Here is a 110012-nt window from a genome sequence, read left to right as displayed (position 1 = left end):
CTCCCTCCCAATCCCATCTTGTTTCATTTATTCTTCTCCTACTCCCCAAACCATCCACGTTGTATCTCCACTTCCTCATATCAGGGAGATCATATGATAGTTGCCTTTCTCTGATTGACTTATTTCGCTAAGCATGATACCCTGTAGTTCCATCCACATCATTGCAAATGGCGAGATTTCATTTCTTTTGATGGCTGTATAGTATTCCATTGTATATATATATATATATATATATATATATATATATATATATATATATATACCACATCTTCTTTATCCATTCATCTGTTGACGGTTATCTAGGTTCTTTCCATAGTTTGGCTATTGTAGACATTGCTACTATAAACATTCGGGTGAACGTGCCCCTTCGGATCACTACGTTTGTATCTTTAAGGTAAATACCCAGTAGTGCAATTGCTGGGTCATAGGGTAGCTCTATTTTCAGCTTTTTGAGGAACCTCCATGCTGTTTTCCAGAATGGTTGCTTGCATTACCACCAACAGTGTAGGAGGGTTCCCCTTTCTCCGCATCCTCACCAGCATCTGTCATTTCCTGACTTGTTAATTTTAGGATGGCATTGTTTTTAATGACAAAATAGCACACCATTTTTTAGTGTGCCAACTTTTATTTATTACTCAGCATTTAATTTTCCAGTTTCCAGTGTTTCATTACTCTAATACCACTGCCAAAACTTTGGCACGTATGTGCCTTTAGGATATCTTTAGGATAAAACCCTAAATGTAAAATTATTAGGCCAGTCACTACTTTCACTGTGGACTCCCTGTTTTCCCATCAGCTAGAACTGATTAGCCTCTCCTGACACCACTGATACTTCTCTTGTAATAAATCACAAAATCTTTACCCTTGTTGAGGTAAAATATACATACTGAAAAGTCCCCAAATCCTAAGTGCACAGCAGCTCCAAGACATCATCAAGCGAACACACTCACATAGCCAGCACCGGGTCAAGAGAGAACTTTCCCTGCCTTGAAACTGCCTTTTGCAACCTTCACTTTTAAAAACCAAGACACTTTTTTTTTAAATTTTTAATTTTTTATAAACATATATTTTTATCCCCAGGGGTACAGGTCTGTGAATCGCCAGGTTTACACACTTCACAGCACTCACCAAAGCACATACCCTCCCCAAGGTCCATAATCGCACCCCCTTCTCCCAACCCCCCTCCCCCTAGCAACCCTGTTTGTTTTGTGAGATTAAGAGTCACTTATAAAAACCAAGACACTTTTAAAGAACAGAAAAAGTGCCTCAAGTGTGAGAAAGCAGAAGTGAAAGCTAAGAAAGTTCCCATGAGACAAAGTCCTGCCCTTGTCCCTTTCCTCCCCAAACCAATCCAGTGACAGAACCAGGAGCCACTGCAGGGACTGAGACCCAGTTTAGAGCGGGCTCCAGGGCTCTGAGGCTGCCTGTCCCTGGGTTTCCTGGGAGGGGCGACAAGGAACATCTTGCTTGCTTATGCGAGACACTTGAGAGGATGGCTGTGGAAGGTCAATCTTAAAGAACCCGGGCTAGCATGAACAGAAGAAAAGGGCTTTTCCTCTTTCACTTGCAACACAGCTAATGAGTGGCTGGGAAGCCACCCTGGGGAGGCTCGGAAAGGGTGGAATACTTACTGATTTTCTCATGCCCCCAAAGAAGTTTCACTTGCCATAACTAAAAAGGTAAACACTATTTTGGAGATTAAAAATATCGACATGGTGGGGGGCGCCTGGGTGGCTCAGTTGGTTGGGTGTCCGACTCTTGATCTCAGCTCAGGGTCGTGAGTTCAAGCCCTGTGCTGGGCTCCACGCTCAGCGTGGAGGCTACTTAAAAAACAAAACAAAACAAAACAAAAAACAACAACTAAATAGAGAAAGGAATTCATCAGAGTTGGCCCTCAGATCCAGGGAGAAAACAGAAAAACAAGCTGCAGGCTGAGGCTGAAAACATGAAAGGTGGCTGTGAATTTAGGCTCAGGGCTTGCCGGTGACCACAAACATCCAACTGTTCATTCTGCACATGCGGAAAGAGCACCTGACAGTTCAAAGCTGGCAGACTCAAGTCCAAGTCATATTTCACTTGCCGGCTTCTAGCCCGAGCACTGACTCTACAAATTTCCCCATGAGCAAGATGCCCACGACACATTTTTTGGACCCTGAGAAACAGGAATTAGAGAAATGACTTCTCTATCATGCAGTTAGCTTGGTGGTTCAGTGAATAAATATTCATTCATTCAACAAAAAACATATTCCCTTTGTGGAAGAAAGAAACCGGAGAACATCGTCGTTTGTTTCTCCAGTTGCGACACTGCCATTCGAAGAACCCATGCCACACTTGAACATCCCCCATGACTCTTCAACCAGCGGCATGGGGAGAAGTCTCTCTTTTCCACCAGCAAGAAGCCACCCCTCTGTCCAGCCCAGGGCTGTGTGTAAATATCTCCCACATCCCCCCCACCATCGCCACCCTAATATTGTGACCACCAGGGGCAGGCAACACTTACTCTGCTCCTAAAAGGCGGGCTTGAGATATGTTTCTCCACCAAAGGAACTGACGGAGGCCACAAGTGCCTACGATTAGGTTGAATGCAGAGTTCTGAAAGCAGCTTCCTGGCCTTGTGTTCTCTAGCAAGTGACGTCAGGTCTCAAAACCTTGGTTTCCCCACTTGTGACATGGGGGTAATGATAATCCCGACCTCAAAGGGTTGTTGGGAAGAATATATGAGTTTATATGTATTTTTAAGTGCTAGAAGAGCTCCTGGAACACAGTAACCAACCGTATACTGAAAACAACGTACTGCATTTTTTCAAAACCAGCATAGAACCCATTACACTCAGAATGCAGCCAATTCTGTCTGATTCCCCCAATTTCTATTCTCAGAAAGAGTAACCATTTCTGACAGAAACACATTGTGCATACACCCAGGGATCTCGGCCTCCCAGTGCTAAAAAAGACAACCCTTCACACACATCTCACCTTGAGAGAGCTCAGTCCCAGATACACACAGCCTTGGCTCTGTCACTGAAGCTCCCATCAGTCTCACATGCTGAGGGCCAGCCCCCCAGGTCCCCCAATGCCCTCCTGCAAGAGAGCTCTACCATCCTCAGAGCAGCCGGATAAGGCTTGCAGAGTAGAAGCATGAGCTCTACTATCTGTCCTCTCAGCACCTCCTGAGGTCCCCATCCCTTCGGACAACCCCCCTCTTCTGCTCTCCCTTAGATGGTTGTGATCTGTAGGTGTCATTTGTTCTTATGTTTCAGTGACTTAAATAAAAAAACAGGTACCAGTTATTTAGCACTCATCATGGGCCCAGCACCTCATGTGGGCTTCAGCAGAACCCTGAAGTAGGAACAATTACCATTCTTCTTTACAGATGAAAAAACTAAGGCATCGGAAGTTCTGAACGTTTGCCCAAGATCACTCTAGAGCCTGGTGATGGGCTCATGATTGGAGCTCAGGTCTAACCCCACAGACCAAATGCCTAGCCGCTCTGCTCTTTAACTGAAGCACAGCAGACACACAACAGGACACACAACGGTACAACATAGGGATTCGACAATGGTGTGCATCACGCTGCGCCGCCAGAAGTGTAAGCACCCAAAACCAGTTTTTACACCTATGCAGCCCAAGGTACAAAACAAAAGTCACCATCTGCTGTGAAATCAAACAAATGGGATCCTGTCTGAAGTCAGGGTGAGGGCCTGCTTCTAACACGAATATCACGAGGGGCCAAGAAATGCAACTCAAGGAGGTGGTTCCGCGACTGCTACCTCCTCATTTGTGTCATGTCTCGGGGAGGTGGAAGGCTGCACTGATGGCTGATGCCAGTGGCTTAATTCCTTTATGTGAGTGGAATTTCATCTGTCTCCTGGCTCCAAGGCACGGGCAAGCGTGGTAGAGACTGCAGGTTGTTTTTCCAACTGTTCTCCCGTTCTTCCTTACCAGCAGAACCCTTACGGTACTACAGGTGGCACTGTGCCCAGACATTTCCCAGACTTCCCGGCAGCCAAGTGTGGCTAGTAAGTCATTGGATGGAGCTTCCGGGAAAGACTGTTCAAAAGAGCTTACTCAATGGGAAGCTGCTTCTTTCCCCACTCCCTTCCTCTTCCTCCTCCCTGCCTGGATCATGGTTACAACTAACAAAGAGGTGCAACAGGCCACACGTGAAGGCTGTGCAAATGGACAGGAGCCCAGGCCCCTGACAGCACAAAGCCACCCTACAAACCCTGGACTGCCTAGCTCTCACAGGCGGCTGACTGCTATCTGCTAGTAAAGTCAAAGGCCATCTGCCCAGATTTCCTGATCTTCTCAAAGCTTGCAGGATAACTTAATAAATTCCTGTGAAATTCCTCTTTAGCGCTGATTAGCTCACTGATCTAAAACAACTAAAAGCAGCATGGTCTTAAAAATGAACAGAAACCTGAAATGGGTTTCTAACCTGTTCAGAAGGGGGAAAAGCTCCCGAAATGATTAGTCCTGAACACTGACAAATAACAGGCTTCCTTTTGAAGAACACTTTTCTTTTAGAGGGGAAACAACATCAAAGCCCTTTACTTGCACAGCAGCCCTTGCAAAGTGGCTGAATGCAGTCCTCAAATGGAGTTAAAAAGACCCCTCCTGGCTAGAAATTGGCAGAGAATCACACAACCCACATGGTATATAAATCAACAGGAGGAGAGTGTGAGGTTAGAAAGTCACCCTTCTGGGGGCACCTGGGTGGCTCAGTCGGTTAAGCATCTGCCTCCAGCTCAGGTCCTGACCCCAGGATCCTAGGATAGAGCCTGCGTTGGGCTCCCTGCTTAGTGTGGGGTCTGCCTCTCCCCCACCACTTGTGCTCTCATGCATGCATGCTCTCAAATAAAATCTTAAAAAAAAAAATCACTGTTCTAGAAAATGGAGACAACAGAAGACTTGGGAATATATTTTAGAACATCAGATCAAGGAAGCTCAAAACTCGAGACCCCACCCTATTGGTTCTCTGAATTGCAGAAAGGTTCAGAGCACTAACATTTTATGATAAAAACTTCTCTTGCTAGATTTCCATTGTATTTCTCACTCTTACATTATCTTGGTCCTTACTGAGTAGAGACCAAGTCTGTCTTGTTCAGAATACTGTTCAGGACCTGCGATATTCAACATTCACTTCACCTACTGTCTTGGCTTCCTCTGCTCTAACCTCATCCCCTCCCCAACCACATCTGCTACTATAGCAAGAGTGGACCTTAAAAATACCCAACGTATTCTTATCTCCATTCTCTTCCCTCCCATCATCCTCTGGTAGTGAGGATACCGATGGAAACTAACCTCACTACAAGGGCCTTGGTGCTTGTGCTCCACTTTTCTCTATCAGCAATTCCTAAGCTCCAGGATACCAAGTACCTTGTTTTCTCTCAGTGCCTGGAACTTAGGGAAAAAAAAAAAAAATCCCACGTTGAATGATCAAAGGTGCCATACCATGGTATGTTAAATGTTTACTGCATTTAACATACACACATCTGTTTGAGTTATTAAATAAAAGGATTCTAAGCAGTACTTAGCACGAAGCACCTTGACTTTCCCAAGGAAACTCAAAATGCCGACGTACAGGAGCTCTTGCTTAGACAATACTTAATGTTTAGGTATGTTATATTTGTTAGTATAGGGGACTCATAGGAGTGTAAGAAACTCTCCACCATAAGGAAAGGTTTTTTGGGGGAAGTATTTTTTTTAAAAGAATGAATAAAACACTTTCTATCAAACATATCTTGACAGAGACTTCAAAGTAGCTTTGTGAATGGATTCTACCATTGTCCCCTAATGCAAAGTTTTAAAATTTCATTCATTCATATTTTGCTTTTTTAAATATTTTGTCAGAAAGAGAGAGCGAGCGAGCACAAACAGAGGGAGTGACAGGCAGTCGAAGCAGGCTTCCCACTGAGCAAGAAGCCTGCTGTGGGACTCCATCCCAGCATCCTGGGATCATGACCTGAGCCTAAGGCAGATGCTTAACAGACTGAGCCACCCGGGTGTCCCAATGCAAGGTTTTTTTGCACTGCGGCTCTCGACTCATTAGCAGGTCATAAAATTAGAGTCTTGATGAACATTAACAAATTGAAAATATTAGTGTTATAACACATTAGAAGCATTCATTTTGTAAAACGTGCTTCAGAACTGTAAACTTTGTGTATACGGTGATGAGAGTTTCTTACTGGTTGCCATAAAACAAAGTCAGGTAGGTCCTCTGTGAAGTGACCTTTCTGTCTGCTAGGATACTATCACCAAAGCCTCTACCAGGGGGTGGCTACCGTTCGGTCTAAACGTGCATTTGCAATCTTTACCTTGCCATTACAAAAATCCATTATTTTATATCTTTGGTGATCGTCCTTGCCCATTTTGGTAGGGAGGGGATGGGAAACAAATTTTGCCATGCTGCAAATACAACACCCCTTCAAACGCCTGGATGCTTAAAGAAATGCACTGGTGTTAAAAATCACAGTCCTAAAACAGAGTTCAAAGCACACTAAATTTAACTTTTCTTGATGACTCAGGACTTAGTCATCAAGGGTAAATTTTGTTCAGTAGATGTGATCCTCACCTGTCCCTGAAGAGGGAGGGTACTTCTCTTAATAGGGAGGCCTCTTATCCAAGAGGCCCCTTATAAGGGAAGCCAGTTTTCTCACAAGCATGCAGATTCTGATTCAGCAGATCTGGGCTGAGGCCTGAGGTTCTGCATTTCTCGCAAGCTCTTGGGTGATGCTGCTGCTGCTGCTAGAGATCACACTTTTGAGTCTGAGAGAGCCCCAAATGCTGCAGGGATAGCTGGTGAGGTCTTTGGCCAGGACGGCCAGGCCTCATGTCTACCACTGGAACCCACTGGCTCCAAATGCAACTGGGTGGTTCCCACACTTGTTCCCAAGTAGGAAACACTCTAAAATGTCAGATAAGAATGAGTCTAAAAAATACATACAAAAGCAGCACAAACAGATCCTGGGTCTCCACCATGTTAGCTTGTCACTAAACGGATCGACAACTCAGTCTGGCGTTCTCCCAGCCAATGCCGAACGCAGGTGTCCCACTCCACCAGCAGCCCAAGGACAGTGGCCCCAGGTCTCCTTTTCCCAGAGGAGACACTGGCACCCCAGCCAGAGAGTCCCAGCCAGCCAGAGGGCGCAGCACAGGGTACAGGAGCCTGTCCACACGAATGCAATCCCCTCCTAGCGACCAGGGATGGTGCTCCCCCTCCCCCACCTCTCCTTCCACTGCTGGTGGCACAGACACAGGATGTGCTGGTGGCACAGACACAGGATAGGATGGAGACAAAGAGGTTTTTTAAAATTCTTGACTCAGACCCTTAGCAAATACAGGCAGCAATGTTCTCTTCTTACCACTGATACCTCCAGACTCCCTCCCCCCCGTACCTCTGTGACCTGTCACGTTTACACAGACTGGCTCCACAAAACACTTTTTAAATGTGCATTTCTTTAATTTTTAAAAATATACACAGGAGAAGCCATGTGTTTTACATAGGAATACACACATTAACAAAGCATTTGTTATAGTTTTCCAAAAACTCTATTATATCAGTCTGAAATTTATAAATTAGGTATATCAGAACTTTTTAAGTCAAAATGAAGTCCCTGAAACTACTTGATATGGTGGACTTTGTCCAAAATCAAATGAACAGAGAATATGAATATGGTTTGTGTTAAATAAGGTTTATTGTTAGCTTTATTGCCTATAGTCTATAAGATGCAACTTTATTGTGCCTTTGCAAACAGGATACATTTCTTAAAAAACTGATCAAAATTTTCCATACATATAGCTCTATATGATAGATTACAGTGCAACACTATTCTTGTTACATAATTATAGAAATACTATAGAACCCAAGAGCACAGCGTAAGCAAAAGAAATACAATCCTGAGCCATCTGAACAAGATGATTTGATGAATCCTTTTAGTGTAAGTTTAGAAAACACGGACGAGGGGAAAAAAAATACATGCACGCTGCAGTCGTGAGCAAAATACACTAAATGCCTGTTCCTTGCTGGACACAGGAGGGGGGGGAACGGTGAGTCTCGGACACATGCACGCTCACTCACACGCCCGTTTTCTTCTGCTTCCCTCCCATCCCCGCTACATTCACTCCCACCCCTTCCCAAAAGAAAAGATCAGGCACTAAATCCTAGTGAACCCCACATCTGCCTTGCTGGAGAACGTGAAGTGACTGCTGAAGTAAGAGTGTAAGTCCTCGCCCACAACATGAAACAAAGCATGTGCTGTAAGCCCATTCCAGCTGCTGCTGCCTCTTTGGAAGTAAATGAAGCATATGCTCACTACAGCTTAGCACTGTAGAGGGAAACATCTCGAAAACAAATCTTTGTTTTCTCTTCCTATCTCTTGAAGTAAAATCAACAGCGGAAAATTCACCCTAAAACTAATCGCCTCATCTGCTATTAAAATACATTTGTCATTCTATTTTTGGTATCTATTCAATTATAGCTCAGTAAAAACAGTTCATGCAGTTTGTACCTGCTTATGGTAAACACTATTGTACCACCATAAAGCCCACCCCAGCCGGACAGGCGTATGGAGCCCCAAGCCTTCCAAGTATGCGTTCCTTGCCAACATTCCCTCAAGACCACAGCATTCTAGTGTTACCAAGGATAATGTACGTAGAGTTAAGTAATGAAAGGTATTTGGTTTGCGTCTTCACCTTACATATCCTAGTGATGAAATTAACCAAACCATGCCTTCCCTGAAAATAACCTGAGTCTGCTGACTAAGCAAACTGACCAGCTTGACCGTCAGTCCGCTAATCAGAAGTTGAGCTGGAAAACCAGAGGGCTAATGTCTACCAGCAGCTTGTCTTGTGCGAATAACCAAGAGTCCTTGGTTTCTGCAGTATCTGTTGTCCCAAAGGCTGAACCACTGAGGTGGAAATAACTCACAGCATAAAGAATACTGAACAAAACTACAGGCCTGTGGGACTACCTGGAGAGAAAAAGGATCCTCATTCCCCACATAATTTGGTGTGGGGTTTAGTGTCTCTGTATACATCAGCTGCTACAGAAAAATCAAAAGATTAACTTCATACCTTTCTTATTTTCAATTAAATGCTCATACACTCATAAAATACTCATACACCCTATGAATATGAGGTGGCTCTTCTCTTCAACATTTTTTAAAATCAAGAGGCACCAATACCCGTTCATTTATGTATTAGAAGTCTCACATAATCACCACCAAAACAACAGAAATGGTATTTGTGATGATCACACGAAGGAGAAAAAAGACTGAAAGACAAACTTAGCCACTGTCCTTCAGGTTGTACTTGAAAGCACAGGCGCTCTGGCTAAATCAGAATGCAAGGTTCTAATAAGGTTTTATTGGTTTAGCATAGTCCCATGGCCTTCGTCCACGACTGATAAATGGAATGGTTCCTAAGGAAGCTGAGGAAACCACTCTGAAACTCTGTTTGCAATGTGTATTATTATAATGAGTCTGACTCTAAAAAAACCTTGGCTCTATCACGACCTTTTGCACACAGAGGCAGGGCATGACAAGGAGCACCCTCCCGCACCGCGGACACACACAGCCTCAGCGACAAGGTCCTGACACCACTCCTGAAGGTGTTTCTAGAGCAGAAAGGACAACATGTTGTATTTCAGCATCTTTGGTTAAGGTCTGGCCTTTTCAAACCCACCTTTCCTTCACATTTTCCCACCAATGTTTTGAGTCCATGCATTCAGTTAAAGGTCACAAGACATAATTTTCATATTAAGTTGTCAAATCAAGAGTTTCAAATTTCTGGCCCTATCCTGCCGAGTAGACTACAAGGACCTTACATAAGAAACTCTAAAATCAAACGCTTCAGTTAAAAGCATGCTCTTTTTAAAGTTTCAGGAGCTGCACAGAAAACTGTCAACTGGATTCCCAACACTGGGAGATGGACAAAGCAGAGTTCTGGCTTTTGTTTTGGCCTTCAAAGTGGCCTGAGCCGACCATGTGAAGTGTCTGGCCCCCAAAATATTTACCACCAGCCTCTTGTGCGACATCTATGTTGTACAAATCTTACGTGAAGCCTAAATGTTTCGTAAGTGTTAGAGGTGGAAAGGTGAGAATAAGTTGTGAGTAAAGCTAAATCTGGCCCAGTGAGAAAAAAAGTAGTTTAAAAAAAGGTACTCTGGATTGTAACTCAAAGGGAAATATAGGTCATAAACCAGGTTTACATCCTCAGCCAGAGTTGCCTGGAATTCTCTACCTTCTCTTACGGAGTCCAAGGAGCTTCTCTCTGCCTTCACTGCTTTAATGGAGAGAGCAGGTTTAGGGAGGGTTCCAAGAGGAAAGCCGAAACACAGAGCTAGAGTCCTGGTGGGGCCAAGACAGAGGTCAGACAGAGCAACACTCTGAGCAGGCCAGCCGCCATTCCCGGCCAACCAACCCCACGCAACGTAGCACTCGGAGGGAGTCTGACCACACAGAGCAGTCAAGCAGGGCTTTCCTGCAGCACCCCTTTCCTTTGAGACAAATCCCTGCTCTCCCAGATATACATTTCAGGACAAACCATGCAGGCCGGTGTATGACTGCACACGCTGACACTTTCGAGGGAACTCAGCACAAAACCTGTTTTCTCCCTCCCTGCAAAAGAAATCAATCTGCAGTTTAAAATGCAAAGTGTTACGGTCCTCTTTCCTTCTGCATTTTCTTCTTTCTTTGTTTTCTCATCAAGTTTTCCTACATTGATGTTTAGTTCCAAGTCAGATGAAATAAAGTTGCAAAATATTTGGTGATGTCCGTATAACATTCTTCTTATAATGAAGTGACTTAACAGGTGTAAGTCAGATGTCCTTTCCATGTAGTTCGTTCATCATACAGAGAAAGACTCTTACACATGGCTATTTCTGGACAGTGCATTAAATGAAGATACCTCACAAGAGAAAAGATCATCATCTGTATCCATTAGAGTAATATACAGATTCACAGCCAATGAGATGATACACTTTGTAGAAGAGAGGCATTGAACAGTATACTATTCAAATACAAAAACAGCAATAAACATATTCTGCACTACAGAAAATATGCTAACTTCTAACTTTAAGGATTTAAAGTAATGAGTCTGGTAACTGCATTTTAGGACTGGAACATGCTTCTTTCCTTCCAGATACACAATGTTTGATGCTGGTGCACATATATACACACACAAACAACACTGTGTCTGCGATGATATACAAATGAAACAGACAGCCAAGTCCTGAAGGCAGATTTCAGAGAATAGGGCTACCAAGACCAAGAGAGCAAATATTAACTTAAGAACACCTCTAACTTCAGAATTTCATTTTATTGAACACACTTTTAAAACAAGCACCTCTTGGCAATAAAAGAAAAGAAACAATAGTACCCCTTCCACTCTGTTCTAGTGGAAGACTTCTCACACCAACCTGCTAAATTCACGATGGAATTTGAAACAGGCAGCCCGCTGGGGCTACAAGCAGAGCTCAAATGCAGGTCTGCTGACTTCTCGGTGAGAGCTGGAGCAGAGGAAAACATCAAAAAGCAAATTGGGAATCTATCACAGCTTTCTTCCTTAAGCAAAAAAAATGCAAATTAGTTTTATAACCACAATTCAATTTTTCAAACTTTTTCTGAAGAATTTTCATTTAATTATGTATACATAACAGGAAGTAAAACTTTTTCACAAACATTCTCAAACCTTACAATTATCAAGAAATGACAAAAGTAAAAGCAGGAGAAATATTAAACACATGGCAGGGAGGTTGATTTCTGTTTCTGCTCTTAAAAAGTAAAAAAATCACCATATAATTAAGTACAAAAACCTGCATTGAATGACAACTGCTGGTGTATTTACTTGATCAAAAATGAAGACCAAGAATATAATAAAGCCCTATGATAATATTCATCTGGAGCACTCCCCTCAGTGTGTGTACACTAAAATGTTGGCAAAGTTTCTGGAGCATTAGCTTATATAAACACGGGAGTCCTCAGTTAGCTGCATTAAATGGAACGTTCTCTTCTGAAATGCGCCACAATTCAGTTTCACTTACAAATTGCAAATTAAAGTTATTTCTTCAGAAAAATATCTGTTTGGCATCTCCTGGACTCTGTTCCATCGGACAATATGGACATTTTAATCTAAAGACAAGAAAGAAAATACTGAATCAAGGAACAGGATCAGTACCGAGCATTCAATTTTCATCTATAGAATATCTCTTAACAATTACTTACACACACACACACATACACACACACGCACAAATCTGTATCTTGTTCTGAGGGTTAACTATGTTTTCCCCTAATATAACAGCCAAACTCTGAAGGGTCACAAATAAACACCAATCAAGCCAGACACTAAACTGAAGGCTCCTCTTTAGTAGATATTAGTGAAAACTGTTTTGTAAACAAGACAAAGACAATGGTTTTGAGAACTGCTTTTGTGGTTTTAAAAGTCAATCCAATTCTTCCCCTCCAGAGTTCAGTTTCTTCCTGTCTTTACAGGAATTTCAAATGTACTGGTGACACAAGGCAGTCAAGTGCAGCAAATGTGACCCAAGCTGTGGCGTCAACAAGGCATGGAGCCTGTGGAGGGCATGCACAGAGTGGCATACTCCAGGCCCATCCAGCTGCACCAGAAGGGCTGCTGCACGGTCTGGGAAGGGCACAGGGAGCTTCGTTACATGCCAGGACCTTCTTTCAAAAAAAAGACCTTACCATACCAGGTCTGAAATGAACTCCAATGAAAAAACGTTCAAACTACCTAAGCTAGAAATAGGCTTTTGAGACTTTTTATTTTTTTTTTTAATAAGGTGTGCCCATTATGGGTATAAAACTTATAAATGCATATACTCTTCTAATTAGGAATTCCAATTCTACAGTTTACATATCACATGTAGATAAAATATTTCACTTTATAACAACAGAAGTTAAAGTTTCATTGGTAAGGAATTATCACATTTCCATACAGTAGTCTACACTGCAGTTAAAAAACAATGGGGGCTCTCACTGTAGCATGTAAAAGACCTCCAAGATATACCATCAAGTAGAAAAAGCAAAGTTTAGAACCATATATGGTGTTACATTTCATGTAAAGGCAGGGGGAGCAACGACAATGTACTGCCTACCCCAAAAGTTAAGATTAAAAAACATGCTTGTAAATCTAATCATCAAATTTATGAACAAATAAAAAGGCTGACCAAAAAAAAAAAAATCAGATACAACCTCCCACTAAGTTGCAGAAGAAAAATGTTTTTAACCAACATTTAAAAAGTCAGACACTTACTTGCTACCATTAAACATTTTATTCAGAGCATCTCTTGATATAATATGACCACAGACCAATTTCATGGGTGGATTGTTATCTGTTGTTTGCTGACGAAGAATGGGACAGGCAAATATAGAGTGATACCAGCACTTTTTACCAAGGTCCACTTCAATCTTAAAAACAGTAAAAAACCTCAAGTTATATTTCAGAAAACATGTTAATATGTACTGGGCAGCAAAAACATCAGTCTACTCATCTAAATTTAACTTTTTAAGCACTCTTACCTCAAAGAAGGGTAGTTTTAGGGATCCAAGTTTTACTTTATAATCTTAATTAACTTTCAAAATTATTTATAACACTACTTTTCAAACCAAATGCTCATGTTTGAGGAGTCAAAGGGAAGGCAATGCTCTAGAAGTTAAACACTCTTGAAAACATGGCAGGATATACCCTAAGAGCAAAACCCACCAGAAACCCTGTTTTGTAGCACACTTAGCTAGGTGATAAAAATTCAGTGTAATAGTAATTCCTTTAAAGGCAGACTAGACAAGGTTTACTTTTGTGTAAACTTCAGATCTGAGTTTCTCATGTTTTGTGTTTAATGGTCCAGAGAAACCAGTTGAAACAAGAACTCGAAGCTCAAGTTCAGGAAGACCTTTCACAATCTGTCCTTCAGAGCCCATGGCAAGTGTATCAATTATTTCCCTTCACAGTGAACAAAACAAACAAAAGCTCTATAAATGTCAGTTCTTTGTTTCCTTTCCTTCTAAAATGGTTGTATCAATATAAAGTCTATTACCCAGACTCTTTCAAGAAAGCTGACAAAGTGTAACAGAATAATCCTGAGAAAAAAATGGCCAGATCATCACCCCCTCATTGCCTTACTACCCTGACACATAGGCTTCATAGGCGAATTCAAATTTCAGTACGCTCCATGCCAGTGCCAAATGTTAGAGATGCCCATAATGTAGCTGGGAAACCGCCAGACTTGCAGGCACCTGCTTCAGCAAAGCAAGTGAAGGCTCAAGTCCTTCTCACTTGTTCAAACGAGCAGCCATGAAGCAGGGGTACTGCCAGTATCCTGCCCACACCCAGCACTGGGAATGCACCTGTGTCTTCAATCAAAACAGATCTTCAACGAGAAGCTGGGGCAACCAAATGACAGTTACCAGCTGGAAGGTAACTGCACATAAACCTGTGCACAGGTGTGGCAGAAAAGAAGCAAAAAACCCAATGCATATATAGCCTATTAGGATCTCTGACACAAGCACGACAGGCATTGAGAATTCTAGGCAGAGTTTCAGTGCCTACTGTCAGAGGTCTGGTGGAAACTCACATGCAGTGACCTTTGTCACTCCGTGCCATGACTACTACGGCAGCAAAACTGGAGTACCTACTAATGTGTCCCATGTTATCCTAAGCATATCAATGTTATCTCTAGTCTTTAATAGTCCCATAAAGAGAAGGATGGTCCCCATTTTAAAGATGGACCAACTACTGTTAAGAGAAGTAGTAGAGCTGGCAAGTGATCCGAGCTGATGTTTAAAATCATGATCTGTTCCATGAGCAGCAGTGGACACACAGCACAGGAAGGCCACTGATGACTGCAGGTGTCCCACTCAGTGCTTCCAAAATGTACTGGCTTCCCATTTCTATTGTTTAATCATGTCTACACATAAACGAATCCTGGCTGAACGACTACAATGCTGCTCTCTGGTTAAAAGGCAAAACAAGCATTTTAAACTCTTACTTAACATTTAAGTCCTTCTAATGGCAGGAGAAAATAAACAACCGATAGAAGTGTAACTCACGGGCAATTCATCTTTCTGGTTCCAAACTCCAGTGCACTGCCTCTGTTCAATCACAGCTTTGATATTAATTAAAGCCGGCAGCGCCACACAACCTGCTGAGAAACTGGGAGAGCAGAAGAGGACGTGTCAGTGCCAGGCCAGGTGGCAGACAGCCTGGTCCCAGGAAATGTCAGTTCCTCCAGACTCCATGTGCCGAGGGCCCTGGCCATTAGACAGGGCATAGGGCCCTCTGCTTTGCTGAATTAGCACCCCCAAAAAAGCTTTACATTTTACAAAACCACCAGATTCAACAGGCTCTGCTTATCAGTCATGAATGACTTTCTTTTTCTTTTTTTTTTTAAGATTTTATTTATTTATTTGACAGACAGAGATCACAAGTAGGCAGAGAGGCAGGCAGAGGCGGGGGAAGACGGAAAGCAGGCTCCCTGCTGAGCAGAGAGCCTGACGCAGGGCTCGATCCCAGGACCCTGGGATCATGACCTGAGCCGAAGGGCAGAGGCATTAACCCACTGAGCCACCCAGGCGCCCCATGAATGACTTTCTGACACTGTTTTTGCACACAGACTAGGATAGCCCTGTCCACGGCAGAAGTGCTCATTTCTCAGATCTGGAAGCACTGGCAGCCAACTCTCAGCGGAGCCCCTCTTCAGGACCATTGTCACTTGAAGCAAGCCACCCGACCACGGTCGCATGTGATGGCTGCACCGCGTGAGGACACACAAGCCCAGCTCTGTTGCCCCAACTGGGGATAATTCCACAGGCCCACCATAGCTCCAGAGCTCTCCAGGGAGGGGCATCACAGTTAAACTTACCCTCTGCCCAATCCTGCTGCTTTTATTTCCCCACCGGGGCCAATCCTAAACCCCTGCACATCAGTCTCCACCACGGCACAATCTGTTCCCCCCAGGACCTGGCCTGCGGCTGGTCACACAGTGTAATTAACTGCCTCAGTGTCCCCTGTGCTCAGGTGGAACAGCTGGTGGGACGCAGATTGCACCTTACCCATCTCTGGAGCCCACATGATACTTGGTACATAGCAGGGATTTGAAAACACTTGAGGAATTAAATAAATAGGAGAGAGCTAAAGAAGTTATTTTCTTAAAACAGGCTCATAAACTTCTTGGCTTCAGGACCCACTTACATGCTTTGATATTAAGAATCTTCAAAAGACACTTGTTTTTGTGGGTTATAACTAACGTTATTATATTAGGAATTATAATCAAGAAATTTTCAAAATATCAATTCATTTAAAATAATATATTACATGTTTTAAGTAACATTCTTACCCCCCCCCCAAAACTTCTATATTTTCCAAACCAAAAATAAATTTGTTAGAAGACTGGCACTGCTTTACATTTTTAACAAATCTCTTTAATGCCTAGCTTGATAGAAGACAGATGGATTCCTATCTCTTCTGCAATCTGCTGCAGTGTGCTCTTTCGATTGAAGTAAACGGGAAAGGAAAATCTAGCTTTAAACAGATATATGGTAATTTAATTGCCTTTCAGATAATTGTGATATTTCCCCTTTAATGCCACACCAAAACTCAACAAGGAAGAGTTTCTTAAGTTTAGTTGCAAAGTGGAATCTGAATCCTTATCATCGAATCTTTCTGTACCTTGCCACATAAAACTCCAATTGGCTGTCTCATACTGTGAATGAATCTTCTACTCATGCAAGACTTTGTAAGATCTCAGTGAATTAAGACTTTCTAAGTGTTAACACATTTCATTATACAATATCCAAAAACTCAAATTCATAATATCACCAATTCCATCAGCAAAGCTGTCAAACCCACAGTGGCAGGTACAAGTTTCCCAAAATTTCTTTTGTAGCTTAAACTCATGAATTTAATATTTTTTTTTTTTAAGATTTTATTTATTTATTTGACAGCTAGAGATCACAAGTAGGCAGAGAGAGAGAGAGGAGGAAGCAGGCTCCCCGCCGAGCAGAGAGCCCGATGCGGGACTCGATCCCAGGACCCTGGGATCACGACCTGAGCGGAAGGCAGAGGCTTTAACCCACTGAGCCACCCAGGCGCCCAAACTCATGAATTTAAAAGATACAGAAAAACAGTTGCTTTCCTTGACATGATTCTCTTCCTACATGTGGAAAAATATCTGCCAAAAACCCAAGTGTAATTAACCCTAGTTTATCTTTTAGTGATTCTTTCAAGTAAGAACTCTTACATTAAAAAAAAAAAAAAAAGCAAAACTAGTTTATTGGCTCATAAAACTCAAAAAAACATACCGGTGTTTTCTTTCTTTTAAAGATTTTTTTTTTTCCAAGATTTTATTTATTCACTTGATAGATAGAGATCACAAGTAGGCAGAGAGGCAGGCGGCGGGGGCCGGGGGGCGCGGGCAGGGAAGCAGGCTCCCACTGAGCAGAAAGCCCTATGTGGGGCTCGATCCCAAGACCAAGGGATCATGACCTGAGCTGAAGGCAGAGTCTTTAACCCACTGAGTCACCCAGGTGCCGCATATACAGGTGTTTTCTAAGACAAGCATGATACTTTGGCTTGAAGGGCTTTATGGTAACTTCCCACTTTGTAACACGGACTATAATAAATAAATAAAATCTTAAAAAAAAAAAATGTGTACTTAAAGGTCAGAATGTAATAAAACCAATCATTTTTTAAAGAACAGTGTTAAGTAAAGCTAGTGTGTCTTCAACTGCAAGTGTGTGGCAGAGTACAATGTGTGAGAGATACAGTGAGTCCTTCCGGACTTTGGGACCACTGCACTGATCTGGCTAAGGCGCAAGCAGTTCAAACCACTATTATTTCTGCATCATCTTTGCAAATGTCAACACAGTGGAAAAGGATGTCAGGGACAACCAGAGGTTCAGGGATCACACTGCTCTGAAACTGTTTCCCTGCCAACTGTGATGATCTCTTGAAATACCAACTGTATTCTTCCTCAGAAAGACAAATGTTTTCTTCAGGTTTAACATCAAGAACTAGACAAGAAATTAACGAAAACCAACACCAAGCAATGCATATTCCAAGAGCATGACCAATCTGCATACCTGACGCTGAGCGGGGACTCCACCGAGAGCCCCAGGAGGGCGCAGGCATCCCGTGTGAAGATGTCGCAGATGTCAGCCCACTGGTTTGCATCAAGTAGGTGAACATACGGTGAGTTCTCAATCCCTTGTCTCAGGTACACAAGGCTTCCCATCAAAACCTGAATGTCTACGCAAGAACAGCAGCAATTTGTAAGTGCAAATGATCACACCTGAAATGGGGGCTGGCTTGGGGGTAGGAGGCTGAGAAAGGCAAAATTCCCCCAACTGACAGAGCCTAAATCACTAATGATGTCTTTTTAAAATTCTCATCCTTAAGCTGGGTTTCTCCCTTCAATGAGAGAAAGGGGACGAAAACATAGCACTAAATATGAACCTCAAGTTACTTTATTGTTTTTTCTTTTTTTTTTTTTAAGATTTTATTTATTTACTTGACAGAGAGTGAGAGAGTACAAGCAGGCAGAGCAGCAGAGAGAGAGGGACAAGCAGGCTCCCCATTGAGCAGGGAGCCTGTTGCGGAGCTCAATCCCAGGACCCTGGGATCATAACCTAAGCTGAAGGCAGTCGCTTAACCAACTGAGCCACCCAGGCGCCCCTCAAGTTACTTTATTCTTATACAGAGCACATTATAACTACCATTGTGTAGAGCAGTAAAATTGATAAAACTCATAAAGTAGGCCACACTGATCTCTGGCCATAGAACTGGTCAGAAGACCAGTATTCTCACACCGGCGCTCAGTGTCACTGGTGCCACCCTGGTGCACCCTCAGACACTTTGTGGGGCAGTAACAGCAACATGGGGGGTGACTCTGCTCTTTCTCATATCTCTTACAGATGGAATCCCAAAAATGCAATGTCTCTTTTATCCAAGAGGCATCAATGTTTTACTTTTTTTTTGTTCTAGGTCCCCCATCAGACCTTTTTCCAAAGTGATTATCATCTACAATTGTTTCAGTTCATTAGCAAATACCTATCACATCTCCTTAAAATAAACTTAAATCCCAGTAGTGGCTATAGGTCTATTCCAAATATCAAAAACATTCAGGGTCCCTGGGTGGCTCAGTCTGACTCAATTTCAGCTCAGGTCTCGATCTCAGGGTTTTGAGCTCTACAAAGCTCTCAGGGTTGGGCTCTACATCCAAACAAACAAAAAAACAAATATCAAAAACATCTGACTGCAGACTCACCTTTCTGATGATTTAGAGCAAATGGCTGAAAATTTTTAGCGTATTGTAATGCTTCTCGCTGATTTGTAGTTCCACCCATTAATAAGCTAATAAAATACAGTCTGTGTAGTTTAAATTCCAAGGAGCTGTTTTGGGCTATAAGCATCTCTCGATTTGAAACTGCCCATCTAAAGAAAAAGCAGAAAAGATTTTAATGCAATTAAGAGCATAGGCACGTGTTAAAAACTCTTTGAAACCTAGCAATACAATAAAAGGGTTTGGTCTGCCATCTTGTGGAAATCAGTGGTAATTATCAACCCCCCCCCCCCAGAAACTTGTAAAGAAAATAAACAGAACTACACCCAAAGAGGCACTTCAGCCAGCAAAATCAAGAAAAAAAATACTAAGTCAGATGACAATTACATATTTAGTAAGGTTTTACACGAAGACAAAACTGACTCTGATGAGTCACATGGCATTTTTGGCACTATACAAGGGCACACTTTGAAGCAGGTGTTAGCCATGAGATTCACTACTACTCAATTGCCCATATCCACTACTCTTTTCCTGTTAAACTTGGCATAGTGATAAATGGATCACAAGACTCTGAATGAGAATCATCTATTTTTAGATTTTTGTTGGGTGCAACATTTTGTGCTACACTTTGAGATTAAAAACAGCAAACACTGGTATTTGCCTCAAGGTGCTTTCAGTCCAGATTTTTGCTTTCAGGCACATAAAACTACATATATATGTGCCAAAATGATTTGTACCAACAGTGCTAATGAGGGAAAGAACAATGTTCCATTCTGAATGATCTAAAGTACAGGAACACGGGCCTCTATAGTTGGGATAACCAATCTTGAGCTGGGACTACCACTCCAGGTGGGCGCTAGAGCAGAAATGTACCCCAGGCCAGCTGTTAAAATCAACTTTGCAACCAAGTGGTAAGGAAACATAACTTTATTTCTGTAAACATACTAAGATGTAGAAGCTCTTATTATCATATTCTCCTTTAATCTGACCTTTAGTTGGACAAACAGTCCCCACCTAACCCATTTCATCAAGGATCGTTGGAACCTGTCTTGGTATGAATATAAACTTGGAATAGCTTTCTACAAATGACGAAAGTACAATGTCTCAGGCTATTCATAATGGATCAGCCGGCTGGGATTGGACCTCACAGAGCTGTACTTTTACAAGATTCTACCCTAAGGGCTGCACATGCAACATGAATATTCTGATCAACTTGTGGATGTATCCACATCTTAGAGTCCAATCATGAAGCTTTTCCAACCTAAAAAAGTGACTGTTAAAAAGATTCATCACCTGGACTTTGGAAATATTTATTTAAATGTAAGTAAGGCTTGAATCGTTACCCAGCACTAACACAAACACAGTCAAGCTGGAACACCAACTCTGGGGTAAATCTTGCCAACAACAACAAGGTACTTTGGGCAGCAATCTTTCATGAATGCCCAACATCAACCATCAGTACTGTGCTAGTTTGTCAGGCAACTTCTTGACTTCCAGTTCCAAGGAGTACGTTTATTTATTTATTTTTAATTTAATTCCAGTACAGTTAACATACAGTGTTATACTAGTTTCATGTGTACAGTGTAATGATTCAGCAATCCCCCATCACCTGGTGCTCATCTTGACAAGAGCCCTCCTCAATCCCCATCACTTAGTTCACCCAACCCCCACCCACTCCCCTATGGTAACCATCACTTCTCTCTCTATAGTTAAGAGTCTGTTTTTTGGTTTGTCTCTTTCTCCTCTGCCGGTATTCATAAATTCTCGAGTGAAAACACATGATATTTGTTTTTCTCTGACTTACTTAAAGCATTATACGCTCTAGCTCCATCCATGTCGTCACACAAGGCAAGATTTCATTCATTCTTTTTATGGCTGAATAATATTCCATTATGAATATATACCACATCTTCTTTATCCATTCATCTATCAACAGACACTTGGACCAAGGAGTACATTTAAATCAGGTTACTTACCAAAAGTTCATCCCACTCCCTCTCATTCATAAAAGCAGGAGTATGTTTTCCTACTAACAAGTAAGGAGAGGCAGCAAGCTTTTTCTTTTTTGTTTTGATATGAAATACATGTGTAAGATAGAGCAAAAGAAGGGAGCTAATAGAGTAACTACAAATTTTAATAAACAGAGAAAGGCAGCAAAGAAAGGGCAAAGTCCTTAAGTGGGCAATTCACAGAGGAAGAATCTATTTCACCTTTCCTAGACAGATTTTCAGGATATGATATTACAGGGGGGGGAAAGTTACAATATGCAGAAAAAATTAACTTCAAGTTGCCAGAATTTTTAACAGTAATGACTCCAGAGAAGCTGGATTGCACACATTATTTACCAACTGCTATGGCACAGACTACAACAACTGAACAGGGCACCAACTATTAGAGCAGCACCAGGAGGCTAGAAACAACGGGAGGGCACACTGCTGAGTAATAGCTAACAGCCATGCAGAGGACAGTGATTTAACATACAGTCTATGCTGTCCTATGTTTTCTAAATTTTCTACAATGAACATATATTACTTTTATAATTAAGAAGGTAATGATTTTTAAGCAAATGCAAAAGTAAACAAAAGTTCTTCCTTTTTTCATTGGAGCTTACTGAGTAATTGCAAATTACATTTCCTAAAAGTAATTCAAGCCAAGAATTATGAATTTAAGCTCTGCAAACTCTAGCTATATGTAACCCCTTTAACTTGCAGAGTTTACTTAGACAATGCAGTTCCTAATTCATCACTTATTTTTACTCACCTTCAAATTTAGCTATAAACAAGGCTACAAAATAATCGGAAAAAACTAACACGGCTAGTTCCTGACCTCCACCCTCACCATGAGAATTTTAGGAAAGTAAACAGATTATTTCATCACAAAAAGGAGTTGGAGGAGTATGGGGAGAATGCAAAATCCAAATTCAAGAATATAAGTTATCATGTGTTTCTTAAATCATATTTCTTGACTTTCTATCCTTAAACAATGAATTATCTTCACTGAACTTCTGAATATTACACTAAGCCTAAATCTCACAAAGCAAGGGATTAGATTAACGATTTCTAAGCTTCTCCCTTTCTGGCAAAGTGTCATCTTCTAAACTAAGGATCTCTGCCCCCAAACATGTAAGCACATGTAAATAAGGACTAAGAGAAAAACCTGGTGTTATGGCACCTCTCCCTCATACTCTAAGACTGTACCCCCAGGTACCCATAACTGTATTTTCCTGACCCCAATTCGTTGGCCACAGCCAACTGGCCAGGTAAACATGGATTTTAAAGTCACACTCTTGGGGCGCCTGGGTGGCTCAATGGGTTAAGCCTCTGCCTTCGGCTCAGGTCATGATCTCAAGAGTCCTGGGATCGAGCCCTGCATTGGGCTCTCTGCTCAGCGGGGAGCCTGCTTCCTCCTCTCTCTGCCTACCTCTCCGCCTACTTGTGATCTCTGTCAAATAAATAAATAAATAAATAAATACATACATAATTGTTGCCTATAAGCAAGTTCATCTATCCCTTATATCCTTTCTGATCACTTCACAATCCTGTATCTTTTGTTCTTTCAGTTCTTGATGGTTGCTTTCCTGACAATCATAACACCTGCCTTAACTGGTCTTTGAAATCTGGGTACAAATTTCGCAGCAGCATTTTTATTCATACCAGCAGCCTCCCCAGGGAGCTAAACATTAGTCAATTCGTGATGACTTCTGAAATGATGAAACCATCTTTGGCAGTAAAGTTCTTCACTCTCCTTGTAATCACTGTTTTCTTTCAAGGAGGCAACTAACTTCAACACAATCTGAATGTTAGCCAAACTGATGGAGGCTTTTTTTTTTCTTAAACAATCTTCAATCCAAACTAGTAGTAAATGTTCTGTTTACATCACAGGCAGCTTTCTGTTCCTTGCGCAATTTAAATTAAAAGATGTCAAAGTGCCTCTACCTTGGTTTTTATATTCATTGGGCTTTTTCAATATGGCGTATATCATAACTTCATGTAGGCCTACGTCTCATCCTAGTTTCACCTGACCACTGTCATTTCCCAAATCTTTCTAATCACATTCAATTTCACTTCTAGCAATTCATCTTTGCTGACCAAGCTCCTCTTTCTTTTTTTTCTTTTCTTTTTTTTTTTTTTTAAAGATTTTATTTATTTATTTGACAGAGAGAGATCACAAGTAGGCAGAGAGGCAGGCAGAGAGAGAGGAGGAAGCAGGCACCCTGCTGAGCAGAGAGCCCGATGTGGGACTCGATCCCAGGACTCTGAGATCATGACCTGAGCCGAAGGCAGCGGCTTAACCCACTGAGCCACCCAGGCGCCCCACCAAGCTCCTCTTTCAACTATCCATTTCTGTAATATATTGTGGGTTCACCTCTAGGAGATGAGCAGGGTAAAAGGTGCTCAGTGACCAATCATGGACAGACCCGGAAAAAAGTGATGTGGTTGGCTGAGAGCATGATGCACATCTGTTATTTAGGCAGTGATCTGCGGACCCCAAAGCTGGGAGGACACTTGTAGTTTAATATACTGTGGTAACTGAAACCTGAACCTTTTTGTTGGGGGGAACTAGTATTATTTACCTCAAATGTGGTAAATGAAATCCAGGCATACTGAAATTGTACAGAGACGAAAATCCATAAGCTCAAGAGAGAAGACAGAGGGGGAGAAAGAACATTTGACAGGGAGAAGGTTACTCTCTAGACACCAGGAAGGCCCAGAGCAGCATCACAGAGACAGATGCGATGCCTGAGGAACTCAGCAAGTCCATGTGTCCATGGCACCACTCTTAAAGAATAAGAAAGAAAACCAGATTAGTTTTCTTTTTCTCACCAAGATCCCTGTCCCTCCACTTTTCTTTCTGAGAGGAAGAGAGCTCGGATGGAAAACCAAGAGGTTTATGCCAGGAGGGGAAGTTATGCAACAGAAGGGTGGGTGTCGAGGGAGAAAGCAATGGTTGGCCAACAGGATGATCTAGAGGCGTTTGTCATGTGGTGTGAAGAATTAGAGGAGGAAAATAGCCATGCTGAGAATAGAACGGAGATAGAGGCACTGGCCAAGAAAAACACACACAACACATACAGATAACCTGATCTAGCAACTTTCATAACCACTGAGTGACGTGTCCAGGTGAATTAAAGCTAGTCTAGATAGAAGACCTGTTTGCTTTATGACATTAGAAGCCATGATTCTACCTCCCAATGTAGGGGCTGGTTAATTTTACAAAAGCAAAATCAGACCAAAAGTGAGCAGTTGAGAACAGAGTTGAAAACCTCAAGGCCCAGGCTCAATTACCACATTTTTAAAACATTCCTAAATAATCTCTCCCATCCACAGAACTCTAGATGTCCTTTCTCTGAACTTCTCACATGACTCATCTCACAATCTACTTGATAGGACAGCTTCTGGTCTTCTATATGGCAGGAACTCAGGCTTGCTCATCTTGGCACACCCCCTTCCTTTGAAGGGGGAATACTGACAAAGAGTACAGGTTAGTAGAATCAACTATGCATGGACTTCAGTCTCAGCTCTGCAGTGTGAATTTGGGCAATCTGTTACTCAATTCTCTAAAATCTGTTTCCTTACTGTAAAATGGGGGACCTCAAAAGGGTTGTGGGCATCAAATGAGGGTGCTATTTTAAAGCACTGAGCACGGGGACAAGCACAAACAGATATTCAATAAGCTGCTTAATTTGTATTTACTGAAGGGATGAACTCTAATGGTTCTTCAAAGTCATTATTTTTAATAAGAAATTTATACATAAAATACAAGAATTATTTGGGCACTTCCATGTAATATTCAGTGCTCTTCTGATTTTTATAGGAATACTGTGTGAGAATACGATGATATGCATTTAATTCTCTTCAAAAAATTGTCAGGTTTTATTTATTTATTTGACAGGGAGGGACAGAGAGAGCACAAGCGGGGGGGGGGGGGGGGAAGCAGGCAGAGGGAGAAGCAGGCTCCAAGGAGCCTGACAAGGGACTCGATCCTAGGACCCTGGGATCATGACCTGACCTGAAGGCAGATGCCTAACCAATGGAGCCATCCAGGTGTCCCAAAATTTGTCAAGTTTTTGTAGCTAGAAGTTCACACTGAATATTTGGGTATTTAATTCGCTGAGCAGGAATAAAGGGTAGAAGACAGTCACAGGCTTAATTAAACTGGTACTAACCAAATCCAAATAGTACAAGCACAGGAAACTACGAAAGCGTGAAATATAACTGGCCCCCAAAACTTAACCCGCTGTCTATAAAGCAACAGAAGACACATGACCAAGACACATAAAAAACTAGTGGAAATATTAAGGAATAGAGTGCTGTATTCTGGATAATGGCATTTCCAGAAGAAAACTTATAATTTTTAATTTTTAAAAGAAAACAACTAGCATGATACCACAACCAACAAGTTAACTAAAACATTCAAATGAATTATAACATCACTGTCTTTTTATTTTTAATTCTGCTCCCAAATCTCCGATGTGTCCAATGAGAGCACCATCAATTTTAGAACTATTTCTTGTTTAAAGAAATACTGTAGGAAGGTCACTAACGTCACAATTATCTCTGTTCACTGCATTCTCTAATAAAGAGATCTTTTGTGCCTCTTCCGTAAAAAGACCTCAAAACAATACTACTGACTTCGGTGACTAAGTTAGAAGCAACCCACATCCACACAATTATCCCACAAAGCATTAAGCATTAATTATCTTAACTGCCAGGCCTCTGAAAAGACTTGGCATATTGTTAGCTCCATATTTAGAATTCCCATGTTATTCCAAAAATAATTAAAACAAGATCCCACCTCCACAGTTAGCTGTTGTCCCGCAGGAACCTAGCTGACAGCCTCATCTGTTTACCCCTCTCCTCTCATAATTTTGCCAATCTGGGTCAGTGTCTATTTCTGGTAATAATGAAATAAAAATACCTCTTGTCAATGCCCACAGATACTCCACTACAACCTTTCACTGTATTTTAAAGGGTTCACAAATATATTCTTTTTCTGGTCTCCTTTAGGGGCATATTTGGGGAGGAGGGGGAATTCTGGGAAATGAATGATGTTTCTTTACTCCACAGATGTGGACTTAGCTGAATGTTACTGGTGACCAAGTCAAGTGCTTAAAAAATTCAGAGAACAGCAAAAATGACAAAAATCAAAGTTCAGCCAAAAGAGTTAGAATCCTGTAACTTTGCTTTAGAGACCAAAAAAGAATGGCTAACATTTCATTTCTGAGATATTTTCAAATGGCAGTTTCTCAGGTACGGACTGAGTCCATCACTGAAACTACAAACATTTTACTCACCTCAGAACTGGTGTGAATCTCTGTTCTTCTTACATACTATTTTAAAAACAACACAGACTGTAGTATTACACCTTTGGGTCTACTTAAGAAAAAAACACACACGCATTTCTAACCTGAGCCTCTCAGTAGTGCAGCATCCAGTAAGAGTCTCTAACAGCTGCATGAGGCAAGGGGCCGCCATACTGGACAGCACAGGTCTACACATTAGTGTTGTTGTTGTTTTTTATTTAATAAAAAGTACTTAAATATGGGGCACCTATGGGCTCAGTCAGTTAAGTATCTGACTCTTGATATCGGCTCAGGTCATGAACTCAGGGTTGTGGGATCAAGCCCCGAGTCAGGCTCTGCACTGGGTGCAGAGTTGGCTTGGGATTCTCTCTCCCACTCCCCCAACTCACATTCTAAAATAAAATAAATAAATCTTTTTGCAAAAAAGTACTTAAATATGACATGCATTATTTACCGCTAATTTCCTACCATGAACCCAAAAGGTTTTACGACCTAAATCAACCTAAAAAAGAGATCAGCATTTTACAAACCAACTCCAGACTTTTTCCTTTTGGTTCCCATTCCTGGCCTACTTCAGCTCCTTATTCTTTTAAACACTTAACCTCAGGGACAGTTGGTTTCATTTTGCTCTTCTTTTTAAGATTCCCAATTCTTCTACAGTTACGGTTCACCCACTCATTTTCAATATGCTCAAGTCCTTGGTGAGGATAAACCCTACTCCTCCTGAAGAATACCTATTGTGTTAGAACTGTACAAAAACTTTTGCTAGCAATAAACACAAAACAGATAACAGAAAATGATGTTATCACCCTATGTATTTCTTCCCTTTTGGCCTTTATAGTCCACTGAGCTTTCTTTTGTATCCTTTCCACTGGGTACTTCTCTCTATTTTTAATCAGCTTCTTTTTAATACAGGAGCTCCTTCTCCACCACATTAGTGAATGGGCACGGCGAGTTAAAAATGTATGCCTCAACTTACCTCTTCTGTCTTTTCAGAATTAACAACCACCCTGAACAAAACAAAACAAAATGAACAAAAACAAAAACTTAGACTCTGGGAAATAATCCAACTTGTTCAAAACTTTGATTACTTTTCTCCAATGGTGTATCTATTGGAGCCTTCTTTCTTCTGTGGTTCTATGTGGCTATTAAAAAAATGCCTGAGTCAGCAAGACTGCCCACCTACTGGAAGCCAAAACTAAAAACAAGAAAACAGACAGCTTAATCACTGTCACCCTCATTTCCAGTGACAGTCAAGGCTCTCTGATCAGGTACCATAGCTTGCTCCCTTCATCTTCATTTTCTAAAACATTTCTACATATATAAACTGTGTTTTCTTCGTTGATACTACAATTTCTTTAAGTCTGGCAAGCATTCTCTTCTCCCAAGATCCAACATTCACACCACAAAGAGACCACAGTACAATGGAAAGCTCATGCCACATCCCTCTGTGGTTTTTATTTCTAGCCCCCCACCCCACCCCAGTCACCCAGTCAGTAGGCTTGGAGATGGGAGTCCTCTCATTTTTCAATAGCCTGCCTGATACCGTTCATGGCCTGTCTAATCTAAAATCCTTCTGTGGTCTAAACTAACAAGATTATCTCTATCTCCTCTGAAAAATTATTTTAACGTCACTCTCTCTCTCTCATAACCATTCAGTCATCTTCTATTCCCTCAGAGCATTCTACCAAGGCTTTCCAAACAGGAGTCCTAGGAGGCCCCTGGGCCTGCTTCTCAGTGTTGAAAAACCACATTTCCAAGTCTGCAAGCCAGATCCTAGGCTATGGCAAATCCACCAAGATAATACTACTCTTTGAAACACCTTTAGGAAGGCAACCAACTGGCTTCTCCTGAAGATAGAGAGCACTTTCAAAATGTCAGTAATGGCACATGTCTACAAGGACATAATAATTTACCTTTATTCTCTCATTGAACTAGTTACTTTTGGCTTTACAGTTCTATCTACCCATGAAGGACGGGGGTCATGTCTGTTCCAAGTTCTTCTTCAAACTATTCCACCATTTATTGAAGTATGGAATAAGCTTTCTAAGTATGTACCATACTAGGTGCCAAGAAGAACTGAAAAAATAGATAATGCAATCTGGATGAGAAGAAAAATCTGTACACAAACTCAGAAATATAAGGGGCAGGAACAAAAGAGTAGGCTGTGTCCTAACTAGATCTGTGTATATAATTAGCTGTTCTGCCACTTCTCTCTGCCTTAACACCATTCTTTTCTGCCTTCTTTCCACTGTCTACTACTTGTAAATGATAGTTAATGCTCTCCAAAGTTCTTCCATGGCCTCTCTCCATACTAATTTCTATGGTTGGCCCCTGCCTGCCTTGTGGAACTGCTGCAGCCCCTCCTGGGGGGGTTCCAGGATCTGCCTCCCAGCATGTGCCAGCAGAAGGTGCCAAACAAGTGAAAGATACTCTCTGCCTTGTATCTGACCCAGAATTCTCCAAAATGATGTCCCATATTTTTCAACTTTGGTTACAAACTGAATGAAGTGAATTCTCTATACCTTGCACATTAAGGATACTGAGGAAATACCTGCTTTGTATGTATCTACCAGTAATGGGCAAGAACTGGAAAAGTCTGAGTTGCTGTAAGAGACATTTCTATTAAGCTATCATTTCAAAACGTTGGTTCTGTAGAACTCCAATTTTGTGGGTTTTAGTGTTTGGGGGGATGGGAACAAGAATAAAAATTCTTTGGTCAAATACACATGGGAATCAAGAGTTTGGCCAAGTTAAATCTTTAGGATTGCTGATGAACCCTGGAATGTGCTAAAGTCTCTTGGAGAAGAACATTCAGGGGACATCATGTGAAGCATTTTTCATGTGACCTTTTGATTCCATATCCTTTTCTTCCACAAAGCACTTCCAGGCCTCGATCCCTCCTCTGTAAAATGAGTACTTATTTCATAGGGTTATAATGAGGATTTAATAAGTTAATACATGTAAAATGATGAGAACAATGCTAAGCACATAATAAGCACTCAAGAAGAGTTGACTATAACTGCCACTAACATTCCCCATGCTGACACTATTTAATATGCCAATATTCCCACTTTTTGTCAAAAAGTGAAAAAGTGTTATAAATTTTCTTCATTCCAAAAGGAAAAAGCCTCGAGTACTTTGAGAGCTGAGGTGGTCTAAATGCTCAGCACAATCTCTGGCACATAATAAGTACTCAATAAAAGTTTGATAAGCCTAAGAAATTGTGGATAAATGACTATTACCTTGAACAGCTCAAATATATGTCCAAATCACTACAAACTACTGGGAAACCCATACATTTCTCTGTTTAGGATCCCTCACTCTTCTCTATAGATGTTTAATCGTATAGGTGAATATGAAAATAGATAGAAGAGTGGTTGGTTGCCATATTCTGTTTAAGAGTTATCAGTGGTACTTGGCAGAATTTAATCCCCCAAGTACATCAAAATCTAACATCTGCTAACAAAATAAAATAAAAAAACTGTAAAGGTAATGTGCATCATACACAATGATACTACTATTTGAGGTTTTGTTTAAAATTAACATATAATGTATTATTAGCCCCAGGGGTACAGGTCTGTGAATCACCAGGTTTACACATTTCACAGCACTCACCATGGCACATACCCTCCCCAATGTCCATAAGCCAGCCACCCTATCCCTCCCCCCTCCCCCCAGCAACCCTCAGTTTGTTTCCTGAGATTAAGAGTCTCTTGCAGTTTGTCTCCGATTTGTCTCCCTCTCCAGTCCCATCTTGTTTCATTTTTTCCCCTCCCTTCCCCCCATGACCCCCCACCTCGCCTCTCAAATTCCTCTTATCAAAGAGATCATATGGTAACTGTCTTTCTCTGACTGACTTATTTCATTTAGCATAGTATCCTCTAGTTCCATCCACATATTTGACATCTTTTAAAGCTACAGTACCTACCTGTCTCACCTTTATAATTTATACAGGATTTTATCATTTATAAACTTATACAGGAATCTATCTCTCCATGTTCATCTGAGTTAGTTTCAGAACTTTGAAAACTTTTTAAGAAGTGATAAATGATCAGAAAGAAACTAAGCTACGAAGAATTAAATCGGTTAATGGAAGAAAAAATTGGTGCATTTTATAAAAATCAACAAGGATCTTCCCAATTATTTTTTTTTCCAGAAAACAATGATCTCAAATACTTCTAATTTTAAAATACCAGAATTCTATCACTAGAACCTCACACCAGTGTCACTATTCCTATCACCCAGTTTCTTTCCTTTATTTTATGAGTTTCTCTTTCTTTCTTCTTTAAAACCTGATAATCCTCACATTAAAAAATCCTAGGACAGGGGTCAGCAAATTATGGCCAAGATCCAAATATGGCTTGCTGCCCATTTTATACACCAGATGGCCAACATGGGTTTTTTGGGTTTTGTTGTTGTTTTGTTTTGTTTTTTTACATTTTTAAAGGGCTACAAAATAAATCAAAGAAGAATATACGGCAGAGATCCTATGTGGCTCACAAAACCCAAAATATTTACTCTGGCCTTTTACAAAAAACTCTGCCGATCCTGCTCTAGGGTACCACAGTTTACTCAGTAATTCAAGATAATTCATAATAATAGTAAGTTCATAATGCATCATTACATTTTACAGTGACAACTAGCACAAAACTCCTTCATAACAATATTTGCGGTCTTCATGCGTATCATTTAGTTCCAATAACCAATTAAGTTGTTTTTTTAAAATGCTAGCATAGAACCCCACAAAGTACAGAAGTTCAAATATCAAACTCAGACCACCCGAATGATAGTACTTTCCGTTATAATGCTAGTCTAAAGTAGTAGAATAAGCTTGGATATAGGAAACCTCTTTCCTCTCTTGCAAACTCAGATCAACTGATAAAGAAAGCTCAAACCATTTTCTCCTATTTGTACATCCTCCATTCTTACTTAGTTAAAAGGAAGAAAATATTTCTCCCTTGCTTTTCTCTGAAGTCTCTGAAAGTGAGTGGTATAGATGTATGTACATATGTACGTACGCATATATATGTATATCTCAAAATCTCAAATGTATTTTCTAATTAGGTTTTCTTATAAAGAGCTCTCCCCAAATACTCAAAAGAAAACAAACACAGAACTTACTCCAAAGCAGGTCTCAGAACTCTGACTTTTAATGCTTCTAATATTCGATTTAACTCCACAAATGGTTCTTTCTGACTTGGGTCTACAGAAAGACCAGATTCCTGAAAAAAACAGAATGATCTTTTGTTAGCAGTAATAAGGTAAAGAGATATGGTAAAAACATATTCTAAATTATAAAATATGGGTTGAGCCATTAAAAATAATTTTTTAACATGTATTTCTATGGTATAGACTAATGACTGAGCCCTAACATCATTCTTTCCAATAGCAATAGAATCCCTATGTATTCCATACAAAGTTAAGTACGTAACCGTATGGAATAAAGCTGTGTATGACTTTGTGAGAGTAAATTCTGGGCAGTGAAACATAAACATGTACTCTTAAACAAATTCCTTTCTGGAATACCAAAAGGTGCAGCTAGATTTCTGGCGGCTGTCCTGGATCATAAGGACAGTGGACACCTAAGGAACAGCAGAGCTACAAGGAAGCTAGGGCCCTGAAAGCCTCCTGCAGCACAGCTACTATATATGCTATGAATGGCTCACCACCACCACCTATTTCTTTGCAAGAGAAACAAACTTTTTTTTTTTTTTTTTTAAAGTCACTGGTATTTTGGGTCTTTGTTACTTATAAATAAACTTAATCCTAATTGACATAACTCCTTTCAGGAAATTTACAAGGAAACATACAAAATTCCCGTAAGGTACAGAGAAAGACCTGAGTTACTGTTTTTCTGAATTGTTTAAAATAGAAGGTGTGCCTGGCTGGTTCAGTTGGTAGAGCATTCAACTCTTGATCTTGGGGTTGTGAGTTTGAGACCCACACTGGCTATACAGAGATTACATAAAAATAAAATATTTTAAAAAATAAAAAATAAAATAAAATAGAAATGGCTTAAAGGTTTGGTTTACAGACTGGCTTTAAACTATTTTATCTTTATAGTCCTTCATTCTTCTAAATGGAAAACACAATAGTTCATGGTGGCTTAGAACAGAGTCTGAGGATGTCAATTTGGGACTGAATCCTAGTTCCTTCGCTAAGGAACCTGTATGGTCTTGGGCAAAACCACTTCTCCAGACCTCAGCTTCCTTATCTACAGAATGGAAGAAATTTCTAGCAACTTCTACCTCACAGGATTGTGGTGAGGAATAAAGGCAGGGATTGGCTTGTGGACTCAATACACGGTAGCTGCCCCCCATTACGACTAGGTGATCCTGGTAAACTATTCTGAGATCCCTAAGCTCATGTCTACTAGCAATAAAAGACAAAAGCTGCTCACCTTCAGTAAATTTTAGCTTAAAACTCATTTGATACACAAAATGCTACAATTTGGGCCAGATTCTTTTCTTCTCTGCTATCCTACCCTCCCTATTTAAAAGAGGAAATGGAGAGAGTAGTATCACTTTTGACCCCTTGGTTGATGAGCTGGGATCAATGTGATAGGGCAGGAATAAGGAAAAAACAATTCAAATAAGAAGTTTTAGGACTGTCATTTTCACCAATTAAAAAAAAAAAAAGACCTCCTAGTAAAATGAGGTCAGGATACTTAAAATATTAAAAATCTATCCACAGCCAGAAGAAGATTCAAAGACTCCAAGGAGCCCCGTCGTTTCTGTTCATCTCCTCACATGCCGGCACACAGTTACCTGGCAGAGCTCTTCAGCTACATCCAGCATTCCTTGTCGAAAGAAGTGTTCCACCATCACCTCGTTGAGAAGCCTCTGACTGTCTGCCTGCCAGCAGCCATCTATTCCCACACTGCTAATGTCAGAATCAAAATTCTGAAAGAAAAAAAAAGAAAATGATTCATGAGTTGACTAGGATATATCACTTCATATGATTTTCACCCAACCTAACAGAAAAAGTGCCCTTTGTTTCACTCAAATATCCACAGTAAGGACCCAATTCAAATCATCTGCAGCCTATGAAAGAAGTTGTTTTTCCACTGCTCTTTTCTAAAACTTACCACTCTCATTGATTGATCATTGTTAGAAGAGTAAAGGAGTACATTTTCAGAGGGTATTTTGGGAAAATACATACACTGAATGATTTCTGTGAATAAATTGGTTTCTACACAATACAGTAATATTTTCAGGTATACAGTGCTACCTATAAAAACTTGTTCAATGCAGCATTGTCTAACTGGAAAAGAGAAAACCCCTACATCCAACATAGGATTAAATAATCAAGGCACACCCCAACAACTGTCATGCCAAGGTAGAGGTTGGGGGTGGGAGAATGGCCAGGTAATTAGGAGAGCAGGCTCTGAGGCTAATCTACCTGGGTTTGAATCCTGGTTCTCTAACTAGCTCTGTGATCTTGGCCAAATCAGTCAAGGTCTTTGAGACTTATCTTCCTTATCTTAAGTGGAGAAAATAACAATACCTTCCTATTATGGGCTGCATCTTAAAATTCCCATGTTGAAGTCCTAATTCCCAGTACCTCATTAAAGTAACATGAGGTCATTATGGTGGGCCCTAATCCAACAGGACTGGTATCCTTATAAAAAGAGAAAATTAGGACACAGTAAATACAGAAGAAAGACCCATGTGTTATGGACTGAATATCTATATGTAATCCCCCCCCACACACACACACTCTTCAAATTCCTACACTGAAGCCCTAACCACCAATGTGGCCATATTTGGAGATGGTCTGTGAGGAGGAGATAAAGGTTAAATGAAGCCATAAAGGTGCAGCCCTAATCCAGTAGTGCCCATGCTCTTATAAGACAAGAGAAAAACACCAGAGTGTTCTCTGTCTCTCTATCCTGTAAGGACACAGTGAGAAGGCAGTCATTTATAAGCCAGGAAGGAGGTTGTCTGCCCTCAATAGGAAATGAATTGGCCAGCACCTTGATCTTGGACTTCCCAACCTCCAGAACTGTGCAAAAAATAAGTTTCTATTATTTAAACAACCTATGGTATTTTGTTTTGGCAGCTCAAACAGACTAAGACCCCATGTGAAGATAACAGAAGATGGTTATCTACCAGACAAGAAGACAGACCTCAGAAGAAACCAACCCTGCCAACACCTTGATCTTGAACTTCTAATCTCCACAGCTGTGGAGAAATAAAGGTCTGTTTAAGCCACCCAGTCTGTGGCATTTTGTTATAGCAGCCCTAGCAAATTAATATACTCCTTTATTGGTTAAATGAAATGGTAGTTGCTACTATTCTAATATTACTATTCATAAGGAAAAAGTGAGGTTCATTACTATGTATCTACTAATATGGAAAAATGGCCATGACATCTTCAGTGAAAAAAAGTTAAGTTTTACAAAATTATGACCCCATTTTTGTTTTTTTAGAAAGGGAATACTTGCAATGGTTAGGAGAAAATCCAAAAGAATATACATTAACGTATTAACAGAGATTATCACTGGAGATTACCACTTTCCACACAAGGAGTAAATATTTCTTTTATGATAAACTAGATTTTTTTAAAAACACCTATGTAAAGAGTTCCAATTTGGGTAGAGTATGTAAGCACATTCCACCTTATCTGTCCCACTGAATGCAGTTATAAAATCAGGACAGAATGAAGGCAGCAGCAGCTATTTGAGGTCACTTAAAAAGTGATTATAGATCTTCCTCTACTTATGATGGGGTTAAATCCTGGTAAATATAATGTAAACTGAAAATAACATAAACTGAAAATGCATTTAATATAGCTACCCTACTAAACACCCTAGCTTAGCCTAGTCTATCTTAAACATGCTCAGAATGCTTACATTAGCCTACAGTTGGGTAAAATCATCTAACACAAAACCCTTTTTACAACAAAGTATTGACTATCTCATGTAATCTATTCAATATTGTAATGAAAGTGAAAACCAGAATGGGGATACGAATATAAAATGGTTCTAAGTGTACTGGTTGTCTACCCTTGGAATCACATGGCTGACTGGGAGGTGCAGCTCAGTGCTGCTGCCCAGCATTCCCAAAAGTAACAGACACAGTATTGCCAGTCCTGAAAAAGATCAAAATTCAAAATTTCAAGTGCAGTTTCTACCAAATGCATATCGCTTTCACACCATCATAAAAGAAAAGAAAATTGTAAATTAAATCATCCCAAATTGGGGGCCATCTACAGTATTAAGTGAATTGGAAAGTGGGTGACAGGACTTGTGGTGAGTTTACTACTTTTCTCTCTAATACCTCTCAGCCTGGATGCAATACAGCCAAAACACAGAACTAGGCACCCAGAATGTGGACAGAGAATTCCAGGGGAAGCCCTCTCTTTCTAGCATGAGAAACAGGAATGGGTTTCTCCTATCACCCAGAGAGGAAGGGAAATCACATGGTTTTCCCCTCCATTTTCTTGCACCTCTAGCGCAACGCAGTCTGATGGTACATTAGTTTTTTATTGCAACTTAAATCAACACAATTTTATTATCTCACAGCCTGACAGATCAGAAGACCAACGGGCTCATACCATTTCTCTGCTCCAGGTCCCAAAAAGCTGAAATCAAGATGTCACTGACCTAGGCTCTTATCTGGAGACTACAACATGAATCTGCCTCCAGGCTCATTCAGGCTGTTGCAGAATGCAGTTCCATGCAGTTTTAAGACCAGGGTCCTTGTTTCCTAACTGGCTGTAGGGGTTGTTCTCAGCTTCTAGAAGCCACTCACATTCCCTTGCTCACGGCCCAGTCTATCCTCAAAAGCCAACAACAGAGGTGACATCCCTCACACTCTGAATCTGCTTTCTCTCTACCAACTTCTACTGTTTTTAAGGGCTCCTGTAAATTATTCCAGGCTCACCTAGATAATGTCCCTATTTTAAGATCGACTGCTTAGTAACTTTAATTATACCTGCAAAGTCCCTTCAAAGAAGTAACCAGTCTACTACAGCAGGCAACCTAAAACTCAGGCACAAGGAGTTCTTCCTCTCCAATTAGAGGAGTTGTGGTCCCAAGAAGGGGAAAAAAACCTCTACTGCATCTTTGCTTTCTATCCTTCCATCACCTAGCCCCACATACAGGTATAGTCACAGTAAATGTACAGAAGAGTAGGGTAAACAAGGCCCCAGTTTTCTGGCCAAATGACCAAAAAAGTGGCCCTGGAGAACCCTAAAGTCCCAGTGAGATCACTGAGAGGGAAGAATTCAGAAAGGTGACCCCTTTAAGTCGTTTATGAACTCCTGGGCTCACTCTCCAGTTGCACATGCATGGGCTGACCCTAAGCAACATACCAGACCCTAAAAACTGAACTAGGAGACAGAACTAGATTCCAGGTGCCAGAATGGCCACTGGTTGGCACACAAACAAGACATTTCTGAATAGCTTGAACACTGAAACCACAACTCACAGAAGACTGATCAGAACTCGTAGCCTGAACTCAACCAGGTTAATTGTCTGCTAAAAGAGAAATATCAACATTCTCCATAGTATTTAAACAAGACCCTGAGTCTTCTAACATAATACAGGTGACCCTTGAACAATTTGGGTTTGAACACAGATCCACTGCCACAGGAATTTTTTTGCTAAAGAATAAACTACAGTACTATATATGTATTTTCTCTTATGATTTTCTTAATAACATCTTCTTTTCTCTAGCTTACTTTATTCTAAGAATACAGTATATAACAAATATACAAAATATGTGTTTATCAACTGTTTGTCATCAGTAAGGTTTCCACCCAACAGTAAGTTATCAGTAGTTAAGTTTTGGGGGAGTCAAAAGTTTAATGTGGATTTTCAACTGTGCAGGGTATTGCTCCAGCGTCAATTGTATTAAAAATGTCCAAGATACAATCCAAAATCATCTGGCAAAGAACCAAGAAAATCTCGTATGTGAATAGATGGTTCAATAGACATCAATGCCAAGATGACAAAGATACTTGAAATCATTTTTTTTTTTTAAGATTTTATTTATTTAACTGTGAGAGAGAGAGAGAGCAAGAGCAGGAGGAGTGGGAGAGGGAGAAGCAGACTCCCTGTCAAGCAGGCAGCCTGACATGGAGCTCAATCCCAGGACTCTGGGATCATGACCGGAGCCGAAGGCAGATGCCCAACTGACTGAGCCACCCAGGCACCCCCATTAAACACCTTAAAGTTTTAAAACTGCTTTATAAAGGAAGAGCAAACTTTCAAACAAAAGACAGAAAGTCTGAAGAAAGAAGACACAGTAATCAAAAGAAAAAACTCGTTGAATGGACTCAGTACAGAATGGAGGTGAAAAAGTCAGTATCAACAGAAATGATCTAATCAAAACATTAATAAAATAGACTGGAAAAAATGAACAGAGCCTCATAGACCCACAGGACAAGACATCTAACATGCATGTCATCCCAGTACCAGAAGGAAAAGAGAGAGTAATGGAGAAAAAATAAAGAATATTTCCTGAACTTAGCAAAAGACATAAGCCTACAGATTCAAGAAGCTCAGCACCTTGTAAAAGGAAAAACTCAAAGAAATCCACACCCAGACACCTCACAAGCAAACTGCTGAAAACTAAAGACAAAGAAAAAAAATCTTGCAAGTGGCTAGAGAAAAGTGATGCATTGCTTATAGAATTCTCCACAGAAACCATGGAGACGAGAAAGAAATTACTCAACATTTTTCAAGTGCTAAAAGAATGGTCCTAGAATTTTATGTCAAGTAAAAATATTCTGTACAAATGAAGATGAAATAAAAACATTCTCAGATGAAAGATGAATTTGTTGCGAGAAGACCTGCTCTCAAAGAACTGTTTTAAATTCTTCAAACAGGAAGGAAATGATACCAGAAGTAAATTCTGAACATCGAGTGAAGAAAGCACAAGTCTACCTTGCGGTCTAAAAGCTTTCCCCAATCAGATACCGCATCACACCTGTCAGAATGGCTAAAATTAACAACAAAGTTGTTGGCGAGAATACAAACTGATGGAGCCACTCTGGAGAACCACTGGAGGTTTTTCAAAAAGTTAAAATAGAACTGCCCTACAATCCAGTAACTGCACTAGTAGGTATTTACCCAAAGGATACAAAAATACAGATTCAAAGGGGTACATGCACCCTGATGTTTATAGCAGTATTATCAACAATAGCCAAACTATGAAGAGGGCCCACGTGTGATAGATATGTGGTATATATACATAATGGACTACTACTAAGGCACCAAAAAGAATGAAATCTTGCCATTTGCAACAACATGGATGGAGCTAGAGTGAAGCCAGTCAGTCAGAAAAAGATAAATACCATATGCTCTCACTCATACGTAGACCTTAAGAAAACAGATGAACATATGGGAAGGGGGAAAAGAAAAAAAGGAGAGAGGGAAACAAGTCACCAGTGACTCTTAGTGGCAGAGAACAAAGTGAGGGTTGATGGAGGAAGGTGAGTGATGGGCTAGATAGGCGATGGGTATTAAAGAGGTCACTTGTGATGAGAACCAGGTGTCATATGTAAGTGATAAATCACTAATTTCTACTCCAGAAATCAATAGTGCACAAATGTTAACTAATACAATTTAAATAAAATAAATCAAAATGAAATAAAAAATAAAAGCCTTCCCTAACAAATTTTACTTTCACTCCCTAAATCTTACATTGGCATTACCCCCAATAAATTTCCTGTTTTTTTAAGCATGCAAATTTAATGAGACTAGACTGTTTAGATTTAACTGATATTACGATCCTAGGTAATCACTGCTTAACTCAAACCAAGAAACATAAGATTACTTTATAGCACATAAAAAAAAAAAAACAGGCAGAAACTGCTAAGCATTCACCATTTACAGTTACCATAATGCAGGAGAGTTCTCCTCTCCAAAATTGAGCACATTTTTCTTTAAAAAGCTATCTACCCTTATTTTGGATGTCAAGCCAACAGCCTAAAACAAAACACATATAGTAAGACTCAGAATTACTCGGACAAAAAACAAAAATGAACAAGCAAAACTACTGTCTGTGTCTTAAATTTTTATTTACTTGCTTTTTATAGACCTCCTTCTTGGTCTAGTGGTCTAGTACTTAACCTAAAGAATATTAATAACACAAATTCCTAGATGCTAAAGCAATAGCTTCTACACACATACTAAACGGGCTATCTCTAGCCCTGAAGAAAATGCCACAACTGCTTGCATTAGGCTAATTTCAAATCAGATTATCAGATTCTGCCTGTTGAGAGATGACTTTATAACAGTTCACCAATGCTTCTGAATAGATTATTATATCTTTATGCCATCCATGCCCACTAGAACACTGGAAACGGAAATAGTGCTACTACATTCGTCTTCCAGACTAGAGCAGAGGCCATAAGGGTGACGATGGCATAGACACTGTACCATATTTTCTGCCCCAGACAAATGACCATTCAAATGAATAAATGAATTATTATCTGAAGATGACACACAATTTATAACAAACTCCAGAATCTTCCTTATTTCTCTAAATGTCTAAGTGTACCCTACAAGCAAGAATCATTCAGACTATGTAAGATTCCTCACTGCTCTATTGACCTCATTCAATTCAAACATAGCTTTCAGATTTTCACTTACTCATTCAATAATTATTCTCCAATCCCATCAACTCCCAACAAATTTATAAGTTGTCTGTTCTGCAGGAAAGAAATGAAGCAACTTTGGAAGTTGTCATCTCAAAGGACAGACCATGTTAAAAGAGACTTATTTTATTTGGCAGTATTTTAATAGCTACCATCAGATAGTAACTGCTCAAGGAAAGAATTCCTTCAAATCTTCCCTTACTATATATTAAAAAAAATTAATTTTGACTATCTGAAAATGTTAAAATGTAAGAGTTTAATATTTTAAAAAATTTAAAGTCTTACTATGTTCCTCATGTACCTTTATTTCCAAAAGGTACATCCTAAGTCACTGCTACATGGGCAAGGAAAAAACTCAAACACCTTAAGCTCAGGATAGCTTTACTACGTTAAATTCTATAGCTTATTCGACAGTCTTGGAAAATACAACTAAATAGGAATAAGAAACGCATTAGATGAAATTTTCTGAGCTCCCTTCTACCATTCTGGATTTCCAGTTTAAATTACCAGGGTAGAAAAATAAACTACTTTCACAGCTTATTTTCTGCTCACATGTAGTAAAAATTAAAAGTTAAAATTGTATAAAGAGGTTGAGGAAATGCAGCGTAGTGCTAGAACTCCTTTTGTTATAACTGTATGTTCTTACTGTTGCATCAGTGCTAGGATCAGTTCCAGCTTCTGTTGCTAGGTGACCAAACTCGTTTGCATGGCTGCAGGAAATAAGCAGCATTGCAAACAAGCCAAGAAGTGGCTAATAAAAAGAAATACCTATTATTAGTACTTCTGTCTTACTGTACTTTTTTCCTTTAACATTTTTAAAGAAAAAACTTGAAAAGATGTTCTTAAATGTGAAAGCAGGATTCAAGCAAGAATCAAGAGCAAAAGAGCACCCATTCAAGGGTGTGTCTGCCTGACAAGGATGTTATAGCTTAGAAATAAATTCATTAATTAAGAATACATTAATTCATACACTATCTCATGTATGTACTTTCAATGCCATTTATATTTTTGATTATTTTAAGTTAAAAAATCTGGTAGCTGAAGGGTGCCTGGGGGCGTTTAGCTGGTTAAGCGTCTGACTCTTGGTTTTGGCTCAGGTCGTGATCTCAGAGTCATGAGATCAAGCCCCCTCATCTGTCTGTGCTCCGTGTGGAATCTACTTGAGATTCTCTTCCTCTCCCATCTCCCAAATAAAATCTGGAAGGTGAGAGAGGAGTAAATAACTTTAATAAAACATTATGAAACTATGGAATCTAAACAGATCATCCTATCTCCTTGGCTACATCATGAACATGCTGACAAACTGGTCAGTTTGAGGACTGGCTTTGACTGTTCACCATCCAAAACGAATAACTTCTGGAATAGTTTATGAAATTATAATTTTTTTTTTTAGTAGGCTCCATGCCCACCCTGGTGCCCATGGTGCCCAAATACAACCCTGAGATCAAGACTGAGCTGAGATCAAGAGTCAGACACTTAACTGACAAAGCCAACTGATGAGGCACCCCTGAAATTATTCTTGACCAGACAGTGGTAACAATACATGATAAAATTCAGTATTTCTTTTAATTCTTAAGTAACAACTCTTAAAAAACAAACAAACAAACAAACAAACTCCCCCACCTACTTTTGAAGGAAAATTTGTGTATGAACCCAAAAATGTGCTATTGTTGCACCTGCTAAGCATCCAGTTAATCTGGTTTGCAGTGAGGGACAGAGATAGACCACAAAGGATACTTAACAGGGAATTAAGAAACCTGGATTCTGGTTCCACTCAATCTGGGAAAAGATACCTACTTTATATACATACATACATACATACTTAACATACATCCAAAAGAGGTGTGGTTTTTTAAAAATTCCTCCCAATATTAGGATAAAATAATCAAGATTCCTCCCAAACAGTAATAAAGACAAACCACATAACTGGGGGGAGGGGGGAAGGACAAAAAATGAGCAAGAAATTCACTAAAGGGAGAAATTCTGAGAGTAAAAAACTTGGAAAGATGTTCAATCCCAAAGATGATGATGGAAATGCAAATTTACACAACTAACTAAATTAATCAGATAGCTGTGAAATATTCCAAAATATTTTAAGTCTGATAATACCAAGTGTAGGTGAGAACTGAGAAAAGAGAACTGTTGTTTAATACATGTTTGGTAGGACAGTAATTTACTATAAGCCCTTCAGGGAAAAATTTAACAAACTTAGTAGAGCCGATCATGAGGCACATGGTCTCAAATGAAATAATCCATATTTGGGCATATACCAGCCAGTGGTGCCTTGCAAACTATGGCTGGAAAATAAATTCAGTAGTGTGTCATAATCAGCACTTGTAGATGCATTTCTAGATGGAGATGCTACCTTCTAAAATGTTCCATTCTGTCTTCTGTATGATATTCATACTCTTATGATGGTTTTCAAAGTTAAAAAAGATAGGCAGGCTGTAATCTAACTACCTGTCACATTTGCATCCTTACCCCTCACAATTATTTTACATATTATTTCACATACCCTTCTGCTCTGGTCAATCTGCTGTCCCAACTGCCTCCTTATCTGAACAGATGGCAGATATTTGAGGAACTGCTTTACTAATTTTCCCAAAGATGGCACATACCTCTTCCTACTCGAGATGCATAGGAGAAACATGCATGGGATGCCCAAGAGCACTCACCAGTTGTTAATTCTCTCAAGGAACTCCAGTTGAGAAGTTTCTTCAAAGTCATAAAATCTTAAGTATTTACTCAGTTCCTCCACCTGCTTTCCAGTTCTTTGATCAAAGTTTTCACATCTGTATCTGTAGACAATCATCCCTATCTTAGCAAGTGTTGCTAAAGACTAACTAAATATTGTACATCAAAATATCTACTGGGACTTAGCCACAGTAAGCTTTCAGTACAACAGTAGCTGAATTGGAGAACCAGGCCTTGCCATCAAATCTTCTGATTCTACATTGAAAAGAGTCTTCATTTTAGAAAACATTAAACAAAAAACATTAATGGGGCATTAAAAACAAATTCATTCATTTAAAAATCATCTGAATATAATTACACACTGTATTAGGTGGCACAACTTAATGGGTATAAGGTCCTTTTTCCCTCTCAAATGAAACCTGACTTGGGTGTTGGATCAAGTAAGCTATTACACCTGCTAGCCTCAGGCAAAAGTGGGCCCATACCACCTCCAGGCCCAGTGGGATTCTCTGATCCTATCCTAAGATGAGACCTGATTGCAAAGGTCTACGCTTTCTTCTGTGAACTAGACTATAATGCAAACAATTATCATTATCAACTAAAGAATGTCATTTCATTCTGCTCAGAGCAGAGTAAGAACAGCATAGGCCCAGAGCTTAGAGCTAATCATGTTGTGTAACAGATGGCAAAGAAAACAGAACTTAACTCATCTTTTCTTTTGAGAATGATCTTTAGACTGAAAAAGACAAAACCAATATTGTTTCACAAAAACGGAGCCCGATAAAAGTGAAGAGACCCAGACAGCATCTAGCTGCTTGTATGAGTCGGGACTCTTGGTTCCTACAAACAGAAATCTCCTTTGCCCAAACCCTGGATTTGAGGAAAGGCTCAGGTAACCAGGGGTAAGTATGAAGGTAGCTGAACCTCGAAGGATGTTCCCTCCCCACCTCTTGCCTCTACTTCTCTCTGAAGAATTTTGTTTCCCACAACAGACCACATTCTTTCAGGGGCTACTAATCACTTCTAGGCATACATATTCCCAGCCCTTCTTCCCATAAGAGCTCTAAAGAGAAAGATCCTGGGGCACCTGGGTGGCTCAGTGGGTTAAAGCCTCTGCCTTCAGCTCAGGTCATGATCCCAGAGTGCTGGGATCGAGCCCCACATTGGGCTCTCTGCTCTGTGAGGAGCCTGCTTCCTCCTCTCTCTCTGCTTGCCTCTCTGCCTACTTGTGATCTCTGTCAAATAAATAAATAAAATATTAAAAAAAAAAAAAAAAAAAAGGAGAAAGATCCTAAGAGAGGACTTTGAGGTACTCACCCTGGAACAAAGAACTGTGCCCAAGCCTGGGTAGGTCAGATCATCCCCAGACCATGCAACTGTGGCCAAACCCAGTAGGTATTGAGAATGTAGCTGTTCTTAGTCCAAATCACATAATTTTAAAACAACACCTTCCATCTTGACTGCAAAGATAGGAGACCTTTACTAAATGCCTCGCAAAAATTTAGACACCCTAGTCTACTGCATTTTCTTGGATTACTCGCTAGTAGTTCACAGAGAAGAGTTAGTTTGAACATGCTTTATTTTATTCTTAGGGAATATATTCCTGGCTTTTTATCATTGTTGTCTTTTTTATAACTTTGTTAACCATTCCTTTTCAGTAATTCTAAAAATTCAATACTCAAAGTATCTTATCAATTTCTCTGTCTATATTTCAGAACTCAACTTAGCTCTTTTTTTTAAATCAGAGTGTATTTTTTATTTCTAGTCATTTCAATTTCCTTTTCCCTTCATTAACAGTAACATCTCTCTACTATATAAAGATTTATATATTACATAATAACAGAAGTTTAGAGCTAGTATATACCTGATCTCACCCACTCTGTATCTCAGCTACTATTTAAGGCCAAATCCAACACCTTTTCTCCCATTGGTATTTTCTTCTTATACCCCTGTCATACCTACATAAAAGGCAGTTCCAGATGGCTCACCCAGAACTATCTTAAATATTCTATATTTTGCTTTTTATGGCATTACTCCATTTTTTAACAGTCAGCATTTTAACTCACCCATGTAGATGCTCCATCTACTGGCAGAAGATCAGTTTAGGCTGACGTTTTTAAAAAAACTATTTTTAATACTTATTTCCCCCCTTAAAGCACTACCAGCCCTGCAATGGCCTGACTTCCTAGTGTAGCACTCATGAGTGAGATCTTTTTCCACTGATTTACCACTTCCAAGCTGTTCACCTGGGGTATGTTACCTTAATATCTAAGTCTTAAAATGGTAATAATGTACCTACAGCATGTAATATAAATGTATGTACAGCACCCAGCTCAACAGTCAGAGCATGGTCAACACTCAGTAAGTGACAGCTATTATCTTCCTCCCTCTGACTTCTTCTTAGTCTAATTTCATCCTATTTAATGAGGTCACGCAAATTCTCAACTGCTTATATCATTCACTTCCTTTTTCCCTAACCTCCTTTAATCAAATCCTTAGGCCTTCCATCAACCCTATTCTTGATAAGGCAGCTAATCCAAAAGAGCCAGTCCCTGAGGGTCTTTCACAGGTGTCCAGCATCTCTCAGTTGTTCAGCCTCTTTCTCAGTACTACAGAAAACCACACCTCAATCTGCTGTCTGAAATCTTGCATGTTCTTCCAAGTCAAATATTTTTGAAGATTTTATTCATTTATTTATTTATTTATTTAGAGCATGTGTGTGGGCAGGGGAAAGGGCAGAGGGGGAGAAAGAGGAAGAGAGAAGAGAGAAGCAGATTCCACACTGAGCACAACCCCAAAGATCACAACGTGAACTAAAAGCAAGAGTCGGACACTTAACTAACTGAGCCACCCCAGTGCCACCAAAGTCAAATTTAAGATACTAACTCCACAACACTTAAAGAGCACAATGATCTTCCCTTTACTTCACAAATAAATAGAGTGAATCCCATGCGAATTTATCTTCCGTTGCTTCAGAATTTTCCCAGCTCTTTCATGTGTACGAGTAGCATTCTTACATGACCGAACTAGACCATACTCTTCTAAAGAATATGGCCTATGTATTTTGCTTTCAACTATCCCACAACAATGTCTAAATTTAGACAGTTTAAAATCTTAGCCCTATTTATTTCAACATACACACATATGCATTTAAAGCAGTAATGATTTTATTGACTTCTTACTTAGGAAGAAGTAAACTCAAGAAAACTCAGAAGACTTAAACACTGAAGTAAAAGCCCTAAGCAGGAGAGAATTCTAGATGTTTTTAACATGGGAGAGGAAATTTAAAATAGACCAACACATTGTTTTTACTAAAAATAATCTGCCACAGAACCCAATATCTGATATTATTTACTTTAAATAGTGATCATACTATGGGCCTCTGAAAACAGTCAACACATTAAGGCAGAAATCTTCAATAATTTTTTATGTTCACAAAACTAAAAGCCAGAAAGTGCCTTGGCTAACACCACAAACCTCTTTTCTGCTTACATTAAATGATGACTAAAGAACTTTAAAAGAAGCATTAAAATATTAAAGGACAAAAAAATCATTAAGCGTGTCAAAAATTCACTACTGTTCCTCACTCAAAACCAGCCTCTCATAAAGGAATCACCAGCGTCTTTGCCCTTCTCTTGGCAGGGTGGGAACATAGATCCACAACAGGGTGCTGCTCACAGGCTGCTGGACAGCATTCCAGTTTATTACTCAAGTCCGTTTGTGGGACTTAAAGGCCTGGGCCACAATGGCTTCAGCTTCATCCTGTCTGCTCACATCAGCCCACAGGAGTCTACCCAGCCTGGTCACAACAGGTGGCCCTGGAAGCTTGTACAAATTTTCCAGGTCCAGACTACAAGTCAGTGGAATCTTATATGACAACAGCCTACACAGAATTCCTCAAGTATGTGAAAAGCACAGTGTCTAGGTAGTTCTAGTGGGGTAATAGCTTCCTGTTACAGCTCCGGGTAAACAGATGCTCCTACCCCAGAAAAGAGGGAGGTAGGAAGGGAGAACACACACTGAAAGATGGTAGAGAACAGAGTTAAAAGATCCAGGCTTTCTTCTGTGTCCCAGAACCATAATTCAACAAACACTTACCAGTACCAACTTAACAATGTAGTTTCATAGGATGGATCAGAAGAATCTGGAATCCAGGTCACCTAGAACCTAAACTACTTTCACAGCAACATAAAACCACACACAAAAAACTTTTTACTTAAAAAAGCCCTTATTACTTAACATGACAAAAATGTCCTCAAAAGAGGAATGAGTAAATTAAAATACATAATTAGGAACATTCACCTCAAACATACCCCCACCAAAAAAGCCAGAACGTAGATTACTCATTATGCATTCCCTTGGTATCCATTCTCAAAGGAATTCTTCTGTTTCTAGCACCAAATATACTTAAATGCTTTGTCTCAAAGATTAGCCAAAATATCTGACAACAATTATGAATATTTATAAAGACGTGCTAAATCAGGAAGACATGCTTTGCAAGTCACCATTAGTTAGGTGGATAAGAGTAAAAAGAAGGTTCTAATAATCTGACAGGGGGACACACGGTTACCTATCAGTGATAGAACACAAATTTGGTGAATTGCTGGCGCCCATGCTCTAGATCCTAGTAGCCAGCAGTCCACACACTTGAGATATGGCTACTGCCATCCTCACCTCTCTCGAATCTGGGATCTCTCCTCCGATACTTTCTCTGATTAGCTGCCATGAAAACTTCAATTCTTCCCACTATCATGGCATTTTCTGGTCTTGCTGTCCCCACTCTCTGTCATTAACTGATGGTCAAGCAGATGCCTTCTGTTACCTCCAAGGGCTTCAACCATCAGAATCACCAGATTGCCTTGGTCACTGTCAATCATCAAAACCTGAAGCTTCGTAGATACCACCTAGAGCAGCTGAAGGTCCCTCACCCACAGTGACTTAAGACCCTCTCTAAAGTGCCCCACCATCACTCCAGTGAGCCCTTAAGCTAGTATATACCACCTGAGGTTTCTAATGCCATAGGCCCCAGAAGGCCCCAAAGCTGTGTGCACTCTCTTGGGGTCACCAAACAGGCAGCACAACATTAAAGTTCTTTCAGAGAATACACAATGCTTTCCCAGCATTTGCTAGCAAATGCCATCACTAATCCAAATATGGTGTTGCTGCTGCCAGAACTACTTCTCAAACCTCTTTTGCCAAGTTGAAACCCTCAGCATTATGGGAATGGTGAAAGCTCTCTGAAAGGTCACTAACACTTCTGTAAATCACAGCTACCCAAACAATCCTTAGAGCCCCTGCCACACACAGTCTGGCTACACTGTACCTGACAAGTTAACAAAACCTCCTTGGAAGCAGATAGTTCTGCCTTAGACTGCCTCGAGTCTAGCCCTTCAAGATTACTGCTCTACAGGCTAATTTCTAAAAGGTAAGCTTGCCCATGAGTTAGACAAAGTCACCCCCTGGATTCCATGAGTTTCTGTTTACATCATAGCTACTAGTTCTCCTACATTCTGACTAAGAAGCAAATCTTAGGACTGGTTTTGCTTTTACAAAGAGCTCTCCCAAAAGTTCTTCCTACCTTCCCACAAGTTTACAATGTGTCAAAAAAAAAATCCATTAAAAAATAAATCCATAAACAATTACAAATTCTCCAATGACTGATGTAGTCAGAGGTATCACACAGTAACCTTAGGCCCTGTCTCTTAGGCTCCACTATGAACTCCAAAGGCAAAACTGGCCCAGTGCTAAAAATAACCACTTATAAGTAAACCACTAAGTCACAGATTCAAGAGATGTCACCAGAACAATCGCCCAACAGAAGTGGACTGGCCCTGCAGCTACCAACCAACCCACTCACTCACACAGAAAGCAACAATGGAGAAAAGCAACTAGCATGTACACAGGAAGACAATAGTTAGGATGATGCAAGGTTGTTATCCTAATAACCCCACAAGAGAGACAGTCACTGCCAATGAACTATTCAGGAAGTAGGAAGTTACGTCTGTAAACACACTCCCTCAGAGGAGTTAAAATTTCTTTGGAAATTTACTCACCTTGATACAAGGAACTGTAGTCATATAAATAAATGTTTTTATTTTTGTTTTTTTAAATAGCAAAAGATAACTTTAAGAGTAATATAATAAAACCAAATCTGAAAAAGTTAAAGCCAGGATGAAAGGACTAGCATAAAAGAATTATTATCAAAGCAGTGCTAGGAGAAGACGGATGATGTTAAAAAAAATCCCAGACAATTCCTTCAACACCATACCTTATCAATGGCTTTTCCAACACGAGAAACACTGCTGTGGATGTCTTTGTGGTCTGAGGCCAATTTTTGAACAGTGTCCTTTATTCTCTTACAGCATTGTGTCAAAACAAGTGAAAGTGTCCCTGATAATTCAGCATCTTGGCCTATAAAAAAATAAAGAAAGAAATAAAGAGAAAGACTGGTTACTGACAAAAGCAAACCCAAAGATGGCAAATTTCAAACAGGCCATTTAGAACATGAAAGTTGGAAGAAAAGTGAAGAAAAACAAATATCTGCTTTGAAGCAGATGGTCACATTCATAGATAACATTTTTCAAGTGAATGCTAAGAAAGTTATCTTAATTTATTTTTTGGAATAAATAAGAAAACTTTACTATGAAATAAGCCACTTTTGTAATTACCAAAATAGCACAGACGTTGAATGATACTGCCAAGGCATTTTTCAGAAAATATGTCTTACTGAATAAACTCAGTTATCCCATCCACTTAAGCTGTTCAAGTCATTCTCAATACATTTTCATTGTTATTCAATTTCCTAAAAGAGAGATTTAGTCTAAATGCTTTATATTCTATATAAAGAAGTAGAAAAGAACACCCAACAAACTTCCGTGGATACCATGTTGAAAGAGCGGACACAGCAGAAAGAGTTAACATATCCCCATCTATAGGCACAGTGAGCCATTCTTATCAGGGTTCCCCACCACCCTAACTGGTAAGAGTGGCTCACTATTCCTAAACTGTACAATGAGGCTCATGCTGAATTCCTGCTTTCCTTTTGAGACTCTGGAATTTTAGTATGTGCTACGCTGACGGTGCCTATATGATCAGTCCCCAGTGAACACCCTGAGCACTATGACTCTGATGAGCTTCCCTGGTAGACAACACTTCACACTTGTTACAATTTGATGCTGGAGGAATTAAATGTGCCCTGCTTGTGTGACTGACAATCTGCTGAGAGAAAACTCTTGGAAATTTTCTCCTGCTTCCTCTGCACTTTGCCACATGAGCCTTTCCCCTTGGCCGATTTTGCTTTGTGTCCTTTTTGCAGTAGTAAATCTTAGCCATGAGTGTGACTACATGCTGATTCCTGTGCATCCTCCTAGTGATCAATGGAACATAAAGGTGGTCTTGGGGACCTTGATACACACGATAAATCAACTGAAAGTTACTACAGTTTATATCATCTTTCCCAGCGCTACCTCCTCAGGAAAAGGAGAGGAGAAGAAGGTGGGAGAAGAGTGAACATTTGTTAATTACCTCATACATCTACATATCCCCACCTGTGAGCAACAGGTCTGGCTTCTGAACTACTAACTATGATACAGCAATGGTTTTTAAACTCAAATTTACATCAGAATCACCTGTAGGTCTAAGTTAAAACAAAGGAGTTGGACCTCCATCCCCTGTATCTAATTCAAGAGGTCTGGGATGGGGCTGAAGAATCTGAACAAGAACCACCCAAAATGACAACAGCCCTAGAATGTCCATTCATCCAACAAATACTTATTGAGCAAGATACCTTCTGGTGAACAACACAAAATAAGTCAATTATATATAGTAGAACAAAAGAGGATATATTCTATGGGGGGGGGACACTGTAAAAGAGATGGGGAGTGTATGTGAGCTGAACAATTACAATCTTAAACACAGTGGATAGGACAGACCTCACTGAGAAAGTGATATCTGAGCAGACTTGAAATAAATGAGGGAACCAGCCATGAGGCTACTATGGGGATGAAGGGTGGCAGAATTTGCCACTCCAAAATATGCTTCTTTGCCATAAGGACTATTTTGAACATATTATTATGAGAAACAGAAGATACAGGAAAAGTTCTAAAAACAGAGCAGAAGTCACCCTTTTGTAAGAGAAATTTACAATTATGAGGGAAATTCCATTCATAAGTCTCCCTCTCTACCCACATAGAGAAGAATGGCTCTAAATCGTAAGAAACTTATCAGTGAAGAAGGTTCAGACTTATATTTGCATAACAAACTTTACCTTTGTTTACTGTGCATTTCCTGATAAACTGGCTTCCCCACCTTTCTTCCATCTTTAGCTAAAGATAGTAGTTAAGCTTGAACTCTAAACCACTTCTTTGAGTTACTCACTTTTCCCTGAGAACCTCCTATGTTATACATAAAGTATACATGTTAATAAACTGTTTTCCTCTTGTTAATCTGCCTTTTATTACAGGGGTCTCAGTCAAGAACTCACAAGATTAAAAGAAAAAGTATTTCTTCTCCTTTTCAGGGGGAAAGCATTTCAGGCTGAGAGGATAAAAGCCCTTACAGGAATATACCAAGATTATTTAAAGAATAGCCAAAAAGCGAGTGTGGCTAAAGCAGATGTCTGGCAAAGAAAAACAGGAGAAGAAAAAGTGTAAGAGATAATGGGGGTCCTGATCTTGCAGGGCCTTTCTGGCACTGTAAAGACTTTAACTTTTATTCTGCATGAAAGGGTACCACTGCAAGGTTTTGAGCAGAGAAGGTACATAAACTGACACATTTTAGTACGGTCTTTCTGACTAAAGACAGGAATACAAGAACAGAAGCAGGAAGAGAAGTTAGGAAGCTGTGGCAGCAATCCAGATAAGAGGGCAGTGGCTCAGCCACTGGGTGTAAGATGCGGAGGTGGTAAGAAGTGCCTGGATTCTGGATATATTCTGAGGGCAAAGCCAATAGGATTTCCTGACTGAGTATGAAGGAAGAGAAGGACTCCCAGATGATTCCAAACTTGTTTTTTTTAGTTTAAGTCAAGTAGAAAGATGGAATTGTCTTAAATTAGAATGATAAAGATCAAAAGCTGAGCAGGTATGAGAGGAAGAGATAAGGAGTTCAGTTTGGGGCTTGTTAAATTTGATATGTAAGTAGTCACTTCAGCGCACATGTGGAGTGTGTTAGATTTATAAACCTGGAGTTCAAGAGCAAACACAGGGCTGGATATATAAATTTGTGAGTCACTGGCATGTAGGTGACGCTTCAAGCCATGAGGTGGCTGGGTGGCTCAGTCAGTTGAGCGTCCAAGTCTTTGTTTTGGCTCAGGTCATGATTTTATGGGTCCTGGGATCAAGACCCGTGTTGGGCTTTGAGCTCAGTGATGAGTCTGCTTGAGATTCTCTCTCCCTCCTCCTCTGTCCCCCCCCTCCCTGCACTCTCTTTCTAAAACAAATATTTAAAAAAAAAAATAAAGCCATGAGGCTAAATGAAGACATCAAAAGAGTCAGTACAAACAAAAAAAAAAAGTGATAAAAGATGGGAGTAACCAACTGTGTTAAGTGCTCTGCTATGTCAACTAAGATACAGACTGAGAAGAGACCACTGGATTTAAAATGTGGAAGTTATGAGTGCTCATGACAGAACAGTTTCTCTACAGTTTGAAGAAAAAAAAAAAACCAGGAAGTTGTAGGGACTGTGAAGAGGGAATATAAGTCTAGTTCAGTGACAACCACTGGGAGATGTAAAAAGATAAGCAAACAGTAGATAGATATAAAGTACCATAAAATACCCAATGCAATATGATGTAACCAAAAAAACAAAACAAAAACAAAAACAAAAACAAAAAAACCCTGTCCTCTTCTCTAGATACAATTGCACAAAGTATGTTTCAGGTTCTTCCAACTTCTAATAACATAATTTAGGCTAAGAGAAGACTTGGTAATTCAGGAAAAATTTCAAAATCTCTATAAAAGGTATTCCATACATACTTTGAGCCAAATGAATCTAACTGCTTCAGTAGCTCTACTCTGGTCATTTCTGTATCTAAACCTTACCTAACCTCAATACCTTCATCTCCTCTATGAACCTCTCTGCTTACAGATTTACTCAGTTTTCTCAATTCCTAATGAATTCTGTTCTCTCCACCTTTCCTCTAGCACTTAATTGAATCCCACTCAACAATATCATGTATCATTCCATGACCAGTATCAATTAGATATATATAAGTCCTGAGCAGAGACAGGTTCTTATTCTAAACTAAATATTCCAGTCTTATCACATGCCTTGCACAGTTTTTTCTTTATTTTTTTTTTTTTAAAGATTTTACTTATTTATTTGACAAAGACACAACAAGAGAGGGAGGAGTATGAGAGGGAGGAGTATGAGAGGGAAAAGCCGGCTTCCAGCTGATCAGGGAGCCTGATGTGGGGCTCAATCTCAGGATCATGCAATCATGACCTGAGCCGAAGGCAGATGCTTAAGGACTGAGCCATCCAGGCGCCTCGCCTTGCACAGTTTCATATACTATTAATATAAGTATGTGGATTGACAGTAACTAAAGCAAGGAAAGAACAGTTAAAAAGAATGCCATATTTAACAAATGGTGCTGGAATAAGCAGATACCCACATGCAAAAGAATCATACCATATAAAAAAATTAACTCAAAATGGAATGAACACCTAAAGGTAAGAGCCAAAACTATCAAATTCTTAGAAGAACGTGGGTGTATTCTCAACCTTGTATTGGACAATGGTTTCTTAGGCATGATACCAAAAGCACAAGTAACAAAAATAAATAAATAGGTAGAGAGATAAATAAATAACTCCTAGAATGACAGAAAATATTTGCAACTCATATGTCAGGTAAGGGTCTAATATCCAGAATGTTCAAAGAACTGTTACAATCTAACAAGACAACCCCATTTAAAAGTGAGCAGGGGCAACTGGGTGACTCAGTCAGTTAAATGACTGACTCTTTGATTTCGGCTCAGGTCATGATCTCAGGGTCCTGGGATCAAGCCCCATGTGGGGCTCTGCACTCAGCATGGAAATCTGCTTGCCCATCTCTCTGTGCTTTTCCGCCTGCTCACTTGTGCATTTGCACAAATAAATTCTTAAAAAATAAAAATGGACAAAGAATTTGAACATTTTTTTCCCCAAAGAGGAAAGGCAAACAATCAATAAACACAGGAAAAGATGTCCAACATTATTAGTCAAAAGAAAAATGCAAATCAAAACTACAAAGAGAAACTACTTCACACCCACTGGGATAGCTATAATGAAAACAATGGACAACAAAAAGAGTCGGAGAGGATGCGGAGAATTTAGAACCCTCACACATTGCTGGTGGGGTGTCATATGGTGCAGTGGCTGAAGAAAACAATCTGACAGTTCCTCAGAAATAACATATTAATAACATAATAACCATATGATACAGGAATTCCACTGCTTGGTACATACCTGAGAGAAATGAAAACATATGTCCACACACAAACTTGTATAGGAATGTTCACAGCAGCATTATTCAGAATAGCCAAAAAGTGGAAACAATCCCAATGTCCAAAAGGTGACTGGATAAATGTGGCATAGCCACACAATGGAATATTTATTCAGCCATAAAAAGGAACGAAGCACTGATACATGCTAAACACAGATGAACCTTGAAAAGACTGTGTTGACTGGAATGAGCCAGATACAAAAGGCCGTAAGTGTATGATTCACTTATACGAACTCTCTAAATCCAAAGACAGTAGTAGATTCACAGGGGCCAGAGGCTAGCAAAGGGTAGAATTGAGAGTGACTGTTAATAAGTATGAGGTTTCTTTGGGAGTGATAAAAATGTTCTGGGATTAGATAATGGTTATGGCCACACATTTCTGAATATATTAAAAGCTAGTGAATCACAGCCTTTAAAAGGGTGACTTCTATGGTATGTGAGCAATTTCTCAATTTTAAAAATCTTAAAAATGCAAGCCATAAGTCCCATCCATCCTAGCATGTTTGTTTCTACAGTCAGTAGACAACAAAGTAAACACAAGGTTAAAGAACAAAAAAGCAGAGGCCAACCTGGAGGACAGAGGTCATCTGGAATTTACTAACTGAACTTCCACAACCCAACCTTGAAATTCATGGTATTTTCAAATCTCAGCAACTTAAATGTCTGAAATTTGGTGCTGCTGTCATTTCTTCAAGACTCTACACTTTTTGGTCTTCAAGTTTAATAAGGACAGATTCTAGTAGTGGAAGGTCAATTAATTAACATTGAGAGTTCTCAGTATGCCCCAAGGAAAAATAATTTCTACAATGTATTTGGAAGTATAAGAAAAGTATAATAGAATAATCTGAAAGAGAACCCTGGGAAAGCCCTGTTCAAAGAGAAAGATCCCACTAATGCATTTTCAAATGGATTTAGTGGAAAGCGGCCAAAGGTAAAAACAGGTTTAGAAATCACTCTAACAATCAAACTGAGTGAGACCAAACCTCTAAGTCCTAAAGGGAGAGTTCTAATGTTCTTCTGATTTCTCTGTCTGAAAACAAAACCCACTTCTAGAAGAACCTTTCTGTGAAAAAAATCTAAATGGATTCAGTTCTTAGAAATAAAGCTGGGGAATTACTAACAGCCTTCTCTGCCATAACTAAACTAGATGTGAGGTAAATATTAGAATCCTAGTTGGCCACAGTGGTGGTCACTTTTTACCCAGGATGAAGTCCTATGACAACGGTGTCTTTTTTTTTTTTTTTCCCTAGAGGAAGAGAGAGAGCAAAAGAGAGTGGGGTGGTGGTGGAGCATCCCAAACAGGCTCCATGCCCAGCATGGAAACCAACATAGAGCTGGATCTCACAACCCTGGGATCATGACTGAGATCATTACCTGAGTTGAAATCAAGAGTCTGAGCCACCCAGGAGTCCCCAGCTTCTTTCAATGCAATAAACCTCCCTAGACTAACGACCTATCATACATGACCATGAAAGGAATAGTTCTGAGGCAGTGTTTATCCATACAGTGACCACACGTACTTTTCAAGTTGGCCTTTTTTTAAAATTATTTATTGATTTATTTATTTAAGAGCAAGAGATCGTGAGTAGAGCACAAGTCAGGGGAAGTGGCAGAGGGAGAAGCAGACTCCACTGAGCAGGGAGTCCACTGCAGGGTTCAATGCCAGGATCCTGGGATCATGACCTGGACCAAAGGCAGATGCTTAACCGACTAAGAAACCCAGGTGCCCTAAAGATTGTGGGTTGTTTTTGTTTTTTGGGGTTTTTTTTTTTAAGAGTAATTTTAGGTTTACAACAAAATTGACAGAGGTACAGAGATTCCCATATACCTACTACCCCCTCACAACAAGCACAGCCTCTCCCATTATCAATATCACCCCCCAGAATGGTACTTTTTTTTTTTTTTTTTAAACCAAGGATGAGCCTACACTGACACATCATTTATCACCCAAAGTCTGTAGTTACCTGAGAGTTCACCCTTGGTGCTGCACCATGGATTCTGACAAATGGGTAACAGCATAAATCACTATAGTATCTAACAGAGTCTTGTCACAGCCCTAAAAATTCTCTGTGCTCTCCCTATCCATCTTTCTCCTCCACCTCACCCACCACAACCACTGATCCTTTTGTCTCCATAGTTCTGCCTTCCTCAGAATGCTGTATAGTCAGAATCCTATAGCATGTAGCATTTTCAGATTGCCTTTTTTCATCTGAGTTAACTCCTAAAGCATTTTTTTAGAGAGCCCGGCTAACACTTCAAGCTCTGCCCTAGAGCTTCGCTGCCTAGCCATTTCAGGATCTATGTCGATTAGTGTCAAAGAAACAATAAATTGTTTATTTCCATAGCATCCTGGACTTCTCTATCGGAGTTTCACACTTGATTACAAATATTTGTCTTACCACCCTCATGAAATTACTTGAAGACGGGCAATATGATTGTTTAATCTTCAGTGTTTAGGCTCCATGCCCAATGTGGAGCTTGACCTCATGACCCCCAGATCGAGAGTCACGTGCTCTACTGACTGAGCCACCCAAGGGACCCTAGTAAATTACATATTCTCATTTTCAAGCCCAGCACTGGAGACTATGGCACTACCAACACCCTGAACCAACACCCTCTGACTGACAGCAGTTTCACACTCAGCAGCTCACTGATCTTCTACGCCCTTCCAGGATATCTCATGTGTACTACACAAAGCATTATGGCCTAAATTTTTCAAATACCAAATAAATAATATACACACGTGTGCGCGCACACACACACACACATACCAATGTCCAAATAAAACACACTCATAGAATAGTGTCCCCCCAGTAATGAGTCACTTCCCTTTTCCAAATAATGACCATTTCCTCCTTTCAAAAATCTTAAATATATAGGTAAAGACTGGGGGAAGAAAATTAACAGGCTTGTGTTTTGAGCAGTTTCTGTGTTTGTAAAACAAAACTATGCCAAGATGTGTAAAAAACAAAACAAAACAAAACAAAAAAACATGAAATACATTTCAACTTTAGTACATAATGTGTTTCTATAAAATTATATCCCAAGTCAGAATGTAGGAAGATAGAACAAACTTACACACTATAAGGAGTGCCCAACTCCCACACAAGGAAAAATTACAAAATTCCTAATCATACCTTGGTTTTATAAATAACTTTGCAATACAGCTGTATCATTTTGTACATTTGTTCAATTATTTTCCTTCATAATCACATGGCTTAATACAACCATATGTCCAATTATGTGACAAGATTTACTCACCATTTTGGCTCATCTAACATAATCGAGACAAAGATATTAAGACTGAAAACTATGTTCTCATCCTTACTCAGTGTTCGCATTTGCAATTTTGTTTGCCACTTATTTTTAGGCTATCAGAAGGGAAGAAAACCCTCAAATAATTGCACACACTATTAAAGAAAGATAATACTGCTCAAACTAAACAGCTGTTTGGTAGGCAGCACTATAATGGTGTAGCTTGATACATCTGCTCATGGACAGATAATCAAAAGTTCTAACCTGGCCTGTAAGAGGCAGTTTAAACATGTCAATTATACCATGAGTACACGCTGCCTAAGAGTCAACCACATGAAAGATGAGACCCCTATAATTAAGAAAACTCTATAAAAAATGGGAGGCACAACACAGAAAAGTGATTACCATGATGATTATTATTCAGATGTCCAAACTGGCTGAAAACATCACCAGAATATTCTAGGTAGAAGCAAAGAGTAGCATTCCCTAGAAATCACTAAGACCTGACTTAACAATCTTATGAATATCATGGAGGCAGAAACAATTTTAAATATCTAAGTTTACAAATATTACACATACTGCACTTGAGCTCTTCTGCATTATTAAAAGTTAACTCCACTTCATAAAATGGACAGAGATCTTAAATTTGGAAATAAGTAGAAAACAAAATGGCATGCAAGTTTTGAAGTGAAAGCAAAAAAATCCATTAAGTAAACATAATTCTAACTATACCTAAATGAAAACCGAGGCCTCCTAGAGGTATATCCAGAATTTCTAGATTAATTCCTTAAAAAAAAAAAAAAAGTTAAAATAGAAGTCAAAGGAAGGCTGTAAGGGGAAAAAGAATTCTACATTATCCCACTCTTTCTAAGAGGGGAGAGCCAGAGGGAGAGAGAGAATCTTAAGCAGGCTCTCCAGCCCCCACCTTAACCATACACAGGGCTTAATTTCACCATGCTGAGATCAGGACCTGAGCTGAAATCAAGAGTCAGACACGTAACTGACTGAGCCACCCTGGCACCCTTATCCCACTATTACATTTGTATAAATTTTATTATTTTATTATTTTAAAATAAATAAAATGAGACTAGACAAAGACAAAACAGGGGCAAAAAGACTCAAGTCAAAAGGAAGGGAGAACCATGATTTAGAGTCAGTTTACTGAGTGCTGAATGCCTCTGTTGGCAGTGTTCAGGGTACAGATCAAGTATGTTAGATAGATTAAGAAATTCAGGAGGAATAAAAGAAGACAAAGAATCAAAGGGTCTAAGACTGATTCTAAAGAAGTCACTGGCAAGGTGAACACAGAAAAGACTGCAAAACATTAAAATAGAAAAACTTGAAAAGGTTAAGGTTCGTATTAAAAAATAATAATAAAAGGACTGTCTCATACAGTGAGTGGCAAATTAAATTGTGGCCTGTTGGAGTTTGGGGCTTCTTAGGAGCTACTTCAGCACCTAGGACACAGGAGCTGCTCAACAGAGATTCACTTAGAGGAGGAAGAAAAAGGAACAAATACAACGCACTCGGTTTTTTCTAGGGGCAGTAGTAAATCACTGAAAACAAAATAAACTCTTTTCAGTATATTAATAGGTGGTAAATCTACAAAGCACAGTATTTTGGGGCTAACCCCTGACCTTCCAGAACAGAGCGCAGATTCAGACAGGTGTGTTCCAACCCAAAGCACCAAATCACAGCCTAGGGTGCTGCAAAACCAACCATAAGGGCAAAAAAGAAAGAAAGTTTCTATTTAAAAGCTAACTTACATGGTACAGACTAATAGTGCTCCTAGAGCAGAGAGCTAGACCAAAATGACTGGCACAGGGAAGAAAGGGAAGGCTTCAAAAATACACGATGAGACAAGAACGGAGAGAGATGACAGGAGAAAAAAAGGACACATAGCACCAGCTTTCGAATGTCTGCAAGACAGTCCCACTTTAGAGAGCCTAATCATTCCCTTCAAATTCAAAATATAGAGAATTAATCTCGAGCTATCTCCTTCTGTATCTCTGAAATGAATGGCTGAATCAGGTAAGGTTTCTTTTAGTCTTTAAATGTAAATTTCAGACTTACAAATCAAACTCGGATTTCTACCTTCCCCTCTCATAAACTTATTTTCTTCCTGGTTCTGTAATTGTCTACCTGTCACTCATGCTCAAACCTTAGATTAAGCTTTGATTTTTCTGATGCTTCTCTCCCATCCTGCCAGACTACGTCCACACACCACGTCCTGGTAACTCCTTCCCTCAGGAGATCCCATGCATGGGTCCCTGTACATTTCTACCACCACTACCCAAAGACAGGTCCCTCTTTCATCAGGTCTGAGCTGACGCTTAACTAGTCATCTTGCCCCTAGACAAATCGCACTCCCAACTCCAATCAACCTAAATACTGCTAAATGGTCTCAAGATAATGTCCCTGTCCAGTCCCTGTTCAAAATGTACTCCCCACCCAAGTCATTCCACATCTTCCCAGTCTACTATTTTCCCTGTGACTCTATAAACCCTGATTCCAATTTAATTTTACTTCGTCTATCCTACTTCTCTCTGCTCTGGTCCTTCCCTCTTCCCAGAATGCCTCCTGTATTCTCACTCCTCTGCACCTTTGTTCTTTGCCAACCACCACTGCTGGCACCCCATCTTATCTTCCTACTGTCCCAATTCAATCTCTGTTACTGAAACTTGACAGGTTAGAGAGCTCTGTCTCAAATCCCACCCCTTCTTGCCTGTACCACTCAGTCAGCATTGGCCCTATCTACATGGCCTTCCATTACCAGGTATCGTTACTTAAAAACACACCAGTGGCATCTCCCTAACTGGACAGAAAGTTATTAGAGCGTGAGAACGATTGCTTGCCCTTTGTTAATTCCCACAAGATCTTGCCTAGTTCTACACTTAATTGCCAATTAATAACTACTGACCAAGTGCTCTGAAGTTCAATTGAAATCACACACACACACACACACACACACACACCCTTCAGCAGTTCTTTCTAAGGAAGGGATTCTTCTTTCCTATTTCCCTGAACTGTTAGTATTTGTACCAACCAGAAGCACTGCTATTTATACTGTGCCATGGCCATGGCTTTCCCCTCCCTCCCAAATATAAAAGTCTGGTCTCATTATCCAACTAAAGTTTCTTGAAGACTGTATTTATGTCTTTGGAATATTCCCTGTGGTATTAGGCAGACCACAGGGCACAGAATGGTAACTAACATACACCAGTATAATAGATACCTAACATTCAAAAGTGTTTCCATAGTTCTTAACTGCTGCTTGAAGGAACAGACTTTAAAAAAAATAAAATAAAAACAAAAAATACAGAGACATTAAAAATAACAAATATACCTTGTTTTCAGATTTTAAAGCCAGTTTCCATCTACTACTTACTAGCAGATGCAGAGCAAGGACTCAAACTCAGACCTCCTGAGCTCAAGGACAAAATTTTGTGGTCTGCTCTCCAAGTGCGGAGACTAATCTTCTTATCTCCCTAACTAGTCTCCATGTTCCTGAAGGGCTGAAGTCATGTATAATGTTTCTTTTAAGACATTCCTTACCTCCTCCTGAATACCTTCATGTAATCGATAATGAGATATTAAATCTAGATGGATCCCACAGACACAGCAAACTCATCAAAGATAATATACAGCCAGATGCTGTAACACAAAATGAGAAGAAAGTATTCAGGCTCAATCTTAAGTGTTAAAGACTTTGCAGTATAGCTTTACGGACTTCCAGAACAATGTTTTTTAAGAACCATTCTGAGCTGAGCCATAAAACTCACCAAACCCAAATACGGTGACAGTGTTATTTCTAAAAGTCTCAAGTCCTGCTGCAGATTCTGGTGTCTGTTCTCTGTTCTCTGAAGGATTAAACTAGCATCTAATCTAAAAGACCAGGCATTTCTGCCATTCTACAAACAATGCCCAGTTTATGAAAGCATCATGGCCCCGATACCTATCAACTTCTAGGGATTACCTGGAGCACAATGGGACTCCAGTAGGTAGCTCAGGACCAGAGCCCTCTGTAATTCTCCCCTATATCACATTTTGGGGTCACTTTCAAAGATTTTATAGCTGAAGAAGCAGGACCCCAAATAAAACAAGTCAGTTTTATCATCCCAAGTGAAGAGTTTACCAAAACGTGATTTTCACTATCCTAACAACTAAGAGACTAAGACTGGAAAGAAGGGAAATTTCTTTAAGTACCCTAGTATCATATCATAGAAGTCTTGGCAAGTTCCTCCTTCACCAATATTATTATGCAGAGTTAGAAACAATGTAAAAGATAAAATAACCTTAGTAAAATGATTTTACTATGCCAAGCACACAAGCAACTTCAAGTAACTTCCCAAAGGTAACATGAACCAAACTGTATTTTTTTTGTCTCCAAATCAAGCTGCACTCACAACTTAGTATTTGAATCGGAAGAATGTTATAGTTAGGAGACTAGGCAAAAACTGAGAAATAAAGGTTGGGATGGTCAAGAAAACATCTCAAAGGGGCACCTGGGTGTTCAGTGGGTTAAAGCCTCTCAGGTCATGATCCCAGGGTCCTGGGATTGAGCCCCACATCAGGCTCTCTGCTCAGCAGGGAGCCTGCTTCCTCCTCTCTCTCTGCCTGCTTCTCTGACTACTTGTGATCTCTATCTGTCAAATAAATAAATAAAATCTTAAAAAAAAAAAAAGAAAGAAAGAAAACACCTCAAAGAACATTGTTTTGGTGTAACTTGTAGCTGCTCAATTATAATAGATATCTATCACTTTCGTCTGGGTACAAGTTTTCCTTTCTAGAACTCTCTCCTCTCTATAATCACATGGCCGTACATCTCCTGACATGGCCAAAGCATGTAGCCCCAAGGTAGCCAATGGACTCCATGTCCTGACCTCAGTTACTGATTCAGCGAGAGGATTATGACCCCAAACCAAGACAGCACAGGATACTCCCTGGTAATTTTATGTTTGAAAATACAGAAAAAAAAGGCATGTTCCTGTCTTTGGGATCACTAGCAATATAAGAATGATAATGAACCCCCCTGACCATCTTAGTTCCACGTGGAAAAAGCTCCTCTAAGAATGAAGCCAACCAGGGAAAGCACAGTTGAGTGAGGAAGAGAAAAAGATTAGTCTTTAAACATCCTCTCTGCTTCTGGAGCCGGCTGGCCTTACCTCAGCCTATTTAGTAGTGAATCAATGAAGTCCATTTTAATTAAAACTATTCTGCCACCTGCAATCAAAAGAATCCTGAGTAATATACTAGTCTGAATGAATAAGATGCCAAATAACAAAAAATTGCCTCCTAAAAGAGCCTGGAAAGGAATGGCTGACAAAGTTAAATCAGCTTCTAAACCTAACTGTAAATGTATACACTAACCTATTATTCTCACCATCTAAAACAGCCCAAGTAGCTTGCTAACTTGTCTATTCTTCTCTTGGGGTATTTCAACAATGACTGTTATCCACCCAAACTTTTCTGACGTACTACTTATCTGCTACTTTCCAGACTAGATGTTAAATGTAGATACCAAATTTTATTCAATTCAAGATTTAAAGTTTTTCTTCTTTCTAAAACTAATGATGTACTATCCAGTGGCTAACATAATAATAATAGTAAAAAGTAAAATAAATAAATAAGTCCTTCTTTTCTCTCTCAATAGTGTCTTGTTAATATTTAGCAGAAAGTTTCATTGGCAACTGAACACCAGATATTGAAGCCTACTCCAACTGCACCAAACAATAAGGTTGAATAAGCAAACCACTGGTCTACCAAACCCTGATCCTTTAATATTCACTAAAGGATGAATATACATTCAAGCATGGTAGGCTGTGAAAAGAACAAGGATTCATATATATAAATAAGCATACTTTTCACTAAGTATATATACTGTATACAACTCAAATTCTATAATGAAGAGTTATACATACCATATGACTCTGAATCTGTTTTCTGTCTACTGATAAAAACCATACCACAGAAATTAATTTAAAACGTGGCCACAATTTGCTTTCTCTTCCATGCTTAATTGCCTATTTACCTTGTCATTTGTTACCTTTAAATTTTAAAAACTGGAAGCAGTTGTGCAACGAGTAACTAAATTCTCCTTGATTCACCAAAGAAACATGGAGGATTATGGTTTAAATGAGTTTTACGACTGGCAGTCAGACCACAAAACACACAAAAAAACGGAGTTTTGGAAACTAATGCATGTGTTGATCACTCCTACAAATTAAGCTGTCTTTACCAACTTGTAAATTGCAATACTAAACCTACATTGAAGTAAGTAGAACTATATGTCCAATGCCTCAAAGTAAAAATGAATAGTGAGAAATTATTATTTACCTGATTTTTCTTAAAAGTTTTCCTGGAGGCTAGCATCTTTGTGAAGTGGACAACTAGGTGGCCCATAAATAAGAAAGAGTAAAAGGGAGACTTCTTACTGGGTATCCTTTTTCTGTCATTTTAATTTATACCATCTGAACGAATTATCTACTCCAAACAAAATTTAAATTTACAAAATTCATTTTTAAAAAGTCACTGAGAATCATTTTCAGAAACTACAATACAGGGGAACCAGTGGGTTCAGTCGGTTAAGCATCTGCCTTTGGCTCAGGTCATGATCCCAGGGTCCTAGGATCAAGCCCCGCATCAGGGAGCCCTGCAATGCTTCTCCCTCTCCCTCTGCCTGCCCCTCCCCCTGCATGCACACACACTCTCTCTCTCTCTCTCAAATAAATAGTCTTTAAAAAAATACAATACTACTCCCTATAATAGCCTAAAAATAAATTTTTTAAAAGGAGGCTCCATACCTAGCATGGGCCTTGCACTCACCACCCTGAGATGAAGACCTGAGCTGAGATCAAGAGTTAGACACTTAACTAACTGAGCCACCCAAGGGCCCTTAGCTTAGAAATCACATTTTTTTCTTTTTTTAAAAATTATTTTTATTAACATATAATGTATTATTTGCCCCAGGGGTACAGGTCTGTGAATCGCTGGGCTTACACATTTCACAGCACTCATCACATCACATACCCTCCCCCAGGTCCATAACCCAACCACCCTCTCCCTACTCCCCTTCACCTACAATCCTCAGTTTGTTTTGTGAGATTAAGAGTATATTATGGTTTGTCTCCCTCCCGATCCAATCTTGTTTCATTTTTTCCCTTCCCTACCCCCAAGCTTCCACCTTCCCTCTCAAATTCCTCGTGTATCAGGGAAATCACATGATAACTGTCTTTCTCTGATTGACTTATTTCACTCTGCTTAATACCCTCTAGTTCCATCCACATCCTTGCAAATGGCAAGATTTCAGAGAAATCACTTTTAAAAAATACTGCATACCCTTGACTCTTACAAAAATTGTAATTTTCCCAATACTTGTCAAACATGTCATAAATGCTATCCTATTGTCTCAGTCTAATCTCCATTTACCAAATGTAAAATTAGAATATCAGCAATATGTGATATATAGTTCTTTTCTGTTCTCCCTCCCACCACAGAGGTGCTAATGGGAAACAATAGGGAAAAAAATATGCTAAAAAGCATATAAACAATCACAAGTCAAATCAGGAACATTTATCCATACTATCTGTCTGTTAACTGAGGGTCACCCAAGGTGTGGTTCCCACAACACTGATGTGAATAGTGATTTTAGCTGTATGTGAAATAATATTTTAATAGTTATGAATTTGCTTTTAATAGTTTATTATACCTAATACACCAAACTTACGATTTCACAGATATCAGTGCCTATCATAAGGATAAATCTACTTAAGTGAAATCATGAATCCATCTGAAAAAATAAGAGCACACATGCATGAGTGAAATGTGAGAAGCACTAGCACCTTACCCAAATTGATCAAGGGCACATAGGAATGATCACCAAACAGCATCAACCATACAGAATCTTAAATCAGACCAAACTTCATGTGCACATGGAAACTCCCTGAAAAGGTGGTACAACTAAGTGACGACTAAGTGCTCTCCTCCTTCCTAAGAGTTGAGAAAATTAAGTGAACCTGAAGTTTAATCAGAGTAACTAAAGGTAAGACTCAGAGCTTGGTACAATCCTTGAATTTCTGGCAAATTAAGCTTAAAAATGGTATTCCTTTCCCAGCCCAAACACCTCAGCACAGACCTTTCATTAACTGTGGACAGTCAACTCTAATCCCTTTTACCTCAGATCAGGTTCCGGATCACTCTCCCATCATCCAATCTACCACCCTAAGGTTTCCCAGACAAACCTTAAGCCTTAAAGACCTTAAACCTTGGACCTGAAGAAAGCCGTTAAAGTCAGTCTCCAGAAGAGGAATGAATCAGGCTTCCACAGAACTTCTGTTTAGTATTTTCTGTGATTCTTTACTGCTCCTTTGCTCTGCTACGCTGCCCCTTTATCACCAAACCTCCATGCCTCGCTATGACTTAGTCAAAGCCTGCATTCTCACAAAGGTATTTGAATTAAGAAAAATGCATTTTTAATGAAATAATTAGGGAAAGTATATATGAAAGAATTTCAGGCTACATAGAGGCAATTCAGAGCAGATGAAAGAAATGTTAGGGCTCACTACAGGACTACTTCCAGGCCAGTTGCCAGGCGAGCCCCCTTTGAGCATTTTCACAATCTGGAATAAAAGTAGTTAGAGTGGAAATGGGTTGTCAACAGGCTTACCAACTAATCTTCATTTACGTATGATGTTTCCACCACAAACTATTCTAACTATCCTCATCTAGTATAGTCCTTCACTCACTTTAGAAAAAAGATATTTCGGGCGCCTGGGTTGCTCAGTTGTTAAGCAACTGCCTTCAGCTCAGGTCATGATCCCAGGGTCCTAGGATTGAGCCCTGCACCGGGCTCAGTGGGAAGCCTGCTTCTCCCTCTCCCACTACCCCTGCTTGTGTACCTCCCCGCCCGACTCTGCTAAATAAGTAAAACCTTAAAAAAAAAATAGAAAAGAGATATTTAAACATAAGAAAATGTAATTCATTCCCCAAAACTGATCTCCTGACCCTAGCTAAAAAGAAACTTCTGAATCAGGCAGTTACTCACCATCAGTATGATGCCATGTTGGAGAGCTATACAGTTCCCAAGATTCTACTTTATTCACATCACATTCTTACAAGACTATTACCACAAATAACCCCAGAGAATGAGATCCAAACCCCTGACAGATGGCCCCAAATGGAGCCCCTCTCTCAAGTCAAAGGAGCCTACAAGATCAACTGCCCAAACAAGCACATTCAAACTTGAAAATGGAGCTCCAAACTCAGATTTCAGGAGACACAACTCTAGGAAGGGTATATTTAAAATACAAATGTAATACCCACCACATTGCTGGCAAAGAACATTAGAAATTATCTGCTTTGAAAATTACCATAACCTAGATGACAAACCATGATGTTTGCCTCCACACATAAGAACACCCTAAGAGAAAAGAATTTACTTGGGAAATTAGACCTGGCACTTCTGGTATTTATTTTTCTTTCACATTTCATAACTGCCTTTAGTCACTTAATCCTATTATTTAAGAATTAAACAAAATTAAAGAAATACCAATATCAAACTGCAATCTGGTAGACCAGAAGGTAAAAAATAGGAGGCTGAGAAAGAAACATGCAATTCACCAAGTCAGATCATTTGAATAGCATGACGTTATCCGTGGCTAATACCCACACACCATATATTCCTTGCAAAGTTCCCCGATACCCAGCAAAAACAATTTGTCTAAAGCAAACTCATGCTTCAGCGATTTCTGGCAATTATTTTATCCATCGGAGATGAGCCCCAAGTTTCCTAAAATGAGGCTTGCAATCACACTTCCCCAATCAACTAATACCCCCTGCTCTCTTATAAGAAGGTATTTTACTTTCCATCTTCTCTCATATTCTGCCTATCCAACCCCTCAATCTCTGACCTGGTCCCTAAAAAGGATATGCTCCTTCCACCTCTTCAAGTCTAGACCTTCACTCATTCTTTTCCTTTTAGCCTTGAACAAGATATAGATTTCCTGGAGCGGAAGGGTGGGTGGACAGGCAGGCAGAGACAGAGGGACAGAGACACACACCCACCCACACACACACACATTCCCCACACACATACACACACCTCCTACCCCTGTACTTAAACAGCCTTATGCCTCCTTACACTTCAGTTTGCATATTTTTCTTAATTCCCACTAACTGAGTTTATTTTAACTCCATGAAGCTGTAAGCAGAGGGTCACTGACTCCCAACCAGCTAACCAACTTCTCTTTTCCTAAGCTCCTGCCTTTTCTGTTTGGGCTGATTCCTCCATGGCCCTCCACTCTCCAAGAGGAGGTTTCAGGTGTGGTTAGACCCTACATTGTTCCCTCCTTACAGCCTATGGGATCTCCTTCACTCTCCTCAGTAGAAATTATACTAGGAAACCATCTGAGACCTTACTTTTCCCCCAAATTCAAACTGCATCTTTAGCCACCAGTACACATAGCCCTTCAGCTTTATCCTGCATGCCCAAAAACCAAATTCACCAGAGCATTCTCAGGATTCCCATCCAACTCCACCTCCGCTTCCCCTTCACAGGCAGCCATCCAGGTCTGCTTATTTTTCCATATTAATATTCTAACTCCTGGGACGCCTGGGTGGCTCAGTTGGTTGGACGACTGCCTTCGGCTCAGGTCATGATCCTGGAGTCCCGGGATCGAGTCCCGCATCGGGCTCCCAGCTCCATGGGGAGTCTGCTTCTCTCTCTGACCTTCTCCTCGTTCATGCTCTCTCTCACTGTCTCTCTCTCAAGTAAATAAATAAAATCTTTAAAAAAAAAAATATTCTAACTCCTACTCCCACTACGGTTGCAGGCTTGCTTCTTCCCCAGAGCTCAAAAGTGACTGCCATGTTCAGAATAGTATGTTTTAAGACTCCCTTATTCCCCACCAAAAGGCGTCTGGGAAGAAAGGTGTAGGAGGAGAAAGAGAAGAGGGGAGAAGCTCCAATGAGGCCCTGCCTTCACCTCACCTGCCAAAGTAACCGCATTTCACCCCAGCTACCAAACTTTCCTTTGCATAAACTGCTGTTCAGCCTAGGAGTTTGAGAAGGCTTCCCCAACTTGAACAAATCCATTAAATAAAGTCTTTTCTTTCTTGATCAGGAGGAATCACCACTATGAATACATTAATCTGAGGATACCAGACCTTCAAATGTTACTAAAAAAACAAAACCAAAACCCCTTCCCAACCAGCTTCCACAAGTTAACCTCAGCAGAGCATCTGCCCCCAGGGCCTCAGGCAATCATGAAATAATCTAGGTAAAGCACCTTCTATAAAAAAATCTGTCTCCTGAAAGAAAAACAGGTAAAAACTTGGCCAGGTAAGGCAAGTAACTAACTACTTGTGCCACAATTTGCTTCAGGAAAGTTGCCTGTTCTTCCTCAGGCTACACCAGGAGAGCTGAACATTTCGATTCAGATGGTTTCCTAGGAATCATGTCTGTGCGGCTGCGGAGTTGAGGAAGAGCTGCTTCCACACAGCAGTCAAATCGTGAAGTTGCAGCAGCGGCTGTTCTGTTAACCCACAGCTAAGAATAACACTCGACTTTCTAATTTAAAAAAAGAACGGAAAGAAAAAAAGAAAGACTTGGAAAGTCAGTCCCCGGGCCAAGGATCTGGGGCAGGAGAGAAAGAAAGGGGCTTCCTGCACTGACCCTCTTAACGTCCAGACCCTCCCGTCCAACGCAATCAGCGCACCTTCAGCCCGCAGGGACCAGAAAGCACCGGGCCGGGCGGGGGCGAGGGGCGCCTACTCCCGGGCGGCGGCAGTTTGCAGGTGCCACCGACCGGCCCCCACGCACGTTTAACCCGGCTGGAACCCGTGGTTCCGGGCTCGGTTTCCGGGTGGATCGCGCTCACTCTTAATCGACAACGAAGTAGGTACAGCTTCGAGGCAAATCGAGAGGAGGAAAAGTCACAGGGGGCTGGGGCGGGGGAGGGGGTCTCCGCATCTCGGGGGAGGCGCGGGGACACTCCTGCTGGCCCGCCGTGGCCCGAGGGGCCGGGCCCTGCCCCGCGCGCCCACCCGGGCCGCCCTACCGTGGCTCTGCAGGATCTCGTGCTTGAGGCCGCCCGTATAGTCGATGAGCTCCTCCAGGCCGCGCTCGCACAGCTGCCCGTAGCCCGAGAACTTGTGCAGCACCTTCTCCAGCTCGCGCTCCACCGTCACGCACTGATCCATCCCGGAGGCGGCGGCGGCGAAGGCGCTCGGCTCCCTGGTGCCCGGGTGTCCGCAGCCGTTCGGCCCGGGCCCGGCCGAGGCCGCGTCCTGCTCCTCGTCCCCCAGGCGGGCGGCGCGGGTGGCTGAGGCGGCCGAGACAGCGGGCGCGCTAGCCGCGGCGCCGGGGGAGCCCCGCGCAGCCCGTGCCCGCCTGCCCCATGCCCCCCCGGCCCCCGGACACTGGCCGCCGCTCCGGCTCGCTCTCCCCACCCGGTCCCGCGCCCCTGGTCCTCACTCGCCGCGTTCGGCTGCCCGCGGCGGCGCCGCCGATTGTTTTTGTTTTCACGGGAACCGACCGATGACCTGGTTCTCCCGGGCGGCACCAAGCGCCGCCGACCCGAGGGGGGGGGCAGCCACCCCAGCAAGGGAAAGAGGCGGCGCGGGCCGTACCAAGCGCGCCCTCGAGGGGGAGCAGCCTGGCGAGAGCGGGCGGAGGAACGCGACGGCAGTGCGAGCGCGCCGCCGCTCTAAAGGTGTGGGCAGTACCACGCGGGAAGCGTGCAAGGGAGAGGGCGAGGGTGGAGCAAGAACCCAATTGGTCCGAGGAGCTAAATAGGGAACTTTAGAGACAGCCCCGGCGCTCGGAGAGCGCTACAACTACGCTCTCCGTAAACAAGAGGGTGGAAACCGTCCCTAACCACTCCGCCCAGAAACGGGGGGAAAGAACCAATGGGCGCGGGGAATACGTAAGGAACCAACGTTCTCCAATCCCTGACCGAGGCGTAAACCTTCAGCCAATCGGAGTCTAGGGGCCAAACCAACAGTCTCGCTGTTGGAGGGGGTGACTTAGAGTGCATACTGGGAAGCAAGTTATTTCTGGAAAGCCGTGAGGAAAAACAAGGCAGAGATTAAAAGGTGTGTTCTCTATAGGAGTTCGCCCTGGTCCTAACTGATGTCATCTCCCTATTACTCCTGAGACTAGTGTCATTCCGAAGTTTTGAAAGACGGACTCGCCGCCCCAGACGAAAAACCAAGCCCGGCGGGGCGGATAGTGCCGCGGGAGGGGTTCGCTGACGAGAATTCCAGGCGGGGGAGATCCTGGAGGGTGCGGGAGGAGAGCTGCTCCGAGCGGCGCGGGGCCCGGGCGGGGACGGGCCCGGTGCGACGGTCCGTGTCCCCGGGACGCTGGCGCCGCGGGGAGGTCACACTCCCCATCGGCCGCGGGCCTCAAGCCCCTTGGCTCCGGGGCTTGGAACCTCTCCCGACCGGTAGCTTCTCTCTGCGCCACGTGCGGGCAGCTTTGCGCAATGGAAACCCGCGTGGGAACGCGGCACAGCATGCCTCCTGCTCTTGGGAGCCCTATTCCATTGATCCGAATTAACTTCCCTCCTTTGCGTAAACTCTTTCGGGACTGCCGTGGTGCCTCCAACCTTGGCCCATAGCCCCTTGCTTCAGCTTCAGCTGCGCTAATGTTAGCTTTCCTGCAAAGGCCACATCAGTAATTGCCTCAGGGCCTCTGCACTTAGCCTTTCGTGGGCCTGGAAAACCCACCCACCTTTCTCATCCTGAAGTTCTGAGCTCACTAGTCCTCTCAGAGGGCCCTCCTCTGACCACACTAACAGAGCCTCTATCTTCCCGCGCTCCTCCAGTGTCGTGTCATATTTATTATAATAGTCATATCACCAGTTTTCTTATTTTCACACCATTTATTAAAAACTGAAGTGATCTGGTTCATTTATTCGTTTACTTTTCGGTAAATCTCCATAAATCTTTGCCTGTCTCATTCCGTGCCCGAGAGCGGTGCCTGGCGACATAGTAGCCTTTTTTTTTTTTTTTTAATTAAGGCTAAATCTTTTTGTGTCTCAATTTACTTTTTTATAACTTGGAAATATATTCCAATATAAACCTTCAGCCAATCGGAATAATAATACTTCACTGGATTCTTGGGAAATTAGTGAGATAATATATGTTAACATTCATAGTAAGCAGGGAATAGTCACATGATAAAAGATGGTGGTTGTTGCTAGTATTGTCTGTTCCCAGAAGTAAATCTGAGATGGTTGCCCAAAGTGGAATCGCCTTGGTCTAGTCCCTAATCCTTTCATTCACGTGATTGTCAAGGGCCGCCCTAGCTGTTGGTGTAATAAATCTCCTTTCTCCTCCCCACCTAACCCATTTTCCTTTCTCCTCTCACTCCGCAGATGGCCCTGATTGCTTTTTCACTGAGAAGATTTAAAAAATCCAGTTCCAGCGTCCTCCACCACTTTTAAAGTATTTCTGTCCCTACCATCCATTTCCCTGAACTGTTGTCAAGTACCTAAAGGACCAAGAGTCTCTTCCCCCTTCTAAGTTGCCAACCCTTGGCTTGCTGGCTTCATGTTACCTCCCTCCAGACCACCTGGGCGGGAGATGATCTTTCTTTATCCCTCCTCAAGCTGTTTCCCTTTTTCTCTCAGTCTCTTCACTGCCAGACTGCCCAAATATTTTATACTTTATCCTCCCTGATCTCCTTGATAAACTCATTCTTTTCTCAGTCTTGTTTTTTTTTTCCTTGACCTCGCTGCCACAGGAGAAAATTCTGACTCAATTTCATCTGTACAATTCTTCCTTGACATTGCCCTAGTATAGTTCAGCCACCCCTTCTCCCTTGCTGGCTCTCCTTATTAAGCCCTCTATGTGAGTGGGTGTTTGCTCCAGATTTTATCCTCAACCTCTCTTTTCCCTTTACCTGCTGTCCTGGGACAGCACTTTACAATCACCCATCTCCAGCCTTGATCTGCCTCATAAGCTCTAGCTTTCCATTCTGTCTTACTAGTAAGACATTATCATACAGAGACTCATTACCTCTAGTCACCATGTCAAAAAAAAAAGTTCACATTTCCTTTCAAAATTGACTTTCCTCCCTTTCACTCCCTTATTTTTATCAGCACTACTTTAACTCCCAGCTACAGCTGCTACTTCTCCATCCTTATCTTTTTTAAGATTTTATTTTTGAGTAATCTCTACACCCAACATGGGGCTCAAACTCACAACCCTAAGATCAAAAATCACATGCTCCATCAACTAAAGCTGTATGCTCCTCCATACTCATCTTTAACTTACCTAAAGGACTCTCAAGAAGCCTTTATCAAATTCCTCAATTCTACTAACTTGTTTCCATTGCCACCCATCTACATCCTTCCTAAGATCGTTTTGCTAATTCAACTGCCTTCATTCACCGCAGAATCATTGGTATTCCCCAGGATTTTGTCCTCAGCAGTATCCCTAAGGATGCAGATTGTCTTGTCCCTTTTTCATTCATCCTCCACATGAAGTCAGATATCAAGTTCTATTGAGTCTGACTTCCTCATGTCCTAATGAGGCTTTTTAACTTCTACATCCTCATCATCAGTACCTTGAGATATTTCCAAGATTATAATTGCTTCTCTTACCCCTACCATGGCACCAAATAAATCTTCATTCCCTTCAAAAGATTGTTATAATTAAATGAGATAATCCATCTAAAGCACTCAACATAATGCCTGACCCATGGTAAGAGCTATTATTATCCACTGATCAGAAATAATCATGCAAATATCAAATCATGTTGTACACCTGACACTAACATAATGTTATATACCAATTATACCTCAGTTAAGAAAAAACTAATTACTCCCCATTACAAACAGCTTCAAATCATAACTCTCAGCTACATGGTCTCCCCAGTGTAGCAACCCATCATAATCCCCCATCCAAACTCCAGACACTTTCACATTTTCAGGGTGAAGTGAGCACAGTTCATATGTGCTTTTTCCTCTTCTGGAATGCCTTTCTTTGTCCAAAGCCATTCAAATCCTCCCCTTTCTTCAAGTAACAAGAGAAGTCCTACTTTTTTGATACCTTCTAGATCTTGGCCTGCATTCTTCAATATGGTAAGTCTCCAACTCTATGTAGCCTTTTAAATTAAATAAAATTAAAAATTAAAATCCTCAGTTGTACAGACCACATTTCAAGTACTCATTAACCACATGTGACTAGTGGCTACTATGCTAAACAATCACTGAGAAGTTAATAACAGTTCGGTTACCAGCCATTCCTTGACCTGCTATAGGACTTCTCTGTGTTAAGTCATTTAATTCCAAAGTGCATAGTGCTCTCTTGGTTAACTTTTCTAGTTTGTTTACTCAATTAGATTGTTAGTTCCTAGACCTGGGGTGACTGTTCTTTTTTTCTCAGGGGATTTAACCAACATAGAAAAACTACTTTAGGTAATTGTTAAAGGAAAGAGCATAGTAATAGAAGAGACTTCAGAACACCTGACTGGCTCAGTAGTTAGAATGGGGGACTCTAGATCTCAAGGTTATAAGTTTGAGCCCCGTGTTGAGTCTAGAGATTACTTAAAATCTTAAAAAGAGAGAGAGAGAAGAGGTTTTCAATTTAACAGAGTAGGGAAAAGTAGTGCTTGTTAGGGCAGAGATCTTTATGTTCCCTCTTTAGTTTGTATTGGCCCTGCCTATCTAGTGCATGATTTCTCTAAGCTCCTACCTTGATTTCCCAGAGCAGGGTCTCTAGAAGCAAAAGGGGGGGGAAAAATCAGTTTTCAGAACAATCACAAATTATTGTATTTTCACTATACAACAAAAATTCACACACAAACACAGAACCACACTCGGTATCAAATGGGCTCCCCCATATTCTGTTCAATCTGGAGAACCTCTCAATTTGTAATCATTCTGGACTTTGCTCTGGTCCTTCCCTTAACTTTAAGTTCAATTCTTTGTAACATTTAACCAATATTAATTGGAAGAAAGGAAAGAGGAAACCCTTTGTCTTCTGACTAAAATGCACATTCATCATAAGGCAATTAGAAAAAAGGGATGCCTGGGTGGCTCAGTCAGTTAAGCCTCTGCCTTCAGCTCAGGTCATGATCCCAGGGTCCTGGGATGGAGTACCACATCAGGCTCCTGGTCCAGCAGGGAGCCTACTTCTCTCTCTGCCTCTGCCTGCTACTCCACCTGCTTGTGCTCTCTCTCTCTGACAAATAAATAAATAAAATCTTAAAAAAAAAAAAAAAAAAGAAAGAAAGAAAGAAAGAAAGAAAAAAGAAACAGTACATAAAGAAGTAAAAATCTCATGAAACCCCAGAAGCCAGAAAAAATGAATTTTAACATTTGGGGTGAATTTCCAGAGTTTTTCCTGTGTATACACATATACCCATATGTGCATTTTCATAAAAGATAGCTCTTTTTATGTACATTTTGTAAACTGTTGTTGTTCGCTTAACAACTTTTCTCTAACAACAAAAAAAAAGTCTTTAGAACTGTTTGTTTGTTTGTTTGTTTGTTTTAAAGAAATCTCTACACCCAGTGTGGGGCTCGAACTCACAACCCCAAAATCAGGAAGCACATGCTTTTCTGACTGAGCCAACCAGGCACCCCTAGAACTGCTTTGGACATCCTTTGAAATGCTTAATAGCTGTTGCACATTACTAGAACTTAGCACTCACCCTTATACAACATATTGCATATTTATACTTTTTACTTTCATTTATTCTTAGAAATCTGAAACTACACAGAGGTAAGATAGAAAAACTCAAAATTTCATCTTTCAGATTTGATAATCAATTTTTTAAAACAGCCTTAAAAATGTACTTTTATGCAAAATATACTCTTGATAAGACTAAAAAAGACTTTATTTAAAAAGACCTTGTGGAAAAGAGCTTATTAATTTACGACTGTTCTAGCTCACAGCTAACATAAAATAAGAGTGAACTGAAAAAATGTGTAATGAAATACTGGATTACAAAATATATTCCTTCTCATCACTTAAAAAAGTCAGTTTTCATCATTTTCAAACAAAACAAAATCTCCATACTTTTCTGGAAATTGTTACTAAGACTGGTTTAACAAATGAGGAAAATTACAACTATAAGCAAAAATATTGTCGTGAATGTTTTCCCCTTCATTTATGTCTCCTGTGTGGTTTGGGGCAGACTGCACCTAAATGCAGAGTGTAATCTGCATTTAAGTGGCCATCAAGCTACCCCCTTAGAGATTTCTATGAGGATGATATGCAGACATTGCCATCATATATAGTCCCAACCTGTAGGGAAGTATTTATACCTTTTGGACCTGTTCCCCACGTCCCCAGGTATTATGGACCCAAATCTCTTCCTTTCTGGAATCTGGGGTGTCTTCCTATAGTTTATTTCCTGCTCACTCTTTTGTGTGCTTTACTAGGTGCAGCAAGAAGGGTGATAATTCTGAAGTAATTCTTTCAACCCTTCCCAACCCAAGTTTCCTTGTCTATAAAATGAGAAGCTTGAAATAGATGATATTTTAGGTCCTTCCAGTTTTAAAATGATAGAGATGCCAATGTTTATTAAGTAACATGTGAGGTGTGACACAACCAAACAGGAATGAACAGATGCACCCTCTCTGCTTTTGAAAGCTTTGAGTCTGAATCATTATTTCCTCATGGAAATGCAGTGTTGTTTTGGTTTGGGGTTTTGTTTTGTTTTGTTTTGTTTATTTATCCCTAATTATAATAATAGCTACTTGTATTTATTGAGTGCTTACAATATGCCAGACGTTTTGCTTTAAATGTGTCATTATCCAAAGCAACCTTTTGAAGTAAATAGTTGTTCCCATTTTACAGATGAAGAAGCTGAGGTATTGAGGGGTTAAGTAATTTCTCCGACATTACACAAATAAGGCATGGTAGAGCTAGAATTTGAATTTGAATCTGACTCTCTAACTCACAAGCCACTAACCCTCAAAAAGGCAAAATTATGCTTTGTGATTACTTGTGAAGCATAGGATTTCTACTAGAACAGAAGATTATTTACCCTAGGTAGTGTGGTTTGATATCAGGAGCTCAGGGCTAAGATTCACAAAAATTATAACACTTATACTTACCACCTTTAAACCTTAGGCAAGAACCTTAACCAAACAGACTTTTTTTTTTTTTTAAGATTGTGTTTTTTTATTTGCAGACAGAGATCTCAAGTAGGCAGAGAGGCAGGCAGAGAGAGAGGAGGAAGCAGGCTCCCTGCTGAGCAGTGAGCCCCATGTGGGACTAGATCCCAGGACCCTGGGATCGTGATGTGAGCTGAAGGCAGAGGCTTTAACCCACTGACCCACCCAGGCGCCCCAGACTTTATTTTTTTAAAATAACAATATCTATTCCACCTACCTTGCAACATTGTTGAGAGTAATATATACATATATATTTGTAAAATAATATGAATATGCTTTATATAATAAATGTATATATTTAATTAGTAAATATATAAGAGCATTATGTATATACATTATATATGCAAAGTGCTCTATAAATCTTTAAGCCCTATAAAAACTTAGGGTGCTCTTACTTCCTCTTACTCTGTATGAATTTGAGTCATCTGTTTATGGATCTTTCTGTGCATCTGTTCAGTGCAGAGTCTAGGTTGTAAATTGCTAAAATACAAGATTCATGACTTTTGACAACCTGGGGCGATTCCAGGTAGTAAACTAAACTAATGTTTAAAGATGGCCTTTTAAGGAGACTTCCAGTTCAACTAAGATGAAGTAATCCCATTCTTTTAGGTTGTCCCTAAAAAGCCCTAGATGTAGTACAAAAAACAAGCATAGTAATACTTTGGAAGAAGGAAGGAAGTTGGGCTACATCAGAATCTGGAGACTTGAGTGACATGATGGTAAATTTCCAGGTTTCCTTATTTCTTCTCATATCTCAGGGCAATGCAAAATCCTCCAACCCACCAGTACAAACAGGCACAGATAATAAAAGCTCAAAGAAAAGTCTGCTTTTCCTACCCAAAGGATGGAAAAAAGAGTGACCCAACAATGGAAAGCTTATTGGCAATTCTGTTTTACTCCAGCCAACTACAGAAAAACTGCACCCTCTAATCACAGCATGGTTTCAGCAGAGCTGAGCAAGGAGTTAATTTTCCATTCAACCTTCCCTAATCCATGTACATGAGAGGCAACATTCCAATTCCCATGCAGAATGGTTTTGGCAGGACTGGAGTAGGGAGCTGACCTTCCATCTTCTGCCTGGTGAAAGCAGGTGGTGCTCCAGTTCCCCCAGCAGGTGGTATCAGCAGATTGAGAGAGGAACTGAGTTTATACCCTCGCTCAGATGCAATAGACAGAGGGAGTTGGCACCCCACTTTCACTGTGAAGTTGTTAGTGGAGTAAGGGGGGAGCTGGACTTCCACCACACCCATTTGCAACAAGACAGGGTGAGTCAGTGCTCCACTTTTGCCAGGTGGTGTTGGCTGGGCCCAGAGAGAAGTTAAATATACATACCCACCAGCCCATGTGCTAAATCTCAACAGAAGACTTCCTGCTTTAAAAATAAATAAATGACTGATTGATGGATTGATTGATTAAATAGGATCCAGACCTTCATAATCTAATATCTAAAATGTCCAAGATGCCAAAAAATCACTAATCCAAAAACCAAGAAAATCACAACATGCATGAGAAAAGATAATCAACAGATTCCAATAATGAGATGAATCAAATGTTGGAATTGTCTGATAATTGTGTTAAAACAGCAATCATGAAAATACTTCATCAATCATTTACAAATACTCTGAAACAAATTAGAAATAAATGCTTCAAGAAAGAAATAGAAATTACCAAAAAAAAAAAAAAAATGGAAATAATAGAACTGAAAAATACATAAGTAAAATTAAAAACCTACCCTAAGGGCTCAATAATAGAGTGAAGATAACAGATGATAGAATCATTGAACTTGAGGAACAGACCAGTGGAACTTACTCAAGTTGAACTGGAGAAAATTTTCTGAAATAAAATGAAAGGAATCTCAGAGACTATGGGATATTTAAAAAAAAAAAAAAAAGTAACAATCATATCACTGTAGTCACTGGAAGAGAATGACAGAAGAACTGAAAAAATATTGAAAGAAATAGTAACTGAAAACTTCCCTAACTTGGCAAAAGACATTCACCTGCAAATTCAAGAAATTAAATCGCAAAAAAGACAAGCCCAAAGAAACCTACTTCAAAATATGCAACAATTAAATTTCTGAAAACTAATCACAAAGAAAGTATTTTGAAAGCAGCCAGTGAGAAATGACAGTACTTATAGGGGAACACCAATATGAATCACCTAATGTCCTGTGTAGGCCAAAAGGAAGTAGCACAATATTTTTCAAGTATTAAAAGAATTGTCAGGGCACCTGGGTGGCTCAGTGGGTTAAAGCCTCGCCTTTGGCTCAGGTCATGATCCCAGTGCCCTTGGATCTAGCCCCACAGCAGGCTCTCTGCTCTGCGGGGAGCCTGCTTCCTCCTGTCTCTCTGCCTGCCTCTCTGCCTAGTTGTGATTTCTCTCTGTCAAGTAAATAAAATATTAAAAAAAAAAAAAGAATTGCCAACCAAGAATCCTGTGTCCAGTGAAATATTCTTCAGTGATAAAAAGGAAATCAAGAAATTCTCAGATGAAGGCAAACCGAGGGAATTTGTCACACCAAAAAGCATTTTTTTAAGTGGACTCCACACCCAGCTTTTTTTTTGTTTTTTGAAGTTGACTCCATGGGGCTTGAACTTATAAACCCTGAGATCAAGACTTGAGCTGAGATCAAGAGTGAAACGCTTAACCAGCTGAGCCACACAGGTACCAAGCATATTTTCTAAACTGAAATAAAATGATAAAAGGGGCACCTGGGTGGCTCAGTGGGTTAAAACCTCTGACTTCAGCTCAGGTCATGATCCCAGAGTCCTGGGATTGAGCCCCACATCGGGAGTCTCTGCTCAGCAGGGAGCCTGCTTCCTCCTCTCTCTCTGCCTGCCTCTCTGTCTACTTGTGATCTCTGTCTGTGAAATAAATAAATAAAATCTTAAAAAAAAAAAAGAGTCATGAAAGAAAATGATAAAAAAATAAAAGGAAATTTGGAACATCAGGAAGAAAGAAAGAACACAATAAACGAAAATATTGGTATATACAACAGACTCTTTTTCTTCTTAAGTTTTATAAATTTCTAAAATGATAGTTGAAGCAAAAATTATAACACTATATTGTTCTAAATGTATGTAAAAAATGTAAATAAATATCTAAATGTATGTAAATAGACAATTATACTATAAACAGGAAAGAGAGAGAGATAAAGGAAGTTAACGTTTCTATATTTAATGTGAACTGGTAAAACAATGATACTACTATAGTAGACTATGATATATATACATAATGTAATACCTAGAGCAACCAAACAAAACTATACAACAGGTAAAATTTAAAAGTACCACAGATAAGGGGGAAGTGGGGAATTATTCTTTAGGTGGTACAGCATTTCTGTTTGAGGTGAAAGATTCCAGAAATGGATAGCTGTGATGTTTACACAACATTGTGAATGTACTTAATGCTCCTGAATTATACACTTAGAAATGTTTAAAAATGGTAAATTTTATGTTGTGCTTATTTTACCAAAATGGAAAAAAATATGTAAGTTTAAAAAAATAGAAATGGTAATCAATTTTGCAATATGTAATTGTATCAAATCAAACCATTGTACACCTTAAACTTACACAGTGTTATATGTCAATTGAATCTCAATAAAGCTGGGGGAAAATACTATAAATAAAATAGAATTTTCAAAACAATTTTCAAAAATCTTCAAGTAACTCACAGTATGGCAGGAAAAAGAAACTACAGATGGAAAACAAAGATTACACAGAGAAAATAAATAAAACAGCACACTGAAGTTGTAACATATCAATAATTACATAAAATATTAACAGCCTAAATATGCCACTTAAAAGTTAAAATTGGGGGGTGCCTGGCTGGCTCAGTGGGTTAAAGCCTCTGCCTTCGCCTCAGGTTATAATCCCAGTGTCCTGCTATCCAGCCCCGTGTCAGGCTCTCTGCTCTGCAGGGAACCTGCTTCCTCCCCTCTCTCTCTGCCTGTCTCTCTGCCTACTTGTGATTTCTCTCTCTGTCAAGTAAATAAAATCTTTTAAAAAAAGTTTTAAAATTGGCAGAATGAATTTAAAACCATAGCCTAATTATATGATGTCTACAATAAGCTCATTTCAAATATAATGATACAGGCAATGAAAGGGATTTAAGAAGATCTAGCACACAAACATTAATTAAAGGAAAACATGAGTGGCTGACATTATATTAATTTTACATATAGAAGACCTAAGAGCAAAGAAAATTATCAAAGATAGAGATGGCCACATTGTGATAAAAATGTCAGTCCACCAAGATGGCATGGCAATTCAAAATAGGTATGCACCAGACAAGAGAGCTGCAAACAAAATGTGAAACAAAAACTGAAAGAACCAAAAGAAATAGACAAATCCACAATAATAGTTGGAAACTTCAACAGCCCTTTCTCAGCAACTGATGGAACAACTAGCCAAAAAATCAGCAAGGATATAAAAGAGCTCAATGCCAACAACCAGCAGGATCTTGTCTTTATGTATTGAATACTTGACCCAATAACAGCAAAATACACATGCTCAAAATACAAGTGCTCATGGACATATACCAAGATAGATAATTTCCTGAACCATAAAACAATTCTCACTTAAACAAATCATACTAAGCATGTCATCCAAGCACAATGGAATCAAACTAGAAATAAATAACAGAAAGGTAATAGGAAAATATCCAAACATTTGGAATTAACACATTTCTTAAGAATGCATGGGTCAAAGAGAAAGTCTCACCTCAAGAGACTCAGAAAATGAGTGCAAAACAGACTCAAAGCAAGCAGAGTAAAGAAATAATAAACATAAAAGCAGACAGCAATAAAATTGAAAATAGGAAAACAACAGAGAAAATCTGTAAAAGGAAATTAATCTCTATCAAGATTGACAAAGTATAAAAGAAGACACTAATTAGAAATACCAGGAATGAAACAGGGAATATCACAATAGACCCTGCAGACATCAAAAAGATAACAAGGAAATACTACTACAATTCTATATATATAAATTCAACAAGTTATATGAACTAGTTTCCCAAAAAACACCCAACTACTACAACTCGCTCAATATGAAATAGGTTATTTGAAAGGTCCTAAGGCTATTAAGGAAATTGAATCCATAATTTTGAAACTCTCAAAAAAGAAATCTCTAGACTCACATAGTTTCCTGGAGATTCTGCCAAACCTTTCAGGGCCAATTAACACCAATTCTGTACAGTCTCTTTCAGTTGAAAATATGAGAGACTACTTTCCAGTTCATTCTCTGAAACTAGTCTTACCCTAATACCAAAACCAGATAATGCTGGTAAGCCAAAAGAAAACTATGGGTCAATCTATCTCATGAACTTAGTTGTAAAAATACAGAATCATAAACTGTTTCCTGCAATATATAAAAAGATTTATATATCATAATGTAGAGGGTTTTATTTCAGGAATGCATGGCTGGTTCAATGTTCAAAAGCAAAATGTAATCGATCATATCAACAGGCTAAAGGAGAAAAATCATATGAACATATCAATTGTTGCAGAAAAGGCATTTGATAACATCCATTCATGATTAAAAGCCTTAGTAAACTAGGAATAAGGGAATACTCCTCAACTTGTTAAAGAATATCTACAAAAACTTACAGTTAACATCATAAATACTGGTGCTATCCCAATTGCTTTTCCCTATGATTTCCTGGAGTGTCTACTCTCACTACCTAGTGAAGTAGCAGGAAGTTTTAGCCAGTTCAGTAAAGCAAGAATAAGAAAAGCCATGGCCTACAGATTGGAAAGGAGGAAATAATGTTGTCCCTATTTACCGATGACATTAGTGGTTATGTAGAAAATTCCAAGGAATCTGTACACACACACACATATACACACACAATCCCAGAACTTAATAAATGACTTCAGCAAGATGCAAGGTGCAAGATTAACACACAAAACCAATTATATTTTATATGATAACAACATTACTTGAGGAAACTGAAATTTAAAACATAATATTTATAATTGCTCCAAAGAAAAATGCATAGGCATAAATCTTATGAAACATATTCAAGATCTGTATTCTGAAAATCACAAAATACTGATGAAAGAAAGAAAAGAATACCTAAATAAATGGACAAATATACTGTGTTCGTGATTTGGAAGACGCAGTACAGTAAAGATGTCAATTGTCCCCAGATTGATTGCTATGGATTTAGTGGAATTGTAATCAAAATCTCAGTAAGGTATTTTGTAACGTATGCAATTTTACTATAAAATTTATGTGTAAAGGTACAGGAACTCTAAGAACTAAAACATTTTTTTTTATTTTCAGCATAACAGTATTCATTATTTTTTCACCACACCCAGTGCTCCATGCAATCCGTGCCCTCTCCACCTGGTACCCCAACTTCCCAACCCCCCGCCACTTCAAACCCCTCATATTGTTTTTCAGAGTCCACAGTCTCTCATGGTTCACCTCCCCTTCCAATTTCCCTCAACTCCCTTCTCCTCTCTAACTCCCCATGCCCTCCATGCTATTTGTTATGCAGCCTCTGTGGAGAACAGTGTGGAGATTCCTCAAGAAATTAAAAATAGAACTTCCCTATGACCCTGCAATTGCACTCCTGGGTATTTACCCCCAAAATACAGATGTCATGAAAAGAAGGGCCATCTGTACCCCAGTGTTTATAGCAGCAATGGCCATGGTTGCCAAACTGTGGAAAGAATCAAGATGTCCTTCAACGGACGAATGGATAAGGAAAATGTGGTCCATATACACTATGGAGTATTATGCCTCCATCAGAAAGGATGAAGAACCAACTTTTGTAGCAACATGGATGGGACTGGAAGAGATTATGCTGAGTGAAATAGGTCAAGGAGAGAGAGTCAATTACCATATGGTTTCACTTATTTATGGAGCATAACAAATAGCATAAAACAAATTTTAAAAAGAATAAAATAGGAGGAATCATTCTATCTAGTTAAAATCTCAATATATATTGACAGTGGTCACTGTATGGTATTGGCCCAATAGAATAGAAGAGCTGAATAGAATAGAATAGAGAACCCAGAAATAAGCTGACAGAAATATGCTCAAGTGATTTTAACAAAGATGCAAAAGAAATCAATAGAGGAAGGATAGCCTTTTCAAGAAATAAGGTCATCAAGTAATTGGGTGTTCATGGGCGGCGAGGGGTGGGGGGAAGAAACAACATTAAGTCTCACACTTTTTCCAAAATTATCTCAAAATAGATTACTGACTTAGATGTTCACAGGTAAAGTAAAATGTAAAGCTTTAAAAAGTAGGCAAAAATTGAGGCACCTGGGTGGCTCAGTCGGTTAAGCATCTGTTTTCAGCTCCGGTCATGATCCCAGCATCGTGGGATAGAGTCCTGCACTGGGTTCCCAGCTCAACGGGGAGCCTGGTTCTCCCTCTCCCTACCACTTCCCCTGCTTGTACTCACTCTTTCTCTCTCTGTCATATAAATAAATAAAATCTTAAAAAAAACTTTTAAAAATGGACAAAAATTTTTTAAAATGGACAAAAATCATTGGGACTTAGAGCTAAGCAAAGAATTTTCAGATTTGACACCAAAAACACAGTCCATAAAATGAAAAATTGATTAGTTGAACCTCATCAGAATTGAGAACTTGTGCTCTGTGAAAGATCCTGTAAAGAGAATGGAAAAGGCAAAGCTTAGACAGAGAAAACTGTAGATCTGCCAAAGCTCATGTATCTAGAATATATAAAGAACTTTCAAAATTCAATAGTAAAAACCTAAACAATCTAATCAGAAAAAAAGGCAAAGGATGTGAACATACTTACCACTGAAGATGGTATACAGATGGCAAATAAGCACATAAAAAGCTTACCAACAATCATTAGCAATTAGCAAAATAAGAATTTAAACAATAATGAGGTATCACTACACACCTGTCAAGATGGCTACAATAAAGCATAGTGATATACCAAATAGGTAGGGATGCAGAGAAACTGGATCACTCATACATTGCTGGTGGGGATGTAAAAAGATGCAGCCATTTTGGAGCAGAGTGTGGCATTTTTTACAAAACTGCACATGCACTTGCCATATATAACCCAGAAAGTGCACTTTCGGGCGTTTATGCCAGAGAAATGAGAATTTATGTTCACACAAAAACCTGTACACAAACGTTCACAGACGTTTTATTTGTGATAGCCCTAAATAGGAAACAGCACCAAGGTCCTTCACCAGGTGACTGGTTTAAAAAAACTGGTACAGTCATACCAGAGAGTACTACTCAGCGATAAAAAGGAATGAACTAATACGCAGTGCCTGGATGAATCTTAGGGTAATTACACAGAGTGGAAGAAAAAAGCCAGTCTCAAAACTTTCCATTTATATCACATTCTTGAATAATGAAATTATAGAGATGAAGAAGAGATTGAAAATTGCCAGGGATTGGGGATAGTAGCAGGGACAGGCTGGCTGTGGCTGCAAAAGAGTAACATGAGGGATCTTTGTGATGGAACTCTTCTGTATCTTGATTGTGGTGGCCATGCAATTCTAATATGTAATAAAATTGCATCAAAGTTTGTGTGAACACACACAAGTGCATGTGGAACTGGTGAAAACAATAAACTCAATGAAGTGTATACCAATGTGAATTTTCTCGGTGCAATATTGCACTATGCAGGAACTCTCTGCGTGTGAATCTCCAGTTGTCTCAAAAAGTGTTGTTGTTTTTTTTTTTTTGAAGATTTTATTTATTTATTTGTCAGAAAGAGAGAGCACAAGCTGGCAGAGGCAGGGAGAGGCAAAGAAAGCAGGCTCCCCACTGAGCAAGGAGCCTGATTCAGGACTCGATCCCAGGACCCTGGGATCATGACCTGAGTCAAAGGCAGCCAGCTTAACCAACTGAGCCACCCAGGCGTCCCAAAAAGGTTTTTTTGGTTTTCTTTTTAATTGGCCTTTTGAGGATAATTATGATAATGAAGGGGGAAGGGCAACCACTCCTATGTCCAAAATTATTATAGCTACAGTCGCTTCTCTTTGTTTTTAGGGTAACCTGGTTTACTTTTTCTAGTGATTAATTCCAACTTATGTTTAATCCCCTTTTTTCTCTCTTCTCCATTTTTCTTGTAAAATAATCAATAGGTTATTTTGGTCTGATGCAAGATTATTTAGAGTTACATTTCAGTATAGAGATTTGTGTTTCTCAAACCTACGACTGGTCTTCCTCATCATCCCAAGGGCAAGGAGAACATTATAGATTTTGGATACTCTCTGGTGGACAGCACATAAAATGTGTGTAAGGAGCGTGCTTTTGTTGCTTCAAAAGACAAATGCCCCCATTACAAATCCTCTAAATCACCTTGTATGTTGAAATGAGTGGGGAGATTTTTCTGCTCAACTCATTCAAAGCTGCCTTTGCCCTTGGTTGAGAATTAGGCATTACTCTTTTCTAAAAAGAGTTGTGGCTTATTAGAATTCAGAGAGTATAGTGTTTACCAATAGAAATAAAGGTCAGAATTTGAAGAAGACCACATAATTGATTACGAACATCTGAAAGGAAAAGTAGCATATGTCCTTGGCAAGTACAGTGTTTTTTGTAGCACCCACACCTTCGCATATGCTATTCCATCTGTCTGGAGTGCCTTCTTTCCATGTTTCAAATTTTGCTTAGGTGTCTGTGAATCCTTCAGAGCCCTTTATCCTACAGATAAATAATAATTTACTATGCTGTACTATTTCTTTTTTTTTAAGATTTTATTTATTTATTTGACACACAGAGAGAGAAATCACAAGTAGGCAGAGAGGCAGGCAGAGAGAGAGGGGGAAGCAGGCCAGGCTCTCTGCTGAGCAGAGAGCCCGATACGGGACTTGATCCCAGGACCCTGAGATCATGACCTGAGTCAAAGGCAGAGGCTTAACCTACTGAGCCACCCAGGCACCCTGTGTACTATTTCTATGAAGAGTATATAATTCTATTATGATATATAAGATGGAAAGAAACAGGGACGCCTGGGTGGCTCAGTTGGTTAAGCAGCTGCCTTCGGCTCAGGTCATGATCCCAGCATCCTGGGATCGAGTCCCACATCGGCCTCCTTGCTTGGCAGGGAGCCTGCTTCTTCTCTGCCTCTGCCTACCACTCTGTCTGCCTGTGCTCACTCTCGCTTCTCTCTCTATGACAAATAAATTTTAAAAAATTTAAAAAAAATCTTTTAAAAAAAAAAAGATGGAAAGAAACAGTACAATATAGTGATTAAAAACTTAAACTCTTAAAAAAAGAAAAAAAGAAAAGAACTTTCTGACACCAAACTGAGTTTGAATCCCAGCTCCACTGGCTGTGTGACAGTGAGAAAGTTATTTAATCTCTTGTTCCCTCAATTTCCTCATCTGTAAAATGGCAATAGTAATAATACTTTATAGATTTATTGTAAGGATTAAATTAATATATGTAAAATGCTTGGAAAGATACCTGGCATATAATAAGCACTACATAAGTATTAACTCTTCTCTTTATTTTTATGTTTATTTCACTTTATTAGACCATAAACTACTTAAAGGAGTATAAATTATCTATTGCTATATTTGAATTATTACAAAATTAATGACTAAAACAGCAAACATTATCTCATGGTTTTTGTGGGTCAAAAATCCAGGATCACTTAGTTGAGTCCTCTGGTTCAGGGTTTCTTACAAGACTGCAATCTGGCTGTTACCTAGGCTAGTTATCGGAAGGCTCAGCTAAGGAAGGATCACACGGTTGCCGGCAGATTTAAATTCCTCATGGATTATTGGACTGAGACCCCAGCTGCTCAAAGGCTACCCTCAGTTTCTTGCCAGTGGGCCTCTCCATAAGGTAGCTCACAAAAAGTTGGCTTCCCTCAAATGAACAAGCAGGAGAGGTTGAGCAGGACAGAAGTCACCCTATTTTAATAAGCTCACCTCATCCCTCACCTTTCCTGCATTCTGTTAGAAATGAGTCACTAGGTCCAGCCCACAGTAAAGGCGAAGGGATTATATAAGAGCAAGAATAGAGGAGGCAGGATCATTAGGAGCCATGTTAGAGGCTGCTTCCCAATTATTCCCATTATTCTCATTCCTCCCACATGCAAAATACACTCATTAGCTCCCAAAGTTCCCAAAAGTCTCATCTCAGTACAGGTAGGGACTATATCTTTTTTTCTTTCTTTCTTTCTTTTTTAAGATTATTTATTTATTTGACAGAGAGGCACAGCGAGAGAGGGAACACAAGCAGGGGAAGTAGGAGAGGGAGAAACAGGTCTCCTGCTGAGCAGGGAGCCCAATGCAGGGCTCAGTCCCAGGACTCTGGGTCGACCTGAGCTGAAGGTAGAAATTTAATGACTGAGCCACCCAGGCAGGGACTGTATCTTATTCATATTTGTAACTACAGCCACTTTTTTTTTTTTTTTTACTGATTTGATCAAAGGAAAAAGGGTAATACACTTCTTTGTAATGAAAGAAGAGAGTCTTGGGGCGCCTGGGTGGCTCAGTGGGTTAAACTGCTGCCTTCGGCTCAGGTCATGATCTCAGGGTCCTGGGATCGAGTCCTGCATCGGGCTCTCTGCTCAGCAGGGGGCCTGCTTCCCTCTCTCTCTCTGCCTGCCTCTCCATCTACTTGTGATTTCTCTCTGTCAAATAAATACATAAATAAAAAAAATAAAAAAATAAAAATTAAAAAAAAAAAGAAGAGAGTCTTATATCACTAAAACTTAAGCTATACAAATAAAATTCTATAAATAAAAATGTAATAAAGAACAAGATTTGGGGGGGCATCTGGGTGACTCGGTTAAGTTCTGACTCTTGATTTTGGCTCGGGTCATGATCTCATGGGTGATGAGATTGAGCCCTGCATCAGGCTCCATGCTCAATGGGGCATCTTATTGAGATTCTTTCTCTCCCTCTCTCCTCACCCCTTGCCCTGACTCACTCTCTTCCTTTCTCTCTCTCTCAAATAAATAAATAAATCTTTAAAAAAAAAAAAAAAAGAAAGAACAAGATTTCTCTTATCTATTATTTTGAATGCCCTGAAATTTTTGGAGAATTTAATAACTACACAGATTTTAAGGATTCATCATTTTATTTCATTTCCATGTTTGGTTTGAGTGTAAATATATTTCAAGAAATCAGAAGTCAAAACCTAATCTTGCATCTTAAATTTCTATAAGCTCATCCATATATTGTTTATCTTCTCTGTTTGCAGTTGGATTCATGATAGCAAGGAATATAGATATTTTAAGCTTCTTTTTTCAAATCAGCACCTAATCGTGGATGTCCAATAAGGTAAATACCAACTAAAACACAGCATTGCATTGAAATAGAACTTTTCTCATCCAGCCATATCTAGGACACGTCTTCATGCTCTAACTATAGGTGCATTTGGGAAGGAACACAGTAGGTATATGCCATACCATGTGACTCTTTGTCTCTATCCCTCTTCTTATCATCCACATTTTTCTGAGGCATAAGCAAAAACCACAGAACCAACTGCCTTGTCCTGGAGCCTTTCCTTCGACCCTCAGCAGCCTTTTGGAGCAGGACATTTGGAGAAGGGACAGGGGAAGGGGATTTTTTTATGAAGAGCTGGATTCAACGCCATGAGGAAAACCAAAGGAGTTAAACCTGGAGGCAACAAGGTGTATGTTTGGATGGCAAAATAATTAAAATCAATTTTCTTGTTCCCAGTCCAGTGGGCCAGAAAACACATTTTTCTCTTTAAAAACTCTGGGATTTTAACTTAAGTTTTTAGATTTAAGTTCTCTAAATAACAGGAGGTTTTCGAACTACTTCATTTATCAGGCTAAAGATCCTGATACCCTGTTCTTATTTATTCCTGTCCCTAAAAAGTTATTTAAAAAAAAAAAAACCTGTAAGGATCTTTAGGATACTAGTATTACTTTTCATGACAAACTATGAAGGATATTATTCACACAAAAAAAAAATCAAACAAGGTTTAAAGAAAAAATAGTCTGTCCATGGGCCACCAGTCTCCTGAAATAACATTTCTAGGGATCTCCTTGCACGGCCCACTTACTAAATCTAGTAAACTTTCTTATGCTGCTCACTACTGACCTGTTTATTCTCAGAACTACTTCCTAACACGAACTTTCAGTTCTGTTCTAAATCAGTCTCCTCCTTTCCTCTGTTCACACTGTTGTTCCCTGTCCCCATCCCTCTGCTAATCTAATGCCCTTCTCTCAATCCCCTAAAGTCTGATCCTATGCCTCAGAGCCCAGATGATTTTTCTTCAACACCCCCCCCCCACATCATGAGAGCTGTCCTCTAGACAGAATGTTCAGTGCTTAATTTGTTTCCTAACCAAATACCTCTTTTTAGTTAACATATAACCTTTTCATGAGTGAGCACCTATCATAAAGCTGTACCCTCAGGATATTTGTTATGCAATTTTAGACCTTTGGAGATGAATGGGTTATAAAGTATCCGTTATTCCCACAGATGCTGTATTGTGCTACCAAATGGTGGTAAACAGTGCTGCATATTCTTGACATTGAAAGGTCCAGGAGCTGAAGAATACGTTTTTCCTGAATTAAATAGTGGGTTTCTACATGATCTCATATCAAATCAGACTAACTAAATAAACTAAAACAACTTGCAATTTCATGTTGCCTAAAGGCGGTATATCTTTAGAGCATGTGTGTGTGATCTGTATGTTTGTATTTCATGATAATGTGGATTCTTTTCCTCATGGTTTTTATTTCTAAACCTCTTTAACTTTCAAATTTTCCTGAATACTGACTAAAACTAAGTCCTTTCCTGGTCAGTTTGTCAAGTTTGCTACTTTTTCTGGCAAGAATTTTATGCAGCTACTCCTGAGGTTCGGAAGTTAACAGCTTACGTGCTTCTGAACTAAATTGCACTAAGAGTGACAGGTTTTTTTCACCCTTCCTTGGGCGGCTTCTCACATAATTTTCCAATCTCTCTAACTTTGTTCTCCGTCTATTTCTCCATATAAAATACGCAGAACACATTTATAGTCAGCAGCCAAAATTGCTTGTCTATTTTCCACCAAACAGAAGATAGTACTAAGCCAATTAGGAAAATCCATCTTAATTTTACCCTCTCCCATGGCCATCTCAGGCAGGGAGCCAATTTGGCAATTTTTATTTACTGACCTAAGTTACCAATTTAACTACTTTTGCCAGTTTCCCCTGGCAAATGTGTGTGTGTGTGTGTGTGTGTGTGTATCTTGGTTCAGAAGTTTGCTTCATACTAAATTTAAAGTGATAGTCTCCCTTTCAGAGGAAGAGAAAAATAGCTGGTTTTATCACATTCCATGACTAAATTGTAGGTTTCTCTTTAATTTTCTCTTTCTTGCACCTCTCCCAACTTAGCACAAGTGTTTAAGTAGTACAGTAGTACTGAACTAATATTCTGTTTGTAATACAAAAATTGTAATATGTCAGAGTACTGACTATTACAAAAAGTTCTAGGGGCACCTGGCTGGCTCAGTTGGTAGAGCATGCAACTCTTGATCTCAGGGCTGTAAGTTTGGGCCCCACATTCAATATAGAGATTACTTAAAAAACAAAATTTTCTAAAAAAAACTTTTTAGGTGTCTTCTCCTATATTAATTAATGTTAATCATAATTCTATAAATTTCATTTGCTCTAAATGAAATTTTTAATTTTAAGACTAATGTATAATTAGCAATTTGACAAATTACATTTTAAATATCTGATAATGAGCGTTCAAGACAGTGACGCTCTTTAACACATTGCCCTATACACACAAAAAAAGGAGAAAAAAGCTGTCTCTCAGACAACCCATGTTCTTGCTATGATCTGAGCCCCAGTTCTTTCTTTAGACTTAATGGAGTGCCTAAAAATAAAAAATTAATTAATGGAGTGCCTAGAATCCATGACTCAACATAGAATTGAAGAAGTGATAAAACATTGATCCAACAACTCCCAAGAATGAAAACTCTTTAACAGTTTCTTGGGCTGGTCTTCCTTTCTCCAATATCCAACCCTTTGAACCCAGAATTAGTTGAGAATAAATGTCATGATAGAGTTGTTATATTGGTTTTCTATTGCTGCATAGCAAATTATCCCCAAACTTAGCACCTTAAAACACCAAACATTAGTTATCTCACATAGTTTCTGAGGTTTAAAAATCCAAGAGTGGCTTACCTGGGTTGTTATTGCTCAGCATCTGAAAAACATGATTCTTTTAAATACATACAGAGAATTGCAAACAAGGAGGGGTGCCTGAGTGGCTCAGTGGGTTAAGTGTCTGCCCTCACTTCAGGTCATGATTCCATGTTCCTGGGATCCAGGCACTCATTGGGCTCCCTGCTCAGTGTGGAACCTGCTTCTCCCTCTCCTTCTGGCTTGCACTCTCTTGCTATCTCTGTCTCTTTCTCTCAAATAAGTGAATAAAATCTTAAAAAAAAAAAAGAATTATAAACAAGCACACTTAATTTTACATGAATGTTACACCCAGTCAGAATGTATCATGTGTTTCATTGTCATTTCAATTGATTTCTGGTCTTTTAAAATTGAAGTATAATTAACATACAATGTCATATTAGTTTCAGGTTTACAAAGTGTTGATTCAACAATTCTATATCTTTTTCAGTGCTCACCATGATAAGTATAGTTGCCATCTGTCACTACACATTATTGCAATATTATTAACTATATTCCCTTGGCTGTACTTTTCATCTCTGTGACATATTTATTTTCTAACTGGAAGTTTGTACCTCTTACCCTCTTTATCTATCTCATCCTCTCCCCCCTCCACCTACTTCCCTTCTGACAAACACCAGTTTGTTCTCTGCATTTAAGAGTTTGTGTTTGTTTGTTCATTTCTGTTTTTTAGATTCCACATAAAGTGAATTCTTACGGAATTTGGCTTTCTCTGACTTATTTAACTTAGTATAATACCTTCTAGGTCTATTCATGTTGTCACAAATGGTAAGATCTCATTCTTTTTTTTTTTTTTTTTTGGCTGAGTAATACTCCAGTGTATGTATATTACACATCTTTATCCATTCATCTATCAATGGACACTTGGGTTGCTTCTGTATCTTGACTGTTGTAAAGAATGTGGCAATAAACATATGGGTGCATTTATCTTTTTGAATTTTTTTTTAATTTTCTTTGGGTAAATACCCAGTAAAGGAATTAATGGATTGTATAAATTTTCTATTTTTAATTTTTTGAGGAATCTGCATACTGTTTTCTACAGTGACTGCACCAATTTACATTCCCACGAACAGTGTATGAGAATCCCTTATTCTCCACATCCTTCCCAACACTTGTTATTTCTTATCTTTTTGAGAGTAGCCATGAAACCATCATCACAATGCACACAGCGAGTGCAGTCATCACCCCCAAAAGGTTCTTGTACCCCTTGATAATCTCTCTCTCCTACACTGCCCTACCTTCTGTCCATCTACATGATCTTTTTGCTATTATAAATTACTTTGCTATTCTAGAGCTTTATGTAGATGGACTTATATAGTATGTACCCTTTTGTCTGGCCTCTTTTCATAATTATTTTGAGATTAATCCATGTTATAGCATATATGAATAGTTCATCCATTTTTATTGCTTAGTAGTGTTCCATTATATGGATATACCACAATGTGTTTATCCATCCACCCACTGATGGACATTTGGGTCATTTCTAGTTTGACAATATTAACAAATAAAGTTGTTATATTTGTGTGCAAGTTATTGTATGGAGGTATACTTTAATTTCTCTAGGGTAAATACCTAGAAATAAAACGGATGGGTTATATAGTAAGTATATATTTAAATTTTAAGAAAGTGCCAAACTGAAAAAGTGGTTGCACCATTTTTCATTCCTAGCTCCACATCTTTCCTCCACATCCTTACCAACACTTGGTGTGAACATTTTTCTAAATTTAAAACATTCTATTGGGGTATAGAAGTGTCTTACTGTGGTTTTTAGTTTGCATTTCTTTAATGACCAATGATTTTGAGCATCTTTTCATATGCTTATTTGCCATCTTTGGGTCTTTGGTGGTGAAGCATCTTCTTTTGCCCATTTCTATGTCAGATTGTCAGATTTTTTTTAAGATTATGTATTTATTTGAGAGCTTATGTATTTATGTATTTTATATAAGATTATGTATTTATTTATTTTATTTATTTGATTATGTATTTATTTACAAGTGGGAAGAGGAGAGGGAGAGAGAGAAGCAGAGTCCCTGCTGGGCAGGGAGCCCAACATGAGACTTGATCCAATTGAGCCATCCAGGCACTCCTCAGATTTTCGGATTTTTTAAAACTTTAATGGTTTTGAGAGTATTTATATATCCTAGAATCAAGTCCCTAGCAATTATAGTGCCTATATCATTTATTTCTTATCTCTCAGGGATCACTGCCCATGGTACAGTGTTGAAAACTATTGTTTCAAATATTTTGTCTGATTCTGTTGTTGTTTCAGGTAGGAGGATAAATCCATTTGCCATTGCTCCATGTTGGCCAAAAGCTCAAGTCCATTAATCTTTTATAAAAGCAACACAAAAACCTTAAATAAGGTTAAATTTTACAGAGAATTCTATGTGATTTTAAAATAATTAGTAATTTGAGAGTACCAGTTTATATGAGGAAATGGTAAAAATTACCTTCAAAAGAATTCTCTTCAGGGAGAAAGTCCAGAAATAATAACGGAATATTTTTAACAATGAAAATCCTAGACAAAATATTTAAAAATCTTTGGGATAGAGCCAAAAACAAATATAAATATTGTTTTAAAAGCTTACATTAACCAAAAAAGAGAAAAGAAAAATGAAGAGAAGACTGAGAAGATACAGTAATAAATTTAGCAATACAAGTATAGTATGAGAAAGTGATAACTGGGGCACCTGGGTGGCTTTAGGCCTCTGCCTTTGGCTCAGGTCATGATCCCAGGGTCCTACAGTCAAGCCCGAGTCAGGCTCTCTGCTCAGCAGGGAGCCTGCTTCTCCCTGTCCCTCTGCCTGCTTCTCCCTCTGCTTGTGCAGTCTCTCTCTCTCTCGCTCTGTCCAATAAATGAATAAATTTTTTTTAAAAAAGGAAAGTGATAACTTAGTATGAAAAATAAAACTCCAAATTAACTCTGATTAAAATGCAAGTAAACCACCAGCCCAACTAATTTTTGTAAAGATTTTATTTATTTATTCATGAAAGACAGTGAGAGAGAAAGGCAGAGGCAGAGGGAGAAGCAAGCTACCTGCAGAGCAGGGACTCTGATATGGGACTCCATCCCAGGGCCTTGGGATCATGACCTGAGCCAAACGCAGACACTTAACCAACTGAGCCACCCAGGCGCCCCAGCTCAACTAATCTTTAGAAGGCACAGAAAGTACATAAATTAGGAAGACCCGAATGAGAAAGAAGATATTGCACTGATAAACATACATAAGGAAATGATGTAGCCAAAATATTACTTAATAGTTACCATTGGGGGATGGGATTATAGGTAACTTTTATTTATCTCTTTCTATGCCGGGTGGATGTGTGTTTTATATTTTTTGCAAAGAACATATGCTACTTTGTATAGAAGCAGCGTTTGGGAAAAAAATTATGCAACAACCATATTTAGAAAACTTAAAGTGAAAGAAAGAAAGAAAAAAATGTAATGTATCCAGTTGATTGACCAAAGGAGAAATTGGAGTAGCCTATAAAAGGCTGAAAGATGTTCAACCTCACTATTAATAAGTAGAGCACAAAATAAAACAATGTAAGACCATTTTACATCTTTGGGTTTGCGTAAGTTAATAAACCTGATAATGTGATGTGTTGGCAAGGATATGAAAGCCTAGAATTCTCATATTCTGCTAGCAACAGTATAAACTGGTAATGATATATCTTGATTCCCTAGGAAACAGGTTCTGAGACAGATATCTGTATAAGGGGTTATTGGGGAGTGTGCTTGGGAAAAACTCTTGTAAAGAAGGAGAAAAGTAGCATTCAGCAGAGGAAGAAGTTGAGCCACTATTCAATTGCAAAAGAGGCCTCAGCTAAAACCATTGGGGATTTTGGACGCTAGAGTGGCCCCAAGGTAAGGGGGCAGGACTTTGTATTTTTGTGTGGACCAGTTATTAGATATGGGCTATTCCTGAAGAGGGGACATAATCCTGGGTGAGGTGACTCTTTTCAGTCAGGGATAATTTCTAGAGAGAGACTCAACTATAAGCCATTAGCATGAAACAGTAGCTGAGGCAATGAGCACCTTGGTCCTCCAGGGGTTCTGGGCAGAACTGCACAGAATCCACGATAGGTACTGTTGGGTCCATGGTCAAAGGAGCAAGACTGATACCAAGCGAAGGTCAAGCAAAGCTTTATTTCGCGCCAAGCATCGAGAATCAAACTGACCAGTCGGGGCTGTCTCTTGCAAAGAGGCAACCCCTCCCAGCCTCACAGACTAACTTTTATAGAGTAAAGGTCATGTGGTTGAGCCTGGCCACACACAGGTGGCCAATTGAATTACAATTCACCCCATGTAGCTATTTGAACTAGCCTATCACCCTGGTCAGAATTGGCGCCCAAAAGGCAGGGCCCACATTCTTGGGTGGTTAGGGAGGTGTTTTCCTGATTGGATGTCTCCACCTGGCTTGACTCATCCTTGTATTCTGGGCTCTGTTACCTCCCCCTGACCTGACATGTCCTGGTATATGGGCTCTGTTATCAGGGACTGGTCAGTCATATTTTACTGGTTTCCCAGACTTGTTTCTAAGTAAGTTCCTCTGAGGGGACAGGGTCAATCTAAGTTTACTGCATAAAAAACAAAATGGCTCGCTCTGGCTACGTAGGCCCTTACAGTACTATGTTACCCTAGATAAAAGCCTCCCAAATTTGTGCACACCCTAATCCCAGGAACCTGTGACTATAAACCTGTGAATATATTGCCTTATGTGGTAAAAAAGAATTTGCAGATGTGATTAATTTAAGGATTTTGAGATGGGGAGATTATACCAGATTATTTGAACAAGCCCTCTGTAATCATGAGGGCCCTTATAAGAAGAGGCCAGAGAATGAGGGTTAGTATTAAGATACGTGACAATGGAAGCAAGGGGCTATAGAGGTGTAAGGAAGGAGCCACCAGCTGAGGAATGCAAGCAACCTCTAAAAGCTGAAAAAGGCCAGGAAACATATTCTCCCCTGAAGCCTCCAGAAGGAATACAGCCCTGCCAACACCTTGACTCCAGACTTCTGGCTTCCAATACTATAAGAGAATACATTTGTGTTTTCACCTACTTAGTTTGTCATGATTCGTAACAGTGGCAATGGGAAAATAATATAATTACCATCACTCAGATACCAATTTATCAATATCTAATAGAGTTTGGACATATACATATTCTATGACCAGAAATCTTTTTTTTTTCTTCCCCATTTCCCTTTCCTGCTCCATCCTTCAAAATGCCACCAAAAGTATATTTCTAAAATACATTTCATTCCTTTCTGCAAACATCTTCTGTGCTTATCCACCTCCTGTATCACACCTGCTCTGGCATTTGATTCTGTCATTGTCTGCAACAAAACGCTTTTAGGCACTCTGTTCTGCAGCTATATCCTTGTAGTGCTCATTCCTGTCATGATTTGAAGTCGTAGTGGGACTTCAACACTACCTGAGAAGCACAGGAGGAGGAGAATACAGGGATAGGATTGGTGAAACCAAAGAAGCTGCTGTCCTGTGAGGGTGGCACACCAGGCATGTTTGTCAGTTGTCCTTGTCTGACACTGAGGCATTTCTGGATGAGGGTGTGGCCATATACCAGGATTCAATCAAGCACATTAGTATGCAGAGCCTAAATCTAGTCCCAAATGAGACCTTCTGCTCAAAGCAGGAACCTGGCTAAGACATAGGAGATGCTTTCTTTCCCTGAGCCCTTGAGCTAGCACTACATCCAGAGATTTCATCTCTTCTACCTCTCTGATCTCATCTTTTACCCTTACACCTTCTACCCTTACACCTTTCCCACCTTGCTGGCTTTCATGTACTGCCTCCAATATGCAATGTTTATTCCTGCCTCAGGACCTTGGCACTTGCCGTAGCCTCTGCCTAGAATGCTCTTCTCCTATATAATTTTATTTTATTTTTTTAAAAGATTTTATTTATTTATTTGACAGAGATCACAAGGAAGCAGAGAGGCAGGCAGAGAGAGAGAAAGGGAAGCAGGGTCCCTAGTGAGCAGGGAGCCTGAGGTGGGGCTCAATTCCAGGACCCTGAGATCATGACCTGAGCTGAAGGCAGAGGCTTTAACCCACTGCGCCACCTAGGCGCCCCTCCTATATAATTTTAAAATACACATAATATAAAAGTCACCATTTTTTAAAAAGATGTTATTCATTTATTTGACAGACAGAATTTACGAGTAGGCAGAGAGGCAGGCAGAGAGAGAGGAAGGGAAGCAGGCTCCCTGCTGAGCAGAAAGCCCAATGTGGGGCTCAATCCCAAGACCCTGATATCATGACCTGAGCTGAAGGCAGAGGCTTTAACCCACTGAGCCACCCAAGCACCCCCAAAAGTCACCATTTTAACAGTTTTAAAGTGTACAAATCAGGAGCATTTGGTACATTCACAATGTTGTACAATTCACCACTAGAAAATTCCAGACAATTTCCTCACTCTAAGAAGAAATCCTGTACCCACTTAAGCAACCATTCTCTAAATCTCTTCTCCACAGATCCTGACAACTGGAAATATGCTTTCTGTCTCTATGGATTTTATTTCATATAAATGTAATCATATGATACATGGCCTTTTGTAAATGGCTTTGTTCACTTAACAAAACGTTTTCAGAGTTCATCCATATTGTAACATGTATTAATACTTCATTTCTTTTGATGGCTGAATTATATTCTATTGTATAGATATATCACATTTTGTTTATTCATTCCTCAGTTGATGAATAGTTGAGTTGCCTCTATCTTTTGGCTATCATGAATAGTACTGCTATGAACATTCAGGTGCAAGTTTCTGAATGAACACCTATTTTCAGTTCTTTTGGGTATATACCCAGGAGTGGAATTTCTGGGTTGTATGGCAATTCTATTTTCAACTTATTGAAGAATTGTGAACTCTTTTTTGTAGCAGCTGCACCATTTTACATTCCACCAGCAATGTATAAGGACTCCACTTTACCTGTATCCTTGGCCAACACTTGTTATTTTCCCAACACTTGTTATTTTCTTGTTGTTTTTTGTTGTTTCTTTTTTTTAAATTATTGTTATAGCCATCGCACCATGTGTGAAGTGGTATCACATTGTGGTTTTAATTTGCATTTCCCTAATGACTAATGACATTAAGCATCTTTACATGTGCTTATTGGCCATTTGTATATCTTTTTTGGAAAATTGCCCATTCTGAAGTGTTTTTCAACACCATCAAACAATTTGATTCTCAGCAGATGCTCACAAAGTGTCCTACAAATTTAACTCAATTCTGACACTCTCTACCTGGATAGAGCATCAAATCTCACAGGCTCAGTTGCACAAGACTGCTCCCCCCATCAGATACCAACTGTAAGTCCAGAGGTTCCCACAACCCCCACTTCCAGTTCCGTCATTTGTTAGAACAGCTTGCAGAGCTCAGGGAAACATTAATTTGGGTTTATCAGCATATCATAAGGATATTATAAAGGATAAAGATCAACAGCCAGATGAAGAGGTTCATAGAGCAAAGACCTGAGGGGTCCCATGCGCAGGAGCTTTTGTCCCTGTGATGTAGCATGTGCCACACTCCAGCATGTGGATCCCTTCAGTAACAGAAGCTCATCAAATTATATGTTCAAGAGTTTTTATAGAACTTTATCTGCAGATCCTCCATGCTCCACACTCCCATGCCCCCATGCTGACCCTTCTCCAAGGGACTTTCTGATCACTTCTGTCTTTCTGGCGATCAGTCCCAACCTGAGGCTATCTAGGGGCTCCACCCTTATTATCTCATTAGCATAAACTCCAGTGTGCTTTAAAGGGATGCTTTATGAATATCAAAAGACACTCCTATTACTCGGGAAATTCCCAGGGTTTTAGATGCTTTGTAACTGGAACCCAGAGCAAACTCCAGATATATTTCTTATGATAACACTATTTATGCATTTGCCCATTTTTTAATTGGGTTGGTTGTCTATTTTTTGTTAAATTATAAGTGTTTATGTATTCTGGATACTAGATCTTTATCAGATATATGATTTGCAAATATTTTCTCCCTTTCTATGGGTTTTTTGTGTGTGTGTGAAATCTACTTTATGTATTTTTTTCTTTTGTTGCTTGTGCCTTTGGTGTTATATCTAGAATCCATTGCCAAATTGAGGTCATGAAATTTTATCCCTATATTTTCTTCTAATAGTTTTATAGGCCTATCTCTTATATTTAGGTCTTTGGTATATTTTGAGTCAGTTTTTGAAGGTACTGTGAGTAAAGTGTTCAACTTTTGCATGTGGATATCCAGTTTTCTCGGCACCATTTGTTGAAGATGATGCCGCAGGCCGGGTCCAAGGACATGGTGGGAACAGAGAGAGTCCTTCAGGACCCTCCAATAGAGTCCTTGGCTTCGTGCAAGATGGAGATAAGATGTGAGCAAGCAGAAGGTGAATGCAGAGTTTATTGAAGATATAGAGAGGGAAGATAACATACAGAGCATCCAGGAGACTCAGAAAGGAAAGGAGCATGAGTCTTATCTTTGTTCAGGGCCTGGGTTTTTTAAAATTGAGAATGGTGATCTGGTGTGGTGATCTGGTGTACAGGCATCCAGGAACTGGTTAGAATAAAGACAGGGCCCAGGAGCCAAGAGGCCATGGCATCAAGTTGGCTAGCTCTGGTGGTCTGAAATATGCTGCTTTCTTCCTCTAGTCATTCTCACATGGTCCTTCCTTAGATGTTATCTATTCTAGAGAAATCATTAATTCCTCGTCCCTTGCAAGGAGGACATATGCTACTTGCGTTAAGAAGGCACGTATGGAGTGCAGTGGGATATAGGTCCTAGCAAGAATAGAAGCAGGAAAAGGAGCAAAAAGATTTTTATGGCGTCCTTCAGTTTCCCTGTCTTAAAGAGACTGCTCTTTTCCCAGTTGTGAATTGTCTTGTCACCTTCGTTGAAATTCAATTGACCGTAGATGTGTGGGTTTTTTGGTGTTTTTTTTTTTTAAGATTTTATTTATTTATTTGACAGACGGAGATCACAAGCAGGCAGAGAGGCAGGCAGAGAGAGAGGAGGAAGCAGGCTCCCCGTTGAGCAGATGGGATGCAGGGCTTGATCCCAGGACCCTGGGATCATGACCGGAGCTGAAGGCAGAGGCTTTAACCCACTGAGCCACCCAGGCGCCCCAGATGTGTGGGTTTTGACTAGAATTCTATGGTTGGAATAGTAGCCTCTAAAGTGAGTGTATGCACACCTAAAAGTATTCAAAATGATCTAGTAGGTTACAGAAGGAAATGATTTAAACTGTATTTTTATTTAATATGTAATATATAACTTATGTAATATGTAATTTGATTAAATATATATCCATAAACAACAAATTAAACTCCTTAATGTTTACCTTATCGTTTAACACTGTGATACACTTTTCTTTCTATATATCATGAACTATCACAGTGCATTTACTATAGGATATCATGAACATGATTAATTTTACTTAAAAAAGTGTTAAAGGATAAGGCCTATACAATACTTTGTATTGATATGGGAAGACACAAGGCCACTTTTTGGTACCACAGAGAGAGTTCACTAGCAGTCTTTCTCAATCTTTTCTCTCTGGAGGAATTCTTGAAATAATTTTCAGGTCTCAGAGGACCCCTGTATAAAAATTATTTTACCTGCAGTTCATAGTACATTAGCATGATCAGTAAATTATGATATAAAGATTCAATGATAATATCCAGTGTTGTTCTGAGTAGAGAATGATCTATATATTTTTGAGGATCTGTTTATTTTGGTGAACTAATTAGCCTACACTTTTGTGTCATTCCTCCTCCTGATAAAAGATATTAACTCATAATACCTGCTTGATTTTTTTAAACTTGTCTGTGTAGATCTGAAATTCTTATCACAAATTCCTACTAAATGAGAGTCTAATGAGGTTGGTATGTGGTATATGATGTATGCAAGTGGAGTTATTTTCCTTATTTACCATTAAAATATCTTTTTAACCATCTATTCTTGAAAAAGAATCAGATAGTTAAGATTAGCTTACCTTTCTTGACATTTATTTCTTTATTGCCTTGTCATATATATTTCAAACTCACAAGACAAATATAATACAGTTTTGTTAAGGAACTGGCTTAAGACAAAATGAAACTTAATTTTTTTAAAGGGAAAAGAAGTAGATTTAATTTACACAAAGGCTATAAATAGATTTTAATTAATGTTATTTACAATGTGAAATTTATTGACAATGTTGAAAAGAAAAGCTACTAAAGCCATAAAACAAGGAATAGGAATAAAAATATGGCCTAAGACCATGTAAAAGCATTTCCTTAATGACCTGCATGATCAAGCTCCCATTGCAAAATCACAAAATTACTATAGACATGTGTTACTTCTTGATCTCTTTTATCAGACTACTATAAAAGAATTTAAAGTATTCTTTTTGAAACTAAAACTAAAGAATGGAATTTACATTTTTATTAAAAACCTATGCTTGCTTTTTGTTGGTCCGACACAAAGATTTCATTTTTAACTGAAAAAGACAAATTCTGATGCTTGTTAAATAAGAAAAAAAAACTTACTAACGTATTTTAAAAAGTTAAACTCTTCAGCAAAATGTCCGTTGCTTTCCCTTGAATAACAGGATCCCGCTTTTGCACAGAAATTCAAAACTTGTCCAGAGGCAGATCAGTAAATCTCGTTTTGGGACTGCAGCTCACAAAGTCCTTCTCTCAAAGTCCTATTTCCAGGTTGACCAGAAGCTTCAGTATCATTATCCAAGTCACTACCTTGTGGTGACAGGAAGGGAACATACCATCACAGTGGTTCTGTGGTATTCAATAAGATGTGAGATTTGAAAAAGCCCTTCTCACCTTAAAACCCAAACAACAGTGGAGACATGTCAGGATTTCCTTTTGCAACATAATTTAACAAAAGATTCCATTTCTTTTAAATCCAAGAATCTTGCCAGTTGAGGTCAAAACATCTTCTCTGAGCTTTTGGTTTACTTTTTTTTTAATCCAAAACTCCTCCTGAGAATTCTTCCTCTGCTAAACAAGCAGATTTCTCTTTGTAACAGATTTATGCACACTTTAACCTGGGGGTTCACACCATTTAAAAAAACATTCTCCTGTGAATTGTTCTGTCCTTAATAAAGTTGACATTTTGGTCACATCATCTGGACTTTTAACATTTCTTCATTAACAGGCTTCAACACCAGCACCTCTCTGTGAAGAAAACAGTGTGCTGTGAACAAAGTCAGATTTACTTCGTTCATTAGAGGTAATGAATGGCTCTCCTGGAGCCAATTATTGGTGGGCCCTGTCAGTACAGATGTCCACAATCTTCCTCCAAGGACAGATATTTTGATTTCCAATGAAGACTGAACATTAAATGTTATCTTGGTCTTAATTTGTTTGCATAGTTCTTTGCAACAGAAAAGCAAACAACAACAACAAAACAAGTTCTCAATTTTCACAAATGTTATAAGACATTTAGTGGTAAATTCTGTTGATTCATCAACCTCTATAGAAAAGCAATTGTTCAACTTATTACACAAAGCTTGTTTGGCATAATATTACATGTCAACAGTATGTTGACTGATTGGACAGCTAGCGAGTAACATTTTCATCGTCATACTACATCTTATCCTACCATTTTACTCCTCTAATTTTACACACATCCAGTTGCCACCAACTGGATGCCTTTTACTTTCTGGATAATAAATAAGTGCTATTAAATAGTTTGCTTCCTGACCCTCGTCACTGATTACGACTTTTTTAAAAATAAGAACTTTACTCTCGTGTTGTGATGTGCACTGGGTGTTAATACATAACTAATGAATCATTGAACACCACATCAAAAACTAATGATGTACTATACAATGGTTAACTGAACATAATTTTAAAAAGATACATTTTTTACAATTTCCCTCTGAAACTATAAGACAATAAGTCTGTTGTTGTCTTAAAAAAAAAAAAAAAGAACTTACTCTGCTTTGAGATCCTAATAGCCATTTAAAATACTTGCCAAATGACTCTGATTTAGAGCTGTCTTTGCAATCTAGGGGGTGACATTGCTTAATGTATAAGTTGTTTAATACACACAATGCATAAAGTAATAGAACAGCTTGGATTACCAGACTCCCTTGTCTCCGAGTGCAATGAGGTGCCTCAAAAAGAAGTGCCTCAAAAGATTGGAACACTTCATCATTAACTGTATTAGAAGGATCTATAGATGTAAACCCAGAATTGTTCTCTTCCATCTCACCCCTTGTCTTTAAAAATCACCATGTTGTTGGGAGATTACATATATATATAACATTTTATATATAGGTGGTGGAATATTATTCAGCCGTCATAAAAGATGAGATCTTACCATTTACATTGATGTGGATGGAAATGCAGGATATGGTATTATATTGAGTGAAATAAGTCAATCAGAAAGATAATTACCGGGACGCCTGGGTGGCTCAGTTGGTTAAGCAGCTGCCTTCGGCTCAGGTCATGATCCCAGCGTCCTGGGATCGAGTCCCACATCAGGCTCCTTGCTCGGCAGGGAGCCTGCTTCTCTCTCTGCCTCTGCCTGCCATTCTGTCTGCCTGTGCTCGCTTGCTCTGCTCTCTCTCTCTGATAAATAAATAAAGTCTTAAAAAAAAAATTTAAAAAAAAAGAAAGATAATTACCATAAGATCTCACTCATATGTGGAATTTAAGAAACAAACAGAGGATCATAGGGGAAGGGAGAGAAAAATAAAATAAAATGAAATCAGAGAAGGAGACAAACCATAAGAGACTCTTATCCATGGGAAACAAACTGAGGGTTATTGGAGGGGAGGTGGGTAAAGGGATGGGGTAATAAGGTGATGGACATAAAAGAAGGCATGTGATATAATGAGCACCAGGTATTATATACAACTGATGAATTACTGAACTCTACATATGACATTAATTATATACTATATGTTAATGGATTTTTTAAAAAGATTTTATTTATTTATTTGACAGAGAGAGATCACAAGCAGGCAGACAGGCAGGCAGAGAGAGAGGGGGGGGGGAAGCAGGCTCCCTGCTGAGCAGAGAGCTCGATGCGAGGCTTTATCCCAGAACCCTGAGATCATGACCTGAGCTGAAGGCAGAGGCTTAACCCACTGAGCCACCCAGGAGCCCCAAGCTAATTGAATTTAAGTAAAATAAGTTAAAAAAATTTTTTTAAATAAAAATGACCATGTTGGACGACCACAAATGTTTAAAAAAACAAACACTGGGGTACCTGGGTGACTCGGTCAGTTAAACGTCTGACTTCAGCTTGGGTCATGATCTTGGGTTACTGGGATAGAGCCCCGTGTTGGGCTCCCTGCTCAGTGGGGAGTCTGTTTGTCCCTCTCCCTTTGCCCCGACCCCCCTATTCCAGGGTAGGAAGAAAGAGCAAAATTCAAGTACAAACTGCTCTCACTCTTTCTTTTTAGGACACCTACAAGCTGCCAGAACTCTTACATGCTCCTAATGGGACTTGGTGGCAAGGAGTTCTCCATCTCCAATGAAAATGGGTTTTTGCCAACTCTGGCAAATGGGGGATGAGCAAATTTTGTTTGATATTGGAACACTAAAGAGTATAACATTTCTTGCCATTCAGGTGTTACAGAGCAAATTCTTACCCCTTCCATGAAGATTTTACTACATTAATCTTATGTTTAAAATTCTATAGTGAAGGGGCGCCTGTGTGGCTCTCTGAAGTTTTCCCAAATCTCACAAATCGCAATGGAAGATTATGTTCTTGGGAAATTAAACAGGCACTTTAAAATTAAACTGTAGGGGCCCCTGGGTGGCTCAGTGGGTTAAAGCCTCTGCCTTCGGCTCAGGTCATGATCCCAGGCTCCCGGGATTGAGCCCCGCATCGGGCTCTTGGCTTGGCAGGGAGTCTGCTTCCTCCTCTCTCTCTGCCTGCCTCTCTGCCTACTTGTGATCTCTCTCTCTGTCAAATAAATAAATAAAATCTTTTAAAAAATTAAACTGTAATTAGCTGTTTAATAAGTCAGAAAGTGTCTTGGTTTTTATTCAATATGGCAAAAGGCAGACTCTATATGGGAAAAATCATTTGAAAGAGCTGTTATTTGACAGTTTTGACTTAAAAATGGCATTTCAGGGGTGCCTGGGTGGCTCAGTCAGTTAAGTGTCCAACTCTTGATTTCCACTCGGGTCATGATCTCAGGGTCATAGGATCAAGCCCCATGCTAGGCTCCACACTCAGGGTGGAGTTGGCTCCAGATTCTCTCTCTCCCTTTCACACTGTTCCCTCCTCCATTTGCTCACTAGTTCACTCTCTCTTTCTCAAATAAATAAACAAAATCTTTAAAATGGCATTTAATATAGGTAATCTAATAGATTCGATTTTAAATAAAACTTTCCCCTACCTCTTTGGTTTCTTTTTTTTTTTTTTTTAAGATTTTATTTATTTATTTGAGAGAGGAGGAAAGAGCATGAGAAGGGAGAAGCAACCTCCTCAAAGAGCTGGGAGCCTGATGTGGGACTCAATCCCAGAACTCCAGGATCATGACCTGAGCTGAAGGCGGTGGCTTAACCAACTGAGCCACCCAGGCACCCTGTCCTCTTTGGTTTCTTATAGGATTCTTTCTTTAATAACCAACAAGCACAGCATTTAGTGACCTATTATCTTTTATTCCAATACTTCCCATCATTATATTAACCTTGTATGAATCTAAAGCTTTCTAGGTTTATAACTGTCTTTTATTTCCATATTATACATGGCTCTTACTCAACAGTGTAAGACCTTCTTTGACTTCCTCCTTCTTTGACTATCTCCTTCTTTGACTATCTCCACCATCATTATCATTAGCACAATCTGTAAATATTCTTATCAATTTTACAAATCTACTGCTTTGATAAGCAAAGCATGAAATCACTCAGACATTTCAGCGGGTGCTGCTTCCAACAATGTTTTTCCTGCTCTGCTTACTAGTTCTAAATGAGGCTATAACAACAGTAGTTGGTGCATGTCAAATATCATGTTCAGGTTAGAAACCTGTGCTGAAGTTCTCCTCTTGCAGATGCACTCTCCATCCCCAGCAGGGAGCATGCCCTCAAACTTCTCTGGGCCCTCCGCCAAAGAATTCAGTGACCAAGCCGAAGAAAAGAAAACCAGCCCAGTTAGAAAATGTTTGGATAAGGAATCTGATTGTTCTGGCTGAGGTCATATGCCTATCCCTGAACCGTCATTGTGGCCAGAGGGATGGAATAATATTATTGCCCAAGCACCAGGTTATTAACAGAAGAAACTTGGAAGGCAAAGTTATCCTGAATAGATAAGAACACTAAATACTATTCCATGTTGAATTGGAAGATTCCCCTACCTTCCCCTTTATCTTCTGGGGTTTGTTTTACCTCTTCTTCTATATAAATACATGTTATATAAATAAGTTTGTTCTCTTTTTCATAAGAAAACCTTCAAATATGTTAACAGTGCATGTGTTTCCTTTGTTTCTTCTCTTTTCCAACCAGTGACCCCCCTGCTGGTTTCCCCCGGGCATCTAGCCATTCCTTCTTCCCCCTCTGGACTTTCTACCCTTGATGTTGCCTTGCCCTACCCTAAGATGTTGGCCCTTTTCTTCACTGTGCACATTCTTGCTGAGTTAATTAGCATTGCCCACTGCTCTATCATTAGCACACAGCAGCATTTCCTGTGCTTCCGACTCTCTCTGACTCTCTTCTAACAGGATTTACCCAAGTTTCATTTAAAATCTTGCAACACCCACCCTTAGGAATTTTATAAATTATTTCATCATTTGAAATAATTAGGATTTTATTTGCCTACAGGTAAAAGATAGTTGGTATCTTAGTCCATCCAGGTTGCTATAACAAAAAAATATCATAGATGGGGTGTCTTAAACAACAAACATTTATTTCTCACTGTTCTGGAAGGTGAGAAGTCCAATATTAAGATGGGGCCAGACCTCCCTGAAGTCTCTTTGTTCTTCTGTAAAAAAAATATATTGATAAAAGCAATTTACAAGATCAACAGCAAAGATACAGTATTGATTTCTTTGCCTTTCCTTGAGTAGGATTTTCCTTTTTTCTATTTCTTCTATTTTTATCCATTGTTTAATGTTTCAAGCTCCCCAGCCCTGGAGAAATCCATCTGCCTAGCCCTGATTACTGTGAGCTGCCTACTCTAATCCCAGCAGAAAGCAACTCTATTTGCATTGTATGTGGCTGTTCACAGATAAAAAAAGGACATACTAATAATACATGAGTCTTCTTTTATGGAGCTTGTCTTAAAGTGATAGTATGTGCACTAACAGTGGGAGTTATAAATTGGTACTATTTCTTTGAAGGGCAATTTGGAAAATGTATCAAAACATCTTTTAAATGTTCATCACCTTTTAAGAGAATTTATCCTGATTTGTTGAATCATGTGGTAGAATCAAAGAGGTCAGCAAAATCTTGTTTGGAATCTCAAATAATTGGAAATGTCTAAAATTAGGGGATCGATTAAATAGGTAATTGTATATCCATACAAGTATTAATGATGTTGCAGAAATGCACCAACTAAAATGAAAAAAATTTCAGACTATATTGCTAAGTGAAGGAAACTATTTTAAAAAGTATATGTGGATCTGTTATCCCATTTTTTTTCTTTTAAGAATGTGTAGAAAAAGTTCTGGAAGGACTTCCACCAAGACATTAATAAATAGGTGGGATTATGAAACTATGATTATGATTTTCTCTGCTTACTTGCTCATGTTTTTCTATTTTACTTTGAAGACCACAAATTACTTGTGCAATCAATGACAACAATAAACGACGTTTTGATTGCTGGAAGAGTTATGTGAAAAGTTAATGACCCTGCCAAGAGGTCTAGCATCATCTGCTCCTCCCAGGCCAGCTAAAGTAGGAGTATTCCACTGTAGGTCTGGCCTTCTGGCAAAGGGAGATACATCTTCAAAAACCAGTCTTTGCATTTCACACCCTGACCATCAAGGAACTGCAGAACTATCAGGAATTACAGGTTTCACAACTGGAAGCTCTGACACAGACAATTTTGCCCAAATTTCAACATATTTGCCTGTTTGTTAAAGGAATGAAGACTTCAAACTTCATTCACTGTCTCCAGAATTAACTAGTATTTTGTCAAAATTTGGTACTGTTTCCATAAAAAAAAAAAAAAGAGCTTTCCGTATTTAACTTCTCTAAGATACACAGCAAAATTGGCAAAGCATCCCATACATCCTAAATTCTCTCAATTACAGCTTCAGTCTACATGGTTTTGGGATTATTATTGCCCTACTATAAAACTGTTATCATTATCAATCACATTATTGAGTACATACAACACACTAGTCACCACACTATATAATATTAAACGTATTATTTAATTTGACTTCCCAACCTACTTTAAAGCACATGCTTTTATTACCATGTAAAATATATAACAATATATATGTGTATAATTTGTAATTATTAGCCCTTGTGGTAGACAAGTATAAATGGATAACCCAGGATTTCTCTTCCCATTTCCTAACAACACCCTGGAAAATGGGAATGATGAGAGCATCTATTCATAGGATGGTAATGAGCTTTATATCAGTGAATACATGACTATCACAAATAAAGCTGCTATACACATTCATTTCCAAGGCTTTGTATGGATATGTATTCTCTTGGGAACATAAATGAGTAGAATGGCTGGTTCATATGGTTGGTATATGTTTAACTTTTTTTTTTTTTAAGATTTTATTTATTTATTTGACAAACAGAGAGAGAGAGAGAGATCACAAGTAAGATAGGCAGAGAAAGGGGGAAGCAAGCTCCCTGCTGAGCAGAGAGCCTGATGCAGGGCTCAATCCCAGGACCCTGAGATCATGACCTGAGCTGAAGGCAGAGACTTTAACCCACTGAGCCAGCAAGGTGCGCCCTATGTTTAACTTTTTAAAATAATCTGCCAGATGGTTTCTCCAAAGTTGACATACCATTTTATATCCTCATCAACAATGTGGGAGTTCAAGTTCCTTATATTGTCATCAACACTTGGAATAAGTGATTTTAGCCATTCTAGTGAGTATGTAGTAATATCTCATTGATATTAATTTATAGTTTCCTAGTAGCTAATGATGCTGAGCACCTTTTCATATATGTATT

At 39.6% G+C, this 110012-nt stretch overlaps 1 protein-coding gene and 1 long non-coding RNA gene across 5 annotated transcripts; one reads left to right on the top strand and one right to left on the bottom strand.

The window, feature by feature from the left end:
- Positions 1-7670: 7670 nt before the first annotated feature.
- On the bottom strand, positions 7671-70163 carry RMND5A (required for meiotic nuclear division 5 homolog A). 3 transcript variants are annotated; one of them, XM_059188314.1, is made up of 10 exons: positions 69691-70163; positions 49171-49313; positions 33368-33502; positions 31722-31822; positions 19280-19446; positions 18096-18261; positions 15066-15168; positions 13273-13427; positions 12041-12128; positions 7671-11561 (listed from the first exon to the last, which is right to left on the bottom strand). In XM_059188314.1, the coding sequence occupies exons 1-9, from the start codon at positions 69830-69832 to the stop codon at positions 12065-12067; spliced, it is 1176 nt and encodes a 391-aa protein (XP_059044297.1). In that variant the 5' UTR covers positions 69833-70163; the 3' UTR covers positions 7671-11561; positions 12041-12064. The 3 variants fall into 3 exon arrangements, with proteins under 3 accessions (XP_059044297.1, XP_059044298.1, XP_059044299.1); XM_059188315.1 differs by having other exon boundaries at positions 7671-11557; XM_059188316.1 differs by having other exon boundaries at positions 7671-11506.
- Positions 70164-70639: 476 nt separating this feature from the next.
- LOC131840412 (uncharacterized) lies at positions 70640-90351 on the top strand. 2 transcript variants are annotated; one of them, XR_009357341.1, is made up of 5 exons: positions 70640-70726; positions 72013-72082; positions 73572-73722; positions 88934-89013; positions 90187-90351. It is a non-coding gene; the product is annotated as an uncharacterized LOC131840412 (long non-coding RNA). The 2 variants fall into 2 exon arrangements; XR_009357340.1 differs by having other exon boundaries at positions 72013-73722.
- The last annotated feature ends 19661 nt before the right edge of the window (positions 90352-110012 follow it).

Source organism: Mustela lutreola, chromosome 9 (assembly GCF_030435805.1).
Source record: "Mustela lutreola isolate mMusLut2 chromosome 9, mMusLut2.pri, whole genome shotgun sequence".
Taxonomy (NCBI): Eukaryota; Metazoa; Chordata; class Mammalia; order Carnivora; family Mustelidae; genus Mustela; species Mustela lutreola.
This window is presented reverse-complemented; position numbering and strand designations above follow the sequence as displayed.

Coding starts and splice junctions, on each gene's coding strand:
- RMND5A (XM_059188314.1), bottom strand. CDS start 69,832: ATGGATCAGTGCGTGACGGTGGAGCGCGAGCTGGAGAAGGTGCTGCAC. Junction 33,503..49,170: donor TTGGAAAAGCCATTGATAAG/GTATGGTGTTGA, acceptor TTTTTCTTTCAG/AATTTTGATTCTGACATTAG. Junction 18,262..19,279: donor TGCTCTAAATCATCAGAAAG/GTGAGTCTGCAG, acceptor GTTCTTGCGTAG/ACATTCAGGTTTTGATGGGA.